Source organism: Calypte anna, chromosome 1 (assembly GCF_003957555.1).
Source record: "Calypte anna isolate BGI_N300 chromosome 1, bCalAnn1_v1.p, whole genome shotgun sequence".
Taxonomy (NCBI): domain Eukaryota; kingdom Metazoa; phylum Chordata; class Aves; order Apodiformes; family Trochilidae; genus Calypte; species Calypte anna.
This window is the reverse complement of record NC_044244.1, coordinates 79,158,103-79,279,998: the sequence shown is the minus strand read 5'-3', so window position 1 is coordinate 79,279,998 and position 121,896 is coordinate 79,158,103. Positions and strand designations below refer to the sequence as shown.

The 121,896-nt window shown below is 46.5% G+C and overlaps 2 protein-coding genes across 3 annotated transcripts; one reads left to right on the top strand and one right to left on the bottom strand.

Annotated features, from left to right (window-relative positions):
- Nucleotides 1–1,264: 1,264 nt before the first annotated feature.
- VANGL1 (VANGL planar cell polarity protein 1) lies at nt 1,265–46,820 on the top strand. 2 transcript variants are annotated; one of them, XM_030460332.1, is made up of 10 exons: nt 1,284–1,339; nt 8,576–8,701; nt 9,417–9,707; nt 11,444–11,570; nt 14,355–14,962; nt 33,370–33,503; nt 36,666–36,798; nt 38,809–39,043; nt 40,545–40,818; nt 45,899–46,820. In XM_030460332.1, the coding sequence occupies exons 3-9, from the start codon at nt 9,625–9,627 to the stop codon at nt 40,803–40,805; spliced, it is 1,581 nt and encodes a 526-aa protein (XP_030316192.1). In that variant the 5' UTR covers nt 1,284–1,339; nt 8,576–8,701; nt 9,417–9,624; the 3' UTR covers nt 40,806–40,818; nt 45,899–46,820. The 2 variants fall into 2 exon arrangements, with proteins under 2 accessions (XP_030316183.1, XP_030316192.1); XM_030460323.1 differs by lacking the exon at nt 8,576–8,701 and having other exon boundaries at nt 1,265–1,339.
- An 8,620-nt stretch (nt 46,821–55,440) lies between these two features.
- On the bottom strand, nt 55,441–91,048 carry CASQ2 (calsequestrin 2). Its single transcript, XM_008498618.2, has 11 exons — nt 90,621–91,048; nt 76,699–76,783; nt 75,099–75,199; nt 72,817–72,928; nt 71,156–71,229; nt 70,568–70,698; nt 64,907–64,952; nt 62,384–62,438; nt 61,587–61,687; nt 61,175–61,249; nt 55,441–57,543 (listed from the first exon to the last, which is right to left on the bottom strand). Exons 1-11 carry the CDS (start codon nt 90,852–90,854, stop codon nt 57,337–57,339), a joined length of 1,221 nt encoding a protein of 406 aa, XP_008496840.1. The 5' UTR covers nt 90,855–91,048; the 3' UTR covers nt 55,441–57,336.
- Nucleotides 91,049–121,896: the final 30,848 nt, after the last annotated feature.

Here is a 121,896-nt window from a genome sequence, read left to right as displayed (position 1 = left end):
CCTCTTCCAGTCAGTCACCAGCTTGGGTAAGCATGCAAAGCAGGAGGTAGTGTAACTACCAAATTAGATATGGAAATGTTTCTTCTAATTCCCGGTTTACTGTTCCATTGTAGAGCTTGTGTTGTAGTGGTGATGTTGAGCAGGGGGCAAGCACCACAAATAAGCAGTGACATTGTTTTGGAGAAATGGGAATCGGGGAGCCAGAGGGAGAAAAAAAAGATGCAATCTACAGAAGCCACAATAATGCAACACAGAAATTATCTGATAGGAATAACTTAAGTAACTTATGCATTTGTTCCCTTTATGGGGATTGTTCTTGAGTAGTTCAAAGCGCAGGACTGGAATCTAGGAGATCTAGATTTTCTTCATGTGTTCCCAGTGGTTCATTGTAAAGCCTGGAAACTATTCTTAAAGGGCAAGACAACCCAAAGGTGAAATGAAAAAGGAGCAACATTTGAATACAGAAATGATGACTTTCACAGCACACAGAACTCTGCCTGTTTCCTTACCACCTGCCCAGAGCCAATGCTGTAAGGGGGTTGTTGCCCAAGGCAGGCTTTGGGCAGCCTGTTAGAGGCTTCAGGCAAACCAGGCCCTTCTCCCAGGGGGAGCATAAGGTCCCTCTTTGTTGTAGACCTCTTGTGACCAGAAGCAAAGTGTCCTTCAGCTGCAGACTATGGGTGGAGGAACAGACCAAGGAGTCCTGAAGGCTAAGCATTGCAGTGCCTAGCAATAGTTTTTGGAGGAAACCCAAGGAGATGTTTCTCCTTGATGGGAGAGCTCAAAGGCAACATGGTCTTACTGCTGGAGTTGAGCATGGTGGTGTAAGGTGAGATGGTGACAGGTGAGGAGAGGCAAGGCTGGGTGGAGGAGAGCTGGAAGAGCTGTCTTGGGGTAGCTGTGGGGCTTAGGAGCTGGGAAGCAGGGAGGGAGAGGGGCAACAACCTGAGATGCGAGAGTGCTGTAGAGCAGAGATGGAGGCAGAGCGACGGGGAGAGGTTCAGAGGGTGAAATCGGGTCTCGAAGGAGCGAGTAGCAGGTTCCGCTGGAGGTTCCAACCAGGTATGGCTGTAGCGAGGCCCGGCAGGGATTGCCCAGGGCCTGGGCTTGCCAGGCGGCAGCGGTGCCAGGTGCCGGTGGGAGGACGGGCGGGGCCTCCCAGGGGGCGGTGGCTCCGGCGGGGCTGCCGGCAGGGGAGGGGAGGGGCGGGGCGGGGCCGGGCACAGGAAGCGGAAAGCGGCGACAGCAGGGACGGCGGCTGCCGCCGGGGGAAAGCGGCAGAGCGCGGCACGGCGGTGGGTCGGTGCCGGGAGCGGCATGGGGCGGCCGCGGGAGGGAGGTGAGTCCGGTCGTTCCTTCGTTCCTTCGTTCGCTCGCTCGTCTCTCTGTCTGTCTGTATGTCTGGAGTCCGCCGGGAGGCGGTGGCGGCGGTGCCGTCCACCACGCCCTGCCGCCCCTGGGACCCCGCCGCCGGCGTGCCCCGGGGTTCCCGGGGTGAGGCGATGGAGGAGCCCTTTCATCTGCCGCTCCTGGCGGCAGGGACCCGTCCCTGGCCGGGGAGAAAGGCTGAGAGCTTGGGGTGGGCGCCGGCGGTGCCGGTAGCGAGGGGACTATGCGGTGTCTCCGCGGCCTCTTCCCGGTCCTTTCCGGGGCGGCTGGAGGGAGGCCGTTTGCCGGGGCTAGACGGAGGGGGAAGGCGGACGAAGGTGGCTACTGGGCCTCCCCGCTTCCCTCCGTCCGGGGCTCTGCCGGGCAGCCTCGGCCCTGCCCTCGCCCTCCGTCCCGCTGGGACGGGGGTCCCCGGGTCTGATGCCGCGGGCAGGGAGAGATCTCCGCCTCCTGGGCTAGGCTCTTAAATGCCGGCGAGGGGCGTACGTGACAGTCCCTTCGAGGTGGGCAGCAGTCTCTCTGCCAAGCCTTGCCTTTGACAGAGACCCTGGGCTGTTAGTGCACTGGGCTCCCTCCGAGGAGAAGGCTCTGCTACTGCCTCGTGTGCCCAGGCTGTGTAGGACAAGCTGCGTTGTGCCTGGCTGGGCTCATCCTGCTGGGGGCGGACGGTGGTCCCTGCCAGGGGGGGAGAGGACACAGTTGTGCTTCTCTGCCGAGCTGAAGGGATGCCCGAAGTCGTGGGGCTCGCAGGAACGAACTGTTTTTTCTCCTCAGCAAATTGTGGCGCAGGGAAGCTCCCCTGGCTGGGGATAAATCTCCCTCCAACGAGGGCTACCGAGAGGAGAGCTTCCTCCTGCCACTTGGCAGTGCTGCTCTGGGATACATAACCTGAATGCTTCTGAGCTCGCCCAACAGAGGGCAAAGCTATTGCGTTAGCTGTTCGGTTTCAGTGGTGGCATGCTTTGGACAGCCGCTCTGAAATTTCCAACATTGTTTTCTTACTCAGACCTTCGAGGTTGTAAAGTAACTCTTCTGCTAAAGGCACAGCTCTTTGTGGGGTCTGTGGAAGCGTGACTTGATGGAAGGGTATTTGGTCTGAGGGTGCAGACTTAGCAATCCTGTGACTGAAGCTGTGGGGGTTTTTGGCCCTGAGATTGTAGATAATGGCTTGCCCACAAGATCTTTGCAGCTATAAAGAGTTAAGCAATTAAGTCACAGTGGCTGGAAAAGAAAATCGTGATGTTGCCAAGTGTATTCTGTGATTTCATTGCCTGTGAGCCCATTACAGGGGCATCCTGACTTCAATTTGAAGAGAAAATTTGTGAAGAAGAGAGCTTCAGTAATGCTTTGCCATCTTTGAGGGGCTTCATTTTGACTATGCTGTTTTCTTTTGTTGGGGTTTGGTTGTGTAGCAATATGACCATTGTTGCCTCTGGTCATTTCACTTGTTAAGTTTAAAAAAGAAATAGTTAATAAAGTCCTATAGGAAGCCTCCCTTAGGAATGCTCCTGATGAGCTGAAATCTTGGAAGGATTCCAGCCTGTGTGAGAACCACCCAGGAAAGTATCTAACCACCCATGGTCATTGGCCAGCAGCTCCCTGTGGCTGCTTCCAGTGTTTTGGTTAGCAGTGGCAGTGTTCTTTCTGGCCCTTATGTTTCAGATATGTGCGCCCAGGAGGGTTTAGTGTCACTGGGACACCAGGATGCTGTACAATGAAGATGTGACCAAGATGTCTGCAATTGCCCTAGCAAGACACTGTGTTCTGGACAGCCTTCTTTCCATCTGTATCTCTGACAACCACAGTGAAGAATGGGATCAGAAATTTGGTTTTGGTGCTCTAGGGTGTGTTATGCTGCATAAGAACTTGAGAAGTAGACCCATGTAGAGAGCTGTGATGTCTAGTTCTGCTGGTGGGAAACATTAATTGTAAAAGGCACAACAAGCGTCATATTTCTCCATATTTGATACCATAATGGAGAAATTTGGCAGAAGAAAATCAGTCCTTGTGAAAACTATCTTATGACTTCTGTTAATTTTTTAGTAGCCTCTACTTAAGAATTCTCCTGATTTAGATAAAATTAAAAAAAAAGAAAAAGAGGTGGTTATTTCTTCAGGAGTCAACACCCTTGGCCTTTCTCCTTGCAAGGTCAGAATGGAATTGTCTTTGTACAGGACTGAGGAGGTGGAGGGAGAGTCCATACTGTGTTCTGGGGATTTGGTCAGAGTCTGTAAACTTCTTTTTAAATTCAAATAGAAAATGCAGGAAGGCACGCAGTATTATCGAGGAGGGTGTAGAGAAACTTCTTGTTGTTTATAACCTTTAATGCTATCGCAGTATCTAAATGCTGTGGCTAAAAATAAACTTGAAAATAAGGTACAAGTACGGCTTGCTTGGATGGGCAGAGTCTGAACAGTCTTGCAAGAGTCTTTACCCTATTTGTTTCAGTAAGATAGTAGGACTTAAAATCCCAGGATAGAAAAGTGTGTTCCTGTGCACAGGTGTTCTAGTATCATGACGGTGAGGCCATAATACCTTCTACCATGTTTCATAACTGAGGTTAAAAGGAGCACTTGAATGTCTAGCAACATGGGAGGTACACAAGCGAGGAAGCACAAGCTTTCACCAGCCTGGCAGGTTGGCAGCCGTGGTGTAATTTGCATTCTAGACTTGAATGCTGGTTGTGTTTAGCAAGCTTGGACAACATAGGTATAGTTCTTGAAGTGGGCAAAAAAAGATCCTCCAGGGAAATAATTCACTGATGGGTCCCACACATTTTCTTAATTTTTCAACTGGGTAGTGGGGACGCAAGAGGCTTGGGCTTATCACTTTGAAACACCTTTTTCTTGGGTGGTGGTTTTGGCTGGGCATCTCTGTTGTCAGTTGAAACAGTCTCACTGTTGCATGTGTTGTTGCATGTTTTGATTAAACATGCAGGTGGATTGCTTCCGTAAGCCAAGTTCACTTTTCTTTTTGAAATATCTGTGTCATGGACTAATCTTTTTCAGCCCAGGGGCTGGAAATTCCCAGAGGTCTGCGAAATCTTTCTAAGAAGCCTCTGAGAAGCAAAAGGAAAGATAACCTTTTGCTAGAGGGCTTGAATTTGCTGACTACTAAACATTTTTTTAGAATGAGGGGCTTGCAAATCAAGAGCCACTGCTGTACAGTAAAAGCCCTGATTTATATATATATTTAAGGCCAAAATGAATCTGATGGAATGACATACAAAAATAAGTACAGAGTTTTTGGAAAAACCTTGTTTGTTGAGGCTCGTTGGCCATTAAAACTGAAAGCTTTGGCTCTGCAAGCAGATCGTCATGGGTGAACTTCTGTTCTTACAGATCAAATTGCTGGATCAGGTCCTCCTCAGGAAATTCTCCAGCAAAAGGTTCCTGTGGCATTGCTCATAGGTCTTACTCTACACACAGCTGAACACAGCGAGTAATGTAACTCCTCATTTTTTCTGAAGTGAGTAATAGGAATATGCTGCAGCCGAGTTACTGCCAGAGTTGGAAGGCTTCCTTTCTGCCATCTTTTTATTTATTTTTAGTCTCGATCCCTAGTGCTCTCCCATAGCTTAGCTTTTGGGGTTCTGTGTGTTTAATCTGTGAAGCTCTTCGTTGCTGGTTTACAAATGAGGCTGACAGCTCACAGAGCCAAATGCGCACACATCCTCGTGGGCACTTGTGCTGCTCGTGCTCCAGATGGCACTTCCTAATACATCTAACTTCATGATCAGACTGGTAAATCAACTCTTAATTGATTGCAAGCTTCAAATAGGCTAAAATTGAATCTGTACAGACAAGGATTTCAAAGATGAGCAGCTTTGGAGTTATTTGCCTCTACTTCACAGGGGAAAATCCATTGAGAAGGCAGAGAATGTAAAAGAGCGCTCTTGTTTGTGTTTTCCCTCTTTGATTTAAAGATGTAACTTGTTCTTTTAAATTTCCCTTGGGCCAGGAGCCAAGTTTTGCTCCCTTGAAGATCACAAAGTGAACTTCGTTGGAAATGGGACTGGGCTCCCAGCATGGAAAAGAGCGATTCAAAAGAACTCTTCTTGGAGATTTATGAGCATATGAAAAGAGGGTGTTACAATGACTTGTGTAGCTGGGTTGAAACTGTAATTACAATGATTGCTGTGGTATTCAGGGTTAACTACATTCCTCCACTGTCATGCAGGATGCGGCCATTCTTCTTGCCAGAATAGGGTCCCAAAGTTTCTTTGCAGCATCTACAGCCTTGTTTTCCATCTAGTGCTTGACATCCTTCTGTCATCGGTGAGTAAGGAAAGGCAAAGTGAGAGTGCCAGCTCTACTGGGAGCAAAGTGCTGGGTGTGCAGTTTACACACACTGTGGCTGGAGCGCAGGAGGCGTTCCCATCTCCCCTCTAGCTGTTCACCCTGGTGTTGGCTTTGCTGTTTGGGGCTTGCTGTGAACTAGGTCACGGGAACCATCCAAGACAAAAGCCTGTAGACGGGGAGAAGGGTTGTTTGGGTTTTTCTGTTGTTTTCCAGCCCTGCTGTTTGCTTGCTGAGAACTGTGTTGACACAACTGAGGGTGGTGAACCGTGGTGTGGAGGTGGAAGCTGCTTATGCTGGCTCTCTTGTCAGTGCTGAAACACAGTGCAACTGTACCCTGGGGCTGACGGGCTTTCACACAGGGCCAGAAGCTCTGCAAACAGGCCATGCCTTCAGTAGCATCCTACAAGATGTAATGATCTTCTGTGAAGCTGTTTCAGTTGCCTAAATTGAGCTCTCAATTCACACTTGTTTGTGGAGGGATGAGGCCCCAGATGATGGGGCTGCTTTTCTATATACCCTTGCCTGGAGGGCTAAGGATAAGACTGATCATCAATAGTGATTTGGTAGTGGAAGCACTTAAAGACTGTACTTAGTTTGGGTATGATTGTACTACGGAGGATATGTTTATAACTTGCCTTCTCTAGCTTTGCTCAGGCTCTACTGGTGGGCACTCATGGGATGCTGCCTTACCCAGGATTGGCTTCTGTCTATGCCATTGAAAAAGCTCCAGCCTCAGGACATAGTTTAGCATGTTACTTGTCTCTTTGTCCTTTCCCTACCTCTTCCACAGCAGTTCCAGAAGCTTTTCTCTAGTAATGCTGGTCTCTTTCCTGCTGTGAAATAGACCAGGAGGTAGGTAACTTGCTCAGCTATGAGGAGTATGTGTTTGATCTGTGTTCCTTCCTACTTGGTTTCTTGGTATCATCCTGCTCAGGCTGGGAGTGGTGTCTAACCAGCAATCTGGGCTGTCCTTTGTTGACCAAGTAGAGGAAGCCTTGTTGAAGTTCAGACATAGTTGGGCACCAGGGAAAGCCAGGTTGGGCAGATGTATTTTGTTCCCAGCAGTCCTGTGACTGCCTTGCAGGAAGATCTGTTAAGCTACCAGTGTGTCCTGCAGCTAGGGCTGGGAGGTGGTGCAGAGTTCCCAGGTTCATTGTATTACTTTTGCAGCAATCCAGGTACCAGTCTTGGGGGCCCTCTTGTTGACTTTTCATAGAGCTGTGTCAAAACTGTTGCTTTTGTTTACATAAAAAACAAAAGTTGACATGATTCAGCCTGTCCAGAAGTTCTTTTGTTAGTCTTCCATGAGTCTGCTTTCTTTCCTATGTGCCCAGCACTGCCTTGCTTCACTCATCGTCTCACAGGCACAGCTCTCTCAGAGTTCCTGGCTAGGCAGCCTGTACACTTCCACAGCAACCTCTACCTGCCAGAATGTTCTCCAGAGAAGTGTGACCCTGTGCTGCTGGGGGTGAGAGGGTTCAGAAGAGGAGCTCTGCTCCCAGTCCCTGTCTCAGCTTTCTGGGAGTTGAGGGGAAATTCTGTTACGTGATTAGAGGGAAAGGCTGGGAGGTGATGCTTTCCTGGAAGCCTAGGAAAAATGCCTAGCTCTTACTGGTACATTCTAGCAGCTCTCTTTGCTTTCCTATTCCTGTAATGGGGTGGTATGTGTTTATTACCAAAAGGCCACCAGACAGTGGTAGAAGCTCATAATACCTGTAACCACCTTTCATACAACTGAGGGTGTTCCTGATTTGTAATGCCTAATATTTGCAAGGTCCTGGGTAGCCATCTCCTCTTTTAGTGTCATAGTGATTTTTGAAGGTAGGGCAGTGGTGGCCACACTCCCATTTATTGGAGAAAGATAGACACAGAGGAAGGGTTTTTCCAAAGTTGCCTAGCAGGACAGAGGTAAAAATCAGGTTTAGTGAGTCCCAGCTTATTGCTGGAGCCAGAAGTTACAGGCTGTGTGGAAGCCTAGAGAGTTAACAACTGTTAACATCATGTCCCATGCTCAGGGATTTTTATTCCTTCTACAGTAATGATGCCATTTTCCAAAACTTCTGTGCTTTGTCTTTATGTCTTGCTGTGTTTAAATTCTTCCTCATTCCTCCCCAAACTAGGCCTTTTGTTCCCATTCTTAGATGTTCTCCCTAGATTCTGGACTGCCTTTAAGAAACTTTCTTGAGGCACAGTATGCACTTAGGGTTTGGGAATTCCTGTACACAAAAGGTCTCCCCTCACCCTCGCCTTTTCCTAGAGCCCTGGCAAGCCCAAGTGTTGTGCAAATACCTGCAGCTCCCAAAGCAGTGGGAATGCTTCCTTAACACTGCTGCAGATTGCACCACCAGCCAAGGAACCCTGTGGAGAAGAGGCTTCATTTTTTGGCACAGCTTGTGTGTGGCAGAGTTCTCTGGAGGTGATAGTGGGGGAATCTTAAGGCTGGAAAGAATAGTTGGACACATACAAAGCCTGATTTCTCCTCTTGTCCCTCTGCATTTGGGGATGGAGAGGGTGGAAAGCAGCGTTTTTTTGCTCACAGTTCTGAAAACCGCTGTGAGCAGAAAATCACAGAGGGATCCAGTTTATTTTTAAAGTGGTCTTTTACTCATTCTGAAAGTACAGCATGGCTGCAGCCCCTGCTCCCACTGATGCTGGCTGGAGGTAGCAGTCATCTGGGCAGGAGGCATGTGAGAGTGCTCCTTTGTGCCAAATGTTGGGCTGTGCCAAACTCTGTCTGTAGCTGCAACCTCTCTGTCTGCACCTCTTCAGTATTTGCATACTTTTTTCCAGAGTATGACTAGCTCTCTCCCTTCCTGGTTCTCCTCTCACCTATCACAGGATGGGGGTTTGGAAAGGTGTTTAGTGTCTCCCTTTCTTCCCCACAGGGTTCAGGTTTTTTGACATGTGACTGGGATTGTTCTGATGTCGCCTTGCTCCTGTTCCAAAAACCATGACCCTCTTCTGCCCTTTACAGATGGGACTTAAGCTGCTGTGCCAAATGGAAATACACTGTAAGAAGTGCTGGCCCATATAAACTAGATGTGATCTCTAATCCACTCTCCTGAGTGTTATTAGTAGCGGTATATATAGATATAATTTTTAATACAATTCAATTTTTCAAGGCCCAAATTAGCTTCTGGAGGCGAAGGTTACAAAGAAAGGGAGGTGCTTTTACTGCCATTGATTGTACAGTAACTAATGCATGGAAAAAGGGCACAACTTGCAGATGTGAAAACAAAGGAGGTTCAGACATTGTGGTCTGATCCTCTCCTTCATTTCTCCAAGAAAGGTCACCCTCGCCCCCCACCCATTCTCTGTATATGCAGTCTATAATGCTGCCATTGTGAATCTGAGGGTATTTGGGCTATGCATCACACAGGTGAAGAGATTGGGGTTTGGAAGTCAAGCCCAGTAATTTTGGGGGCATTGAATTGCTGTATCTGGGTTACTGGGCCTTCTCCAAGTCACTGACTTTTACAGGTGATTTCCGCTGCTACTTCTGGATTTTTAGATGAATGGGCTACTCTTTGCAAAACAGAGGTGTTGTCAGCTTATTTAGACCTCCACAAATGCATATATTCGTCCAGGCTGGAAAGAGAGATGTCAGCCAGGATGACCTTGCAAATTTGGCATAGCATGATGAGCCAGGGTGAGGGAATTGCTGCAGTAGGAACGCTGTTTTGCTTTGCTTAGAGTGCACTTCCATGCCCATTTGTCTTCCCTTAGGTCGATTGTGAGGAGCTGAGGACCCTCCCTCCCCTGCCCTCCAATTCGATTCCTTGTAAATGGAGCTCATTCACTCCCTGAGGAACAGAGGTTACTGATGACCAGGAAGCAAAGAGTACCCAGAAAAGCACTTTTACCACGGACTCCACCTCAGGAGCACCAGGAACTGGTTTTCTAAGTAAAAGCTGAGCCCCTCTGTGCAGACTCGATGTCTACTGCAATGGATACAGAATCAACATATTCGGGATACTCCCACTACTCAGGTCACTCCAAAAAAGCCCACAGACAAGGGTAAGCAAGTGTTTATTTTTAATTAATTGCTGCTCTAAGCTAGGATATGTCCTGTGGAAAAAAAAAATGTAAGCCAAAATGAAGTCAATGGGGCCACAACTCTGGAGTAGATACATGTGGAGAGTCTTCATGAGGAACCTAGTGAGGAGACTGGAAGCAGTAATGCTGTTAATTAATGGTATTCAACCTGTTGGTTGCATGCTGGGGTCAGAAAGATTCAGGAAGCGCCAGCAGAAGGAAAAGATCATTTCATTGTACTCTTGAAATATAAAGCATTTTATAGTTTCTGGAGAGATGTGTCAGACTTCCTAAACTGATAATTGTCAATTGTTTTCTGATGTCAAAGAAATGTTATTGTGTAACAGTATCATTAGCTATCTCTCCCCACAGTCATTCTGGCCACCCTGTTGGGGTTTTTTCATAGAATTTGAATGGTACTTGAGTCCACAAAAAGTCCTTTATCAGCTTTGATTGGATTAGAGGTCAGGCTTTTTTGAATTTGAATAGCAAGTCCTCTCTGTTATGGTAGCTCAGCAGCCGAAAAAACCATCTTGCTCTAAAAGTTCTTATTGCTTGGAAACACTATCTTTTTTTTTTTTTCCTTCATCATCATTATTTTTACATGCAAAATGTGTGCTGCTTACAGTCTTCACAACTTAAAACCAAACTGGGCCAAAATAACTATGCATTTCAGAAGCAATTATCCTCTGTGGCTGGAAAAAGAATTCTTCCATGAAGTGAAGTCTTTTTACTCACACTCCAGTTATTGAGTAAAACATCTTGTTTGCCTTTCTTCCCTTCTTTACCACCTCCACCCCCCCAATATCGATTGCCCTTTAAAGCTTAGAATGCCATGTAGAAAGATGCCTTCAAAAGTTCCAAAAACAACAAATACAGGCCACTTGCTGTGAACAGGAAAATGAAGCTTTTGGGCTTTGGTAATTCTGAGAGATGCAAAGGAAAGAGCAGAGCTGGGACCCTGGATGCTCCTGAGCTTTAGGCTGGTCCCTGGGTGCAATGAGAGTCTCTAGTGGAAAGACTGCTTTTCTGTCCAGGTAGGAAGTGGGAGGAAAATACTGGTGAGTGGACTGGTGGGGTTTAACTCATGGAGACATTCTCAGGTGAGAAGCCATGAGGTCTACAAGGGTACTCTCAAAACAAGCAACCACTATTGTGGTACCCTTCATGGTCTTGCTGCCTTTGTAAAATGTTAACTGGAGATTATTAAGCAGTGGAAAGAAACTTAGTGAATTGTTAACTATGACCTTAACATTATAGTTCAAGATTCTACTTTTCAGGAACTAAAGCAGTCTTGATCAATTTTAACTGTACATCTCCAAGACACTTCATTGCAGGTGGAGAACTGTGTAGACTAATTAATCCCAAAAGTAGTTACCAGTTTTTGGGAGAATGTGAGCTTCCCAGTCAAGTGCAGCACTGGCAGAAGCTGTTTTAAGAGAACATGAGGTGGTGGGGGTGAACCCCTATCACATTTGTTACCTTCTCCTGTCACTGAGAGAGCAGACTATCCCAGCCACCAGCCCGTAGGCTGCTCTGGGCAAGGTCCCTTTCTACCTCTTCCAAAGCTTGGCTTGTCACAGATTGAGTCAATATTGATGAAGAGGTAGGCAAGCATGACTACAACCTAATGTTCAGGGTGCCTGTTGCAAGCAGGCTCCAGGGCCTCTTCCAGAAACTCTGGTAACACTGGTCTTCTTTTGCTCTGTTTGGAAAAGGAGTCGGGACAGGCACAAATCACCACGAAGCAAAGATGGAAGTCGATCTGAGAAGTCTGTCACAATCCAGACACCTCCTGCAGAGCCACTTCTTGGGAACGATGCCTCTCGGGCAGAGGAGGGCCAGGTAAGGAGGGAGTGAAAGCAAATGTGGAGTGTGGCTTTTAGAACAGAGCATATGACTTACTGGCATGTGAGTAGGTAAAAAAAGTGTTGCTTGCATGCTGTTAGTAAAGAATCGTGACTTATGGGTACCCTTTATTCATGCATAAAGCCAGGGTCTCAGTCTGGTTTGTCTTTTTCTGAGAGCATTATTTCTGACAGCAACAGTGCTGATGTGAGTACTCCTGGGGTACTAATTTGCCTGTCTCCAGAGTATCATTGTCAGGCTCTATAGAAACAGATGTTTCCATCATCTCACTGTTCATTATTCAGGTCAGCCCTTTCACCTGCATATGCACTTTTGTTTTAAGCAGGATTTGCTCTAGGTAGTCATGTGAAGGTGCATTAGAACCAGGATTCCAGTAGGGAAAGGAGACAAGAAATGTAAAATTCATATAATATAGCTGGGGAAGAGGGTGAACTTTGTAAACACTGTTATATTAACACTGAGTTAAATACGGAATCAAATAATGCTGGGTTTAGATTGCAACTGAGATGGATCCAGTACTCTTGCTGCTCTGGTAGTTGATGTGAAGGTACGTATTTGTTTCCAAAGAGTAGCTGCTGCTGCTGCAAGATGTTTCAGTATCTCCTTGCCTGGATTTAAGGTGTGTTGCAGGGCTCCACCTCTGCACTTAAAAAAAAAAAAAAAATTAAAATGCCCAATTTCCACTCAAATTGAGTATGGTAGTACTTGTAACAATAGGCATGTAGCTATGGGTGGCCTCACTTCATGTACTGCCACTTGGTATTTTGTAATCAGATGCTTATTTTCATGAGTTCCAGCTATTACTTCAAATAGACCTAAAGATGCCATTGAATTCTCAAGCTCTTGTTTTCATGCAGACCTCCTCAGTGTGAATTAAAGCCAAAGCAAAAAAAAAATTGATGTGAGCATGACTTTTCTACTAGGGAGCCGTGTGCCCTGGGTTGGGTCCAACAGCTTTGTGCAACTAGCAATTTAGACTCATACTTCCATGTAACTCCACTTTTTTCTTTTTTTTTTGCTTGTGCCATTTAAAGTGAGAAGAGTTGTTAAAAAGAGCTAGACTGAGACTAGAATAGCCTGTTGTCTTCTGATCTAGTTTCTGTCTTTTCACTCTTCTGCACAGTTTCTCAGCTCATCAAATGGAGGAAACTATGCTCGGCTATTTCATGCATGAATATAAAATAGTTGAAATGCTTTGGTTGCTTTGGTGGACACACTGGCAAAGAGAGAAAAGTCATAGGATTATAATGCTTTTCAGGACATAGTACAATGCAGATCTCACTTCTGCAGCCTCTGTTTTGGTGAGAAGTGACTCAAAAAACCCGTATATTGATTCAAGATGCTGACTGTGCTTGGTCTGTCTCAAAACCCTACTGCTCTAGGCATGGAAGGTATTCATGTCTTGGAGTGTATTAGAAGTTAAATCCCTGGTGTTGTTCAAAGTAGTTGTGCTGCCTCTGTCTAGTCCTTTCTCCAAGATTCTAGAAGACTTTTTCTTCTAGCACTTTAAAGAAGTGAATAAAGGTTTAAAATTACACCTGCTTTTTGCCACAGAAGTCTTGGGGGAAGGTATAAATCCTATTAGTGACACAGCTTGCAGGAAGATCGACTAATAAAGGGTTAGGAGGAAGAGCAAAACATGTACTTCTGAATAAGTGTTTCAGCTACAAAGATGTCAGGTGCCAAGCACCAAGGCACCTGTGTTGCCTCTGCTTGGTGTGTACTTGTGGTAAGCATCAGGAGCCTTCGTGTGCATGAGTCACTCCAGCAGCAGCTCCAAGTCAGATCCCTACATGTCTGTGTAAATCTGGCCATGCCAGCACCAGGAAGAAGCAATTGGAGACATCGTGGGATGGGAGAACTAGCTTGCAGAAGTCTTCTGATACTAGCTAGGGAAGAAATGAGTGAGACTTTTAGAAAGCATGATGTAATGTGAAGCTTGACTATATGGCAGCTGTTTCAGATATAGGTGCTTCAGATAAATCTCTTTCTGACTGCATGGCTTCTGGCAATATCCTGGACTCTTAACACCAGAGCTATTTGGTAGTCTAGGATCCTCTAAACTTAAGAGCCCCATACCTGAAAATAACCTGTTTGACTACCTGTGGTTTGTTTGTTTAACTAAACTTTCACTAGAATATGTCATCTATTGAGGGCAGTGCTACTCTAGAGGAGAACAAAAGAAAACAAAGTGGAGGAACTTGCTGGAAGTGCGGTTGTGTCTGTTGCAGATGGAAAAATAATGTGTGAACATGTTTTTGATTGTGTAACAACAACTGGCTTGAAACAGTGAAATGAAAGTTTCCCTTCGAGGTGGTTCTGTGGTGCACTTGCACCACAGAATTTGTGGGCTTGGAAGAGTGTTATTCCTTGCCCTGCACATGGGAACTGATGATCACTGCAGTTTCCAAGAGTTATGTGATATTACTCATTAAGTGTGCTGGAAGAGGAATCTCTGGGGTACAGTGAGTGGCACAGTAAGTTGAGCCACCTGATCTGAGTTACAGGTTTTTAACACCTAATATTTCTAGTCTCTGGTTTGGACAAGTTGCTGTTGTTTCCAAATCCTTGTTGATTTTCAAGGCTGATTATTCGATACACTGAAAATGTTGCTTTTGCTCTGTTGCTTTTGCTCTGTTTTTTTTTCCTGAGGCTTAAGCCCGTTGTAGCGATGTTTTTTCCAGGAAAGAAAAATAGAAGACCTGGAACAAATAACCTGATTGTTTCAGTATTATTTTTGTTTATCTCACCTTCACTTAGGATGACAACTGGGGTGAGACCACAACAGCAATCACAGGCACCTCTGAGCACAGCATTTCCCAAGAGGACATTGCCCGGATCAGTAAGGATCTGGAGGACAGTGTTGGGTTGGACTGCAAACGTTACCTGGGCTTAACAGTGGCAGCTGTTCTTGGACTCCTTGTCTTCCTTACCCCCATCGCCTTCATTCTGTTACCCCAGATCCTGTGGCGGGATGATCTGGAGCCGTGTGGTACTGTCTGTGAGGGACTGTTCATCTCTGTGGCGTTTAAACTCCTCATTCTTCTGATTGGGACCTGGGCTCTGTTCTTCCGCCAGCCTAAGGCAGATCTACCAAGGGTGTTTGTGTTTCGGGCCCTTCTGTTGGTCCTCATTTTCCTGTTTGTGTTTTCCTACTGGCTCTTCTACGGCGTCCGCATCTTGGACTCGAAGGACACCAACTACCAAGGAATAGTGCAGTATGCAGTGTCTCTGGTGGATGCTCTGCTCTTCATTCATTACCTGGCCATCGTGCTGCTGGAGCTGAGGCAGCTACAGCCCATGTTCACTGTCAAGGTTGTTCGGTCAACAGATGGAGAGTCGCGATACTACAGCTTGGGACATTTGAGGTAGGTACAAGCTCTTCAAGTCCAACAGTGTTGGGGGAGTCTGGCTACACTGCAGCTTAAAGCATTGGCTCCTTCTATAGGTGTCATTGGTTTCTGTCTAGCGCCTCTGCAAAATTATCAGACTGAACCTTGCTTCCCCTCTGCCAGTGTGGGAGGGGTTGTTCCTGCTTCAGAAGAGTCCTGCACATTTCTGTAAATGAAAAAGAGTTGGTGGCATAGCTTTAGCTGGTCATTGGGCTGGTCTTACAAGATCTTCGAGACTGTAGAATCATAGAATCATTTTGATTAGAAAAAACCTTTTAAAATCATCAAGTCCCCTTGTTAACCCATCACTGCCAGCTCCATGTCCTTAAGAACCACATCTATACATCTTTTTAAATACCTCCAGGGGTGATAACTCAACCATTTCTCTGGGCATTTTCTTTCAGTGCCTGAAAACCCTTTCAGTGAAGAGTTTTTTTCCTAGTATCCAATCTAAATCTCCCTTCAGGTTCTGTCATCTTGTTCTATCATTTCATACCTGGGAGATGAGACTGACCCCTACCTCACTACGGCCTCCTTTTGTGTAGCTGTAGAGAGCAATAAGGTCTCCCTTCAGCCTCCTTTTCTCTAGATGAAACAATTCCAGTTTCCTGAGCTGCTTCTCACAGAGATCCTTCTCTGGGCTTCTTGCTTTGTCTCCTTACTGGAGGGAAGTGTGTCTTGGGCTGGCTTGTGCCCTTGGCTGTACAGGCCAGGTGCCACTTTGAGAGCATCCCTTCAGGCCATGCAGAGAGAGCATCACTCCTTCAAGTCTTCTGACAGCGGACCAGCCTGTGTGGCAAAGCCTGCAGGGAGAAAGCATGCAGGGAGAAAGTCCCCATGTGAGAAAGCATTCAGCAAGCTCATGTGCTGTTGAAAACGTCCATTTGTCCTCATTGCCCAATGCAGCCAGGTGTCCTGCAAGGAACCCTTGGGTCAGATCAAGCACTGTCACTTGCATCCTGTGTGCACCTTCTGTGGCCAGTTGAAATGCTTGTGTTTGGGTGTGTGTGCTCTGGAGCCTCTTAGTGTGGCTGGCTGAGGTTTCACTGAAGGACTTGGCAACATAACTACTACGCCATGGGATCCAAAGGCTCCTTCCAGTGACTGGGAACTCTTTCCTTGTTTCTAAGATCATCAGTTTTCTGCAGTCTTGTGTTGGCTTGAGGGAGACTGCTTTTATTCTTGCTGATACCCTTGCTTTGATGCAGCCAAAACCTCCCAGCAATTCAGGCATTCAGGAATGATATTTTTCATGAGTACTGGGGCATGTGTAGGTGCTTCTTTTGTCAGTGCTATGCTGCTCCTTGTTTGGTTCTGTAGCATGATGCTCTTTTTGTTACAAGTATGGATCAGTTTGGGTGTCTGGGAGTGTTTGGAAGCTGTGCAGTATCTGTGAGTACCACATGCATGCCTGCTCCACCTTCCTGCTAGGATTAATGCTTCTCACAGCAACGATGCAAGAAAGGACAGTTGTCTAAATCTCCTTAGTTCCCATGTCCTGTGTAGCTCCTAGTTTCCCGTACCCTGTGAAGCTACCAGCCAAGATCCAAAGGTGGTTCCCCAGTCTGTATGTGCGCTTAAACATCTGTTCTGCTTATCCATCCAGACCCCTATGGCATTCGTATCTATTGCAGTTGGAGAGATAAGTGTCTGCTGGTTTAAGTGGATGCAGGAACAGTGTTCTGCAGCCATTAGTTTAGCAATGGAATTACTTTGAAGCAGATTTAGTGGTTGAAGCTCAGGTCTGGGAGTTGACTCCTGGATGTTGTTTCTGGCACAGTGAAAGAACTCTGTGCCTTTTGGGTGAACTAGGTCTGGACTCTGCTATTATTTTTCTTCTCTGAAAAATGCAAAGGAAAACCCATTTTCTTCAATGAAGGTGCTTGCATTGACTAAACGAAAGATTGCTTTCATGGTTTAAAAAGATTAATATCTTGGTTTTCTCATGAAACTAATTTTTTATTCTTTTTTAGCTTAAAATTGCTCTGTGATATGTGACAGATCTAACTTAGCTTTTAAGACTAGGGACATGGAGAGATGACCTCCATAGAGCTCTGTGCTGCAGCTTTGTTCCTTGCAGTGCTGCTGAGGCAGCTCTCTCCTAAGTGAATTGTGCACATGACATTAGTAGATGTATTTATATAGCCACATATATATATGTACAGTGTGCAGGTTTGGTTTGAGAGAGTTTGCTGTTTGCTTGGTGTTAAATTGTGGGCTTGTGTCCAGGGGAATTAAGTATACCTGGCTTTTAACCATGAAAGTAATCTTGTCATCAGAATTTGCTCGAGAATTAAGGACTAAGTATTTAATTGCACATATATTAGAAACAGTGTTCCCTTCAGTTCTCTCTTTGCACCAAGATTTTGAAATGCCTTGGGTGATGTGAAGACAGCAGCAAGACCTCAGGTGAAATTTGACTTGTACAAAAAAATTAATAACTTCTCATTTGATGGCAAGCTGATGGCAATTGTATTTGGCATATTTAATCCAAACCATGCAGCCTGTAGATGCTTGAGCATCTTGTGTTACAGGAAAGTCTCATCAAGCATGTCTAATAATGGTAAATAAGTATTGCTTTTTCCTTGGCTTCTGACAGATGAGTATAGAGTGTATTGATATGTGTTTTGAAGCCTGTGCATCTTTCCACCTTGACTTATGTAAAGGTAAAACTGCCTGGATTTGATCCAGTGGCCAAGTGTCTCTCAACTAAGGGACATTTTATTCTCTTGCTCCAACCAGAGTTGTGAATGTAGTTGGTATCTCCTTCAGCTTCTAAATACTTAGGATTGTGAGATGTTTATGTAAAATATGAGAAATCTGGGAACTTTTGAACATCTTTGCAGCACCATTTTGCAAAGTTTCCATGAAAGTCTTGACGTGCTTGTCAGTGAAATGTCAATCAGGGTCACAAGATGCTGCCTTTTGCCTCTGGCTGGCTCTCTGCCATAGGGCATAGGGCTGGAATGGAACATCTCTTGTTGGGAAAATGTGGAGACATGCAAGAAGATTTGGATTATTCCAGAAGACTGGAGAAGCAGCCTTGTGGGTGTGCTGGAGACATGGTTGTAGCTATGATGGAGTATGCATATAGTGCTTGGTTGCTGTCTCTGGTCTCTCTGTTTGCCACCATACCTGCATACCTCACTTTTAAAGGTGTATTAGTTTGTGGGCTGACACCTGGAAAGAGGAAGTGTACCTTAACAGGTATAGGAAGCTGCATTCTGAAATTAAAATCTTGCTACCTCTGTCCAGTGTTTTGTCCTCTTAATGCTTTCAAGTGTCTTTAAAGCTTTGCTCCTTGGCTGTTCATAGAGCCTGTCTTCCTCCACAGCCCAGTGTGCTTCAGGGAAGCTGGTGGTGAGAAGGCTGGTGAGACGTCTTGTCTTGTTCAGTGTTGCCTCTTGGTCTAGCTCTGGATTTTCCACAGAAAAATTGTTGATATCAACCTTTTTAATCCAAGGTGGGAACTGTAAAATTCTAGGTCTTTTCTGATGAGGCAAAGGGAGTTGATATTTAATATATGGAAAAGAGGCTTTCTAGAGGAGAAGGGAAGGAAACAATAGCTCAGCCACCCTTCTGGAAAACCGTGTTTTTGCTAGCCAAGGTACAGACAAGATTTTCCACCCACCCTGGCTCCAAATGCAGCAAAGAAGCTAGAAGTGGTGTTAGGTGTTCCACTCCACCCCTGAAGGCCTTGGGTCCAGGAGGGTAAGCATATTTGGGAGTAGTTCCCCAAATTATATTATAATCAACCTATTAATAGGCTGCCTTGGTCCCACCCCCCCAGCACTTTGGCTGTATCTTTTCTTTTGAGAGGCTTGACTGCCAAAACGAGCGTTCCCTTTGGCATCAGTTCAGGAGCTTGGAGGGGAGGTAAAAGTTAAAGTCCTAGTGAGTGTTGTGCCAAGTCTCAGCTCACTGACTGCTCTGCTGCTTCTAGTGGGAAGGGTTGTCATGCAGGGGGAATGCTTTGTGGTGGTTCCTATTGGTAAAGAGCAGGGAATAGAGGAGGTCAAGAAAGGTCAAGCCTGGGAAAATGCCAGAGATTGGGTGGGGATGCTGGCAAGACTCAAAAGCAACAACAAAGGGAAATGAAGGTGGGGGAGAGCAACAGTAGATGACTTTTCAGTTGAAAGGATGATAGTTTTGTGAGCTGAGGCTTGAATTTGCAGCTGGGGCTTTAGTTTGTCTCCATGGAGAGAGGCACTGTTGACACCTGTCAAAGTTCAGTACCTTCTGGGTGGCTCAAAGTGTGTAGGAACAATTTTTCTGTATTGAGGGTGTTAAACATGTTCCCTTCCTCTCCAGTGAATGCTGTTCCACCACCACAGAGCTTTGCTAGTCCAGACAGCTCAAGAAACTGAATGGCTTCAAGCACCCATTGTAATTACTGATCTCATACATCAACTGGATGCTGGGCTACAGTATAGTCCTGGGTTGATAAGGTTAGAAATGTGTGGGAGTGGATCTTTCTCTTCCATTTTGCTCATCTGTGAAGTAGGGATATGAGGAGCAGCACCATGACAATTCATCATGTGTTGAGCTGAGCGCTTCAGTCTGCTTTTCTGTCTTTCCTGGCATGGGCTTGTCTGTATGAACCAGCTGGCTGGGAAGCCAGTGGGGAGGCCTTTGGAATCGGGGTACAGCTTTTGCAGATGGCTGCAAGCTGGTTGTTCTTTGTCCCTCAAGAGAAGCTCAGTACTCGGAAACAGAAGCTCTGCATGGAAAAAGTCTGTTAGAGCATTGCTTGTACCCGTGTTACCCATCCGCGTTTGGATGGATTATTGATGAACTGTGTTTTGAAAATCTAGGAAGGGAGCAACTGCTTCTTCAAAACAGGTACTTGTCTCTGAAGACCCTTTACTTTCCCTGCAGGAACTATTAAGATCTCATTGAGAAATCTCGTGTGTTGCACATGCTCATAAAAAAAAAAGGAGAGGCATACAGGTTTTGTGGAGGGGGAAAACATCTCCCAGCTGGAGACAGCAGAGTAGCTGTTCATTAGTTGGGTCTTAAAACTCTTATAAACACACCAGAACTGAAACAAACTTGCACTGCAGAAGCTGATGCCACTTTTGACCAAGCTGCTTTGGGTTGGCAACCTCCTGTTTATTGAACAGGTTGCTTGTAAAACTGATCTCTGAGTTGTCAGTACTTACTTATCTAATTTGATGAGCACTCCTCTGTTGCCTTTGTCCCCCAGTGACACTGGGGCCACGTTCCCTAGTGAGGGCACACATCGAGGGCTAAGGGCTGGGAATAAGCTGCTTGGTGCTCCAGCTTGCATTTGTAAGCCTTGCACATCTGATCTTGCAACCAGTGAGTTGTTGTTCAAATTCTATTGCCTTATCAAGAGTGAAGTTTTTCTAATGAAGAACACCTGTCAACATTTGAACTGAACAGAGCCTGTTGCCTGGAGTTGTGTCAAAACTTCTTCAGAGGTTGTGCTGTCCTAAAATCTCACTATCCCCAAAAATTATGATACAGAGACACCTTTGTGTCTGTATCTAGTGTGGTGAAATGTGTCTGCTTAACCATGGGTTTAGGGAGCAGGACCTCTTGCCTTCCTGAGGCAAGAGCTGCTGAAATCTTGCTGGTTTCTCATGAAGGGACTTTGTAATGTGTGTCTGGTTGTGCTGTTCATTCCTGGTGTGACTGATCTCGTATGCTTGTGGGCTCTTTCCACTTCTAGTCGGGTGGTCAGAAGTGGGACTGCAGAAGAAGCTCTTCTACCTTCAGTTTTCCATAGTGATAAACACTGATAAAAGAGATTAAGCTGATAAATTCCTACCTTTTCTGTAGTAGAAACTTTTACTAACTGTCCTGTCTTGATTACAGGAGCTTATGAAGACATCATGTTCCACAGGCCAATGACTTTGCAGGGCAACTTTGTTGCCAGAGCTTCTGTGAAATTCACCTCATTCCTGAATGCTTTTTTTCTGTCCTGAAATCTGTTTAAGGCACCCTGATGTGCATTTGTGTAGCAGTCCCTCCCCCCACCAAGCCTGGTGAGCACCAGCATTAAACAGTCTCCTCCCAAGAATTTCTGGGATAGCCGGCTAAATGGGTGTTAATTTCATCTGCAAGTGTGAAGCTCCTCAAGAAGCTGATCTGTCTCCTCCAGAGCAGGTTCTTTAGCACTAACTGGGAGGTGTTAGACTTGTGACCTCCAAGGCAATGTCTTTGCAGCAGCACTTCACATGGCAGGGTGTTTACAACCACCTTTTGCAACTCATCATCTCCTCAGGTGGGCTGTTTCTCCATGCTCCCCTTTCCTGAGCTTGTGGAACTCTGTCCACAGCCATGTGGCTTGGGCAATTCAGCATTAACAGCCTTCTAACACCCCATGCCATGGAAGGAAGCCCTGAATTGGGGATGAACTGATAGTCACTCACTGGGAAAAGACTTCCAACTGCATTCTTAGACCATTTTAGTCACAGGCCATACCTTTCCCCCTGTGCCTGCGCTTCACCTCCAGGAGGATGGTGGCACAGAGAGCTGTTTACCTGATTGCTGTGTGGAGTACCCTAGGAGTTGCTGAAGGGAATTTTCCAGTAGCCTCTGGAGAAAAAAAAAAAAGCAAACGTGTGCTGTTGCCTGCTGAGCATGGAGCAGGCTCTTTTGATGCTCCAGGTGACTTACTGGAGTGGTGCCTTTTTCTGGTTTATGAGGGTCTGTTTGATGATGCATGGGGTGTGTTGTCAGCAAAGACCAGATAGGACACCTTACTTGGGCCTGAGCAAGACCTCATTAAGAGAATGTTTGTAACAGTAGTGAACAGCAGACTCCAGGAGTGCCAGGTGCTTCTCATTAGAGTGGAGGGGGGAAGTCTGGGGACAGACTGTCAGTATCTGACTGCATGCACAGCTCATCTGGGATTTTCTTATGTGATAAAGCCTGTCTCCAAAGCCTGGGAGGGCTCTGCTTTTCTGAAAGAAGCGTGTTTTCTTAGTCTCTTGCCTTTCTGCCTATGCTTTTCTTGATCTTTGATCATCACCACTGCCCCTTGTGTGCACACCACCTTTTTTTTTTTCACCAGAAGGAGCGTGGAGTTGAGTGTTCAAGACTACATAGCCACATTGTGCTCCTCCAAATGAACCAGGCAGCAATGGCAAGTGGTGCAGGGTGATTGTTATACCCTGGAGCAGTCTCACATTTTTGGAATACTTAATACTTTTAAAAGTTTACAAGCCTACTTATAAGTAAAGGGCCTGCTGTCAATTATTAATCCCCCTGGCTAGTATGGCATTACTTGCTCCCAGACAGAGAGCTGCTAGGTTTCATCCTTCACAATGAGATGATACAGAGGAAATGCCACTGGCTTCATCTGCTGGGATTTCCTTTTTTCTTGGTTGGTCTTTCAAACTGCCCAGAAGTAGAAGAACAGCATGCATTCTAGCCTACCCTGTACTTAAGGAGTTTGTCATGTAATTTCTTTTCCCTTGCTGTCAGTGCCCTCCAAATCGCCTGTGTGTACCACCCACGGAGACAGATGGTCTCCCTAAGCTGCTGAGAAATTTTTGTGGCTCTGAAGATACTTTTATCACCAATGCTTAAAAAAAAATAAAAATAAAAATCCACCCCCTCAACCTTTGACATCTTTCTTCTGGTGAAAGATGAAATATTCTACAAAGGAGTGAACTGTATGCCCTGTAGGGCAAAGGAGGAGGCTTACTTTTCATTAAAAGTGTAAGAAACTGTGAATTTACAGCTCACATACAGCACAGTCAAGTAGTATGTCCAAGAAAACTCGAAGCTAATTCCTGACCCTACCCTGAAGGAATTAGAAATACTTTTGGAGAGGGTAGGGGGAGGGGGCACAAAACTGAGGGCAGTACTTTTGCTTATAACTTGATTCTCCTTCCAGTACTCACTAACCTTAAATGAACCTCTGTGCTTAAATTCCCCTTGTGCAGTTTAGGTCAAGTGGGGACCTCAGCTGATGATTTGGGGAGAACTATTTCCTAGCTGATAGCAAAACAGGCTCCTGGCACAGCAGTAAGGACTTTAGCTTGTGATTTGGAGGCTGACAGCTCTGGTTTACACTCCTGGATTCCTGGCAGAGGGTCATCTGCATCCTTATAGAGAATGGATTTTTGATGCTGAGCTTGGAACCACGGGCCATGTCCCTTTGTCCCCAGGGCTGCTGGGTGCTGCCTTCAAAATAAGCAGGTACAAAGCCTGCCCGGGTGGAGCTGGGTTGGGTGATGCCCTGGGGTGGAGGGGTACTGTGCAAGCAGGGCTGGGCTGTAGTTGGAGACCTGATACTTCTCTGTGTGCCAGGATAGCATTTGATGCTGCCTTTTCAGGCCTGTTTATGTAGGATTGCAAGAAAATAATGCTCCAAAGTGTTGCAAGAGAAATCCTAGAAGGTGAAGCTGTTGTACTGACTCAAATGGCAAACAAAGTCTGTCCCCATTAATCCCATTCCCTGCTGGGGGTGAAGTAAGAGGTGGTCCTCTTTCCTGAAAGAGCACCTTACCATGCTGCTGAATACTGGTGTTTCATGGCAGCAGCCTCTAAATGTAAAGTCCTATTACAGCACTGAAATTATGCTGCCGGTAGAAGCTTTGAATACTTTCTTTCTGTTCTTCCCTTGGCATTAAAGTTGCATTTCTTAGCCTTCTTTTAAAACCCCCACGCATCCCTTAGTTACTTCATGACTATTAATGTAACTTGAAGAATTCCTTGTCTGGAAACAGACAGCTTTGCTTGATGCACAATCAGGCTTTAAATTACCTTTTGAAACTGTAGATTCCTACAGACTTCCTGGCATACCTGCCAGTTCCTGCAGTTTATTATTTTTTTCTTTCTTTTGTGTCTCAGACTAGTCAGAGGCACAGCATGCATGTTGCAAATGCATCACTGTGTCAGATTATGTCACTCTCAGGGACTGGGAGTGGTAATCCAAGGTACCATGCATTGCTGGATGCTGCAAAGTTCCAGGGTGCTTGAACAGGGCTCAAGCTTGATTTATAAGCTAATGGTGCCTTAGAGCTTGGGGGAGTCTGGTGCTTCATTCCTTAGGTGTTTGCACTGTCTGTTTCTCTACTGTATGCAGGGTGAGCTCTTGCTCCCAGCTCCTGTGTTCAGCCTATAAAGCACCCCTTGGTGTCATCCTGTCCTCCCTGACTTGTTTGAAACACATTAAATCCACCCTAAGTATAACATCAAGTGTGTAGAAAATTTTGAAAGATGTTAAGCCTCCCTCATAAATACTCAGTACACCCCTCAATTACATGAATGTTTCATCATAGTTTCACATCACTTCTTGAACTAGTGCTGCTGCAAAAAAAAAATCTTGTCAACTGTCTGATCCTCCCTCACCCCTCCCAGAGAAATCTTGTGTGGTTGCACAGGGATCTGAATGGTGGAACTGGTAATTTATATCTCTATTATTTATGTAGCTTTAATAGCTAGTGTGTGCATCCTTCTTCCTCGTTTATTTCACCTAGCTCCATTTCAGCCTTTCTGGTGCTTAAGGCTTATGGGGCAGCAGAAAAGTATGGTGAGGTAGAAGGAAAGAGGCTGGACAGCATCCTCTCATGGCGAGGATGGTTTCCCTGAAAGCAGTCCTGATGCTGCCTGCAGAAGGAGACAGATTGTGCATGTGCATTGCTGCAGCACGTGTGCAGAGCAGGAGCAGTACTGGGTGCTACATGGCTCTGTCTGCAACAGCGTGCTCCTTCCTTGATCTTGGGAAAAGGAGAGCATCAAGTCCTTGCTTCTCCTCCCCTACCAAGCAGGCATACAGGGTAGCTGTAGCTCAGTCATGAGAACAGGCCTCAGGTCCCAGGCCACATCCCTAAAGGTGCAGAGATGGACATGGTGTGCCCCATGGCAGCTTATTGTTGTGGGCTTAGTGTAGAGTCAGATTGCCAGCTAGGAGACGGGACTTTATAAGTCATTTTCTGGAGTGGTGCAGGTCTCCCTCCAGGGTGCTCTTTGGCCTTAATAGCCTGCTCAGCTATGGAGATGGTAACCATGAGGTCGGCTTCAGCACCGTCCCTGATTCTCTCAGATTGCTCATGAGTCTGTGTCAAGTTGGGTGCGGACAAGTGGAGCCTGCTCAGGCTGCTGGCAGCTGGATGCAACCACCTACAGTTGCCTGGGGAAGCTGGCTTGCTCCTTCTGTGTCAGCACCTGAACCTGTTTGGTGTGCCTGTATCTGCCATGCAGCTTCAGCATGGCAGCTTCCTCCAATCCTTCCTTTTTTTTTTTTTTTTTGCTTAAGTTGTCCCCTTTCTTCTCTTTTCTCACTGCCCTCCTTCCCAACCTGCCAGTTTCCTCAATAGAGAAAGAAAGCCTTTCACTGCTTTGGTTTTGCTGTGGTGTGAACAGACAGTAGTTAGTTTTATTTTTTTGCTTCTAAATAAGCAAGTTAGTATTCTCTCTAGCTCCCTTGAGGATAGCCCACCTCTTTGCAAAACCTGGCATGCTGGCAGTATGCTTGGAAAACCCACTTCTCGGCTCTGGCTTGTGGATCCAGTAGCTGCTGCTGTCCAGATCGATTCAATTGCTGCTGACTCCTGAGGGTGCCGGATGGAGCTTGTGGTGTGGGTGTCTGGCCAGGTGTTGGTTTGGGTCACTGTGGGTGTCTGGGACATGGTGGTTACGTGGCTGGGCACGGGCAACACCTTTGTTCTTGTCTTTTTTCTCTGCATTGCAGCAAACCCTGGGGCAATAAGGTGCTGGTAGCAAGGGCTCTCTCTTTGCTTGATGAGAAGGTAGGGCTTTTGCCTGTTTGAATGCATTACATATGATCAAAGGGAGGTGTATGTCTTTGGTTTGAGAGCTGCTGAGGCATCCATGTGTGGTTATTGGTGTCTGAGGAACTGCTTGAAATCCAGCCCAAGCTGTTAGTGCCTGAAAGCTGCTGTTGTCCACTGGCTAATCCATGAGCTGTATACCGTTTGGGTTTAGTGGTTCTGCTAGGTACCTGCATGGTGAGTAAGTGCTTTTAAGCCAACCCCACACACACACACAGTTAATCTTGGAGAAGCGGTCTTGGCGTAGGAGGATGCAAGTGGTTTGCTTTGGAGCCTGCTCTCCTGGCAGCTGGTTTCCTCAGCCTTCTGGGGGAGAGGTTCGTTGCACCACATGCTTGGGCATTCACAAGCTGCTCTTTCAAATGCAGCCCCTGAAGCTGGTCTTGTTGCATGCTCACATAACCTGTCCCAATGGATGGGCTAAGGTCATTAGGGCAACGTACCTTCACTAACAAATTCCCTTTTGCTATTTTGTGAGAGGGCTGGAAGACAGCCTTTCTGGTTACCTAAGCTGAACCCTTGCAATAGGGCATCCTAGAACTGCATACAGTGAAACTGGGAAGAAGCTTAGGCTCAGCAAGGCTGAAGTCTTTCTTCACGTGTGAAAAGAGTCCCCTCTTTCTCATAGGGAGCTCTTCTGTTGGTCCTAGACCTCCATTATTTCTAAAACTCACATTAGGCTTTTGCAGCTTATTTCTTCATTTTCTATCTGTTGAATATGATGTTGGGGTAACAAGTGTCCCTATGATCTTTGCCTCCCTTGGCACTCTGTACCATGAAATGTGATGTTCACTGTGTTACTGAGGAAGAGAAACATGGTGCTGTTGCAGTATCTGACCTCAACACAGTGACTGTCTCTTCCTGGTAAATGGTATTATTGGACTTTTTGGACCGCACCTCAAGTGAGAAGATTGTACTACTCTCCTTCTCACTATATGTCACCACTAGTGTCTTGGGATTTTGTCCTAGCTAATTATAGTGGCTGCCAACCTCAGCTGTTGGAAGTGGAAGCAAGGGCAGTGTCGCTGTTGAATGCTTTCATCAAAATAGAAAGTTCTACCAATAAAAGCGACTAGGAAGAACATTTAGTTCATGTGCTGGTACCCTGAAGACCAGTTAGCTGACTGAAGTATCAGGCTGGAAATCTGTTCAGATGGAGAATTGCAGTGGGAGCATGCCTGTGGATTTATTAGGGTTTTATAGCTGCTTGCTAAAACTTAACACTCTGTACATCTGTAGCAGCACCTTCATAGTACTGGCCTGGGAATACTTTTACAGGGTTCATCAGGGAGGCCTAAATAAGCAGCTTGTTTGAGTAGCATGATGTAAAGTCATGGATTTATTTTTTCCAAAAAAGATTTGGTAATACCTCCTATACAGTCCTTTATTTAAAAGCTCCCACTTCCATACCAACAGCATCTCTTCCACATAAAAAGATAAGAGCATAACATCAACGTTAGTGGTAGACTTGTAGGATTCCTTTCCTTTTTCATAGACACTGTAGAGGGTTTTGGCTAGGCTGCTATTGAGGAAAATAAACAAAAAATCCCAACTTGAAAATTAATCCTACTCTTACCTTCTCATTCAGAAACTGTACACTGAAATCCCTTCTGCATCAGCAGCAAACTATTGTATTGCTCAGCTGCTGTGTATATTCCAGGTTTTTTTGTCTCACAAAACATTAGACTTGGTGTAGAGTGTGTGTGTTGGAGAACACTGTGTCTTGGACCATGCAGAAAAGGGGACATCTGCAGCTAGAAACTGGGCTGGTGCTCTCCTAAAACTTACAACATTCACGTGACAATTAATTGTTCAGATGTCCAGTTTTAGGGCTTGGGAAGTATGGACACACACAGACACACATTTCCTGTTTTGTTTGGTATTTTTTTTAAAGGCTAGGAGAGGGAGATGTGGTTGCAGCAAAACTGTAGGACAAACCCTGTGTGCTTGGAGTCCTTATTAATTGAACCATTAATAGATGGATGTTCGCCTCCTTGCAGGCAGCAGCCCTGCTGCCATCACAGTGGCAACCTGTTACTATGCTGAGGTTTCCTTCCTTCCCTCCATAAGGGCTTGACCTTGAAGATTCTCTTCCCCGCCTGACCAAATGCCAGAACTTGGGTATCTAAAACAAACTCCCTGCATTTTGGTTGCCTGGTGCCTGTTCCAGGGAGGGCAAGGATTGTGCTTTCCTGCCTTAGCTGAGTGGGGACTTTAGTTGTGGTTGTTTTACAAGAAAGAGTGGTTTTCCTGTTCCTAGGGACTGCGGTCTTGTGCTCTTGACTCTACCAGACTGAAATACTGTTAAAAGTTACAATGATCAAAAGGCATTTTTCTGCTCTGCTTGCTTGGCTACAGCTGCAAGAGTTCCTTGTCTTGGTATCTCTGCTGAGATCTGACTCCCAGCTTTGTTTACTGGAGAGGACAAAACTGTAGCTAAGGCACTGGTGGTACTGCCAGTTCTACAAAGCACTTGTGCACGACCTTGGTCCCCTTGGAAGCTTTGCTTCAAGGTGCTGCTTGGGAAGAACAATGAGGACCAAATCACTCGCCCTCTGCCAGATGCAAGAGGTCTGTGTAGAGGATGGTGGAAATACCTTTAGTCTATTTCCAGTTTTATTTCCAAGGGAAAGCAGTCAAGAATGATGATGGCCCAGGAACTTGAGCCTCGCTTCTACACCTATCAAGAGTTATATGAAGGAAAATGGTTTTCTGGGAGGAAGGTGGGATTCTGAGGATGCTTCTGGGAATGCACAGAAGTTTTGCGAGGATGTTGGGTGTGAGCTGATAGCACTGCTAGAGAGCAAGAAGTGCTGTGGATGGAGCTCAGCACTCCTGAAGACCTCAGCATCTTTTGCACTAGCTAAGTGTGATGCAGTTATAGGCTGGAGACAGCCAGTAAGGCAAAACCAGCTCTGCACGGAAGGTGCCATTGCCTTGTGCAATCCTTGCTCAGCTTCTTTGAGGTGCCAGAGCTTCACAACTGGCTGTGGTATGTATTTCATGTGCCCAGAGACCTTGGCTTGTTTTGATGATGCGTCTGTTTTGGAGAGCATAAAATGTTGTTTGGGGGAGAGGAGTCTGTGTTGGGAACCATTTGATTAAATAACCCTAGGCTTCATCTGCCCTCAGCCCTTAATTAGCACAGCAGTGATCAGGCCTTTCTGAATATGCCTGTGGATTTTTTAGGTGTGTAGCTTATCCTAAGCTATGATGCTACAGGATTTGCATCCGTAGGATGGTAAGGAAGCGGGTGCTTCAGTAGCAAGCAGCTCTTTGTGGATGTATATTTTTATCTGTTTCTGCAAAAGCATGAGGCACTTCTCCGCTTTTGATGGTTAGCAGTGTCTTGGTGATGGATGGTATAGTACCGTGACAGGCTACATTTCTAGCTTAGCAGGAAAGCTTGAAACTGCTAAAAGCATGTGAATGAGGGCTGCTGCAGGGTTCGACCCCAGTGTGTCCAGTGGCAATTTTGAGCACAGGGGTGTGGCTCCAGTTGTCGATTTTTTTTTTCTCTTCCTTTTCTCTTTCACTAACCCTTTCCCACCACTTCAGAACCCTCAAAACCAATTTTCTAGAAACCATCAGCGCCCAAAGCCAGTATTTTGATTATATAAACAAGCTTCTTTCCTTCTGCTTTGTTTCAGTAGAGCACTGGCTTGTTTTCCTAGAAATCCTCTAAAACAGCCAATTTCAGTATTAGAGCTGTGTCGCAGGAGGCAGATGCAAAGCCAAAATGTTGCCCCTGAGCTGCAGAGTATGGTGGTACCTCAAGTACCAAAATCCCATGCAGCAACAAGCACTTGGGCAAAACTTCCTGACCTACCTTTTGAGTCAAAAAACTTGGCAGTAGTTGCTGCCTTTGTGTCATGTAGGCCCCTTCTCCACTTCCTTGGGTGCCCTGTAGAAGTTAATTCATTACTATTTGTAAAGGACTCTGCATTTCTCCACTGCCAAATACCACTGAGGTACCCTGGTCTGTTGGATTTGCTTGTTTGCTTTCCTTCTTGGCAGTTTGCTGTGACCTGGGCTTCTTCAGGGTAGCAATAGTAGCAATTAAAAATAAAAAAAACAACCCTTCAACCACACAAAATGCAAAGCAAAATGTAGAGCCTTATTGATATCACCTACAGGAAGAACTGGGTTTTCAATGGACCACTGGCCTGTGCAAGGTATTTTTTCTCATGTCCTCGGTTTTGAGTCTGAACTGATGCAAGAAAATGCTTTCTGTGCCTTGATAACACTTCTCTGTGTTCTAGTGGTTTTTTACAATGCCTGAAATACGCAGGGCTGCCAGATCGGCTTTGTAGGATACAAGGAGGATCCTCACTCTGACCCTCACCGAACAGGCAATTAAATATTGAACCTTCCGGTTCACGTTCTTCCTGCCCTTCCCCATTCTTTTCAAATCCTAAACCCAAGAAAAACTTCAATTTGCCAAAGTGTGGGGTGAATGAATGCAGTGACCAACAAGGCGCTGAACTCCTCCCGAGACACTGCTGCAAGGAAGCAGCCTCCAAACGCGGGCTCCGGGAAGGCTGCCAGTTCCCATTCCCATCAGAGCTGGTGTGTGGGTGGGGAGGAGGCTTGGTGTGGCCACTATGTCCTGCTCACAAGGCAGCAGAGGGTCTGCCCTACAGTGGAAAGTCCCAAAAAAATGAATTTCTGTTGAGAGACAGCAGGCTTCCTTAGCACTTTGCTTTGCTCCTGCTTATTCCTCTCAGGGCTGCTCTGTGTGCTTATTTGCTTGCAGCTGCCCTCCTTCTTGCACAGTTTTGCACAAGTTCATTGGGTGCCTTTCAGCTGGCCTTCTGAAGGCTGGGTCCATTCTGGGGTGGGTGGGTGGGTAGTTGGGAGGGGGATTCTTCTTGCTTTGCACTCCTGCGTGGGGCAGGGCTGCCTGTCCTGCACTCTGCAGGGTGAGGCTTCTCCTTGATGTGGGTGATGAGGTTGAGCAACACAGCCCAGAAGGCTCTGATTCAGCCTTCTCCTCTTGCTCTTGCTAATTATTGTGACCCTTGTAATTTTCTTGTCCACAGCATCTTCTCTTTAATTTTTTTTTTTTAAAGGCAATTTGAAGAGTTGCAGTCTAGCTATCTTCCTAACCAGCCATGCTTATGATGGAGTGTATGGGAGACAAATATGAACTAGCAGAAACTTAGGAAACTGATGTTTAATTATAACTCTCCCTAGCTAGCAGCCCCTCTGTGTGACTGGGCTGCCCCATATGTGGGGCTGAGCCTGTAATGGATCTATATCCACAAAAAATAGTTGGGCTTTAATTTTCAGGGCAGTTCTGTTTGTTTTGTGCAACTCTTGCTGTGTTTGGATTTTGGGAGCGCATGCCATTGAATTGGTAGCTTATTTAGTGAGGGGATGGAAGGGGCAGTGGGTGGGGGAAGCTGGCATCCTGATGATAAGGTTCTCTGTGGGATCCAGGGAAGAATGTGTTTGTATTAAAATAAATTATTCTCTCCTGTCATTTATTGTACTTTGTTCTAATAGAGCTAGCTGGTCAATGGAGCACCTCCCAAACATTTTGCACTGGTGGGATGGAAGTCCCAGTGCTGCCTGAAATGACCACAGTGTATAACTATTCATTTTTATCATCTTGTTTTTAGTTGATCCTAGTTTTCCAAATCTTGTATTTTAGGATGAAACTCTATGGAGTTTTAACTTCCTGGGAAGCATATATGGAAAAATTTGGTCATGTTTGAATGTAGTCAAAAGGGGAGAATATGTGCTCTGCTGCTGCATGACTTCTATGAAATTTTGTTTTTATGCTGAAGCAAATTCACAGTAGAAATCAGAAGTTTGGCAGGGAAGAATAAACCAGCTTTCAGTTGTTCTTTGCCAGCACCTACACGTGTTGCAGTGGTTCTGCTTCATTAAAGGAAGATTATTTCCTTGATTAAATAGTGGCTTTTCATTCTGTATCAGTAGCTGAGTTCTTAAATGGAATTGCTTTTAACAAACTTAATATGAGGAAATATGAACCGCCACCTGAGAAGTAAAGCTTCAGATGCTCTAGCTGGGTGCAGCAAGACTCCACAGATGGTCGTAAAATGGAATTTGCTTCAAAAGCTAAATTCATCGTGTTAAAGGTACACAGCTAATGAAATATGTGGTGCTGTACCATAATACTGACTGATGAAGGTACACAATGAACAAGTCTGGGTTTGTTTTTCTTTCTCAGAATCTTGTGAATAGGCTGGCATCTATGCTGAATTCACTGATGAGTGGGAGGGGGGAAAGCTGGAGAATGAGGATGGCAGAGGGTGTGTGCATGTGTTTAAATTACTGGGGTGTGATGCAGAAATTTAATATTAGCACAAGGCACAAGAAAATTTAAATTGCTCCTCTGGGAGCGTGCATTGAATCAGTGGTAGTGCTGAGAATTGAATTTAGGTCTTAATTTGTTCATGTCTTTTTTTCCCACGTTACCATCCTTGTGATGTTTTCTTCCTATGTTGTAATGTGTAAGAATATTTGGTTGCTTTCCTTAGGAAAGGCTTTGTTGGTAGGTGTGAACTTTACAATTAACTGACAGTAGATGTGTTGGCAATTCCCTTAATTTTTGTGGGTTCAAAATGAAATTAAGTGTGGGTTCTTAGCAAAATGCAGCTGACTGAATTGGTGATCTTAGTGTTTTGCTGGGAATCCTACTGCCAGCTTGATGCTGCACTTGGGGACATGGAGCCAGAGAGAAACCTGGAAAGAGCTGTGTCCTAGATCCTGCATGTGTGTTGGCTTTTTTAAAACTCTAGAGCTCTGGCTTGTTTTGAAATACTGTCCTGTATGTTTGTAGCAGTGCCCACAGACAGCTCTACAGACAAAATGATTGCAAAGGAAGATAGCTCTGGGTTGAGCCTTTCCTGTGGCTGGTGCACGTACTGTTTTGTTCCTGTGTGTCACCGTTTTGTGTAGAGGGAGGGAGTGTCACTACTCCTTATTCTGTCCCTTGCCTGGGATTTAACAAGCAATACTGAGGTAATCCCTTCTCCTGCAGTCATACTCCTCAGGCACTGATCTTATCTTGCTGTGAAAACTGAAAAGATTGGGCTCTTGTCAGTGCTCAGATGGAGGAGATCTGAGGAGCTGTGAGGTGTGGCTGGAAGTGACTCAAAAGCCAAAGCATCCATCCTGATCTGGGCCCTCTGTCCAGGCTGCTCAGCTACAGCCAAACCAGCTCAATGCTCTCATCTTCAGCCTGAGCAAGGTCTCTGCATCACAATATCCCCGCTGCTGAGGTGGACTGAGCTTTGGTTCAGTATTTTCCCATACTCGTGCTTCAGTCTGTGCAGCCCTTGCTTAGGGATTTCCTGTCATTCTCTTATTGAGGTGAAGGCAGTCATTTATCTTACTTCTCAAAGGAAATTTCAGACCCTAGAGAGAGTAATTCTTATTCTGCTCTTGTTGACCAGTTCTGTGGGCATCATGACTTTGTTCCAAATAATGTGGTGATTCCTGCCATTCTTTTTTTTTCTTTTCTGTTTTTTTCTTTTTTTTTTTTTCTTTTTTTCTGTTTTTCCATTCTATTTTAAAGAAACAAAACAACTTTTTAAAATTTGGGGGGTTTTGTCTTGTGTTTTTTTCTTCTCTTCCTAGTATCCAGCGAGCTGCTCTGGTAGTTCTGGAAAATTACTACAAAGATTTCACAGTCTACAACCCAGCCTTGTTAACAGCCTCCAAATCCCGTGCAGCCAAGCATATGGCAGGTCTGAAAGTCTACAACGTTGACGGTAGGTGAGGTGAAAGGTAGTCTCTGAGACTGGGTGGAATGGGGAAGGGCTGGGTTGGCTTTATGCTTTGTTATGCACACATTCTCACCTTTTTGCTTTGCCAAATCCTTGTCTCTTGCTGGAAATCTTCCTAACAGTGCTGAGTTTGCCAGTTCCAGATGACTTTATAGATGTGTTTAGCCAACAATAAGGCTATTGTCTTTGCCAGGTGAAATGGCCAAGTTTTGGGTCAGGCTTAATTATTACACGGCTTGACAAGGACTTTTTGTCACCACTGCTTGTTTTAGCCTTTGCTTTTTGTCACCTTTGGGTCATCTCCTTGGTTGTGCTAGTACAATAAACACAATTTTTAATCTAAATGAGTTCCTCAGTCATTTACCCTGCCACTTCCTCAGGCAGCTTCAGGAAAGTGAAGGAAGTTGATACCCATGTGGGAAGTAGCAGCAGCCTTAGCCATAAATTAGCTGTGCCTGGCTTAGGTGTGTGGCTGTGCTCCCAAGTCATTGTGATGCTAAGCACCTTGTGGAAATCCAGGGACAGATAACTTTCCCTCTTCAGCTTTCCCATTCCACACTTCTTTCAAACTGAAGTTTTTCTTCTTTCTTTGAAGAGGCCTGTGGCTGGGTGGATCCCTGTGGACATTCAAAGCAGTGAAAACTGGACGCAGTCACTTGGCACTCTTAAACTCTGTCAGTGAAAGTTGGACTTGATAAGCAGGGTGTGCTCAGCTGTCACAGCTTTTATAGGAGTGAATATTCCTTTGAGGGAAGAGCTGAAGTTGCGTAGAGAAGCTTGTATGGTGAAGGATAGCTAAAGTCCTGTGACAAGATGATGTAAGACACATCCTGCCCATGAATAGCTCAGTATTGAAAGGCTTTTGAGAGCTGGAAGGGAAAAGGGACTGAAGGGACTTAGCTGGGCAATGTTGTTCTGTGTGCAGGGTGTGGAGACTGAAATATGAAGGGTATCTGTCACATGGGAAAACATGACACATGGTTGTTTTACCTTCAGCATAGCTTCAGTGCCTTATGGGTTTGGGTTTTGGTGTTTGATTTTTGGGTTTTTGGGGGTTCTTTGTGTGTTTTTTGTTTGTTGGTTTTGGGGTGGGGTTTTTTTGTTTGTTTGTTTTGGGGGGTTTTATGTTTTGTTTGTTGGGTTTTCTTTTTGTGACTTTAGGGCAAGGTCTTTGAAACTTCTTAATGTTTCCCCCAAGTCTGCTTACTTTCAGTGATATGTGGTGTGTGGAAAGTGAAAGCTCCCCAATGCTAACAGTGTCTGAACACCATTCAGACCTAACTGCCTGCCAGCGTGGCTGCAGGGCTTACCATTTTGCAGCATCTCTTTCGGGAGGTGGCAGGGTCTGTTCCCATAACACCTACTGGGATGTTGGGGTTCCTAAGCTCAGAGGAAAAACTACTGATATAGGATAGTGGTAGTAGCCTAGGAGCTGCTAACTCACAAAACTTTGTTAGAAGAGAATGAACCAGAAGCAAGCTCCAGATGTGTTGGGATGCAAGTGTCAAGCTCATGAGCTTGGCAGGGCCTGAAAACTCCTGCCTTCCCTTCCAGTGCTGGTTTCCTGGGCTGTTCCTTCTGCAGTGCTGCTGCCTTTGCAGATGTGGAAGTCTCGGGCTTAGAGGCATATCCTTAAGAAGATTCCCATCCATTTTACAAAGTGAAACGTAGTTCTGGCTGCAACTTAACTTGGCATCCTGACAGTCTTACACTCTCCATGAGAAAAGACAGTAATGCTATTAAGGCAGCCTAATTTGTTGGCAGCTTATGTATTTGGTACTGAAGCAGCCAGGAAGGAAAAACATCTTGCTGTAATCTCACTTAGGCAGTGTGGGGAGGCTCATCTTCAAAACCAGGATTTTCATTGCCAGGCATAGTCAACGAGACCAATTACAGTTCTAACAGAAATTTGGGATCTATTGTCTCCCTTGAGTCATCCCCTCCATTTCAGGGCTGTCAAACAAAGTCTGAAGTGTTCAGACTCTTGAGACACTGTCTGTGTGTGAATGCTCATCCTTGCCACTGCTGAGGAAAGAAGCAGCCTTTCCACAAGCTTTTGCCTTGGAATCTGGTTTTTGCTTTTTAGGAAAAAAACTAAAAAGTTGCCCTTGCCTGAGCAGAACAATTTGAAGCATGTCTGTATAATTGATTTGGCTTAACCAGTGCCAGTGGAGAGTGTGGGCTTTCAGAGCAGTTAGTCAGAAGAGCAGCTTTTGGTGGTTTGGAGGCAGTCCTAGACTTCTCCATTTTTCTTCTGGGTAGACCCATGTCTATCCTCTAGATACATAGTAGGGTTGGTAAACTGTTCTGCGACAATATTTTTTTTTTCCCCCCCCTCTCTGCCCAAACAGCCAGAGCTGTGATTTTCATGGAGGAATTGCAGAACCTTCTCCTGCAATTGAAGGTTGTGTAGTAGACAGCTCTGTCACTTGACTGGATGTTACAGGGCAGACTGTAGCTTCCCTGCTGCTATAGCTGTGTAGGATCTGTTAACAGCAACAGAAGTGCTAATGGCAGGTGCTGCTCTGAGAGCCCTGAAGAGCTACTAGTCCCCAGCCTGCCCTCTTCCAGAACTACTGCTCTGACAGCATCTGCCCTTCTGGAGAGCCCTGAGCTTTGTCTGGAGGTGGCCCTGCTGCTACTGCATCCTGTTGTTTTTTCCCTGTGTCTCTTGTCTGGAGCTTGGCTTTTGTTCATTCATCTCCATGTCTCGTGGTGTTCTTGTACTTATCTTTCTCCTCTTTCCAACTCCTCACTTCTTGTTCTTTCACACTGTCTTGTTGCTGAATTGTGCTGTGTTCCAGCTGCCCTTGCCTTCAAGCTGAAAACATATATAATGGGCGGTAAGTTGCATCCTTGGCATGTGCACCTCACCTCTGCTTTTGTGTATGTTGTGCGAGATCCTTCATCCCAACTAACTTCCCTCATCCACAAGTCAAAGCCCCCTCTGCAAGCCTGTACTGTCTGGTGGGTTTCCTATCAGAGCTCCTGTGCACTGGGGAAGAGTTTATAGCTTCGGCTGGGAAGGCTGGAGCCACGGAGTTCTTGTGACAGACACTTGGGGTGTTGGTCTGTCCCATCCCCAGTCCTGTGGCTGTAACACCACCTTCCTTATCTCCTTTTTTTTTGCATCCCTGACTCCTGAAGGCCCAGGTAACAATGCTTCTGGGCAGTCCCGTGCCATGATTGCAGCCGCAGCCCGTCGCAGGGACTCCAGTCACAACGAGCTCTACTACGAAGAGGCTGACCACGAGCGCCGGGTGAAAAAACGCCGTGCAAGGTAAAGCTTCCCGTTCCTGGGTGCTGCTCCCTCGGGATTCAGGGCTGGGATGTTTGGGGCTGGCTGAGAGGCAAAGGGGAGCAGGGGGGGGACTCGTGACAAAGGGGTGGGGTTTGGCTGTAAATCTGTCACAGTGTATGAAACCCAGATGCACAAGGGACAGCTTGCAACTGGAATTATCTGAAGAACATGCATAAAGCAGAGCTCTTGTTTATTATGCCAGATAGGCTAATGCAATGTCACGGATTAGGGAACAGTCCAGTGCTTGACAAATCCATAGCTACTTGCTGTAGGAAATCCCATTATTTCCCCCGTGCCCAGGCTTGTCGTCTCGGCTCAAGTAATCCAGGGACAGGATCAGTGGAGGACTTGGTGGAGCCTCCTCATGAGCAAGGGGAATATTTGTGTTTACAGGCTACTGAAAGAGGCAGTTTGCCCTTTTCAATGAGGTGGGGAGAAAAGGCATGACCAGAAGTGGTTGCATTTTATTTTGGAACATCGGAATGTTTTCTTCCAGTCACGCTGAGGCTGCAGCATTTATACTTTGTTGAGGTGACCTGAGATAGTGCCTCAATTTGCTCTGCAGCTAATTACAGTCTGTAGCTAACATATCTAACAGTTCAAGACAAGTTGCTTGTGGAAAGACACCCCTAAACTGAGCTGTGTTGGAAGGAATGTGCCGTAACTGGAAGGAGCTGGCTTGTTTTGTGCTTTCTTTTGGCAATTTATAGTTCATTGGGAAACTGCTGGCTCAGTGTTCCCCCATAGCTTGCTTTGGTCTGACCTGTGCTCCACAGCTGCTGTCTTTTGGGCTCTCTTCCAGCCTCGGAGCCATAGGAACTTAAACTTTCCTCTCTGTGCAGTGTTGCATCCCAACTTGGGTACATCTCCCTTGCTTGGCGAGTTTGGTTAGAACAGCTGCTTAGTCAGAGGAAAACCATTAGTCAGTAGAAGACCAGGCCAGATGTTTCAAAGGAGAAAGGTCAGATTTGCAGTAAAAAGATACAAGGAGGTTAGAAACTGATTTCCACCCCCATCTCCCCGAAGTCAAGTTAAACAAAATGGTCAGGGTTCAGGGCTTCTCATGCTGTTCCTCATATGTAGTCTGATTGCAGTATGCTGTAACTGTGTATTGTCATAAGGCAGCTTCCCCTGACTGTAGAACTCTATGGGTATTGAAGGCAGTGTGGACAGTAGCTGGTGACTTGAGTAGAAATCTTCCTACTTGTTAATAGAAATGTAACAAGTCCTGTCTGGAGGGGCAAGGGAGGGTTTTGGGTTTGGTTCTGCCATTAGTGTTCCTTTTCCCTTACTAACTGTAATGTAGCCCCTCACTCATTACTTTTCACTGAGCTAGTGTGCCAGTGTCATTTGGCATCTGTTTGCCTTTTTCTGGTGTGGTCTTGGTGTTTGCTCACCTGCGCCAACACAGGAATGGTTTGCAGAACACAGATTTAGCTGCAGTTTTTGCAATTGCTCAGCAATCACTCAGCAGCACAAAGTCTGTACCCAGCTAGTGTGAATGGAAGCAGACTGCACCTTCTGAGCACAGAGAGTCACAGAGCAGTCTGTGTGCTGGGTCATGATAGTTTATAGCCAATCTCTCCTTGCTTGTCCTTATGCTTCATGCTGTGGGTATTGTGTACTGGAACTGTTGTCTTCAAAGACGTGAATTAAATACCAGGGCAGCTGTGTCTTGTTTGAGTCACGTAGCTGATGCTTTTGCTTTGTTGGCAGAACCAAGTGTGACACTTGGGCTTTTAAAGTCTTAGTCCTTATTTATGACCCTGGGTTGCTGGATGGTGTAGGCAGGGAAAGAAAAGCTTCTGTCTAACCTTCAGACTGTCTACAGAAAAGATTTTATTTAAATTGTCTGATGGCAGTCAGTGAGTTAGTGGCAGAGATGGGAACAGGAGTGTGTAAATCCTGACTTCCAGGCTCTGCTTTAACCACAAACCCATCCTACCTTTTTCTGTTGTGACTCTTACTGTCCTGATTTTCCTCTTGCAGGCTTGTGGTTGCAGTGGAGGAGGCTTTCACTCACATCAAACGCCTCCAGGCAGAGGAACAGCAGAAAGCCCCAGGAGAGATGATGGACCCCCGAGAAGCAGCCCAGGCAATCTTCCCTTCCATGGCAAGAGCTCTGCAGAAATACCTTCGCACCACCCGCCAGCAACAGTATCACAGCATGGAGAGCATCTTGCAACACTTATCCTTCTGCATCACCAATAACATGACACCAAAGGTAATGCTTTCGCTAAGGTTGGCACTGGGATGAGGGGAAAAGAGGTGGGACATCTGTATGTGGATGTAGAACAAAAAATTGTCAGGTGATTGGGGGTTTTCAAAGTCACTTCTGTGATATGATCAGGGCATTGTAGGCTGCATCGAGTCTTAAAGGGATGTTATGTTTCCTCTACAGCATCTTCTGCCTCTTTTTATCTGAAAGTGCCTGTGAGATAATTGTTCTTGGGTCTAGTTCAGCAAAGGGAGTACTAAAGAAGTGTCAAAGATGGTGGCTTTAACTCACAGAGAGTGAGTAGCAGCATGATGTGGGTGGCAACCTGCAGAGGACCAATATTGGGGTTTTTTTCATCCTCTCTGCAGTGCTGTATTTTGGACCCCTTCTAATTATCACCTAAATCCTTGTCTGTCTGACAGTGTTTCTGATTTGTGGGCCACTTGGTCCAATGTCAGTTTGCTGCTTCACACCCTGTGACTATCAACTTGCAGAGACAGGGAGGGACTGAATGATGAGGGTCACACAGTTCCCCTCCCACTCTCCACCTTCTCCTCTAAAACCATCCTACAATCCTTGAGAAGGGTTAGAAATGCAAGAATCACTCCTGGTCATTTATCCAGGACTTTCCACTAAGAACAGGAATGCTGCCAAGAGATGGGGCTCTTGGCACCCTCTCACTAGGGTCCACCTGGGGCCTCAAAGATTGCAAAGAAGACTTTAAGATACAAGGGACATTAAACCATATTCCCTATTCTGCATTCTGTTTTCCAGCCTCAGTCAGGCTGCAAACGTGGAAAGCTCTGCTTTGTGACTTTACTTGTACTCTACTGACCTGCTGCTGGACAGCTGTGCTGACAGCAGAAGTTAAGGATACAACTGGATATGCTGGGATGGATCCTCCTGAAAGAAGATCGCCTGTTGGTTGTGTCTGCTCTTAAGGAGCAGCTAAGGGAACTGGGATTGTTTAGACTGGAGAAGAGGAGGCTGAAAGGAGACCTTATCACTCTCTTCAACTACCTGAAGGGAGGCTGGAGTGAGGAGGGAAACAGCCTCCTCTCCTTAGTGGTGTGTGATAGGACCAGAGGAAATGGAAGGAAGCTGCACCAGGGGAGGCTTAGGCTGGATGTTAGGAAACATTTTTTTCACTGAGAGGGTTGTCAGGCATTGGAATGGCCCAGGACAGTGGTGGAGTCACCATCCCTGGAGGCATTTAAAAGGCGTTTGGACCTGCTCCTTAGGGATATGGTTTAGTAGTTGACTGTGATGTTAGCCAAAGGCTGGACTGGATGATCTTGGAGGTCTCCTCCAACCTAAACATTCTGTGATTCTGTGGAAGGAGTTGGAAGGGTTTGAGGGGGAAGATGCCTCCTGAAGCGTGGAAGCTGAAACACTGCAGCACGGCAAGCCTGTGCTCACGGAGCCGTATCTGGGGATGGGGAGAGAGCATTGATGCAGAGCAAGTTGTGGGGCCAGCGCTAACCAGCCCGTGTCCCTCTCTTGGCAGGCATTCCTGGAGCGTTACCTCAGCCCGGGCCCAACCCTCCAGTACGACAGGGATCGCTGGTTCTCCAAGCAGTGGACGCTTGTCAGCGAGGAAGCGGTCACAAGCGGGTTACAAGACGGCGTTGTTTTTGTCCTCAAGTGCTTGGACTTCAGCCTTGTTGTTAATGTGAAGAAAATCCCCTTCATCAAACTCTCAGAAGAGTTCATAGACCCTAAATCTCATAAATTTGTCCTCCGCTTACAGTCTGAGACTTCAGTCTAAGGGATTTTTGAGGGTGGGTTGTTTGGGGATTTTTTTTTTTTAATTTTTTTTTTTCAATATTGTGCTTTTGGGTTTAATTTCCCCAATGCTGACTGAAACTGGCAGATGATGGACCAGTAATATTTTACCATCTGCACTTTATTTGGAAGGGGGAGGGGGGAGCTTGGATATCTTATCTAGAAAGAAATCTCTTAAGAGGCGACAGGGTGACTTGGCTCAGTTAGCTCAGCCTTGGAGACAGAACAGATATTTTTTTCCTTTTCCTTCCCCTTCCTAAGCATACTGTAAACCTCATGCTTCCCTTTATCTACACAACTGTAGCATTGGTGTTTTTGTTGGAGCGCTGCCTTATGCGTGCCTGCGCTCTTGTGTCTCTGCTTTCGCTACCTGTAGCTGTTTCTGAGAGCATGTTGCCCACTTCTCCATTACAGAAACCTGCTGCTCACACAGGGGCATGGCAGTCCCTGTTCACCCAGGGAGGAGGGGGTATCAAAGGGTAGGTGGGAGAGGCCTGCCCCTGTGAGCCACCTAACCTGGAGACTGAAGACTTCTTTTCCTCTTCTCCGCGTGCCCTCTTCTGTCAGCGCTTGATTTGTACAAGCATAGTGGGATGGTTTTGCTCTCTGTGTCTCTGTATAGTTGTTTGTCTTTAACCAGATCAGCCCATCTTGCATCTCTTCAGTTATTTTTTTTTAACTGGTCCTTACAGTGAAACTGTTACGTGTGACACGGCTCCCTGCTATCTTCCACTTGCTTCCCTCTCTCCTGCTTGCCTGGACCTTTGTCAGGCACTCCCAAGGCTCCCTGTTTTTGTCCCCTTCTGTTTGACTTTCCTAATGTGTTTCATCTGCCGTGGTCCCCTTGTAGTCTGCCTTACCGCCACTTCCTTTTGCACCTAAAAGGGCTGCATATTTGCACTGGGACAGGGTAGGTAAGTAGCTGGCTCCTCCTCAGATAAATCACAGACCCTCCCTACATCTGACAGCCTCTCTGAGAGTTAGGGGGGTGCAGGCAAGAATGTGCCCCTCTCTTTCCACCACTTTGAAGTGTGTCTACAGGAAAAATGGGCAAAAGCACTTCCCTCCTACAGGAGAGGAGCCAGGGAAGGGCTGACCTCTGCCATGTGCACTTGCTCTGGAGAACTGCTGTGCTCTGGAAACACTGCGGTGTGTCCTTCCCCACCGTACGCCTTCAGCTATAGCTAAGAAGTACCAAACTATGTCTGAATGTTGAAAATCTGCCTGCCTTTCTTGGCCTTTCTCTACCACAGGAGTTTCAGCTCGGTGGAGAGATGCATAGCTCCACCAGTTTGGTTTGTAACTGCATCTTTGCCCATCAGTGCAGCTTTCATGTGTGGCATCTGTTTGGGATCTGAGGAGTTTTGAAAAGTTTGTTTTTATCAATGAGTCTAAAGTGGTGTCTGAAGTCTGAGTGCTGCCACAGGGTGTCATGTGACACTGGAGCCAGCTTCAAGGCTGGCTGTGACCTGTCTTCCATCAGGTCCCTAGAAGACCCTCCCTGAGCTTTGTGATATTAGATTTGTGTGTCTGAATGCAAACACTGCATTCGTTCTGCCTAACCCTTTGCCATGCAAATATCTCTGTCAGACAGGATCTGACCTGTCCTCCATACAGATGTCTTAATGTAGAGGGCCCCAGTTCAGCAAGGTATGTAAGCCAGTGCCTTTCATTGCCAGGGTGCATCATTTTCCAAGAGGGGCTGTGACAACTTCATCTTCCTTGGCCAGCTCCAGCAGCTCGTGGGACTGTCTCCATGCTCCCATCAGTGTGAGGCAGCCCAGCTAAGAGGCAGGGCTCTGCCAGTCTTGCGTGGCTCATGTGGGCTGGCTTGTGCCCACCACAAGATGGTGGGATGGAGCAGTAGCCTTAAATGGAGGTGCTGGGGACAGGCAGGGGGGTGCAGCCTCTTCCAGATTCAGCAGTGATGGAGCTGCATGTCCAGCAGCACTTGTGGATAGTCTTCTTGGGATGAAGGGAGCATCCTGATTAGCAAGGTTCCAGAGTGGCAATTCCCATCCACCTGGACACCTGGAGTCTTAAGTCTCTCACACGTTTCTTACTAGTGCATGGTGGTCACCTAGATCCCATCTTCTCCATGTAACATGCCAGGTGTGATTGTGAGGAAACTAGGTGGCACAGGATGGGATGGCATCAGGCCCACATCCTTTAGAGGATGGGAAATAGGTAAAGTTATCTCTTCTCTAAACCTACTGTTTGGATTTCTTTCTAGGTCAGCCTTTCTGGTAGTCTGTACAGGGATTCTTTTGTTGACTGTGGCCTTTGCAGTATTTAATTTTGAAAAATATAGTTTATACCTTTCTTAACAACAAAAAAAAAACCCGAAAACAAAACAAAACAAAAAAAACCAAGGAAAAGGGAGCATGTATTGTCTGACACTTGACTGTCCTTAAGATACATGTATCTGGCTTTTATGATGTGCATAACCAGCAAGGTGGGAGATAGTGGGAGTAGCTTGGGAGACTGTGGAGCACTTAGGTCTGTGTGGAGGCAACTGCCTGTGGCTGAATTGGCTCATTTTTGTGAAGCCAGAACAAGAACCACCTTGCTGGGGGCATGGGCGTGCCATGTGCGTGAGAGCACCCTGTCTCAGCCATGTCTGTAAAACTTTCTGATTTTCCCAGGATTTCCTTTCCTTTTCCCTCCCACATGAGGGGGGTTGTCTGACAGTATCTGCTCAGGAAACTCATGTCTTAATTGCATTAAATCCTTGAACACATGGAGAACCAGACAGAAGCAGCATGTGCTTGCTCTGGGTCTGCTTCCTCATCTGGGTGCTGCCTGCCATAGAAAAAGACAGTGTCAGTGGGGGCCAACTCCTACCTTAAAGGCTTCTTCCTTGTGCCAGCAGCGTGAATGCTTTTGTTTTGAATCTGAAGGAGAGCACTTGGCCTCTCAAAGGGTCTCTTTAAAGATGTAACCTGCTTAGGGTTGAGGACAAACTGAAAGGGGGAATTGAGATGCCCGAGTATTCCTTGGGTTTGGTTTTGGTTTTTTATTTTATTTTTCAGGGTCTCTCATTTCCCTTCTGTGTGCAAAATCAGAGGACCAATGTCATACCTACCTCACTGGGGTGTTGTGAGGCTAAACTCAACTTGTTGTCAAGGGCTTTGAGATCCATAGATGGATCTGTGGCATCTGTAGGAATTCAAACTTTTTATAAAAAGGGGTGAGAGCAGACTGGTTTGTTTAGCTCTGTTTATAGCCAGCTAATGAGTAAGAATCGAATCACAGGGAATGAAGCTCTGATCCAAAATCCTGCAGTCCTTATTTCTGCAGAGCTTGCCAAGAGCTGAGCATAATAAGGCTTGTAGAGTTTGCCAGCCAAGTGCAGGCTGTCTCCTTGCACGTATTCTTCTTGTTTTCTCCCAGCCTGAATACTTTCACCTGACAGGGAATTGTTTTTTTCTAGAATTCAAGTGGTTTGTAAGACAACTCTGTGGTGAAGTGGACAATGTCCTCCTCCTCAGAGAGCATTGCACTGGACATCCTTCATTAAAGGCTGAACCATTCAATAAGGTGCAGTGTCACCCAGCCAGAAGTGGTGGTGCCCCACTCCTCTCTTCCCTGCTGGTGTTTTTCCTGCGACTGTCAAGTATGCTACTTGGATACTTCTAAAGGCTCTAGGCTTTTGCTCTCAGATTTGTTACAAAGCCATGCTGGGATTTTCCAAAACCAGATGCAGCTAAGACTTTCAAATGTTTCAGAGCAGATGGAAATGGCTGTGGGTTTCCACGAAGGCTGGCTTTTTCTTTCATGGCTAAAGAATGAAGGATTTGGATTTACTGCTGCTTCTAGGAGTGTAGAGGCAGATACTAGACCCTCAGTATCTTGCCAGTCCTGTGACCAGGCTTGGGCAAAGGTTGTTAGCATTTCTGTTCACCTCTCACTGCCATGTAGCCTCAGCCATCCGTTGTGTAGGCTCTGTGGGACTGCCCCAGGTCTCAAGACTCCTTCCCTGCTCAGCCTGGAAAGGTGCTGGGAGGCAGGGAGCTGCTTGCAAATACCAGTTTTCACGCTGTGGAGGGGAGATGTTGCCACCCACACACCCCAGTAGGTAGCAGGGAAGCTGAGGGGGGATGCACTGTGCATGAAAAGGTGAGGTGATGCAGCTTGCTGGCACAGCAAGGTCTGTGCCTGCTGCTGGGCTTGTCCTGGCTGCCTTCAAGAGCAGTGCACCCTTGAAGGGGTATATTGGAGGAAAAGGCAGATATGATTTCAGTTTCTGCCAGCCATTTCTCTGACTTCTGCCTCTAAAAATTTCCCTGCCAGCAGCTTCAGTCATTCCACCTCTCATCCTCCCCTCCCTTTTTTCCCCAAAGTTCTCCAGTGAGGCAGAACAAGTATCTGCTGAGATGGGAGGTGTTGAGGCTGGAGCTTGGAGGCAGCTCAAGTTTGGGGGCTATCTAAACAAACCCCAACCCTCACAGAGCCTCAACTCCTTCTTTTGTGATGGGGAGCTCCACACAAAGCCTTGGGCATTGGCCATTGCCAAATATGCCAAAAGCTGTGAGGAAGCAATTTCTTAAGATTTGCCCTGCATAAGTGGCTTTTAAAAGGTTTGCTTGAGATGTGCTTGTTTCCAACACTTGCTACTGAAGAAACTGGAAAGATCTCTACTGTGCTAAATGTGGAAACCTACTAAAAGCCAGTTTCATCTTGCTTACCAAAACTTGTAAACCTGCCCTTTTCAAAGTTAAAACAAAGTCTTGCAGTCTGCTCAGTCCTGCCCCGCCGTATGAGAGCTGTTCACAAGATGTGTGTGCAGGTGTCTGCTTCCCCATTCAGTCTGTGCCTCTCTGTGCTTTTTTTCCTTGTAGGTGTGTGCATTCTGCATGTGTAAAGCCTCAAGTTAGGCTTGGTAAGGTTCAGTGTTTAAACTCTGTTAAGAAGGAAGTGCTCTTGGGATTGAGCTGTTGGTTAGTTTTGTTGTTTTGGTTTGGTTTTAAAAAGCGCATTAAGCCCCCCCCACCCCCCAAAGCCAACAAACAAAAAATCCACAGAACAGATTAAAAAAAAAAAAACAAACCACCTCAAATTTCTGTTCTCCTAAAGGAGGTGGCTTTGGCCAGGAAGTCCCCTACAGGAACATGCATCCTCCTGCACTCGGGCTGCTGCCTCCGATAGATGATGACCCAAAAATCAGCGTTTCCCACTGCTGCTCTGTGACCAGTGTGGATTGCTTTGGGATTCTTCTCAGCCTGATCCCTGCAGCACCAGAGCTACAGCCTGTCTTACCACCACCACCACCACCCCCCTCTCTGCATGCCTCCAAGAGACTGCTTCTTTTTGTATCCCCGTAACACACTGAAGCCCTGTGAGCAGCAGCCAGCCCTGCCCTGCCTCTGCTCTGCTGAGAGGAATAGGAGGAGGAGGAGTCCTTCCCTCTGGCTGCTTCCCGGGCACCTCTCACCAGCGCTAGCAAAGCTTGGGGGTATCCCCCGTGTGCATGAGGGGATGCTGAGGCTCACTCCCTGCACAGACGTGACTGTGAAGGAATCTTACACTCTTCTGTGCCTGTTTCTTGGATTCAGCATTATCGTGTCTTTGGGAAGGGGGTGGGAGCCAACGCCCTTCCCTCGCCCTCTTTTGATCACTGTGTAATACTCCTTTTTCTACACAAACTGTGTATAGTAAGATGAGTTTTGACAAGGTTTTCTAATTAATAGACACTAACCAGCATTTCTGTTTGTTGTTTGGTTGTTTTGGTTTTTTTTACCCTCTTCTTTGCACATGTGACTTTAACTGCAATGGTACATGGTCTTTCTGTTCTTTTCTAATTGTGAACTTAAGTAAGCAAATTCCTGGTGTCTGTGACATTAATGCACTGTGGGTCTAGCCTAGTAAATTGTTCTGTTCCAAGCTGGGTTCTCTTAAGTTATAGCTGGATGGGGTTTTGTTGTTTTTAAACTGAAACATAAAACTGTTTTACACTTTGCATATTTTGTACAGTAAAATTCTGGAAATAAACTGAAACCAGATTGGATTGTCCCACTCCTTCCTCTTATACTTTCAGACAAAAAAAGAAAAAAACAAAAACAACAAAACAAGCTTTTCTGGCCTTCAAGCATTCCTTAGCTGTGGCTGGGAGGGGCCCTGCAAACATGTGGTTTAACCTTTTTGAGGCTGTTTTCTCGTCACCCTCATTCTAGACCTTTCTGATCTGCCCTGCCACAGTACAATGCAAACTCATTTATCACCCCTGAAGAGACTGGTAGGTGACTGCTTTGAACTCCTGAAATCTCAAATGGTGGGGAGCAAGAAAATGCAGCTGGTGTGGTGGGGGGGGGCATGGCTGAACCGGGAACAGGTTTTTCTGCCTCCTGTCTTCTCCCTTGGTTTGCACATGAATTATGAAGTGCAGGAGTTCCTTGTTTGGAGCGGGTAGGGAGGAGGAGTGGTGAGAGGAGGAAAAGCCAGTGCTCCTTGTTTGTGTGGATGTGAGCCTGTGCTGGGATAAAGCAACGTGCGGGGATCTCGCCTCAACAGCACCTGTGGGTGCGGCTCTCCCTCCCCACCTCCAGTTTCCATCACCAGTGTGCCCAGAGCCTGGAAAGACCAAGCTGGCTGTGCCTGAGGAAATATGGGAGCAGCCTTCTTACCTAGACAGACTTCTGTGTGCTCACTCTCAGGAAAAAGCCCCCTTTGAGGGGGAGAACCTGGCCTCGTAGCTGCACCCTGCCCGGCACATCTCGGGGGCTTCCACTGCTGGAAACATCCACAGGATGCTGCTGGGCAGTGACAAACAGGAGTGCAGGAGTTGTGGAGATAAGCAGCACATGTGCAAAGGCCAGTGCAGAGAAACACTGCACAAATAGATTATTCTTTACTCAAGGGGGGAGCGTTTAGGCAGCCGAGCACTGAACTAAAGCCCAAGAGGAAGCAGGAAGGGTGTGCAGGATCCTGTCTCTTGCCCTCCCTTGATTTCTCTGCTTTTGATCTGTCCCCCTCATCCTGCTGGTGCTTTGGCAGTGCCCAGCACTGGGTGGTTCACAGTGCAGCTCCTGGAGGTGGGCAGGGAAAGGAAATAGCCCAGCCACTGCCCTGCAGAGCCTGTGATGGGCATAGAGCCATTGCTGACCCCTGCCTGCCCCTCAGAGGATGGCCTGACCCGCTGGGCTGGAGCTGTGTGTGTAAAGGCCCTGTGGGAGCTGACTGTGAGAAGGTGTGGGAAGCAGGGGCTTGGCACACACAAGTTAATCTGCTCATCAGCCTCGTCGCAGGCTTTCAGCCTTGAGAGTTGTGTCTTTACATGCGAGTTCATCATGCTCTGTTTCATTTGTGGCTTAGTGCTGTTACGGGACCAACACCTGATTGCTGCCATTCATGGTGCTTTCTCTCCTGCCTTGGGTTGTGGAAGCTGATGGAAGGAACAGGCTTTGCTAGAGGGACCAGTTTCCTTGGCCTTCACCCAGAGCTCAGGTATCTGAATCATAAGGGGCTGTGGTGTGTAGCTCAGCAGAAATTAGAGCTGAGGGTGCTGTTCTGGTTTGGCTAAGTCTTTCACTGAAGCTGTGAGGGTCTTTGAGGTTTGATGGAGCCTCAGATGCAGTGTTGAGTAAGTATTACTGACCCGAACCTTTGATAGATGGAGGCTTTCACTGAGAAACAATGCTTGGAGGGGCCCTTCATGCTGAAAAAGAGGTAAGCGCCTTTTCCTGAGGGAGATAGCAGATCATGGTCACTTGAGAAGGAAATGCCTTTCCTGCTGTGTCCTTGGCTCTGGGGTCATGTAAGGCTGAGGCTACCCGGAGGCTGCACAGGAAAAAACACTGGGGTAGAAGAGCATTTGGTGTCTAAACTGTGACTTAATGTATAAGATCAATTTACTGCAGTAGGTGATGGGACCAGGCTTCACAGTCATGGATGGTCAGAAGACATCTGCTTTGGGGAATTCAATGAGGATGTAGGGGGCAGAGAGGCTGCATGCAGTCAGGGTATAAAAAAGGTGTTAAGAAAGGGAGTTATCAGCTTTGGCAGCTGGCTCTAGAGCATCACATGAAGCACTAGGAACACTCTTCTGTGTAATATTGTCTAAATTAATAGTTCAATAGAACATCTGGATGTGGTGCTATGTACTAGTTCTGCTTTCCCAGCCCTAAATTTGAACTCCTGAGAGGTACAGGGAGGGATTGAACCTGAGGGCTTCCAGGGGGCTCTGGAACTCGGGGCAGGTGGGGTCAATGCAAAGGGAAGCGGATCTCTCAGCAGGATGTGATGTCTCACAACAGCATGCAGGAAGGGAAGGCATATTGGGATTTGGCCAGGCTGAGTGCTTTGATTTGTCTTTTAACACTGTTCCTAAGTTTATGTTGGACTGAGAAGGTGATGGGTTTGGGTTACAGTCCTTTCCGGCAGGGGTGTCCATTCCCTTTTTCACGTGTGCATCCATGCACTGCTGGGTCAGGAGGTACTGAGAGAAGAGGGAGCACTGACTATAACATCTCTGCAGATGTATCCAGATAGGGATGGTGTAGCAGGCTGATTGCCGATGCATAAATCAATATCTATGAACAAGCTCCCCCGAGTGGCTTTCAAATCCTGTAACAAGTTTTACAGCCCTGCTGTGAGCACGTGTGCTGGTTTATCCTGGCACGTTGCTTGTAAAACGGAGAGAGCACCTCAAGTGGGAAGAAAGCTGTTTTCCTGTTTCTCCTCATCTCCCTGTCCCCATCCATAATAAACTTGGAAAGGTTTGTAGAATTTTTTCATTTGTTCACTTTTTCCTGGCTACTGCTTATATGGTGGTCTGTGATCATGTTGGGGCCCACTGTAAGATTGCTAGCCTTCCTTCCCTCAAAATATGGGGAGCCAACTGGGATGAAGATGGTCACTTGTGTTGATGACCTGTGTCTTGCTCTGGTTGCAGCTCAGCTAATGCAAATAATCTGGGGATGCCAAGAGCCCTCATGCAGCTGTATTGCTGCTTGCTGGCCTCCAAAGGCCCCTGGGTCCTGTTGGCAGGAGGAGAGGTTTGGTTGTGGGGCCATGGCCAAGAAAAAGGGAATAGATCAGATCTTTGGGCTCTGTTTAGGCAGCACCAAGTACGATTTAGAAGAGGAAAAATGGAAATAGCTTTTACTTTGTGGATGTGCATTTGGGATAGCTCAGTTTGGCCACATTGCTTATTTACCAAAATAGAATGCAGCAAAACCTCGAGCAAGACAGTAAGAAAAGGAGACAGCAATGTGAAGTCAGTGGAAGGGATTGTTGATGACAGGGTGTGTTTTTTTCCCTCCAGCATCCTTAGAAACATGAAGGTACAAAGATTTTTAAGAACAGAGACACTACAGATTGCTTTAGGCATTTACTCTGTAAATTGAAGCATTTTAAGTCTCTTCCAAATGCAAAAAAACAGGCTTCCAGGTGCTTAGACATCTACAGTCTCGGTTGTCTTTTTTTTTTTTTTTTTTTTTTTTTTTTTGAGTCTTTTTTTTTCCCTTACTATTTGAAAAGGTAGCATGAGTGAAAAGTGGATGCATGGAGAGAAGGGGGTTCTTTGGGCCTCTCTTCAGCACAAGTCAGATGCTGTAGGCATACTTTAAAAGAGGGAATGAGAAGGAGCTGATTATATCTGGGCCACAGATGTGAAACAAATCTGCAAAACTTTTAGCTTCTATTTTGTAAAAGCTCATTCTTGAGTACTCATAATACCAGATCTTACAGTTGATTATAATTTTGCTTTGTAAGTGGTTGGGAGAAACTGGTTTAGTAATTCATAACAAGACTGTGGGAAGCTGTGCAAATCCCTTCAGTGATTTCATTTTGCAGGGAGTAAAATGTTCTTCAAACATTTAGTTACTTTTGTCATTCAATAGCCTCTTTGTCACTAAGCAGGAGCAGGGATTTGACATGATGGATTGAATTTTGAAGGAAAAAAATCTAACACCAGGCAAATTTCCAGGCTGTTCTTTGGTCTAAGATGATTTGATTTGTACCTGTGTTACTGAGGGAGAGACCTGACTCAAGCTGGGCTTCACCCAAATCCAAAAGCAGAGTATGAGCTCATTCATGGCTATTTAAGTCATTTGCCACCCACAACTGAAGGAGGACTCAGTCAGGAGAACTGCCTGCCTTCTTGGGAAAGTAGTTGACTTTCTGGCTGCCCTTGATAACCCTTCCAGCAAATTCATTTTGTTTAACCCTTGAGGCTTATTTCTTGCATGTGAAATTACACCAGTTGTCTTCTGCTCAGGTGGTGGCATGGTGTGACTGCCAGTGGCACTGGCGTGACTGCCCTCTTGCTGCAGTGGAACCAAAGATGAACCAACCATCCCCATGCAGTAGGGGTTTAGTTGAAAGGTGATGGCTCCTCATCTGGATTTTGGGACAATGGGAAAAAGTAGCCACAAAAAAAAAAAAAAAAAAAAAAAAAAAAAAAAAAAAAAAAAAAAAAAAAAAAAAAAAATTCCAGGTATTGCCAGTTGCCCAGGCTGGGATAGCAGCTTCATCTTGAGCATGTCCCACCTGTCCCCTGCAAAAGGAAAGCCAGACTCAGCCCTGCCTAGCTGGCTTTCTCCTTGGGAAGGAAATGTTGTCCCTTCTCATGTTCACAGCCATGGTTTATGGCATGGGGCCCTCCATGGCTGGTCCATGGCTGTGGCAAGAGGGGAGCTCCTGTCACCCTGGGCTGGCTTGAGCTCAAGCAGCAGGGCAGGGGAGAGTCTTGTCCTTAGTGACCCTTGATACAATTTGCTGTGAGGGTGGGTTGAGGAGAAGAGGAAGACTGGCCTGTTAGAAATGGAGAGAGGTGAAAAATAAAGGAGGCAGCAAAGACCAGAAGATTAACGAGCCAAGAGAGATTAAAAACGTAATAATGAAAAAGCTGTGTTTTCTTCTACCTGTCTATATCATTAGGGACAATACCAGAAGTCCTTTGAGTGCTTTGTTGATGTCCTTTATCACGGGGTCTCAGCAAGAATAGGCACAAAGGGGAGCAGGAAGGGGGAAGAAGCACTGGAAGGATCTTTGCTTCCATCCTAAAAGCTGCTTGTAATCTGACTCCAGAAATGGATCTTCAACCTGCAAGGAAGCTCTGTACCTGTTTTGTTTTGTTTTGTTTCCCTTTAAATAGTTTAGCACATTTTAAACCTGGCAGGGAGCATTCTGGGAGCTGGGCCAAGAGGGATAGATCTGCCCTGGACCCTACCTCATGGTCCACATTCATCATCATTAGGCATCTGCTAAACAGGTGTGAGAACCATCCCAGTGCTGCCCCAAGTGGTACTGACTGTTTTGCTCAGATGTTGGTGGTACAAGGAAACAGGGAAAAGTCAGGGAATGGTGCAGTGCAGTGGGGTGCTGTATAGTCTTGGGTCTCGAGTAGAGATCACAGAGATCATAGATCACAGAATGTTAGGGGTTGGAAGGGACCTAGAGAGATCATTGAGTCCAATCCCTCCTGCCAGAGCAGGACTACCTAGAGCAGGTAACACAGGAACCCATCCAGGTGGGCTTTGAATGTCTCCAGAGAAGGAGACCCCACAACCTCCCTGGGCATCCTGTGCCAGTGCTCTGTCACCCTCACAGTGAAAAAGCTTTGCCTCATGTTTACACAGAACCTCCTATGGTTCTGCTTGCACCCCTTACCCCTTGTCCTGCCATTGGTCATCACTGAGAAGAGCTTGGCTCCATCCTCCTGACACTCACCCTTTACATATTTATAAACATTAATGAGGTCACCCCTCAGCCTTCTCCAAGCTAAAGGGACCCAGCTCCCTCAACCTTTCCTCATACGGGAGATGTTCCACTCCCTTTATCATATTTGTGGCTCTGTGCTGGACTCTCTCAAGCAGTTCTCTGTAATATACTCAGTCCTGCTTTCACAGCCTCCTTACCTGGGTCAATTACCCTCCAGAGCTGTGCTCTGCTGCTTCCAGCCTCTAGCAGATGGCGTTGCACTGCACAGCATAGACATACCTGGGATGTAAAGACAGTTTGCTTTGCCATGGAGAGCCTTGGTGCTTGTACCTGTTGAGCTGTTCTGGCTCTTCAGCCTCCCCCTAAGTCCAAACATCAGTATGTGACAGGCTGTGTGGGGGGCTTCCCAAAACCAAAGCTTTACTGGGGCAGAGCAGAATCCAGGTGCCATCCTGGCCTGTTTTCACAGCACTATAAGTCAGCAGCAGCTGGGAAGTGGTATGTTTATGGCTAATTAATTATTTCTCAGGGAATAAAAGGCAAAGTTGTTTTCTTTTGTTTGGCCTCTGTAATGAATCAGTTGTTTCTGAGGTATGGACAGACACAGAGTCCTTGGCTGTCTGTGCATGTTGGCATCTGGCTGGCAGCTCTGTTGTGGGATGGGAAGCAACCAAGATCTCTGATGTAACTATGGGGCTGTTCCTCTCCCAAAGACAGCACAGGAGACTCTCACCACTCAGAAAGACCATGAAAACTTCTGAAAATATGGAGCAATCTGTCACTTTCAGCTTGCATCCTTTGCCTTCTTATTTGGAGCTGTTTCCCAAAGGGTTGATATTAGATATCAAAATAATATTGATATTAGCTTTTTCTGGTTCACAGAGCCTCTCCATCAGTGTCCTTGGGTCTGCTGCAAAAGCAGAAGCTTTCTTCTCCATGCTGTAGTATATGGCTCTGGATGGGTTTCCCTCTCCCTTGATCCTTGCCTATGAACAGCATAGGATGGACTGTGGTACAGCACACCAAACAAACCCTTCTGTGTCCCCTGGCCCCATATCTGGGTACTGGAAGGAGGTGGGATATGAATTCATGTTCCTGGCATCTATCACTTGGGCACTAGGGGGTCCTCACCATTACTGCTGGTAAGGCTAAGGTTTTTGGCTAGTTCAAAGTGACTGATCAGCTTGAAGCATGTGCAGTTGGATGAGGGCAAAGTGAGATTCCTTGCCTTTATGTACAGTAAGGACCATTTAACTTGAACGTCTAACACTTTGGAGAAAGAAGGATTATTTGCTAAGAGAGGGACAGCCTTAACAGGCTTGTTTGCAGAAATACTCAGTTGCGTACTTTTTTTTTTTTTTTAAATAAAGACTTCTTTTGCTGGTTTCTTATCCAAGCTGCCAACCTCTCGATTTGAGTGCACAGCTGGCAGGGTTAGGCTGACTTTGCTCCTTGGGGTCACCTGTGCTTTTCATGTGCCCTTTGTGCCTACTTCTGACACAGGAGCCCAGAAGCACCTGTGTGTGGGGGGGTCCTGTGTGTGATACCTCCACATGCCAGAATCCTACTTGTCTCTGCAAGGAAGACCCTTGTTTTCAAGCTGCCATCTTCTCCACAAGGACTATTATCTCACTCAGTGGTTCCATCACTATGAACCTGGGGCAGACAGGACATTATGGGTGAATGGGAGAGACTTTGCTGGCTCCTCTTCTTCATTGCTGCAACACTTCCTCTGCCACATTTTCTTAACTTTTTTTATGTGTTTATCTATTCAGCTGAAAATAAAAAGTTCATGGGCAAAGAAAATAGTTATGGGACGATGAAGGAAGAGGGAGTAGGTAACCCCATAAAGGATTGTGCTGGCACCATGAAGCAGTGCCAGCCAGAGAATTAGCCCTTTCTCTCATAACTCAAAGGAAGCCTTCCATAAACCACTGACACCAGCCACAGCAGGAGCTCAGCCTCACTTCCCTCTGTGTAATCCTAAGCACCACCACATTATTTTTCATCCCTCCCAACCTCTGTTGCTTGATGCAGTGACTTGTGCACCTGCCTGTGCACTTGAAGGTGTCTGCAGTGCCATTGGCATGGTCTGCCTGCACAGGCTGTGCCTCCCAGAGCATCCAGAGAGGGGCACTTCAGAGCAGATGGGCATCCACAGCAAGAGGGGAGGGACATGGAGAGTATCCAGCCAAATGGGATGTCCAGAGACAGTGCCAGCTAGGAAAGTCAGTAGAGCAACTTTTCATTTATTCTTCACATTTATAGAAATTCATGGCACTTTCCAGTGACTGACCTGGAGCTGCAGGGCCCGTGCAGGCTGTTACCTTAGGCAAGGTGATGGTGACACTGAGTGTGGTTAACTCTGGGGAATAGCCCCAAGGCAAAGATAAAGAAGTACTTTGCTGAGGTTAGTGACATAAGCAGCATTTGTCCCTTAATCACAGAGACTACTAAACTGCTCTTTTTACTTGATCTCACTCCTTAGCCATGTGCATCAATGAGACCCTGAGTCCTGCTTGCTCTCTCTCTGAGCCAGAAGCCTCCAGCAAACCTCTCAAGGAAAAGGCTGAAAGGAAACAGCAGAAGCAGGGCACCTTTCCAGCCAGGAGAGAGGGGTGTGTGAAGGACAGGACCTCCGGGCTGAAAGCACTCTGTATTTTGTGCCTTCTGAAAGTCTCCAGCAGATCCTCTGAGATGGGGGTGAGTTGTTCACAACCCTCATGTGACCAGGTGGATGGTCTCCCCAAACTCACTTGGTTCAAATTTTCCAGGCAGTGCTTATCCATCATAAAGAAGCAAGAAAGGGCAAGTATCTATAAGACAATAGTTGACTGGGAGGCTTTGCTGTCTATTCTATTAAGCTGTGCCTGAGAAGCAAGGGCTGAGTGTTTGATGTTCAATGAAGAGCTAGCATGGCCTCGGCATATACCATAGATGCACAGTATCCATTCATATACATAAAGATACAGAGATATCCAGCTGTGTATTGTTCATGTTGGCACTTACCACCAAGAGGATATGGCACATGTAGGAATATACCAGTACTTCAGCTTTTTTGTACCAGTAGTTTCAAATTTCTATTTCAGCTAACATAGATAGAGAGTCAAAGAGACTGATCAACAGGCAGGAAAAAAAAAAGAAGTCTATAAAATCTGGCTTTGCAGTTCATCTGATAAAGGAAATATATCATGTGTAAACCTTGTTTCTCATCAGACTGATTCACATTTGTGTAACAACCTCAAATTCTACTGTCCCTTGCACGGTTATTTCCCCTAACATCACTTACCTCTGACGTAAGCCAGTACAAGAAAGGTCAGAACAATGTTTTTTTTGTCTGTAGCAAGAAAGGATATGTGTACCCTGCCTATGCTAACAAGTCTGAACGACTGGAGAACATATTTATAAATTTATAAGGATAAAAACATTTCCAAACTCTCCATTCATTGCACTATTGTCAAACCTAAGAAGCTAAGACAATTAAAATCTGCCAGCATGGGGAAGCAGGGACACCTAACACTGTCACAGTGACCTGCACACGGATGGTGCTGCGCTCACCAGGACTGAATTGCTGCTGAGTCTTGGATTTGTGAGTGACCCTCTTGACTGCCAACTGGTGTGCTGAGCTCCTCCTCAGTCTGCAGTCAAAAGAGGCTTCTTGTGGGCTACCATGGGACATCCCAGTCTCTAAGGAGGGAGTAACTGTGCAACTGAACATTTAAAAGACAAACAGCTTGAATCCTTTCACTGCTCATTGCCCAATTCTCATTTTCCAGCATCTACTATGGTTGGATGGCTGTTCTCTCTCCCAATGTCTTGGTCATGGGAGAAGATGCTGGGTAGGCTTTGGATTAAAAGTCATCTAAATCTGGAAGGTTATGGGAAATTGGAGTGCCTCAAGGTAGACTGAAAATTTCCACTGGCAGGAAGGAGTATGCTGTTTATCTCACATGCACCACCTTCAATTCTGTTCCAGCCCAGACTTGGCTGCAGATGTTTGGAACTGGCCTATGGTCTGCTCTGGTGTTTCTTTGGGGCTGAGACAAATTGTCTGGCTCAATGCTGTGATCCTCAGCCTCAATAATTTGTGCTCAGACCTGGATCAGCCTTTCCATCAGTTCAGGTACTCCCAAGCTTTGACATCCCATATCACAGCACTTGCATTTAACCTACCTTTGGCCTGAGCTTTCAAGAAGAAAGAGGTTCAGGGTGTTTGGTTTTGCATTGCACTGCCAGACAAGAATATTCTGTTGTTATACAGAATCACTGAAAACTTAAATAGCATCCTTAAAACCTTCCTCCCCTCCCCAAGCTTTCTGCTGCTCCTAGCATGCTAATGAGTAGTCACAGACTTCCCACAGCACAACTCGCAGGATGGAGTGGTCTCGGCAGAGTAGCTGCAAAGGGCATCGTGTTTAATAAAAGGACTGAAGTTTTACAGTGGCCTTCCCTATGTCTTGAGGTGAGATTTGGTCTTTGGATGTTAAGTGCTGGGCCGATGAGCACGGGAAATACAAATTGCCTCCCTGTGTCCCTCTGGCAGCGAGCGGGCAGGCACTTTTCTCCTGCCCTGGGGCACTGGGCGCGGATTCCCTGCAGATTCCTATAGTCCTTACTAAGGAGGCATGATTGGCAGCGGTGCTGCCGCTGGGGCTCAGCACCACTGAGAATCAGGCTGGGGGGTCCCGGCGAGGGCAGGGGCGGGGGGAGAGAAACGGGGGAGGGGGGGAGGAGAGGGGAAGAGGAGCAGCGGTGCTTGCTGACGCTCAAACACAGGTCTTCCGATGGAGGGACCTGCCGCGGGGGAAGGGGGGGGCTCTCAGCCTCCCACAAGTCAAACTGCACAGTCACAGTTAATCGTCGTCGTCGTCATCGTCGTCATCGTCGTCATCGTCGTCGTCGTCATCATTATCGTCATCGTCGTCGTCGTCATCGTCGTCGTCATCGTCATCATCTTCAGTGTTTATCTTCCCAGAAAGCACATCCTCTATCCAGTCCTCCAGCTCCTCGGCCGTGGGCAGGTCATCGTCATCACTGATCTCCATCCAGATGCTGTCAGCCTGCGGGGAGAGGTGATGGGAGGATTAACCACCCTCAGAGAAACAGGGAGAAGAGCAGGTTTGCTGCTATTGTGGCAGAAAGGGTTGGAGCAGGGGTGAGGTGTGGGTGAGGTGCAGGGGTGGTGGTGGCATTAGCTCCCTCTCTGCCACAGCCTGAGGGCAGGCTCAGCCACAGCATCTCTGCCCACACTTTGGGATTATCATTTTCCCCTGAAGTGCAGTTGCCTCTGAGTAGGGGGACTGGTCAATGGGTTTACATTATGTGGTACTCTTAGTCCTGGATTAGATGTGTTCCTGCTGCCCGTTCCACTCCTGCAGTACCTTCACCTGTGAGCAAGAGCATCGCCCACTTGATGCGTTGTCCTCACCCTGCCTGACCAGAGCTGTAGACTCCAAGGCTACATAGAGCATAAAGAGACCTAGTCCAGCTTCCTCCACGTCATGTCAGTTCACAGGACATCACAGCATTTCCCTCATTCCATACAGAGCTCTCTGAGACCTCTTCCTTTGAGCCTGCTCTCAGCACCCCTTCTCCCCAGCCTCTTTTACCATCAGCTTTACCTCAAAGAGTTGCTCTGGACTCTCTGTATGTGACAGTGGTTGCTCCTCTTGGAAGAGCCTTTCCTCAAGGCTCCAACCAAGGAATGGTGAATAAACCAAATACCCTGGTGCCCCCCTGCTCTTTTTCTCCATCTGTTTGCATTACTTCCATAAAAGGGATGGGGGGGTTCAGTTTGAAGATTCTGCCTAAATTGCAGCAGTTAGCCAGGGACAAGAAACATAGGTTTTAGATGTTCTCTGAGACCTAGAAATGAAAGATTTTCTCCCTGCTTTGCTACAGGTTCCTTGGTAAATGCCTGGGTAAGCCCGTTTCCCTTCACAGTCTCCCCTCCATAAAAAAAGGATCAGCCTCCTGTTTTAGAGAGGTGCCATGAGATTATCTCATTGGGCATTTGATGTTGCAGAAGCAAATGCCTTTTGTCTGTAGAAGATAACACCTGAGTTTTGCAAATGCACCTCTCTTTTTTCCCTGTCTGTGGTACCTGATTGTCTTTGTTCTATGGCTTGCTAAAAAAACCAAACCAATTTCTCCTCAGGGAAAGCTGTCTCTCTTACAATATTTTCCTCCTAAGACACCAGACCTGTAATGAAAAAGAGCCATGGAGCAGCATGCAGCTCATGCAGGTTGTCATGTCACTGACCTCAGGACTGTTCATAAGGCAAAAAGAAATACCTTTAAATAAGGGGAAACAGGAGTGGGCCCAATGCACCTAGAGGGGACGCTGTGCAAATAAAGCAGCAATATTTGGTAGCTTGTCACAGCCACTGCGATGCAACAGGACAGTGAGGACCACTGGGAGCTCTGGTGTTTGTATTGGCAGGATTTTAGAGAAGCAGTGGGGTCAGAGGGGTTATGTCCACCAAAGCCAACAGCAGTGTTTGTTTTTACTCTGTTGTATAAGCCTCACTTTGTACCTGTGTAATTTGGCTGAATGCAGTGATGTAACACTGAAATAATGAAATGAGCTCAGTGTTTGTTTTAGATATCGCCTGCCAACCTAAAACTCTCTTAAATCTCTCTCTTGTGGAACAGAAAACAGACTCGAGAGGAATGAAATAGAACCTGTGAAAAGTATAATCAACATTTACTATATCAAAGCTAAATAATGCATGAGTTTTTACAGGTCTCTGTGTGACTACTGGGTAATAAGGCACATGTTCCTGCTTAATACTGCTTTCTGTATGATCCTCTTGTCACTGACAATACTACTTCAATGAATTCCAATTGATAACAGTTTAATGTAGCTTTGAATGAATTAAGCATGGCCAATGGCTTAAGTTGGCCAGCTGCAGTAAATATATGAAGGGAAATACCATGGATTAGTAATAAGAGCAAAACACTGGAGGACTTGGGCTCTGTTTCTAGCTTGTCTGTTAATTCCCTTCACGATTGTAATCTGTCCCTTAACAAGACCCGCTGGGTCTCCACTTTTTAGGTGTCTGTCCCAAGGTCTGGTTGATGCTGCTTTATGGCACCTCTCACATCCAGCCAGTGCCACATCTGCTCCATGACTCACAAGGTAGCCACTCATTCCCCTCAATGGGATGGACAAGATTCAGAGCCTCCACTTTCTTCATAACACCATTGCTTCACCTTTCTACCACATCTCCCATCTTATGGTCTTGCAGCATTCTTATAACAGGAGGTACAAACACCTAGTACTTTCTCACTGTCCCACTTTTTCTGGGAAGGTAGAGGGAAAGTACATGAGAGTCTGGAGCAATGTTAGTGATGGATCAAGGAATAATTTGAAGTCCCTGTGTGCTCTCTTGTAATGAAACATCAGGTTCCCATACAACTGAAATTTCAAGCATGAAGCCAAGTACCAAATAGCAAACACTTGTGCAGTGGAGACATTTCTGCTTGCAGAGAGACTTACATACTCACACGAGTTCATTTTAAAGACCCTAAAACACCCAGAACTTAATAACCAAAATTAACCCAGGCTGGAGCATGCTGTGTTATGTGCTCTCTGATCATCTGGAGTGCTATTGCCAGAGACAGGAAAATATGGTTTCTCTCAGTCCTTGTGTCAGATCTGTGATGAGCACTCCATTGCACTCAGATGCTCTTCTCAAATCTCTGCTGGTGGGGATGGGATGGGTTCCTCTCCCACCTGCCTTAAAAACTCACAGTGTGCAGGCAGCCTGACATCAGCCACATTGCCTGAGGACTTCAGTCCAACCATGTTGAAGACAGTAGCTGCTAGAAAGCTGGCTTGATTGGGTAGTACCACCACCACCGTGCCAAAGCAGCAGCATCTGCCTGTGCAGCTCTCCTTCTGAAGTGCTGCAGGACAGTGTGGAAGCTCTTCACTGCCCTTGGCCATGGGGTAGACACGTCTCCCTTTCCCACCCAAATCCCTCCCACAGCATCTGTGTGGCAATGGCTTAGGATAAGTCATGGATGAACTCTGGTATACCCTTTTTTGCCCCAGAAGGGTCCCTACATTACTAGTTTATGTCATACTTTTACTAAGGCTGTGTATTTATTTGTTGTTTGGTTTTTTGGTTTTTTTTAAAGCTCTACAGTTTCTCCCTGTCATCTGTTGAGAACCATCTCTCCCTCCTACACAGCTGGACCATTCTACTCCTGCTACAAAACCACCTTTTTTTCTCCTCCTCCCCCAAACATGGCTTGCCTTCCGCCTCCCCCCCCCATACACACAGACTTTTCCCCCAGAAGCCCACCCAGGTTCAGCCAGATCAGGGCACAGTTGTGCACTCTGTGGTTTGGGGTGGAAATGTGAGACCTTGGAGCTGAAACTAGGCAAAGGCCCAAAGCTCAGCCCACAGGGAATGGTCCTTTCCTCAGAAGACATGGTTTGTGTGCAGCTCAGCAGCAGAAACATGCTCAAACCAAAGCCATGAAGCCTGAGGTTGGAGATATTACAGACCCAGCTGTGTCTGTGTGGGAATGGCAAGGCCTTACACTCTTTCCCAGAGACAACACTTGGTCTGCCTCCATTTAACAGCAGAAATCCCATTGATTCTGGTGGACTTCAGATTCCATCCTAACCTTCCACCCTAACCTTGGCTTGTTTGGATTTTCTGGCCACATGCTACTCACATCTGTGACGTTCACCACCCCAATCTGTGGTCTGTACAGGTCGATATTAAAGGTCTTCTCCCAGTAAGTGATCAGCTGCAGGAGAGAGAAACAAAGCTCAGACAAGGGTGTTTATGATACCCCACTGCATTAATTCAGCTGGATGGGCATTGAAGAGTACACAAGGGAGGAGAGAGGCTGAATGCAAGCTTGGGCTGCCACACACAGAAAAGGGAAATACCAACTCTGGGGATGTTCCCAAGACACCACTTTAATTGGAGGCAGACCCCAACGAGCATCCCTCAGAGAGCGCCCATGGTCCAGTTTCCCACCCTTTCCTGCCCCAAATTCCCTGGGCAATTCCTGCACCCATGCACACACAAACCACATCCATGAATTAAATGAAGAAAGGCAAGGAGCCTCTGTCACTCACCAGAGGAAAGTCATCAGGGTCAATCCAGACAATGCTCAGGTCAGGATTATCAGTGTTGTCCCTGGCAACCTGCTTCAGGACTTCCAGGAACTCAAACCCATCTGAAATGATACATGAACCGCTGCAGCCCTCTCCTGCAAACATGCAGGCACTTTTCCTTTGTGGGGTTTTTTGACTTCCCTCACCCTCCTACGCACACAGGAGTTGTTTATAGTTCTCATTAAAATGCTGTCTCTCAGCTCTTGCTGATGATAATAAGGCTTTTAATTTCAAGCATCCTCCCCGGGTACTGAAATTAGTTACACATGAATTAAGCCTCGTAATCCTTCCGTGGAGTGGAACAATGTCACTATTTTCTTGTGTTGAGGGAGGAACTGAGTCCCCGAGAGGTCAGAGCTTTTGGGCACACTGATGGTACCAAGAAGCACCAATGCCTCTGCCTTTCAGAAGCTCTTGCCTGCAGGTTTCCTGGATGCCCATCACCCACCCAGCCCTCAGCACTTTCCAGGAGCCACACAGCAAGATGGGCACAGAGTTTGGGAGAAAATCCTGGTGCTGAAGTGGAGGGGATGATGTTTTTGATGTTTTTTTTCCCAGCTGACCACCTATTTATATCCAGAATCTGAATCCCAACTACCACAATTGCTAGTGTAAACACAGAGAAACCTCCCAGCTCTCTGTCCTGACAAGTTGAGCTCCCTGTCCTGGCTGGGGTGTGGGGCTCCACAATGCAAACAAAGCACATGGAATCATCTTGAGAGACAGAGAGTCACACAAGGAAGAAAACTGTCTCCTACCTGGGTCGTCTTCTTCAGCGAATGCCACAATGTGGATTCCCTCCATGTCGTCCTCCTGGAAACAACAAGACTATTACTGGTGGGCTGGGGAGGGAACACAGAGTCCATATGGTTGCTGGAGATGAGAAGTGGTGGGATGCCTTCAAATAAATGGGATGATTGCAAAGTGAGGCTTGACTGGAGCCCCACCAAGACACCAGAAATAGGAGCTGAGGTGAGGCTCAGCTGTGGAAGTGTTAGATGCTGAAGCAGGTAGTTTTGGTATTGTTGCTGAAACCCGAAAAATGAGGTGGGCACCATGATGGCAAAGGCAGGGAAGATTCTGATGGTGTGGGGCAAAACCTTGCCTGCAGGGAAGGCCAAGATGCTCTCTACCATGGGAATATGGGCTCACACTCCATGCCCAAGGTTACCTACCCTCAAAACTTGCAGTTGCCAGGGAATGGTTAGGTGGGGAAACAAATTGCCACCATACTCAGCTCCCATCCATGCTCCTTCAGAGACAGGAAAGGAGGTTTCTCACAACATGAGAGACAAGGTGACTCACTTGGATGCCTTTCAGGAGGTGAAGGGTCTCTGCTCTAGGTGAGGGTCCCCAGGGGGGAGGGAGAGACTCATTTCGGGGCTCCAATGAATGGAGGACAGAAATGACAGCCTGCTGCACTGCTTTTCTTCATGAGACACCTGAGTAATGGGTAATGTTAGTGGCAAAGGCCAATGGATCTGCTGGCCAGTTCATCATCCACCTCCTATGAATGTCATCTCTGAATTATCCCATGGATCTGCTTTGCCTTTCTCATCTGCTGTCGGTCCCGGTTTCCATTTCAATTGGTTTTAATATGAGGAAAAATTCCCATCTAAATGCTAATTTCTTTTCCCTTCTGAGCTCAGAGGTGACAAAGCCACCATCAAAAACAGAAAGGAAAAACCCCTGAAAGATTAAGTGGAAAATATTAGCTTTAAAAACAATAGCAGATGCAGGGCCTTTGCTGGTGTCTTTGGGGAATACATTTTCAATGGGGCGTTCTAGGCAGATTTACTTGGGATTCAGATCACTAATAGCCGCAAAAAAAATTCTATACTGTTGCTTTTAATCCCTATTTTCCCCCAGCATTGTCATACAGCAAAATAATATACACATATGTGTATGTGTGCTCTATAGTTGCATATATAGCTGTATCATATAGCTGCATTATTCTGACCTCCAAGGCAGCGAACAAAACTAGAGTAACATCAGTGAAGGCACTGGGGATGTTCTGAACTCACAGTAAGATCAGAATCCAGCCCATTGTCACCTACAGGTATGAGTCCCCTGCTATTAGCAGAGGCAACCTTTGCATTCCCAGGCTGCTGGTTAAGCAAACATCCCATCACCAACACTTCATGATTTTCCCCAGGCTATTTCAGAAAATATTCAGTACAAAAGCAAAACAACAGCATGAGAAATTTGGGTCCCACTGAAGCCCCATGAAAAAGCTTTTAGGGACTTCACTGGCTCTCAGAAGTTATCTTCTATACTGAATCTGTATTTCAAAATAAAATTAAAAGCTATCACGCCTAGGCGACTCATAACTCCTGATTCAGTTTTATTACCTCTTGCCTTGTTGCATTAAAGACTCCCAAGGCTTTTGGTGCTTTGGAGTCTTTGCAGCGTTTCATATTACAGAGCCAAGCAAAGAGGCAACTCTATGCTGTTATAAATGTCCTGAGCTTTCTGGAGGAATGACTGCATCTTCCTTAGCATCTGTAAAGCACCTGTTTATCTCTGGTTTTAGCATTCAGCTGGCACTTGAAGGTCCCTGGCTGGGTATTAACATCATACTCATTCACAGCGAAGGGATAGCTTGTTATACATGATTTCTCTTTCATTCCCACCTTTTCCTTTTTCCTCCACACTTGCAGAGCAGGAGAGTCCTCTCTGTGTGAGCAGTGCCAAACCACCAGACAGTTCTTCACAATCTCTGACTTGCAGCTTGGTCACACCATGAGAAGTGCAATTAGTGCATGATGATTTGCTCCGTAATCTACATAATTAACTGAACTGCCCACCCTTGCCTGCATTTTTAATTGTACAACTGCTCTGGTATAATTTTCATGAGTCATCCTGGAAATCACGACTTCTGTAGTTTGCCAGTTGTGCAGGCCAGTGAAGTCACCTCATCACCATTAAGTAAGTTTAGATGCTCACTAGGTAAGACACTGCATTCTTGGGAATGATGTTCTCCACAGATACATCACGGCCACTACAGAGGCTCTGCACCTCCTTGGTGTGCTTGGTTAGTATTCCCTGTTCTTTCTGTGGAAGAAACAGGACCCAGCTCAGCTGTCCACCACTAATGAGCAAAGCAATTGACCACACTGTCTGAACTCAAGAACTAAGGCTTTCTTTTCTTCCCAGAGTGGGGCAAGAGGCTTTGCAAGGAATGATAATGTTTTGCCCAGCCAAAGCACAGGGCTTTAGAGCAGTCGTTTCTTGTTGGAAGCTAACGGTGGATGCAAAGCTTCTTGCTTGCTCATGCTTACCCATGTCTCAAACATGTCCTCTGGGCGCAGTTTCCTCAAGGTGGCCCTGAAAGGAAGAAAGGAAAGCTCTTTTGAGGAGCTGCTGACACCATGGAAAATGTCACCATGGCATATCTGGTTGGTGACTGGAGTTAATACCATTGACCCCCACATTTTGAACGCAAGCATGAGGGCATATAGGTCAGCTTATGCTTTATTTTATGGTAATAAAACTCTGCCCTTGCTTCTACTGGAATCACTGAAGACACTGTTTGTGCTTGGGAAGATGAGATGCCTCTCTGTGCTGGTGAATTAGTCCTATACATAGCCCAGTGTTCTCTCCATGCTGAGAACACGACGTGACCCATTCACTTGTGTATTGCAGTCACTGGGACATTCCCACTGGGCTTTGTTCCCCTTTTCTCCTGATTTTACTCCAGAATAATTCCACTGCAGAAATCCTCCCACAGTCTGCTGAAGCAAAGAAGACATAATAACCTCTGACAAGGTTATTTAGATCATAGTATAACCTGGCAAGAAAATTTTTATACCATATGACTGATCAGAACAATTTTTTTTTTTTAGTAATTCATAAAGGATAAACCAAACCAAACTAAAACAAAACAATACTAAATGTTTTGAGACACATCTGTAGCAGAAAACCTGCCAGAGAGCCTGGCAGGCAGAGAAGTGACTGGGGTGTTAAAAGGGCACCCAAGGAGCACAAGGCCATAGCAGACAAGAACAACAAATCCTTTGCATTTCTGCTCAATAGAGCATCAGGTATTCAGGAAGGCTGCCCCAGCAGAACAGGTCTCCTCCCTGGAAGACCAGCCCCAGGAGCTGCTGCAAAGAGAACTGTTGGTGGATGAGGCCCTAAAACAAACTTGCAGAAGGTGGCATCAGTGAGATGTGTAACCTGTCACTGTGGTTTGCCTTGCTACCAGAGCAGTGGAAAAAAAAGAACATTTTCAGACATTCCTAAAGGACCTGAGGAGACACAGATCTGGAATAATGACTTCCTCATGGGCATGGTGCCACAAGAAAAAGTGGCATTAACAGACATTTGAAGGAATATGATCTGATAGGACAAGAGACACATGGCCCTCAAAAAGAAAACCATGGCCATGGGTCTGCTGGAATTCCAAAGTAAGTCAATGAGTGGGCAAGGATATCCTGGCTGATGCAGTGGCCTGCCTTCATTGGACTCAGAGGATCTAAGCTGCAGTTTGATCAAAGGAGAGGTCCTCCCATGGCTTAATGACATTGCAAAATGAAAGATGGAGATGAAAGGCTGGTTTTCATGGCAGAGGGAGTGGGCTCATGCAAACTGCATGAAGTTCGACAAGGCTAAATGCAAGGTTCTGCGCCTGGGTCGAGGCAATCCCGTGAACAAATACAGATTGGGAGGACAAAGGATTGTGGACAGCCCTGAGGAGAATGACTTGGGGTTGATGGTGGACCAGAAGCTCAACATGAGCTGTCAGTGTGTGGTTGCAGCCTAGAAAGCCAACCAGGTCCTGGGCTGCATCAAAAGAAGCACAGAGAGATGGTTAGGCCAGGTGTTCTTCCCTCCCTACTCTGCTCTTGTGAGACCCCACCTGGAGTGCTGTGTTCAGTTCTGGATTCCCCCACATAAGAAGGACATAGAGGTCAGGGAGCATGTCCAGAGGAGAGACACTAAAATGATCAAAGGGCTGCAGCACCTGTCCTATGAAGCCAGGCTGAGGATGTTAGGGTTTTTCAGCCTGGAGAAGAGGAGGCTCTCAAGTAACCTTACAGCAACCTTCCAATATCTGATCCCCCACAAGATATCTGATACTCCACAAGAAAGCTGGGGTAGGGCATTTTACAAGGATGTGTAGTGAGAGGACAAGGGGAAATGGTTTGAAACTTGAAGAGGGGAGATTTAGGTTAGACATTAGGAAGAAATTCTTCAATTTGATGGTGGTGAGACACTGGCACAGGTTGCCCAAGGTAGTTGCCCCCTCCCTGGAAGTGTTCAAGGCCAGGTTGGGTGGGGCTTTGAGCAACCTGGTCTCGTGGGAGGTCTCCCTGCCCATGCAGTGGAGTTGGAAGTAGATGATCTTTAAGGTCCCTTCCAACCCAAACCATGATTCTGTGACAACCAGTTAAGATTCATAGCATATGCTTTAACATGATTCTATGCACACCATATTCTTGTATAATCTGAAACAGACAAGAAATAAGAATATGACAGCATTTCCTTATCATATCAAATTCTTCAGACAACAAACACAGGCTTGACTGAGGAGATACAGAGAGATCTCCTGAGACCTGAGTGCCTACATGATAGACATAGGAAGTAACCCACCTGCAGAAAACCAACCCTGATTATACAGATGTGAAAAAATGCTTCTAAATTAGCTAGAATTAATTATTGCCTCTCAGGAAAGGGGCACAGTGTCACATAAGCATCAGCTCCAAATGCAAAAGGCAAAAAGAAAGCTACAAACAGTTGTAAAAACACAACTTTATAACAATTGACAACTATACTGTGCACCTCCACAATGAATGTATTTGTGGTTCTGGTCATTCCAACATAGAAACCTTATGGGACAACTGGAAAAAAGATAAGGAAACATGACAGGGGTGAGTGAAGCTGTGGAATGACCTCTCTTTGGGGGAGATTGGATAGATGATGACTCTGTCTTGTAAAAGAGGTGAATGAATAGGATAGTGGCAGAGGGTCTAAAAAAATTGGGAGTGATAGAAATAAAAAGTGAAACAGGGAATGGCTAGTCATTTTTCCTCATAACATAAGAACTAGGAGGCAGACATTGAAATTATTAGGTAGCAGGTATAACCTTAACAAATAGGAATGCTCTTCTGATGCAATGCATAATTCAGCCATTGAATTCATTGCAATTGGATTCTTTCAGCATCAAAATAGAAATGAGGTTAAAAATTACTCTAGAAATTGAAGAAAGAGCCACTAAGCACAAGATGAGGGATACAATTTTTGACCCAGCAAGTCTCCTCATTGCTGATTGTCAGAAACTGGAGAGTGCACCAGGTGAATGCATACTATATATTTGTTCCTGGCTTTCAAGATGCTTTCCCCAGCTGTTCCCTGGGGGCAGCTGTGGGAGAAAGGCAGCTTGCTGGGAAGGATTTGATCACACCCATGTGTACTGATTGTTGCAGAATTGCTCAAGAGTTACTCTGGTTACTCCCCAGTGATCAAGGGAGCAAGGTAAGTGGGGTTTAGGTGATTAAAAAAGGAGCAGAATTCAGGCCCCCTGTCACTACAGCACAATTACAGAGAATAGGTCAGGGGGAGTGGTGTCCACCCCCTCATTTTTAATATGAAACAGCCATAAACCCAGAGTCCTGTTCTGCAGGCAGAGGAACTACTGAGTCATTTGTATTTGTGTAACTGAGAGCAAAATCTGGGATGAGACTCCAAGCCACCATCCCTAGCTAGGGTACCTATTAACCTTGTGAGAGGCAGCCCATGGTGCTGAACAGCAGCTTCCTGACTTGCTCTGGAGAGGATGAACTTTACCCCCAGTACCTGCAGCTGCCCAGGGAAACACCAGCCAGGAGGCTGCATGTGGGCTCCTCCTGGGCACCTGCTTCATCTCCTGCCTTGAGGCTGTGGTGAAAGCCCAGCAAATCTCCAAATTTCCATTTCCTCTTGGAGGAAGAGGTGGTGAAGCCCACCTGGGCACAGTAGGGGAAACACATGTTGGAAGAGCTGTTTAAAGCATGCCAAAGATCCTGAGTGCTGCTGGGCACTGGGGGCTTTCCCCAGTGATGTGATGGAGCTGTCTGCAGGATGGAGAGGTGGTAGCAGGGCTTTGCCTGTTCCTGACTGGATTGGGGTTAAGTAAGAAAATCTGCTGCATGAAGGGGTGGAGGTGAGTGGTCCTCTACACCTTTCTACAGAGCTTAAGAGATCCTGGTGAGGTGTCTACAGGGAATCAGTGTGGTGCAGTTACTGATGTCACTTTGTTCTCTTCAGCCCTGACCATCTCTGTGGCTGACTAATCCCACTTCCAGCCTTTGTCTTTAGGTCCTTCACTAGTGGCCAAGCAGAAAGAAGCAATTCTGCCACGAGAGAGTCAGCATTAATTTCTGGGAACATGTCACTCCTGTCCAGGTTCCACCTCTGCTATGGCAGTATCTTGCCAGCTTTAGGATTTCAGGCATCTGATTTCATGAGACTCCATTCAGTTCTCTTCTGAGCCTTGGGAATTGTGAAATACATACCCCAACCCCTTGCTCCTACTAAGCACAACAGAGCTTTTTGAAGTATGTAAGGCTTGGGGGGTTTCCACTGCAATTTTGTGCTGGTGGAGGGCTTGCTTTATTAGGCTAGCACTTAGCTGGCTGTGTTTAATCAGCCTCCTGATGCTGCTGCCTAACAGAAAGAGCTTGGGAAGAAAGATGGGAAAGACTGAGGTCAGAAAGTCTAGGAGGTCAGCAAAGTGACCTGTGAGTACATGGGAGATAGAGGATGCCTTCACATTTCAGAAAAAACAGAGGTCTCACAGACTCTGGAGATGATCTCCTGTCTCTGAGGCCTCTGTGTGTGAACACAAACCTACAGCTCAGCCCAGTTTGAGTTCCCCTAATAGCCCTGCTTTTCTTAAACTCTTCTCTGGTCCCTTCAAATGTCTGCTGGGAAATGCAGTTGCTGGAGCAGCAGATAGCCTGCATGACTCTCTTGTGCTGTATTTTTAAGGGTGTAAATATACAGCACCTCATATGTATCATGCCTTTATATTTAACCCTGTGCTTGTAGCAGCATCAGCCTTTCCAGATGCTTCTGGACTGTTTGTGGCCGAGTCCCTAAACCCTTGTGCAGTAAACCTGATTGCCAAAAACATGGAGCATCCACAGCTCCTGCTGACCTAATCAAACATTTTAGGTACTCAGCACCTATGCAGAAGAGGACTAAAGCACCCATAACAGTAGTGGCTTCCTCTCTGAGCCTGCAATCAGCAGGAGCCTCTTGGTCCAGCACAGTTCCTCCAAGCTCTGTTTGAGCTCTGAACCTGCCTACGGTCTCAAGTTGTGCCAGGGGAGGTTTAGGTTGGATATTAGAAAGAATTTCTTTACAGAGAGGGTGATCAGACATTGGAATGGGCTGCCCAGGGAAGTAGTGGATTCTCCATCCCTGGAGATATTTAAAAAGAGACTGGATGTGGCACTCAGTGCCATGGTCTGGGAACTGCAGCGGTAGTGGATCAAGGGTTGGACTTGATGATCTCTGAGGTCCCTTCCAACCCAGCCAATTCTATGATTCTATGATACAGACATTTTGGACATCAGGAGAGGGTTATACCCATTGGTGAAGCTGTTCTGGGGAAGGAGGAAACTGGACAGAGTCTGGGTTTGGCTTGAGAAGCCTTGGAGAAGATTATATTCTGAACAGATCCAAAATAAAATGAAGGGTACGTAGGGCAAGGTTTCTGCTCTCTACTGCCAGGAAACCTTGCTCTTTGAGGGAAGACGGACTAGGGAGGAAGGAAGCTATGTTGTCACAGCACCACAGTGGTGGACTCTGCAGCACAGACACTTGCATCTCTGGAAGTGCGAAAAATCTGCCAAAATCAAAAACATGGGTCAGCAAATCACCAAAAGGTGACAGCTTGTAATGACAGATACCTTCACCCACTTCCCATGGCCAGGAGTGTCCTGTACACCACATACCTTTTGTGCTCCGTCACAAATTCAACTAGTTCCTCCTCTGAGTAAGGTTTATCAGGGATGTGAACAGGCTCATCCATAAATGGTTCATAGAAGTCCACCTCATTCATCTTCAGACCTAGCTTCTTGGCAACCTGTTGCAGTACAGATGGTCAGAGGTGAGTGAGCCTGAGGTGACTCTTTGCATACCCAGAGTCTCTCCCAGTGGCAGAGCTGAGGTCAAGGTGCTTGCTGTCTTTCAGAGCACGCACTCTTAGGGGTGCCCAACAAAATATGGATGGATCTTTCCCTGGTTAAAAAAAACATTGATGCTCTCTACACTATTGTTCTCAAGCCCTGGGACACAGTAAGGCTAGAGTGGAGGTCCCACAAACCTAATAGGGCTGGTTTCTGAACCCAGACTAAGACCTGCTTTCCATGCTGCAGGAATGGCCTTTTATCCCATGACAGGGCCAAAGCCACATGCAGACTCCGATACCACAATTTACAGGTATGCTGAAAATCAGAAGCTGGAACCAGGTATTAAATCTGGGAACATACTGTGTTTTTGCAAAGCAGGTGGTGGAGGCTGTGAGCTGAATGGATGCTTACCCCTTTGTCAAAGGTGGCAAAGAACTTGACATATGGCTGGAAGTGTTCAGCAGCTTCTTCAAATGCCTTGTAATCTGGAATGAGAAAAGGAGAGTTAAGAAAAGATTTCACAGGCAGCTGTCCATGCTCTGATCAGCACAAAAGGCACCAGGGAAGAACACATACAAATTCATAGAATGGTTTGGGTTGGAAGGAACCTTACAGTTCATCTAGCTCCAACTCTTCTGCATGGGCAGGGACACCTCCCACCAGACCAGGTTGCTCAAAGCCCCATCCAACCTGGCCTTGAACACTTCCAGGGAGTGGGCCATCCACAGCTCCTCTGGACAACCTGTTCCAAATTATTGCAAAATACATCAGATGACAGCACTATGTTTCTTCTACCTTTCAGGGTTTACAAACAAGACCATTTCACATGGAGCAAACAGGATATGTGCTGCGCAGCCCCATGGTGCTCAGGAAAACTCCAGATCCCAGCCTGTCACACTCTACTTGTGCTAAAATCATCAGCCCTGTGAAACAGGTCCAGGGGTTGCAGCTCCAGCCTGTTAATATTGTCAATTAACATTGACATCTGTCCTCTTGCATGAACAGTAGTTCAGCCTGGGAAGTACCTGGAGTTTCTCCAGCACTAATCATTGCTGTCATTCCCTAGACAGTCACAAAGCTCTTCCTGCTCCAGGAGGAGAGAGCAGGAACAATATATGTTTTTACTGTTACTTGTCTTCAGATGGGGTCAGGAAGCATGCTCTCAACTTGGTGGGAGTCTTTTCAACAAGTATTTCCCACCTTTCTTAAAAATACTTGTTTCTGAACAGTGTTAAAGTCACAACCCTGCCTGAGCTGCTTTGCAGCCTGTTTTGAGTAGGTGAGAAAGCTGAGGAAGAGGTGGATAGGCTGTCATGATGCAACAGATCTGGTGATATGTTGCTCATTCAGGTAAAAATACGTCTCTTTTTGCCAAAAGCAAGTCTGGAAAGTGTAGGGTGGAAATATGAGCAACACCCAGGGAGCAGGGAGGGCTCTTGGGGCTGGCAGAGGAGACTGCTGGGGCTTGTTGGGGAGAGTCTCAGGTGAGGCTATCTTAAGAGTTGTGAAAGCTGATGGCTTTGACTGGAATGGTCCCTAAGGTGCATATCCCTCAGGGCATGGGACCAGCATCTTCTCAGTCTTGAGGTTCAGTGAAGAGAAACTGCTCAGTCCCTCTGCCCTAAAGCATCTTACTGCTGCTGTGTGCTTGCCAAGTCAGTATTTAGCATGTGTGTCCCTCTTTCACATTGCCTCCCTCCCTCTTACTTTGACTTTAGGTCTCATTGCCTGTAAAAAGGGGAGATTTGCTCTCTTTAGGTGCTCACCCCATGTAACTGCAGCTTCAGCTGGATCTTAGGTGAGGTAGACTTACTTTTCTTCAGGATACCCTGGATAACCTCCCCTTTCTTTTCCCAGCAGACACCTTGCATAAGGATCTTCACTGTTGGTGTAGGAATGGACTCATATATAGCAACAGCAGAAATTTGCCTGCAACCCTATCTCATGCTCCAGCAACTTTGGCACAGTCACAGCCTGCCATATACCTCCCCTGCCCTTAATGTTCATGTAGAAGAACCAATGCCTGATCCCCAGACAGGCTCCAAACCCTGAGAGGAACGAGTTCATCTTACGTTCAGAATCTTCTCCTTTGAAGTAGCCGATGAGTTTGATTTCATCATTGATTTGATCAAAGGCCTGGAGCTCCAGCTTGCTGTTGATGACCTCCACAGGGTCTTCAAGCAGCTGTCATGACAAATGCATAACATCATGATAAGGCAACAACTTGCAGCACCAACCTATGCCTGGCAGAGTGTGTCACTAGCAGCCTAAGCGGGGAGAAAGAGGTCACCCAGTTTCTCTGCTGCTGGAAACCCTACTTAGTACTCCCTGCCTTAATGAGAGGAACGAAGAGACAGAGGTCACCTCCAGGTGGGGTTGTTAGTAGATTCACTTGGAGCATCAAAAGGGAAGCTGAGAGGGGTCTGGGTAACCCAAATGGGTGGTAAGGGATAAACTGTGATGTGAGAAAAAGGTTAGCAATTGCAACTGCCTTTAGAGCAGCTGAGAAAAAGGGACATCAGTTCAAAGGGGCTAGTATGGAGACAGTGAGCTTTTGTGAATTGTGGATATATTTGTTTTCAAGGGTAATTTGCTGGAAGAGGTTACTGCAAAGAACTTGCTTTCAGAGAACATTAAAATCATCATGCTAGAGTGTGGCTAAACAATGTTTTGGGGAAGTGGAATGTCTGGATGTGAATTTTGCTGGCTGATCCTCCTCTGCAGAATGGGTTAAACCCATATTTTGTCCCCAGGAACTTCACATTGTTGATAAGGAAGTTGGAAGACCTTTCTGCTGCCTTTAACCTGTCCTTAGTCTAAACTTTGTTTCTGTTTTCTTCACTAGCCGCTTCTGGTGAAAAGATTTAGTCTGATTATTTTGCCCAGGAATACTGGTGCTAATCAGGTGTGGCTTCATCAGAAGAAAAGTGCAGGCAGGTCACTGTACAGCCTGCAGAGAAATAGAGGACCTCTGGGTTTGTTTTCCTTTGAGAGCAGGCTACAGGGGCACCACAGATGTGTTTGCTTTTATTTCTCTGCTTTGCCAGGTATTTTCCCTCTTGAATGGAAAACACACACAGACAGAAATTCTTCCTCTCTTCCTTTGTTCACCAAACATAATTTTTCAGCAGCATAGCACAAAGCACAGCCAACAAAACCTCACAAAGTGCTTTATGCTGCACCCCTCGCTAGTGATGCTCTGGCACGTGGCTGTGGCTCTGCTGGAGGAGTGTGGGCAACTCCCTGTGGCCACAGTGCCCTGAGCCATGGGAAGCAGCCATCCCACCACTGCTGGGGTCACAGCCAAAGCTCTGCCCTGCCTGTGGGGTGAGATGGGGTGAGATGCCCACTTCTGTCCCTGAAGCCAGTTATATGTGTTTTGGCCACAGTAGCTGATGCTTGCAGCCACAGTCACATTGCTGTAGAACTGCTGTCCTGGGGAAATGTTTCTCTTTGCCAGGAGTGCCTTTCACCACCTGCACTCCTGCACCACAGGTCACTGTTTAAGTAACCTGCCACCTGGGAAACAAACCCTGCTGGCTCTGCTGCTTGCCTAACCTCCCACATCTTCATTATTGCGTGGCTGCTAAAGGGAGCCTCACCTCAAAGGAAAGCTAAGCCACTGCAAAATGTTTTCACTGCCAAGAAAACAGCATGTTTCTGTGCTGTTAGGATAAAATTCAAAGTGCAACACACTGATGAGGAAGTCAGCATCACTGTAGCACTTAGGAGCAAGGGTGAATATGCATTTGTACCCACGCATACAATGACCTGAGAGCACTAAGACCCAGGCTCTTTTCTAACTTGTGGCAGTACAATTTGGGAAGTTCACTGAAGAGACAGTGGTACACTAAGCTGCTTGTGCCTAGAAATGGGCAAATAATTTGCAGCATGTATCTTTTTCAATTAATTGAGCTGGTTTTAGTGGGTCCATGGGTGTGCTACTTCTTGGATTTTATTTTTTTTTTTTTCAAAATAACTCTTCTTTAAAAAAGGGGAAAAAAAGAGTGAAAGATTTTCCAAATAACAGTGTTTGCATGCCAGCTTGCTAACTGAGGTGGGTGGCTAGCAGCTACATAGGATTGTTGCTTCCTTCCAATCAAATACTCCATAAAGAGGAAAGAGGGCAAAACGTCTTAAAGATATAAGTAGTTGGGGGCATACAAGGGTACCAGCTTTCCTGGGAACTCATCGTCAGACAAGTATTTGGGAAGCTGACAAAGGTCATCTCTACCAGTGTAGCAAACAGGGATGGAATTTCAAATAAAGGTAAACCCTTGGTTTTTAGCAAAGTGAGTGTTTGCAAGGACTTCTCTAAGAGGCTATGTCTGGCTCTGAGCTTGTCTGTGCTTACATCCAAAAGGAATTCCACCAAGACATCTGTGGCCAGTTCCCCATCAAATTCAATCAAGCGCTCATCCTTAAAGACATAGAGACTTCCCTCTTCAACCAAGCCTGCAAGAAGGAGAAAGGAAACATAATATGGTCAACATGCTACTAAAAGCATTTTTACTACAGAGTGTCTTGCTTGTTATTCTACCAACACCTCCTGGGAAAACACAACTGCCAGTTTGCTGAATTGGTCCAGTTAGAAACAACTCAAGCAATCTCCTGATTGTTGTTTCATGGCATAAAGGACAGACCCCATCCAGAACTTGTGCTACCCTCTTCTTGAATGTTGAACTTTTTCAGTCAGGTCACAGTTTGGCCTCAGTTGGAAAAATTCTGTATTGGGAACTTGTTTTAGCTGGGCTGTGTATCTTGCAATAAGTGGTACTGGGCTCTACTTGACACCCTAAACTTGAACAACCTGACACTAGATGGAAAATGAATTTTGATGTGGGCAGTGCTCTCTGCCCAGAGAAGGCTCAACTGTGTGAACATCAACAGTGAACTGTAAACCAAAGCAAGCTTCACACTGTCTCCAGCATAGCTAGCCTTGGCAAAGGGGTTAGAAACTTAAAACAGAGATGCCACAGGTGGCAGACTGGTAGATTTGAATGATACATTACTGAACTGAGGACTGAGTGCCATAACCTCTCAGTGGAGGCTGCAAAATCAGCAGCATTAAGCTGCAGTGCATGATGTCAGGGTACCAGCGGTCAAGGTGGCTGGTTGGTTGTTCCTTCGTAGGAAGCTCTCAGCTTCAGTTTAGTTTCCATCAGCCACTAATTTAGGAAAGAAAATTACTACAGTCCAGAACATTTAAACAGTCTCTGACCTTACCTGATCTAGTGGTGTTTTTATGTGCTGTTGTATTTATGTGCCATAGCATTTCCATATTGCTTTGTGGGCTAAAATATGAAGGAATTACCAGCCCCTGGAAGGCAGCTCTTCCCAGGGGTGGCCAGTGCAGCAGCCTTTCATCTTCACAGGAGATTTCCTCTTCTGCTTTGAGAAGCAGGAGGGGTTGGCACCTGGCTGCCAAACCACTGTGCAAGGCAGTGGCTCCCATGCTAGTGTCTGGGGGGCAGGGTATGTGTCACCCTTCTACATGGCTGGTGACATCTGGGGGCCTATGGGATGTCCCTGTAGATTTTGGTTCTGTGTCACTGTGTCAGACCTGTCTCTGCAGGATGAGCATGACATTACTCCATGACACCTACCTACAGTTTCTGTTCAGTAAGCTGTCAGCTTCCGCTGTGTCATCACTATGGCATTAATTTGTTTTGGTTTTTTTCCACTTGGTTTGGAGTTTTTTTGTCACTCTCAGCCAGAGAGAGTGCTATCTGTTGGCAGGGTGTTGCCTTACCTCATCACTCCTCCCATCTTCACCCCTCCCCCCCAGTATGACCTTGCCCACATTGGGGTGGCCTGGTGGGCAGTGTGTAATCGCCACCATAACCCTCTCCATCCTGGTGACAAGAATTTGGCTGTCCTCTATGGGGATGGCTGCTGGGTACCACTCCAAAACCCCCTCAAGCTATTCCAAAGATATCAGATATGGGACTCACCCAGCTTTTTAGCAAGTTTGGCATCCTTCTTGGAGTCCACCATCCCAAAGCCAATGCTCCTGGGCTCCAGGACCTGAGCTGCCAGCTGTGAGAGCAACCAGAGACCCCAGAGTTAATGGCATCAAGACCACAGGGAAGCTGAAGAGCATCATGCCCTGCTAGTATGGCACAACAGGCACAAGTGACCCATATTCTGCTTTCAGGCAGCACCAGTGGGTGGGATGAACCACATGCTGCCTCCCGACTGAGATAACGCTGCCCAGGGATCACAAGGGTTGGGTTTCTTCCCACTGTGTCGCAGCACTGAGTTTGCTGCTGATACCATGTGCTGCTCACCGCTGGTTGACACTCAGGCATCAGGAGAGGGCTCCTGGCCAAATCAGAGACGCCAAAACAGTGAGCATGGCTGGATGAAAGACCTCTGCCACTGACACAAAGCAAAAGCTGTCTCTTCCCTCATACCTTGGTGGAGTCTGACACACGGGCACCAAGGATATTTTAACTGTGGCAGTGCTTGGGGCCATGCAGCAAAATGGAAGCGATGCAGGGCACTGCAGCATCAAGTTTCCTTCATACATGTGATAGGATGGCTAAAGCAGGATCCCAGCAAAATAAAGCAGAGAGACTCCTGGCTTTGCAAAAGCAGTCACTTTTCCAATGAAATGCTTAAATTCGTGTCTCCAGTCCAGGCTTCAGTCACCCCTCAGTTCCTGGTCCCCTCTTTTTCCTAAGGGAAGGAGGCTAATCCCAGCCATGCTCGTGTTTACCTCATTGCAGCTTCAGAAACCACTGCCCCCCATTCCCACCATTTTTGACTAAGGGGCCTCTTGAAGATATCAAGTTCCTGCCTGTTTTGTGAAAATAGATATGTGAAGAAAGGAGATATGCTCTGCTACAGTGGGAGTAGACCCGGCTGAGACCCTGTGAATTCCAGATGGGCTCTGTAAGAGACGCACTGACCCTGAGAAATGAGACCCCTTACTCACCAGATGACTGACAGCCCCACCACAAGCATGCTGGAGACCCTACAAGGTGCTAATGATGCTCTGAGGACTCTAAGCAGCAGTAAGAGCCCCCTGCTCCCTGCTCCACGGATGCCTCTGATGCTTGATGGTCTTCTTGCTGTCTCCTCTCCCAGTCCTGATGGATGGAGGGGGACAGCGGGGGTCAGGAGCCTCTGGGACAGGAATCTCCCTATTAGGGCACAGCTGCCTGCACTTGGTGGCGGGGGCCTGGGCTGGGGGCAAAAGACAAGCCTCAGCCAGAGGGATGGTGGGCTAATTTGTGAGGCATGCCACCCTCCCCACACAAACCCCAGGGCCTATTTTGGCACCGCCCCCACCCCCATCCTCCAAACTCGGCTTGAATGTCACCCAGCGGCTCTGCCCCCTCATCCCAGCGGCCCCTGCTATAAATAGCCTCCCCCTGAGCCTGCCCAGGCACTGCGGGACCCAGCAGCAACCAAAGGCATCGGGGAATAAAAGTGGTGGGGCAGATCCCTTGCCGGCGCCCCAGGGTCTCTCACCCCCAGCAAACAATGCCCAACAATTCCCCCCAAATCCTGGGGGAAACTGCAGGCACCCTGGGGATCAGGGCTGAGGGACTTCGCTTGGGTAAAGAGGGGTGATGGAGATCGTGGTTATCTTCTCCTTTTCACCAGCTGGAGTTGTTTAGTCTGGAAAAGAGGAGGCTCAGGGGAGACCTCATCACACTCTACAACTCCCTGATAGGAGGGTGTAGCCAGGGGGGGTGGGGGCGGGAGGTCGGGCTCTTCTCCCAGGCAGCGAACAGTAGGACAAGAGGTCTTAAGCTCTGCCAGGGGAGGTTTAGGTTGGGTATTAGGAAGAAATTCTTTACAGATAGGGTGATCAAGCATTGGAATGGGCTGCCCAGGGAGGTGGTGGATTCTCTGTCCTTGGAGGTTTTTAAGATGAGACTGATGTGGTACTCAGTGTCATGGTCTGATAACTATGGCAGTAGTAGGTCAAGAGTTGAACTTGATGATCTCAGAGGTCCTTTCCAACCCGGATGACTCCATGATTCTATGATTCTAAATACATGTTCCCCATTCCTGTGCCAAAGCCCTCCAGAAGGATGTGTTCTCCACCAAATGTCACAGCATAACTGCAACCTTAATCCACCTGCAGATATTGGACTGTGATCTTTAGGAAAAAATGCCACCATGTGAGGCCAAAGGGATGTTGTGTACTGTGCAGAAAACATACGGTCTCACTGCTCTTGCCTTGTCCTCTGCCAGTGCTTTGAAGTAAAGCTGAGGCTGCAAGTTCAAGGCTCATGCATACAGGGGATACTGCCTGAATGGGGAAGAGTGCTGGTCCATATCCATATCACTGCAAATCCATTTCTAAGGCAACTGAGCATTGGTCTGACTCATCTGGCACCTCATCTCCTGGTTCTATCCATGACAGAGCACCTGAGAGCATCTGATACTCAGTAATTCTGGGAGAGATGGACACCTCTTGTGAACTCCCTAGACATTTGCAAGTGGGATGTGACGGGAGAAGCTGTTTTCTGTTCCCCATTATAGTGATCTGCCTCTACTGGATTAAGGGATGGAATCTGTAGGATCATCAGCTTTAGGGGACACTGTCAGCAAGTTCCTGCTTGTTGGTAGTTGTGTAGAGCATCAAGAGCTTCCTCAGAGTCAGCACTTAAGGTTCTGACTGCACTGTGACCAGAGGTAAAACACAGAAAGCCCAGGGCAAGAACACTGTCCATTCATGTCCAGTCCATATTTGATCTAGTTTATTTCATCTACATTTGTGTTAGCCATGTGCCAGATGAGTCCAGGCAGTTTAAGACCAATATTTTATGACTCCTGCACACAGGAGATGGTTAGGGTTTCTTGGGGGTGTTTGAAGAAGCTCAGAAATGTGCCTTCATCATGCAACACCTGCTACAGACATGTAATTGAGTGTGAGCAGAGAGGAGGTGTTGATTGGGAGTAGTATTTGAGAATGAAGCATATCCAAGGTAGTTCTTTGGAGGGGTGTGGGTGCAGCCATGTAGCTGTGAGCATAGGCACTTGCTGGGAAAGAAGAAATGTGCCTAGAAAACGTGGGTGACAGGATGAAAGCCTCTTTGTATGAGATTGTTAGGGATCTGGAAGCAAAAAAATGTCATGGTAATGCTGGAGGCGTGCCTGTAGATGTGGCAGGGCTTGTGTGGCTGTGTCCAGCAAGACTTTCTCTACAAGCAGTATGTACCACAGGTGAGAGTTTTTGGAGATGTTCTTCTGAAGAGGCTTGTCCTCAGAAAAGATGTGCAACAGTCTGTGTGTGTGCACAGGAGAACGTGTGTGTACAGCTTGTGCCTGTGCCTGTGGGGATGGAGCTGAGGGCTATGGGGGCAGCCTGCCTCCTTCCCTGGGACTGTCACACCAAAGAGAGAAAGGAGGTGAGCAGTACAGCCTGTGCCCCGCTGCTGATCACTGGGATCCTGGTCCCAGAGGATGCCAGTGATCTTCATGCAACATGAGGCTCCTGGGAGCTCTTTCCACTGTGGTAGCTCCCTGAGGCAGAAATTTTTTGCAGGGTGCCCATACCTATGGTGAACGTTTCAAATGTTGGTTATAAAGGGGCTGGGCATTGCTCTTGCCCTTGCTTTCCCTTTCTTCCACTGCAGCAGGTGAACCTGACCAGTGCTTAGATGAGGACACATTCCCACACCTATATTTGAATCCCATCAGGCAGCAAAGTACTGAGTATGCCAGAGGCATGGCAGCTTGGCTAGCTGCCCCTTGCTCATTACAGTATCAAGCATTTATATATCTCCTTACAGTATTTTCTGATTCCATAATGCTAGTAGGATTTGAATGCAGATAATGTTTCTAATCTTGAAAATCCTCTTGGCTTGGGACCTTGGGACAGAGACGGCTGTAATGTAAGAACACAGCCCCTCCTCCTCCTCCCTTTAAATTTGTATCACTTGAAATCTTGGCCAGTCAGAGCCCTTGTCTTTTTGTCAGCCTCTATAACAAGTAATTTAACTTCAACAGCTGCATGGGGAGATGGAGAGGAGAGACTGCCCTGGAAGAACTGGACCTAACTGGTCAGGCAGTCCCTGAGGCAGAGCTGACTTAGCCTCTGAGTAAAGATCACAGTCACTTGTAAGCTCATATCCCAAGTACAACTTGGAGCCTTCCTCTCATGTGCTTGTAGACTATGAAATGCACACTTTCTAGCCACAAGATCACAAGCCATGTCCTCTGCAACCTCGGGAAAAGGAGATGAGAATTTGGGAGCACTCCTTCTATTCACCACTTCCCTCAGCTAATAGCCATTTGGGGAAGTGTGATGGAGTGCGTGGCTCCCTGGGATGTGTGAAAAGTGCCAGCCCAAAGTGAAGCTTGAGTACCACTACGTAAGCAAGCACCACCTCATCTTGGATGGTGTCAACAGCTACAGGCAAAGTGAATAATGGGGCTGTAAAGAAACAGCTCCCTGACACAACATCTCATCTTCACACCAACCATACCCATCTGAACTTAGGTGCAATCCTGGGAAGCTGTTGGGAGATTTAAGAAGTCCCCCAGGGTCATTCTGAAACCTGAGGTTATAGAGCAGCAGAAGTGTCACCATCATAAAGGTGACAGGCTGCCTGGCCACAATCCTATTGTAGCCTGCAAACACCAGTGATTGTGCTGAACTTTGCAGCCCATGTCAGTTTTGCTGGTAAATGGCTGAGAAAATCCAGCAACCTCCAACAAGGGAGGATGTAAGGGATGGATGTTTCAGCATGGTCAGTTTTTCATTGTGGAGTGTCATTATTGCTTTGTGTGTGTATCTGCTTCCCACTTCTCTAGCACCTGCCTGGAGCTCCCACAGACAGTAAGGCTCAACTTCCCCATATGCTCAGGCCAGGGGGCAGGGACATTTTGGTCTCTGTGAGAGCTGTCATGGGTAAACTTTTCTTAAGCATGAGGAGATTTTTGTTTTCCTAACTGACAGGGTTGGAAGAACAAAAGTCAATCAATGCAAGGAGGAGAGAAACAGGAGATGATAAGGAAATAGCCCTCAAGCAATTGATACTTGTCTGTTCTTTGTCTCCTACTCTTTAAGCCTCAGTTTATGTTAATTTTCAGGACTCAGCTTATATAACAATGATGATTTTATATTCCAAAATGTTAGCAGCTGATTTTCAGAAACCACAGGAGGAGATAGCAAAAATACAGGGTAAATCCTTATGCAAGACTCATGCTGGCTTCTCTCTTGTTTGAGCTGGTGGGCAATTGATTGGAGAGCAGAGGGGGATCTCCCTCCTTCCTAATGAGCTGCTGTCTCCTGTACCATCATCACCTTGCATAGCCCACCAGCAACATTTTGGGTTCTTGCATAGTTGAGGCTGCTGGATTGCAGGTCCTTTTGCATAGTCATAATAAAAGGGAAGGGGCAAAAGCCTGCTGAGCACCTGCCACCAGAGGAGCTGCTCTTCTGGCAGTGGGACCAGGGGAGAGTGCCTTGCTCCCACCTTCTGTCCCTTTTTCACCACCTGAGCTGCCTGGAGAAGCTGTTTATTGCTAAACATGCTCTCCCAGGGAGTAACTACTCCTTGGATTAAAAGGCAAGTCCCCATGTATGTAGCACTCCAAGGTCACTCCCATGGAGGTGGCTTTCATAGGTAATTCTCCAAGAACACCACAGTGAGGATTTAATTGCTGCTCAGCCTGATCTGACATACGATGTGCTTTTTGGCTGCCTCCCTAAAGGTTTTACATAGTTAGGGCTGTATTTTTATCCACACTGGGCGTCCCTAATTTTAGCGAGCTGTAAGCCAAAGCGCAGCCTCACCAGCCGTGAGCTAACTGGGGATGATGCCCATGCCAAGCACCCATGGGTGCAGGGACCACCTCCTGCTGCTCCCAGCCTGGCATCACTGGTGCTGCACCAGGGATGTTCTGCCAGCCCCTCTGGGCAGCCCAGGGCACGTGTGTGTGCATGTGCTGACCTAGGGTATGGGGTCTGGGACAGTCCCTGGGGGCCACCCAGATGAGCTTCTCTTTGGAAAAACAGGGACCAAGCACAACCTTGGGGTTGTCCTCAACAAAGATGAGGCCATCATTGCCTTTTTGTCCTCTGGCCTCAGAGAAACTGCTTTGAAACTGGAGGCTGGATGCTGGCAGGAAGCCCAAGTAGGGCACAAGCCTTCTCCTTTCAGTAGGTGGTGGAGGAGGGAAGCATGCTTGATATTCAGACCATTGTCCATGTCATTCCTAGGCCTCCAGCTCCCAGAAGAAAGCCAGATTTTTCAAGTTTCTGAGCAAGTGGGTTTGAGCCAGCAACTTAAAACTCCAGAGGTCCTGTGATACTGCAGGCAGGAGCCAGGAGCTCCCATCCTGCATTAGTAGGAAGGATCAGAGAGGGAGGATTCTGGGGAAATGGAGGGATCCTTGAGACAAGAAAGGTCTTTTAGCTAAGCAGTGAGCGAACAGAAATAAGAACTGAGAAGAGTTATAAAAATGCTCATCCCCCTTTGTGCAGGGTTTGAGGTGTCAGAGGTTTGCTAGCTGATGGCAGTCTGTCTCCTGCCAGGGCTGGACAGGGTTCCCAGAAAAAGGATGTACCATGAATGGCAGCTGGCCTTCACCAAAACTGTGCCAGAGAGAAGGAAGGAATGAACACCATCAGCACGGCTGAGGAGGGAGAGCTGGCCCTCCTGGGGTGCCAAGGAGGGGAGGAGCAAATGCCTGCTCCAAGCCCCCCTGGGAATGTAATCCTTCCCCATTACTGCTTGTTCTATTTCCTTGGGCAAGGTCTCATCTCATGTATGTAGGTAAATCCCAATGTGCAAAGGAGAAAGAAAAAAAAAAAAAAAGAAAGGAGAACTTGGACCTTGTTAAATCACTTCTTTCCTGTGCCACAGATTCCTTGTCTGAGCGCCTGTTATTTAGGGACAGAGGCTGCAAAAGGACATATTTGGTCATCAAACCCAGGACCATGTCATTTAATATCTGTCACAAACTGGTCAATGTCCATTTAAAACTTGCTGGGCTGTTATCCCCTTGATGTCTTCCTCCTCTGGTGATTAGGGACTTGCTAGTTTTCAGATGCAGTTTATTCATAGCCCATTTGTCCTTAGGCTTTGAGCTTAAATATCTCTTCTCCCTCTTGGGTCTCTAAAGAGACCAATTGGATCCCTCTTCCACTCACCACACAAATAAAGCTCAGGCATGAAGGCAGGGCAGTCACTGACTACTTTGATTTTAGATAAAGGGCGTTGGCAGATCAAGATCTGGAGTAAGGTGGTGGGTGGGCATGGCATGGATCACCAAACCTGGTCTGCCTGGCAGAGCAGCAGCTGCCCCAGCCCGTGGGCAGGCTCCTGAGAAATATCAAGTTCTGGGGCAGAGAACATGAAATTGTAACTATAAACACATCACATGTCTACTGAGCGTGAGCTCAAGTGCCTCATGGAGATGAGGCCCTTCAGAACATACTCTAGTGGGCATGGTGATTTATTAATTTTTAAGTTGTTGTTATGTTTGTTTTTTGGTTTGTTTTTGTTATGTTTGCTTGAGTTTGTTTGTTGGTTTGTTGTGGGGCTTTTTTTGGGGGGGAGGCACTGACAGTTGGATGCAGTGATCTTAGAGGTCTTTTCCAATCATGATTATTCTGTAATTCTGTGATTTTGAGGCCTGCTCCATCAGGTTGGGGCAAAGGCACTTCATTATACAGGAGTGAGACCCGGACTCCTGGGAACCACCCAGGAAAGAATGGGAAACCTTCAGTGGCACTTTCTTGGGAAGCTGACCAGTGTGGCAGGATGACTGAGACCTAAGAGGGTGGACTTTTCCACATTTTTCCTCAATTACATTTCTGAAGGAAAGGGCAACATGGGAGTCACCATGAAGCTTAAGGTCTTGCATGGCACCTACAGCTGTCCATTCTCCAGCTAGACAGGGAGAAGATGGTCTTGCACCAGGGCATTTCTTGCCCTTGCACTGTCTCAGCAAGCAGACCCAAGCTCAGGAAGTCTGCACATACCTCCAGGTGACATTTGCAAGAAAGTTGTGTCTCTGAATGAAACAGTTTTGATTTTCCTTGTATTACAGCTGGTCTCTGCTGAGACCTGTTATCAGCACACCTGTCTCTGACCCTACTTTGGCATCTGAGAAAGGTGCCTTTCAAAGAGTGGTACAGCACTGAAAGCAGGTTCTTGTGCTCTAGCAATGCCTATGCACCCAGTCCAAACTCATGGCTGGGAGCTGATGGAGGGACGTCAGAGAAAGAATCTGGACAATAACAGGTAAAGCAGCCTTGGAAATTGCTTCTGCCACTATTATACAGAAAGACCAAATTGTATACTTGCCTCTGAATGTCCACATGTCCATCTGAGAAACAGGTAGCTCTCTGTGACATGCTTTTGTGACTGGCATATCAGTGAGTGAAATCCTCCTAGGTGCTACGACTAAAAATCAAAGCTCTGCTGGCTCTTGATGAACTGAGACCTACTTACATGGTCTCAGAGGGCAAAGTAATCAGCGCACACTTTTCCTTTTCTTTCATTTCTTTCCCTATTTTTGCATTACATTTATCTACCAGTAGAAGCCACTTGCTTTAGTAGCCATGGAAACCAAACCACTTTTTTTATTACAGGTATGTGTGAGGCACTTGTACTGTAGGCTTCTGCACGTACCTATCCAGACACGTGTGACATCTCTCACCCTGAGAACTTGTTCTGTAGGGACCCAGAGGCCTGACAGTTTCTGTGACACTCAGTGAATATCTCTTGTTTAACATGTCTACTCAGCCCAGGAAACTGTGTTTGGTCACTGCCTCATGAACATGCCTGTTTTCAAAGAAAAGTATTGAAATCAGAGTCTGTGAAACAAACAGAGAAGGGTGCTTAAAGAAAGGGCTTGGGTTTACCTGTTCATGTTCATATTTATACTCTACCTAGACATGGGGATAAACTAGAATCCCATCTCCTGGTTCCTGTGAATTTCTGGGATAAACTACGTGGACCTAAAATTGTAAACCTTTTTTCTGTGTTACATCAGAAGCAGAGAAGGAGTTCTTGCTATGTATTACATGGCTCTGAACTCTCAGGGTACCACTTGCTCTCAAGAGATTTCAAGCCCATGTGAGTGGAACTACCCCAAACCCAACTGATCTTGCACTAATTTTTTATCCTGAGCTGGAAGCTGTAGTAGTTTCAACACTTGAAAATAAATCCTTGCTCTCAAATGAACTAGGAGGCAGACCCAGTTTAACCCACATCTTTCCCTCTCACATAGGCTGGCTGTGATTTGGCACAGGGAGGTTCTCATGCAATGTAAACCCATGGATTTATATTCCCAGGTCTGTAGGAGAAATTTTACTTTGTGTTACAGAATTTGCCAAATATGTTAAGGAATTTTGCTTTGTTCTTCCATTTCTTGCTAGAGGCTGGGCTGATCCTGGACCTCATCTAGAAAGGGGAGTACTACGTCCCTCTTCTATTATATCTGATCAGACTGGTTTGTGCTAGGGCAGTTCTCCATGAATTTTCTGCCTAGGGGCACTGTTGCATTGAGGGACCAAAAATAATAGGGCTTGAGGAACCTCTTCTTTTTAAGGGTAGTATACATGCACACAGATGACAAAAGAAGAATGACAGGGGAGCAGGACCTAGTGGGTTTCAGCAGAGGAGAATTATTATAGAAAGTGCTCCAAGGAGAAGATAATGGAGTGCATTGCAGGCAGCCTGCTATGGTGGTGAGACAATCCCAGTTCCTAGAGAGAGTTTCTCAAGGGCAGAAGCAAAGCCCCTAACCCCACTGCTCATTATTCTTGCTATATGATTCCTAGGGATGGGGGTTGGCCCACTGGAAGGCAAAACCATACCAATATTTGGGAGATTCAGAGCCGAGAGGGAGAGTGGAAGGTCTGAGAAGTGGTGGTGTGAGACAGGATGAAATAAGAAAAGTGGTAGAGAAGCTATAGAGGAGAGGAAAAGCAAGCAGGTATTTTTCAGCCTTACTTCTTTGGTCTTTTCCTCTTTTCCCTCTTCTTCATTAAAGTTGAAACCTTTTAGGATAGGTGTCTTTTTGTTGTTGTTGTTGTTGTTAATTGTCTTAAATAATAACTGTGAAGCCTTCTGCCTGGCTGTTTCATGTACTCCTTCACTGTGCTCACCTCATGGGGCACACGGGGCTCTTGTACACATTGCCACACAGTGGGAATAGCTACTGTTAGCTCCAGGACTGACTGGTTCAACCTCTGCATTGCTTTGTATGGAGGCTTTGACCCACTCAAGTGGCAGGTGCTTTTCAGCAGTCAGTGGTGCAAAGTGGTCACAGAAGAAAGGCAAGAAAAGAAGAGCCTTTAGCCTGAGCTGTGAAGCAGCCTGTGCTTATGCTGTCTCTGACCTGGGTTGCCTTAAAACAATCCTTCTCCAGCCCCTTTCCACCCTCCCCAGAAAACACTAGCTGCTTCTCCCATCATTGCTTTGACAATTTTCCTGATAAACCAACCCAACAGTCCTTTGCTTTCCCACCCCAGCCTGAGGGGCTGGCACTGTCATCCTTGGAGCTGTTATCATTAACAAAGGATGAACCACAAAAGCTGCTGGTGGTCCCAGAGTGGCTCAATTGACCTCATACCTTTGTCCTCACCAGCAGTGTAGGTGGCAGGAACTGTCAGGACTTCTTCATGACAGTCTGAAGGTCTTTGTTCCCTCTCAAAACTGGAAAGGGACCCTGGGCTGCATGGCAATCTGGTCGTAGTTCCTAGTGTGCCTGAGTGTAGGCAGCTGAAGACCCCATGTGCTGTCCCACTGTAATGTCACCTTGCTGATGGCACCCCTTTTTGGGAGATACCTTGTGTGCTTTGATAGTCTCAGTCAGTCCTGCATGCTATTCTTCCCTCCTGTGAGGGAAGTTTTTCCTCTCATATCCCTTTCTCCTCATTCTACTGCTTGTAGCAGTGGTGTGGTAAAGTCCTTAAATATGTACTTAACTTTACTCAGGTGCTGTCAGGTTTTCAGCTTGATTTCTTAAGGATATGAGACCCATGTGATTCTCTTCCTTCTCCCTCCAGGGCTGTCAATCAGCTGCCTCCCTTAGCAGTATTTCTAGCTATGGATCCTTTTCATACAGAGCTTGTTACTGACTACCAGCCATAAATTTCAAGAAAACCATTTTCATCTTCAAGGGACATTATATTTCTAGATTAGAGGAGTGTCTGTCTACATTAATCTTTCTCATCTTGAGCACTTTGTAGCTGTGGATTTTTTTTCACATGTTGAAGCCTAAACTGGTGGCTGGATGTGGAATCAAGAAACTGGTCAGCACTGCTGGGACTTTTGCTTGATTCAGCAACATGCCATCTACTACCTGGGCAAACCTGGGATTTTCCCTCAGCAAATTTGCAGGAACCCCAGCACTTGATCTTTCTTGTTCTTTTCTTGGTGTCTAAGATATTTTTTCTGCTCTCTGGAATTCTAAATTTCTTAAAAGGTAGACTCTTAGAATATGCTGAGTTGGAAGGTACATGTGGGAGAAACAGAAAGGTTAGATTTTTTGTGGGTTTTATGGATTCAACAGCCAATACTTTCATTCCCTCCCATGTGCAGACACACTTGTTCATGCTCATCGAGCAGTAGAACATAACAGCCCTGAATCACCCAGTCAGATCTTTGCTTGCAGAACACCTGCCTGCATTTTGGATGAAGTCTCCCTAGTGATAGAGACCAGTGCCATTTTGTGGATGGGAGGTTAAGGACACAATGTTACCCAGGCTGGGGAAGCAACACCCCTTGTTTTAAATCAGTAGGTAAATTCCCAGTACAGGAAGATGGAAAACCATGAGATGCTCAAGGAAGGCATAGTACCCCAGGCAGCACCTCACACCAGGAACCCACCAAAATAGTCATCAGGGAACACCAAGGGCTAGGGTGCTTCCTTCTTAAATACCTTATTTCAGGCTTCAAGGGCCTGCAGTACTCTGAGCCCTGAACCCTCTACTGAAATTAGATATATAAAGCCTTCCTGAGTAAGCTTCTCCCATGTTTGGCTGGAAGGAGGGGTCCTGTCACTGCTCCTCTGCCTACTCAGCAGGTCTTATGATCTGAGGTTGTGATTTGAGGTGAGGGAGGTGAATGCTGTCACAGAGGGAGCAGATAACAATCTGGCTTGCTCACTCCTTTTCACCAGTGTTCCCAGAGCTGAGGTATTACAGAAACTGGGAGCACTAGCACCTTGCTGGGCTGCATCCTATGCCGGATGAGACACATCCTCTCATCTCTATTACTTTCTAAGACCCTCTCCCCATCTGATTCCCCCAGGTGACAGGGGAGTGCTCAGTCTGTGCACAAGCTCTTGTGCTTGGGCTGTCAGATTGCTGCTGCTGCAGTTCCCAGTTCAGGGGATGGGGGGGGGGACGACTGTGAAACTTCATGACATGTACTGAATCAGCACTGCAAATGCTTGGGAAATTTTGAGGTCAAAGCCACAAATGCCCATTGCTGTGTGGCACGTCTAGCTGTGTAGCTGAGCATTAGTGGGCTGGAGCATTACCATTATGTAAAGTCTGCCGAGGATCTAATCTTCACTCTCTTGCCCAAGGTCACATCACAAGTCCGTGGCAGAGAGGCAAAGGGAAACCACACCAGCAGAATTCTAATGTACCCACTGCTGAAGCAAACCTTGTGAAACAACAGCTTTAAGCCTGGTCGTGTTGTAGACACAGCACCCTTGATACAGCTGATTGTTAACATAGGTGTAGGTGTTGTGGGGACTAAAACTGGTACCTGCTTCAGTCAGATTTCTAAAAATACATATTTAGCAAACCTCTTGCCATCTATTGAGCACAGAATAGCTATCCTGTTAAATAACAATGCAATTATACTACCATCCATAAACATTTCAACCGGAGTTCCGGCATTATTTTTTTTTTCTTTTGCCAAATGTTATTGGCTGCTCACCTGAAGCAAGTAACTGTTTCCTGAAAAGCCAGTGAAATCTGGTTAGTTTTTCAGTCTTTCTTGTTGTTGGGCTTACTGAGGAGTTCAGTGGAATTTGAACTTGACATTGGACTTTCTCAGGTCCTAGCCCTCAGGAAGTGTATATTCTAATTCACATTTGCTAGAGGTGCAATGTATTTTCTCTCTGGATCTGATAAATAAAGCTTCTATGTTTCTTCTGCAATTCTCAGTATCTTTCCATTTCCAGGAGGGAATATTTCTAAGCCCTTGGTAGGAAACAAGCACCTAAAATCCAGGCTTGCAGGTGTATGCTTTCCAAGATTACAGCTACACTACATGAAAGAATAGGCTTCAGTTTTACCACAGTTTAGCTTACTGAGGATTCATTAACTATTCTCTCACCAAAACCACTTCTTTTTCCAGCACAGAAGCAAATGGTTGCACTAAGCAGTGGCTGAAGACTGGTTTCAAGTGACAGAAAAACAAAAAGGGACAAAACGCTGCACCAGCAGGGAGCTTTTGGAAATGGGGAGCTGGGATGCCTGGCTGCAGCAGAGTTTGGTAAGGCTCTTGGCTGCTTACTTGTAGTGGGATAGAAAATGGGACTGAATCCAAAATACAGGGAGGATAGTAGCTTGTACAGAATGAGAAAGGATCTGAAAATTTCAGACCGCAGACTCTGGTCTGTGCTGAAATTTAGGAAAGCTCAGCTACACTGAGCTGAGGTTTGCAAGGTTACTCACTATTGCCTGGATTTCTGATGCTCAATCTGGAAAAACAATTTCCCAGCAAACAACTCAGAAGAGGACGAAAAAAGTCTTTTTCCTGGGTTTGGGAACACTCAGGGGCTAACTCAAATCCAAGTAAACAAACCTAAACTTGGGTACTCAGCACGTCCCTGCACAAAACCCTGTGGCCATCCCATCCCATGGCTCCTACCCACAGCTTCACACAATGCTGTGGGTTTGACCTCAGCTGGGGCATGCAGCAGCACTTACCTCCAGGACCATCTCTGTCATCTGGAACTGCTTCTGGGAAACCTTGTCAGAGCTCACGGGCTCATGGAAGAGCAGGCAGAGCATTTCATACTTCTTTAGGGCCTGTTTGTAGTTCTTCTCGTTCAGGTCGATCACCCTGTCTCTCCCATCGTAAGTGGGGAAGTTCAGTCCCTCTTCTGCCCTGCAGCAGAAAAGCAGGTAAAAACCTGCCAGGATCCAGCAAGTTGCCTTCATGGGGGAGCCCCTGGAGTGCGACGGAGGACAGATGAATGTCCCACTCCTTCTTAGACTGGGAACAGGAGGAGACCAAAGGCTCCAGGTGAACTTCGAACCGAGTTTCTCTTTCTGCTGCCTTCCTAGTGATCAGCCCAAACTCTGCAAGGCTGCTGAGGAGCAGCAAACTCTGCTGTCCTGAGCTCACAACAAAGAGACAGACAGGAGAAGCTGTCAGGCCAAGCCTTGGATACCTTACATAGCTGTGTCCAGCTCCCGTGTCATTAGGAACTCCATTTTTAGGAAGCAGTTGTTTCAAGCTAAAAATAAACCCTGCAATGAATAAAAAGGACAGATATGACACCATTGAGGGCCTTGCTGGCACTCTGCATCATCTGAGAGAGAGGGAGTGAGCAAGAGGGAGGGAGTGGAAGATGTCGATGCTGGGAATATGCAGGCAGGGTTTGCAAAGGGACAGACTTCACTTATACAGAGAAGCAAGGCACAGCCTGGCCTACTAGGGCTTAACAAAAATAGAAGGTATTTACTGCATTTTTTAATAAGGGTATCTCTCATTGAAACCCCTTGGGCATCACAGTGATTAGGCTTTTGATAACAGTTCTCGGGTTGAACTGTTTCAGAGTCTGCACCACCAGAGGAAAAGTCCTGTTTCCTCAGCAGCAAAGGAGGTGAGCACTCATGGGACTCCTTCCTCCTCCTCCTGCCTGGGACATTGGCCAGAGCTGCCTGCCGACATTCAAATTCTTTTCTGAAGCCCCTTTTATGCTTGTGGGGCACCAGGAGAATTGTTGCCCCTTGGACCTTTAATCTCAAAGCAGAGGGCAGTTTATGTTGCATCCTCCCATGGCCACAGCAATTACTGAGCCCCCTGTGTTGCTGGTGAGGGGTAAAAACCTCATCATCACACTAAGGTGGCTAAAGAGCAGGGAGCACAGTGCCCAGGCTGGTGTCTTGGGGCAGGAGGCAGGGCTCTCCTCAAGATGATGGACAGATACCACCACCACTGTTGGCCTCCCAGCCGATGGGAACTGCCTCTTGGCCCAGAGAGGGTTTTATTCACACGATCCTGTTGCGTTTTCCTGCATATTCTTTCCTCCCAGTTTCCCAGGAATGGTGACTGGTTCCCCATTTCTCCTGGGGCTCCACCACTGGCTGTTGTTTTGCTGCAACACCTACCTACACCACACTGCTGGTGCTGAGTGGTTTCGTGGCACAGCCTTTCTTCCCAACCCTCCCCCCCTTGCCCTCCTCTGAGCGAGGTGTCCCCACTGCCCCATGACTGGCAGCGACAGGCAGGTGGAGGCAGGCCAGATGGATGCATGCCAGCCCTGAGGCTGACGTGGATATGCTGGAGAAGGTATGCTGAGGGACTGGCAGGGAAGAGCTTGGCAGGGAGCATGGATCTGCCCCCCACTCACCAGAGTGATGTGCAGACACGTAGCCTCATCAGGCTTCCTCCTCCATCACAGCCTTGCTTCCCACTGGGGAGGAGACTATGTCCCTCCTCGGTGCATGCAACTCTCATCCCAACCATCCCTTTCCACTTAGTTGTATGCCTGGGTTTATTTCAATATTTGGGGTGAAAGGCGAGCGTTACTTAGCAGTTTTAGAACCACAGAATCATTTTGGTTGGAAAAGACCTATAATATCATCAAGTCCAACCATTAACCTGCCAAATCCACCACTAATTCACATCCCTAGGCACCACATCTGCATATCTTTTAAGTGCCTCCATAGGAATGGTAGCTCCACCATTTCCCTGGGCAAATGATACTTATCTCCTAGGTGACTTAGGAGCACACATCCTCTCAGCTTTCACTTCCAAACTGAAGAGACCCAAATATACTGACTCAAATGCTGTGAGGCAACAGTTTCCAGGTCTGCCTTATTTTCAAAACCTCATAGTCTCTGCTCATGACTTTTCAGAAGTTCAAAGTTTGCCTGCAACCTGAAGTCCTAATGGTGAAGCCTGAGGAATGTGGTCAGAAGCCAGACAAACACAGAAATACACTACCTATGGAGGCAGCCTTAGTTCAAGGAGTATGGGGAACTGATTGAGGGAGTCCAGTGGTGCAGAGCCACAAAGATGATTAAAGGAGTGAAACATCTCCTGTATGAGGAAAGGCTGAGCGAGCTGGGTCCCTTTAGCTTGGAGAAGAGAAGACTGAGTAGGGACCTCATTAATGTTCATAAATATGTAAAGGGTGAGTGTCAGGAGGATGGAGCCAGGCCCTTCTCTGTGATGACCAATGGTAGGACAAGGGTTCACAGGTGCAAGCAGGACCATAGGAGGTTCCATGTAAAGATAAGGAAAAGCTCTTTTGCTGTGAGGGTGACAGAGCACTGGCACAGGCTGCCCACGGAGGTTTTGGAGTCTCCTTCTCTGGAGACATTCAAAACTCACCTGGATGCATTCCTGTGTGACCTACATGAGGCGATCCTGCTCTGGCATAGGCGTTGGACTTGATCTTTTGAGGTCCCTTCCAGTCCCTAATATTCTGTGATTCTGTAATTGTGATTTCTAGAGGAAGATGTGACAAACTTGGATATGTCTGTCTGTTTTTAGTGAAAGACATGAAACTTGTGTCTCAGTGGGTGGCAATGGCTGTCTAGGATTTTGCTGGATGTTTAGGCTGTAAAGTGTACAACTGAGCTTGTGAGATGACCAGGCACACACCAGGCTGGCTGGTTGCCTTTGAAGGACCTCATGGATTTGGGATGCAGGAGCAGGCTTCCACTGGCATCAAAGCATGTTTTAAAACAGGCGCACATGAGACAGAGTGGTAAAAATGAAGCATTCACAGTTACTTCAAAATTGGTTTCCCAGGCTCCTGCCCTCCTTATATTCTTGTAGATCTTCCTCAGCTGCTCCACTTTTATATCGCTGAAGCTATTTTTGAGGCACTTTTTCTCTAGTCTGAGTAACTTTTAATCTGCCTAAAATTAGACATGATCCAATTTTCATTTTCTCATCTATTTGCTATCAAAAAAAAAAGGGGGGAAAATGGCTTTCTATTCACAAAAGGTATTACCTTATTAGCCGCAGATGTATCTATTTTATCTGCCCATGGCATGAGTAGCAAAGATTTGTGACTTTCAGAGGTTTCACCTCTGATCTGAAGGGAATTCCTCTAGCAGACCAACAGTGGATGTCAGGGTCACCAAACAGTCCATCTCTTTGTTTCTCCACTCAAAACCTCAGTATGCTAAATCTAGTGGACATTTTGGGGCAGGTTCACTGCCAAGAAAAGGACAGAGTGTACACCTCACGGGCTTGGGCAACCTGAGTTTTGTTAAAGGTCCTGTTCTACAAGACACTGAGGAAAATTATCTATCTCTGTGTGCCAGATCCTCTCCCACAGAGTAGGAGCAATAGCAGTTCCCCATAGGAGCAGAGGATGAGGGCAAAAAGAGGCTTTCTGTGAAAGCTTGGCTTTTGTATCCACAGATTCACTACAAATACTTTGTACTGTATTTCTGCACTGTGCAAGGGCTTCCTGATCCCATTTAGCTGCCCCTGGTTGCAACATATCAGTTTCTGTGGCCAGCTCCATGCAAGGGTGTAGAGAGACATTGTCAACCAGGTGCCTTGAGTTGCCAAAGAGTGGGTGTGAGTCCACCTGTGCCTGATTAGGACAGGCCCCTATTGGGCATGAGCAAGACCAGGGGGCCAATAAAGGTGGAACACACACCCACAGAGGAAGCTCGCTCTGGTGTGAGGCATGGAGAGGCCAGCAGCTCGTTGAGCCTCTGGAGCAAGAAAGGCTCTTCCCGCTACACTTCTACCCTGGAAGCGCTGTGTGGTGGCTGGAGTCCTGGAAGAGACCAGCAGCTCGTCGAGCCTCAGGAGCAAGAATGGCTCCTCCCGCTACACAAGGGAATGACATGGTCAGCAAGGATCAAGTTGACTGCAAGGCTCAACCTCCCTACTCTGACTCCTTGACTATCTTTTTAGTCTTTCCTCAAGAAACACCCATGATGCTCTTCCTTGGTCAACCACCCCACCATCCACCCAAAAGCTCTATGAGAAATAAGCTGATACAGCTCAATGCCCATCTATCTGGCTGGGTGCCCATGTCATTCAAACAGCCTTCAGAACTGGCCCCAAAACTTCAGGCAAAGAAAGAGAGAATTAAAGGAAAAGCTTGCTGTTGTTTTATCCTCTATTCTAGGCTCTTTGGGGTACATTCATTGAATAAAAATCCAGGCTTCAGGGTATTAGGCTGCAAAACCACCCCTGACAGGCATTGAAGTAGGATTTTACTTTGTTTCTTTGACTTTTATGAGGAGAGGTAGCCAGCTACAGAAATATAACAGAAGTGCTTAAAACAGTACAATTTCAGCCCTTCACTTCAGGCCTGAAGAAATGCAGGGTAGGGATGTGGGATAAGTAAAAATCTTATTAATTTTTTTTTTCCTACTTGTATTAGAAATCCAGGATATCCACTTGCTGCTTCTCCCTCCTCGCTACTGCAGCCATGATCTGTGCTGCTGCTCTCACCTTCATTGTCCTTTCTAGCTCATGCAGTAAAAGAAGTCCCCAGCCACTGCTGATCCAAATGCTTTGGTGAGCTTTTTTTTCCAGGGCTTCAGGGTTTAAGGTTCTGCTTTGGCTAATCTCTTCTCAAGCTTCTAAGACCTTGTATGTTTTGCAAGATAGGAGTATTCAGAAAACATGCCTTTTGCCACCAGCTAGCCAAGCAAGGTCACAGCTCATATAACTTCGAGGGTATTGCTGCCATTAGGATGGAAGCCTCAGAAATGCACTGAACCTTACTAAGGAGACTGAGGGGATCTGTATAATCTTCAGTAAAACTCTGCAGTGTGAGAAAAAACAGCTTCCCCTTTCTCTTCCCTTCAGCCCTGAAACGTAACAGGGCCTTCATGGTGCTTTACATTGCCAGTACTCCAGTGCAGTCATGTCAGTGGCAAGCACAAGGAAGAGAAGTTGTATCATTTGCACTCCTTCCTCTTTCTTCCCATTTTAGACTGCAGGAGATCTTTGTATATTTTGACTGAGGTGGCCCAAGACCTTCCATGTGATAAGAAGATGCTATAAACCCTCCCATTTTCTGTCACACAGATACTGTTTTTGATAAAGAAAATAAAACACAGCACAGAGGAAAAATCTTACACAAAATTACACAGAAATTGTAAAGGGAGAGTCACAGAGATATCTCAGAAGCCCTAATTCATTCTGAAACGTATAAGGTCTCAGTAACACATCAAATAAGTTTTGTCTTAGACATCATGACCCCTAGAGTAAAGTTGCTTGTGTGCCACCTCATGGTGAGGCAGGAAGCAGCTGTGTGTAGGAGATGGACATTCAAGTATTCTGTTAATGTAGGCTTCCGATGAGGCTTCAGAAAAATCCCTCCACATCTCAATAATCATTCTGAACTCCACCATCTGGGGAACATAGGATGTTGCATGATGCTTGGATAGTAGACTGATGGGGCTTTAGGCAGGCAGGGAACCTGGGCCAGGTCTGGGCTTCTGAAGATTTTGGCGTCCTGGAGAGCTGGAGAACTCTGGGCACAACTGCTGCTGACTGAATTTTAAGGAGACCTGATTTGGAGAACCGATCAGGCATGTTGCCCTGAGAGGATCTGAGAGATGAGCTCTTTATGATCTCTCTGAAAACCTGGTGATCCCAGAACCAAGTCCTGAGCTCATGTAAAAGCATGGCCCAAGAGATGGGGTGTGAACAGGTGCAGGCTGACCTCTGGTCCAGGGATCTTAGCAATTACTATTACTAATAATATAATTACTAATAATGAAGTAAAAGAAATAAACCACATGTTATGACACAATGCATTCCCTTCTGGAAATCCTTGAGGCACATACAGTCTGGCCATTTCCATCAGTGCCCTGCCTTTTTCTTGGAGGAGGTGGGATCACAGGACTCCTATCTAGCTTTGGCCATGTCTGAGCATATGTCTGTGTCTCTGCCTGCACACTTGACCACAAGCACTCCTTCCACTCACTCCTTCAGGGCCAGGCTTTCAAACAAGAATCCTGCACCAAGCAGAGTTCGGGGGGCTAGATCTGGGATGCTGCTTGCACCTCAGATTTCTCCCAGCCATGACAGCACCGGCGTATTTAATGACATCTTGACGACTGCAGGGGTGTTTAATTTAGCGTCGCGGTGCCGGCAGCTGCTGACAGAGCTGTGCCCAGCAGATTTACACCTGTTACACCGCAGTGGCAGCTCAGTTATTCTTTGCTCCTGTCCTCCTCTGCTGCCCCTCAAATCCTTCCTATCCTTACCCTCCACGGCCCTGCACCATGATGCCTCCTGGGGTGCAGCTGGCAGGGCTGGGAAGTGCTGGGGTGAGCTCACTGTGCCACAGGGAACCTCATTCCTTTTGGATGAGCCAGACCAGCTTGAAGAAGCTCCTTGATATTGTAAGGGGACAGAAAGGTTTTGATGTTCTTGAATTTCTACTCCATTCTGATCTCCCTCTTCTCTTAACGGGACTTTGGACAATCTGGGCCTGTTGGCACATATCAGGCATTTGCATTTCTAGGGTGAATAACTTTCCAGGCAGTACTAATGTCTTATGGACAGTTCTTTCTGCATGCTCTAGCTATTTTTTTTTCTTTTTACTTAAGTGTCAGGCAATTTTAAAATTCAAATTCTTCCATGTGAACAAGTAGCAAACCCACCATAGATAATGTTATGTAGCTGGGGCACATTTACACAGCATTCCCAAGCATTGAGAAATAATGATTCTGGTATCCCTTTCCCTCAGATCATTAAATCAGCCTAGAAACATGGAAATTTGAGAAGTGTCATGCTTATGATATTTTCCCCAACATGCCAGCTTCTGGGTATCTGTGCTGAAGCTTTTACCTGCAGCCACAGAAGAAGAAGCTCTAGTAAAGGTTCTCTGGTTGAAAATGGAAGCTGAAATGCTTGAATTAAGGTGTGAATTCTGCCATCAAGAGCCACAGAAGGATCTGACCTCAACTTTCCCCTTAAAGATGGCCAAAACCTGCTGTTGCAGTTTGTGGGAAGAAGCATGTCTCTGTCTTACTGAAAAAAAGCTGCTACCAGTCACTATGGGTGGCTAACAGCTTGTTGGCCAGAGGAAATATCTCACAGCTCCTTCTGAACGCTTTTGCATCTGTCTTTATAAATTGTCACCCATGCTTGAAGAGACACTGGCTTGTGCTACTGAAGAGTCTCCTGGGACACAGCACTTCTGAGCCTCATGGTGGAAGGCTGGGAAGCAGAAGCTGAAGATTCACCTGGTGAAGCTGAATGCTCAGATGAGCCCTCCTAGAAGAAGGAAACCCCAGCAGCAGCAGCAGTCTCCTGCATCAGCTCAGTCCTGGGATACAAATAATAACAATAAAAAAACCAACCCCAACACAACCCAAAACCACACAGCCAGCTCTTCCCAGGAGAAAAGGCAGTATCTGTGTCTTTCCAAGCCCATGGCCAGGGTTTTTAAACACCCCTCCAAATCACCAAGATGTTATTAAATATGGATGATTATGGATGGTATTTAAAATGGATGATTGCAGGGTGTTGCACATGGAGCATGGCTTGGCTTTTCTTTCTAACCTGAGGTTTCTAGCCAAGCACCACTTACCATCACCCCCAGGCTGGGCCACCTCTTCCATAAAGGGCTGCTGGGGTCACTCATATTTCTAATGCTTGCCTCTGCTGCAGCATGCCAGCTTGCAGAGGTCAGCTCTTCCCCAGGCACAGGGAGTCATTCCACACAGTGTGCTCCTCTTTCCATCCCCGTGTGCCAAGGAGCCTCCCACCTGCTGGTGGGCAGGACTTGTGGGTGGCTGGGTGGGGGCCACAGCAGAACACTCCAGGGGATGGGGCAGAGGGGTTGTGCAGCAAGTACAGTGCCTGGCTTCTAGTATAAGCTCTAGGAGGTGTGTGGCTTGCTCTAGTGGCACAGGGAAAGTGTGAGCCACTACATTCCCATGGGATACAGGCCATCTCCAGGCCCGTGAAGAGGTTTCTTCTTCAGGTGCATTTTAGTGAGCACAACCAGTAAGAAAAGTCTAAAGACCCGGGACATAGCTTTTGCGCTGAGTATGGCTTGGATCCCTCTCCTCTAAGTTCATCAAAGATGACTTCAGACTTACTTGTACAGCTGCCAGCAGTACAACATGGTACTCTCCAAGAGGAGCTGTACCAAAGAGAAGATGAGATCACCAGATGCCAGCCCGTAGCCAACATTCAGATATTTCTCACATTTTGACAGGGAGAGCAAACAGCGATGCTGCTCTAAATAGGTCCCTCACTGAGTGCCCTGGAGGCCCCTGAATGGTCAGTATTTTGGTGGGCAGGAGGTACAAGTCAGATTTAGGTAAGAAGAGAGGCTGTACATGGATGTTGTTCTTCATCCTCTTCTGCCTCACAGCACGTGTGCAGTGTCAGGAACCAGCACTGCAAACCAGGCTCTTCCGCCTCTCGTGGCTGTGTGCGCAGTCTGCATGCTGAGGGCTGCAGCTAAGCTCCTAAAAAGACCCCCCGGCTTAGCAGGTGTGGATATACGAGGCAGGGATGGAGTAATTTGAGCTGGAGGTACTGTTAGTTAGCAGTTAGGCAAATGTCATGTGTGAGGAGAGGATCTGAAATGATCCAGCACAGCAGTTTGCAATCGGTTCTTACTGGCCAGTAGCAGAAAATGAAGGGAGCTTTGGGATAATGGATCCCAATTCTTCCTTGGTCCAGATATTTTTCTTGAGGTTTTTTTTTCTCCTTTCCCTTTGTTGTGTTGTTGTTTTTTTTTTCCCATTTCAGTCAAGTACAGAGGGAAGGATTCCCAGGAGGATTATAGAGCTTTTCTCATGCTATCTGGGACATTTTGACAAAGCCACAAATGTCTGCCTTGGCATGAAATGATGTTTTGTGGGCTGCTTATATTACTGTTTTGTCTGAGTTAAAGCCTGCAGATTTACAATCACAATACTCTTTTAAAGAGCAATTTCAGGCTGCTCTAATTTCTGGATCACTGTTTCATTTACAGGTAGCAGATTTTCACTGTCTAAGCAGCATCATATATTTGAGGCTATTTTTGTGAAGATTGGAAACTTAACTATTTTGTTGCTCCTGCAGTTCATTCTGGTTACACTTTTGCCCGGGTTAGACCCATAAAGCACAGTTATAGGCAGCTAAATGACAGGGCAGTCATGCAGTGATGCAGTTAACATTTTTCAAATCTGCAGAAAACCCCAAGTACTTAAGGCTTAAATAAATCCACTTTACTTTGGTGTGTTGTGAACATACATGGAGGTGTATGGCTGAATGGGATCTTTTACACTGACAGTTTGAACCCAAATGAGTGCACATGCTAAAAAAGGGAAAAGTACCTAAGAACCCCTTAGGCAGGCAGACCCTCAGTCACATTAATTGAAGTGCTAATTGAAAAATATCCAGCAAAAATCCTCCAGTGACTGAAAGCACCATTCCTGTAAAGTTAAGGACTCTATATTGCCTTTTAAATTGGCAGAAGCGTTCAGATAAAACAGTGAAAATTTTTCTTGTGACATTTTTACTTGCAATACTTTAGCTTTTCTCAAAAATTTGCCTTCTATACTCAACTTGCCTCTCAGATGAGAGCTGGCTGGGAGGCCACTGCTTGACTATCAGGCCATAAGCGCCCCTATCTACTGGGAATATTGTGAAGGAAACCCAGTGTGAGTCTGGTATCCAGTAACAAGGTGTGGGAGCATCTGAACGTGCCTGTGGTCCTCAAGCCCTGAGAAACTTCACTTAATTGAGCACCAGAGAACCAAAGCTGATGACCAGCTGCTATCTATAGCTACCTCAGTGGTAGTAGGTTTGCTTGGGTTTTTTTTTTTTTTTTTTGGCCTGTGAATTACTGGACACAGGTGAGGAATTAATTAGCACAAGTAAAATTACGAATCAGCACTCCTTTAGTCTCCTTATTGATCCTGACATGCTGCAAGATGCTGACCTTCTCTGAAGTATCAGTCTGTATAGCCCTGAACCCAGTGAAAACACTTAGGCTTAGTGAAAACACTTAGTGCTTAATTTTGCATCTCATTAGTCTGCCCTCGCACAAGAAGTTAAGCATGTGGGTCAGTATTTTCCTGGATCAGAGCCCAACTCCTGAAGGCCCTTCAAGATTTAGTGAGGTAGAGCTTGTCAAACTACACAGTGCAGTTAATGTAAAGGGGATTCTGCTCTCTTTTCTATCAGTGGCTGATTCATTATGAGTGGGCTTGGCTGGTCAGAAACATTCATTCAGCCACCAACAGTTTTTTTAAAAACTACCAGCTATATACACTGGTGACTTCTAATTAATGATCTCTCTTCTGGGATGCCTTTTGTACCTGATCAAGGCTGTACCTTCTTTCAGACCCAGTGCCCACTTGCAGAAGTCTAAATTAGGACCCAAACCCTGAAGTTCAAAAGTGACTTTGGTTCATCTGTCAGAAAGAAGACTGAGAGCAGCTGCTGCAGAGAGACTGGGTCATCAGCCTGAGGTGGTGGCCCTCAAGTCCCCTGGACAGTGGGATATATCCCCCCATGTCTTATGAGGAGCTGCTGAGGGAACTGGGGACATTCAGCCTAAAGAAAAGGTATCTAAGAGGAGACCTTCTCATTCTCTGCAATTACCTGAAAGGAGGTTGTAATGAGGCAGGTGCTGGTCTCTTCTCCCAAGTAACCAGTGATAGGATGGGAGGAAATGGCTTCAAGTTGTACCAGGGGAGGTGTAGATTGGATATTAGGAGCAATTCCTTCCTCAGAAGGGTTGTCAGGCCCTGGCACAGGCTGCCCAGTGTGCTTGTGGACTTACCATCCTTGGAGGTGTTCAAACTCCTTGTAGATGTGGCACTTCAGGGCATGGTTTAGTGGGCATGGTGGTTTTGTGTTGATGGTTGGACTTGATGATCTTAGAGGTCTTTTCCAACCTTAATGATTCTGTGATTCTCTGATTCTGTGTCACCTGCATGGTTGTGTGGCTGCCACCACAGGAGATAGGAACTTCATCTTCTCTGACACAGGCAAAGTAGATTATGGGCTGACCACATCCTACAAGTGAGGTTGTGCCCTGCTGTCCCTATCTAAAGCCACCCACAGGGTTTTCTTCTTCACACAGCAAACCCACAAACAAGTATCTCTCACTCATGTTTCCAGAGCACTGAGAAACCCTGGTCAGAGGGCAGGCATCCATGTACTAGGTGCTGCACAAGCTCGGGAGAGAGGGAGCTGCTGCTTTAATTGCCACAGAAAACAGTGAGGAACAAACGTGAGGAAGCAGAAATGATGTCCCTGATCAGCTGGCACAGGGACACTGATATCTCAAGAGGGAATGTCAGCAAAACCCTGAGTTCTAATCACCTTTAGATGTCCCTTCCAACCCAAAATCATTTTGTAATGTCTGTCGGGGTGCACGTTTCTGAGTGGACTACATCACCCCAAATGAGGGCTGAGAGCTCACAGAGCAGCTTAACAACACTGCTCCGACCTCCACCCGGCCACTCTCCCTCAAGGATCCCACAGGCATCTTTCCACAGGCCTGGGGTCTCCCCTTTACGCTCTCCCCCTCCCGCCCACCGCCTGATCGATCTCTCCCCTCTCCCCTCCCCCCCCCCCCCCCAAGTCCCTCCCCTTCTCTCTCCCCAGGCTACCGGCCCGGGAGTTCCCGCCCCTACAGACCGCCAGGTGGCGATGCCGCTCCGCGCCTGGAGCTGCCTCCTGCCCCCGGGATAGGGAAAGGGAAAGGGGAAAGGGAAAGAGGAGAGGAGAGGAGAGGAGAGGAGAGGAGAGGAGAGGAGAGGAGAGGAGAGGAGAGGAGAGGAGAGGAGAGGAGAGGAGAGGAGAGGAGAGGAGAGGAGAGGAGAGGAGAGGAGAGGAGAGGAGAGGAGAGGAGAGGAGAGGAGAGGAGAGGAGAGGAGAGGAGAGGAGAGGAGAGGAGAGGAGAGGAGAGGAGAGGAAAAACAGAAATGAAAGAAGAAAAGGAAATGAAAGAGGAAAGGAAAGGAAAAAGGAAAGGAAAAGAAAGGAAAGGGGAAAGGGGAAAGGAAAAAGGAAAAAGGAAAAAGGAAAAAGGAAAAAGGAAAAAGGAAAAAGGAAAAAAGAAAAAGGAAATAGGAAAGGAAAAAGGGCAGAAAAAAGAAAGAGGGAAGGCAAGGAAAGAGGCAAGGAAAGAGGATAGGAAAGCAAAAGGAAAGGAAAAAGGAAAGGAAAGGAAAAAGGAAAAGGAGAGAGAAAGGGAAAGGGGAAGGGGAAGGGGAAGGGGAAGGAAAAGGGAAAGGGAAAGGGAAGGGGAAAGGGAAAGGGAAAGAGGGAAAGGGAAAGGGAAAGGGAAAGGGAAAGGGAAAGGGAAAGGGAAAGGGAAAGGGAAAGGGAAAGGGAAAGGGAAAGGGAAAGGGAAAGGGAAAGGGAAAGGGAAAGGGAAGGAATCGCCCCTGTCGTCAGTCGAGGTGGATGGGGATTTGGGGCGGGATGTTAAAGAAGGACCTTCCCTTTGCCTCCACCTGTTGGTGGTGGTGTTTTAACCAGCAGCGTTCCATAGGTCCAGTCCTCCCACAAGGCAGCTTTTGCACTGCCAAAAGGGCAGCTGCAAAGTGAGGTGGGGTGGCTGGGGGTAAGAGGAGGACCTTGGGAGCTGACTACTGATGGGAAATTCGGGTCTTTACTTTCCTTTTTAAAAAAAAAAAACACAAACAAACCAAAACCAAACCAAAACAAAAAAAAAACCACTAAGGTTCCCCAGCAGTTGCAGTGGGCAGCTGGAAGTCATGGCAGGAGTTTAAAGGTTCAAAAACTAAAAGTGTAAAAAAGGTCCCTCTCTCCCAAGCAAAAACATACACACACAAAATATATTTATTTCATAGAATCATGGAATGGTTCAGGTTGGAAAGGACCTTAAAGATGATCTGATTCCAGCCTCCTGCCATTGGCAGAGACATCTAAGATGAGGTTGCTCAAAGCCCCATCCAACCTGGCCTTGAACCCTTCCAGGGAGGGAGCAGCCACAGCTTCCCTGGGCAACCTGTGCCAGTGTCTCAGCACCCTAATTGCTTCCCAATATCTAATCTAAATCTACCCTCTTTCATCCTAAAACTATTATATGAATTTTATGACTAAAATATGGTCATGTAACTTTGAGGATTACAATTTTTGATCATGTGGGAACACATCTGCTGGGCTTTAATGGCTTGGTTAATGCTTCTCCCAAGGTTAAATCCATCAGCAAGGCAGACCAGTGCCTTTCCCACAATGAGACATTACACACTCTTAAGAACACTGACAGAAACCAGGTCACCCAAGCAGTTCAGACTCAGGTTTAGTCCAGTCTAGTGGACCCAAGCTTCACACCATCTTAGACAGACTGGCATCACTGCCCCTTTTTGTAGAGAGAGATCATGAGAGAGGAGAAATCAGGTTGAACCTCTTGAGCGAGCAAGCAGTGGGGTCTTCAGGCAGTTCCCCATGATGGCAGGTGCCCTTATTTCTCCCCGAGGGCCACAGGGTGCCTGCAGCTATGCTGCTGTGGGGCTGAGCAGGGATTTGGGTGGCCCTTGGCCCACCAGCCAGCAGCTATTTGAATGACAACGGGGCGAGGAGCAGGTTAGGTGGAAAGATGCTTCTTGGTCTGCATGGGCTGCTGCTGGCAGCTGCAGTCCAGCAGTCATTCTCGCCTCCCCTATCAATATCCTTTCCCCTGAGCTGGAAGAACTAAGGGGTAATTTAGTCTTTATGCTAGTCTGGACTTCGCCTGATTACCAGCTGAGCCTGATTACACAGGCCTTGCCGTGCCTACTGGGAAATAGTCTAGACAGCTCAGAGGAGATGCTGCTCCTCCTGCCAGTGCTGCCACTGCCCAGCCCTCTTATTTTGTTTTGGATTGGAAATTTCACAGGTTTATGAAATTGTTCTCTCTGCTGTCCACCCTGTGCACCCACCACCTGAGACAAAAGGACCAAGTTTTTCTTGTGGACCCTAAATCACATTCACATAGAAGTTTTGAATGCCAACATGTAGAGGCAGCTACTGGGGAGCTCAGCTCTTGTGGCTACTGATGACATGGAGCTGGACCCTGGAGCAAATAGTGAGGTGGACCCCATCTTCAGGTGGACCTCCTTATCCACCCCACTTTCCCCTTTCTTTCAAAGCTTCACACCAAAGCTCCAGTCTGTGCCAGTCCATGCTGTCGCTATACTGGGTGCCTTGGTTCTCCATGCAACAGGGAGCAAGAGTGAGCTGTCAGATATAAATTGGTTCAAGCAGCAAAGCAAAAGATCCACTCAAGCTGAACATCCCAGATTCAGCTATTTCAGGGACAACAGAGCAAGTGGGCAGGCTGGGCAGAGCTGAAGTACTGGAACTGGCAGAGGCTAAAAGTTGTAGTCCAGCCACCAGCCCATCCTCCCCCATCAACAGGGGATTGCCACTTAGAAGCACTTGGATCAGACAGACAGAAGATTCAGATCTCCATCTGTATCAGTAGTTCTGCAGAGTTCAAATGAAGGGAAGTTTTGGCTTTGGATTTGTGCAATTTTCAAAGCTAATTAACATATGGTGTTTTCTTGCTGTCTCCAGCCCCTCCCCAATAGCTGTGAAACAAGTTTAAACACTGTAGATGGATTAGGATGGTCATGGTGCCACATTTGTTTGGAGGGGAATTATGCAGGGAGGTGAAAGGAAATAATGCAAAACTAGACCCAGGACTGGTTTCAAATCATCCCTGTGCAGCTGAGATGTTTCTGGAGCAGCCTCTGTTGTACAGGACTTAACTCCTGAAGCTCAATGAAAACACTTGACCCTTGACTTGAACTGAGACCTTTGGCTATTGATCCCAGGAAAAACTTAGGAGAGAGGGCAGTTGCATTCTGCCTGCAGTGGCTCTTGTTCCTGAATGCTCTCGCTGTTTTTAGGAGCTGTCAGATTGAACTCTGCCTCTACCCTCTCCCCTCCCTGTGAGTGACTTGAGCTGCATGAGAGTTTAGCTTCATCATCTTTGGAGCTCTTTTTGAATTAAGCATAGGCTGCTATTGCATTACCTACTAGTCTTTCTTCACCAAAGTGCAAGCCCATCTCCTATAACCTTCTCTTGCAGGTTATGTGCTCCAATTCCCTCACCATCTTGGTTGATGCTTCCAAGCTTTTTGACATCCCTCTGGAACTGGAACCCTCCAAACAGGACAAAATATCTAGGTGGAGCCTCACCATGACTGAGCAGATTGGTAGAATAACTTCTCTCAAACTGCTGGCCAACTTCCTCCTAAGGAAGTCCACTATGGGGATGGTGTTATTTGCAACAAGGATGCCATGCCTGGGCTCTGCTTGTAATCCCTCAGTCCTTTTCAGCTGGATATAAACAAATTCATCTACACTGACAGGTCATGTAGGAGTGCTCCTTGGCTATGAGTCCCCATGGCACTGGTGGGCCCCCACTGCTAGCTGAGTTTTGGGATTTGGCCCTCTTAGCTCCACTGGTGGTGGCACCCTGAATGTTTGTCTGTTTCCTGATAGAGGCACCTGAAAACATGGGAGAGCAGGGGTGTATCAGGGCATCTCTAGCTGCTGACAGCTGCTGACCCAAGCAAGTGTCAAAGGAAGGAGCCCAAGCAGTAGCTGTCTGGTGGCACCAGGACACAGCCTGGCAGAGCCTGATCTCTCCTGTGGCACTGCAAGCTCATGTACCACAGTGCTGTCCTGTGCTCTGAGGCACAGATGGTCTAAAAGAGACTCCAAGCTTTCCTTTATATCTTTGGGACATTATGGAAATGCACACAGGGAGAAGTCTGGTCAATCTTCCTGTGACACAGCACAACTGATAGAGGAGAACCCACAGGCCTAGCCGTCTGCTGTCTTTGCAGTTGCAGTGTGGGCTCCTTTTGATTGTACACAGGTACTGTTTCCCGCATAGGTAATTTAAAGGTGGAATATCTCCAAGTTATTGAAATGTTCTGTTTCAGTATTTCATTTTTAAGCAGCTTGTTACTGAGGCTTTTTTTTTTTCTTTAGGTGAAAAAAATATTTTCATAAACTGCTGTCTTTGCAAAGGATTTTTGTTAGATGTAAAACTTCAAATTTCAGGCTGCTTGTCTGGTATGAGGTGAAAGCAAGAGTTTAATTTGTAGTACTGCTTCTGCTGAAAAGACAGAGGAAAACTGAGACATCTCAGTACTCCTAGACTTCATCTGACTCTTCTGACTGTTACATTTTGATTTTTTTCTTGATTGCTGGGTTTTTGTTTTATTTTCTTGCCTTGTAAACAGGTTGTAATTGTCTGCTTGAAAGTATTCCTATTCCTTGCTAAGACTGAAAGTTGAGCTGTATCAAGTTTGCCAAGGCCAAATTTCAAGTCATCTACTTTGAAAAGCTTGGGGGTCTCTGTTCCTTTGTTGGATGACAGGGGCTTTAAGAATCTTTTTTAGGATCTATCTTCTGAGTGCACTTCAGATGTGCTTATGGGCAAAGCATCAGCCTAGTGATAACGAGGGTGTTCTTAAAGCCGATGAAAATGTTGGTTGGTGGTTTGCTTCCTTCTGCTAACCTTTGCCTGCCTAATTTGCTGTGCAATTGAAGCTGATGTTCGTTGCCTGAGAAGTGTGGGCAAACCTTAGGGGGAAATCAGTATTGGTGCTTTGCCACCCCAGCCCTGTATTGGGAGCACTGGGAGGTGTGCAGCAGTGACAGGCTGGGGTTTCTCTTCGGCGCTGCTTTGTACCAACTAACACATCCTGGCCCCAGCTCCTTTTGCCATGCTACTTGCATGCTACATCAAGGCTTATCAGCTATGCTCCTGTACCACGCTGGCTGTGACTGTGCTGCTTCAGGACACAAGCTGTGCTTCAGCTAATGAGAGCAGTTGGGTCTGAGGTGGCCCACCATGGGGCTGGCACAGGGGGGCCTCTGCCTTCGTGGTGGGGCTCGTGTGCAGCCTGGACCCACCACCCACAGAGCCTCCTGTAAGCCTTTAGCTCACTCTGTGCCAGTCCATGGATGGGTAGCAGGGGGGGAGCTGCGTTTGGGCTCTGCCCCTGCTGCTCTTATTAGCGGAAACTGGGCAACCGTGCGTGGAAAAGTCAGCAGAGGGTGCCTTGCAGCTGCTCATCTGCTGGTAATAACCTGGAGAGCATGTGTTGGTGTGATGACGCTCAAAGGAGGTGCATGGCTATGGAAACCCTGCTTCTGCATGCCCAGGGACCATGGGAGGGCTTGTGAGCAGAAGCACCAATGCTTCTCCACCTCAGCTCCCCTTTTATCTTTCTGCAAAGAGCCCTGCAGGGGGAATCACTTCATTTTCTGTTCCATGTTCCCCAGACTCACAATAACTGGGGGAAAAATGACAACTCTTTCTTGAGAGTACACATCAAATGCCTGGGGCTGTAATGAAATATAGATCTACCTGATGCTGGACATAATACACGGGTGTTTCCTTATACACCTGAGGAAAGGAGCCTGCAGTGTCTTCAGCTCATAGCAGCCTACTGAAGCTCCACTCTGGAGCTTCACTCACCTCATTACCCAACAGCTAAATACATACATGATATTTGTTAGGGTACAGCAAGGCTTCAGGGGAAACACAATCAACAAATAAGATCAGTCAGGGGTGTTACCCAAGAAGCTTATTTGGGGATTTGGTTCCTGACTGTACTTATTTTCATCCGTGCTTCTTTCAGGGTCACCGAGTGCCCTTCATGCTTCTGATCTGGGGGGCTTTTTGTTAGGCAGCTGCAGATGTATGGCACATCTTCCCTCCAGGCCTGACCCCATTAGATCCGAAAAAAGGTAGGGGAGCACACAGGGAGCCAAAACTGAGTCGGAGAGGAAGGAGATGGCAACAAGATCCAAATTGCCTGAAAACCCTTCCCACGCTACTGTGAGGATCACCATCCAGGTAGGAGAACCAGAGAAGCTCTGTATCTGAAGGAACTTACTGTGCTCAGGCAGAGACCTGCTCTTCCATGGCTCCAACCACGGTCTGATCCCACAGCTGTTGTATGGTGGAGGAATGAGTTACCACGTGCCAGCCACACCATGGTAGCCCTATGTGTGTGCCCTGCACCTGTGGCGGATGTGTGATGTGCTGTAAGATGCTGAGGAACCTTCTTCACCCTCCCTATCTTTGCAAGTTATGCTTCTTCAAGCATCTTTGGGTTTGTCAAGTGCTGTGGATGGTCACCTGTGCTCAGCTGCCATGGGGTGGTGAGCTACCAGGCTGCAGAGCTTGGAAGTGTTTTCAAGTGCTCCTTCAAAATCAGGATTCCAGCCTTGCTGGAAGGAGATGTTTCCCCACATGCTGCTCATGTAGGTATTTGCTGACACAGGAGAGCAGGAGGCCACTGATAGTGCATGATTCAAAAAAAGTAATCAAATATTTGTTTAAATAGTGCTTCCAAGAGATCTATCAGTAAATCGTAGACTCACAGAATCATAAAAAGGTTTGGGTTGGATGGGACCTTAAAGATTGTCTATTTACAACCCTCCACCTGCCATGAGCAGGGGCACCTCCCACTAGATTGGAAATATGGAAATATCTCCAAGAGCCATGATGGAAACAGAAGAGCCCAGCTTTGAAGTTTTATGATCTGTTCTGGCTGCAGAGTTTGTTGAGATGTTCTCAAAGGACAGATGGCCCATTGTGAATGACAGGAGGTTTTTGAGCACTTTTTCCAGAAGAAGCAGTCTTGACCCTTGCCAAGAGGCTGAGTGCAATAAGCCTCATCCCTGGTCTGGCAGGTTCAGCCTGAAACTTTTTCACAAAGCTCATGTCAGACTAAGACAGAACAAATGTTCCCAGCTCAGGTTTTAGTCTGATTTCATGACAATCTTTCTTTTAAAACAGCCTCCACACCATATCGGTTGAAGGTTATTTTTAAAATTATACAGCTGAATAAAACCAAGATGACCTATGAGGGCTTTTGAAAAGAAATAAAATTTTAATCAGTTGGTGAGGAGTCATCCTTGGTAAATGTCTAGTAGCTGGCTTGCTTTGGGTCTTCTGTCTGCCTTTGTGTGCCGGTGCATATGGTCTCAGTGGATGTGTATGGAGTGGAAGCAGTCCTGTTCTGTAGGTCCCCTGTGCTCAGGTTTGTGTTTGTGTACTGGGAGAGTTAATGAGAACAGACTGCCTTTCTTTCCCTTCGTTCCCCAATCCCATCTGTTCAAACAAAAGGCTGAAAGGGAGAGAGAGCTGAGACCCTGCTGGTCAAGAGGGGATGGATAATAACACATATCCTTGGGCTACATTTCAGCACATGCAACCCTTTCAAGCTGTGCTAAAGCTTTTATTCAGGCAAGACAAAGAACAACCAATATAAAATAAGTTTGTTTTTTATTTCTTTTTAAAAAAAGATGCATCAGGCCTGAAGGATGCTACATTCCGTTCTATCCCTGTAATGTTTTACAAGGCTGGGTTATCAAAAAAAGACCATGGAACAGCACTTATTATATATTTGTGTGTGTGCTGACAGGGCATGGTATTGGGCTAGAGAGAGCAACATATGCAGAGGGGCCAGGCTCGGCTTAGAAAGTCAATTTTCACTGTGTTTGCACATGGTAACTGTTCCAGATTCGTGTAATTAACTATACATCAAAAGGGTGTGAAGGAAGATATATTCCTCTCCACCTTGGGGATTTGATGGGTACTTTGCAATTCATGGTTAACCCCCCATTCACGTATTTGTCGTTATGGTCGTGCCAAACAACTCATCTGAAGATCAAAACAGCTTTCTGGGGGACTGTTATAGTGAGAGCATCAGGAGAGATGGCACTTCGAGTCCCAAGGCAGGTACCAAGTGGCAGGGAGGGATGCAGACCTGGATGGCAGCACTGGTGCTCAGCCGTTCCAGGGATGTCATAATGGTTTACAAGAGAAAAATGGTCTCAAATGCCATTAGTTCAATGCTTCATAATGTCATTGTGTCTGTTTTAAATGCAATCACAGAGCTCAGGGGACACCCAGGACTAAAATAAAGAGGAGGAAAAGAGATTCCAGAAATGTAACAATGGAAAGGAAGGCAGGGGAATCTTCGGCGAGTGAAGAAATGAGATTCAGTGATTGTTTTCCACTGAGCAGGTAGCACATGAGTAATCAATGTAGGATTGTTAAAGGGATATACACCATGAGAATGAGTTGCACCCAGGTTGCAACAGACATGGGAAAATAAGAGAATCAGTCTTGGGTAGGAGAAGAGTTTTGCAAAACACAGGATCTGGTCCTGGCCAAAATTTTCAGAAACAGTAATTTCAAGTTTCAGTTTCTAGTGCTGTTGTTGGTGGCTCTGTCTCATTTTCAAAAGTGACACAGAACAGATCCCAGAAAATATATCCATGACCCCCAGCCAATCCAGCAAGTTCACCAATGTGCATGTAGGTGCCAAGCAGTGAGGTGCATGACTCCCACTGACTCAGAGAGACAAAGCAAAAAAACCTGAAACTGATCAAAACCAGTGAGCAAGCTGAAGCTGATCTGTTCACACCAATGGAAATGCCAATAAATACATCAAAACCCCCCAGCTTTTAGTATAAGCAGTGATTATGCTCCTGTAAGCTCTGGAAAGCTTTCTAAGTGTCTCACATCTCATTTCAATTGCACAGGTGGAGCTGTTTCCTTATGGATGAAATTGGCTCTTGGTTGGCACCTCCTGTTCCAAGTGAGGCAGGTACATGCTCCTTTGGGCAGGAGTTGTTTGGTTCCAGCAGTCATCTGTTATTCTTCTTCAGAGAGGAATTCAACAAAGTGTAGGGATCATAGGACAGGCCAGCATTGCTCCTTTGTGTCCCTTTTCTTTTTGAATCCCAGCAATGAGGAGCAACCTGCACACAGATGGAGGCTGCTGATCTAAGGCAGAAAATTTGCATGGAGCAGCACATCCCCTCTCCTCTCCACACCTCTTCTCACAGGGGATCCATCTAACATGTAGAGTAGATGCTATGGCCACTATCTTTGTCTATCATTCAAAAGCAGACCCCTTGAGCCTGGCTTAACAGTGCACTATTGATATTTTTGCATAGATATTTTAGCATAGACATGCCTCTGCTGGATTCATCTATCAAGCAACCACAAAAGGTGATTTGTAGGGATTAATGCTCCAGTGGGTGTACGCAGAGGTTGAAAGGAGAAGGGATCATGGTAGTAGCTGGTTTACTGAAAAGAAAGAAAAAGGAAAGTGGCAGCAATAGTGCCCTTGGCATTGCAGATGGATATAGATCAATAGGTTGATGCTTTCAGCTCCTCTACTTTTGTTCTTCAACAGCTATTTGTAGAAAACAAGAAAACACAGGTTTTGACAATGCTTTCTACAAGGCTGGTTGGATTATAAGAATCTGTTCCCACTCTTGACCAACCTAGACAAATGTAACCCTTAAGGTTGAGATCAGCTGAGGTGGATACCCTGGTGGTTTGGACAGGGGGAACCAAGTTTAATCTGAAGCTGTTCAAAAGCAGTTTCTCGGAAGGAGGCTAGGGAAAAAGAAACAGATATATCTGTAGTTTAAAATTGACTCAGAGTGCCTTTCTTTGGGGAATTCTACAGCTTCTGTGGAGCAGCAACTAAAAATTTGGCTTGAAAGGGCCTCCACTGTTGGGGATATGACTGATGTTTTATCCTTTAAAATTGTCCCAGTTTGTCCAGTTTGTGAGATGCCAAAGAAAAATTGATGAACTCTCATTTGCACTTGACCCATAGAGTTTTGTCACAGTTTAACAGTGACATTGTCTTCCCATCCCTGGCATGCATCCCTGCTCATGATCCACCTTGCAAGGTGCTTAAATACATGGGGCTGCTTTGGTGCTGCAAACTGCAGGAGAGAGCACGGACCATGGAAATACAGCTGAAAGGCACACACAAGAAAAGTTTCTTTTGCATTTTATTAGTGTCCAAAAATATTGTTTGTTAAACTTGTAGTTTCAGGAGTCACTGAGCAAGGAGAAAGTCAATGAAGGAGATATATTCACTATCATAGGTGAAATGTGTAAAATTCTTCCTTAAGTTCTTGATTATTGAAGACCTTATAGCAGTCTTCCAGTACCTTAAGAGGGCCTGCAGGAAAGCTGGAGAAGGACGTTTTACAAGGGCATGGAGTGCTAGGACAAGGAATAGTCTTTAAACAGGAAGAGGGTAGATTTACATTTGACATCAGGAAGAAATTTTTCAGTGTGAGGGTAGTGAGACACCAGCATAGGTTTCTCAAGGAAATTGTGGGTGTCTCTTCCATGAAAATGTTCAAGGCCAGGTTGGATGGGGCTTTGAGCAACCTCATTTAGTGGGAGGTGTCCCTGCCCATGGCAGGGGGAGCTGGAACTAGATTATCTTTAAGGTTCCTTCCAACCCAGATCATTCTGTGAGTCTGTGATATGACTCTAAGTGAAATAAAAAACTAAAGGGAGTATTTTTCAGGCCAGGAGAGACATTTTTTGTGATCCTGAAATTTATTACCTGAAGCTGATGTACAAGCAGGCTTCTGGCAAAAGGCTTTAGAAAAACAGAGCGCACTTTGGCATCTCTTCAACACCCTTTTTGGGAAACATCTCTTCCTTTGACTACCATTCAGGCTGTGTTTCACATCTTACCCCCTCCCACAACAACAGGAGCAAGGCTGGTGGTATAAAGACATTTAGGTCTGCAGAAGGGGTATGTTGATATGGGGAAGGAAGATAATTGGTTGAAGCAACTTTGGAAAAAGCTGGAGCTACCCTCTGAACAAGCAAAACGGTATGTTTCTTATGATAGAAATTATGTGCCTGATAGAGAACTTAACACAGCTGGGTAGACAGGAGAAATATGTTCAAATAAATGCATAAAAGGTATTCAGAAACAGAAAAAACCAAAAATAAGAGCCAAAGGAAACATCAGATGGCATCGAGGAAGCTGGTGAAGCTTGTCAGATAACTAGAGATAAGTAATACCAATAGCAGGGTTACCATGACTGGAACAGTAAGATTACCATGAGTGAAATATGAACAGAAATACCTGTCTGTGTAGAACACCATGAAGGAAAAAAAAAAAAAAAAAAAAAAGGGGAGCAAAAGTTGAAATATTTATACTGAGCCCCAAGGTTATGACTTAGAGTAACCATATTTGTAAACATTGAGGAAGATGCTGTTTATGTCAAGCCTGTACTTTAACTGGACCCCAGCAGAGATAACTCTGCAGAAGATAATAGGCTCTGGTAACAGGAGGATGGCAGCAAGGTTACAGCACAATGAATATGCTGGTCACTGTCCTGTTATCCCAACAGGCAGGCAAATATGACCATGACATGCTCAAAATGAGGAATCAGAGGTGGTGGGCACCAACCGTGTCTAAGGTTTACGGAGGCTGAAGTGAATAGGACTCTGAAGAAGAAACTCATCCTGTAAAGACTGCAGACTCTAAAAATGTATAAGGACCTTTTCAAAAAAACAGCTGCCAGCAATCAAGGGGATTCTATGTGCATGAAATAAATTTTTCTTGGATGCAATATAGCTAACACCAAAATGTCTGCATTCCCCAATCTAGTGGATTGCCTAGGCAAGCACCTCCTGAAGAAGGACACAGCCAGTTTTTGATGGATACTCAGCACTCTACAGTTCAAAGTGGTACCACACAATAGCGTGGGTTGTCACATGGTCAATAAGAAACTGACAAACAAGAAAAATGTTAAGAAAAATCCTGGGAATCAGAGTCCCTTGGGACTGTAACATACAAAAAGCCAAGAAAAAAACAAATGATATGTGATTCAGGGACATGAGAGATGCTATTATGCATTGTTATGGCAGAAGGCAAAGTTGCAAATGTTGGGATTAGCCCTAGCACTACTGTGGTCAAGAAGACTTGTCAGACACATACCGTGAAGAAATATGGAACACTCTCTCACAACATTAGTAAAAATGGAGCTGGAAAGAGGCAGACATCATTTTTGGAAGGGCCTGAGAGAAGGACAGCAGAATCATGATGAGCCAGTTGACATAACATGACCACAACAAGTGGAATTACTGATGCTTGACAGCCATGCTGTTGCTGTCACAAAAGAGACCTTGAGTCACAATATACTCAGCATAACTGGACCAGATAATCCAGAGACCCAGTGGATAGTTCTACTTTTTGTAGGCGTTTATTCAAAATTCTGTGCTGCAGGTATGTCAGACAGGGATCCTGTTGTATGGTGAGCCATATCAGTAACTGGCTTCTAGCACAAGCAGGCAAGAACAGCTGTGGTGCAGCAGATGTGGAGATGCATGTCACACTGTACTGGATGGTGGTGATCTCCTTGCATCTGAGTGCTTGCTGATGGGTGCAGCCTTTATACTCTCACAAAGCAGTTTCTGCTCTGTTGACACAGCAGCCAGCAGTAAAGCAGAGGCTAACCCACAGCTCTGGATCAAAACAGCCTGGGTGTTGAACTGTTTGAAAGCTGCCTTCTACTTTGGTGGATAGATCTAACAATACCTTAACAAGCTGGCTGACTACAGATGGACAAACACAGTCCTGCTCAGCTGGTTTTCTCAGCTTCAGATGTCACTGATAGAAACAGTGATTAGATCCTTGTACAACTACTCCAAGCCAGTAAAAGCCAGCTCTTACTTCTCCAGAGGCATGTACCAGAGCAGCTCAGTCACCTCATAGGAGTGAGAAAGCACCTGAGTTAGTCAAGGGTTTATATACCTCTCACGGTGGGATGGAGCTAGGAGGGACTGGTCAGCTTCATAGACAGGGTGGGACTGGGCAGGTTGTGAATCCACATGCTGGGTAGGTCAGGTCCTTAAAGTGCTGACAGCATGTTTACAGTCTAAACACGTTAAGGGTGGAAAAGGAAGCATATGTTGTCTCCCAAGAGAATGTGAGACACAAAGAAATACCAGACTGGCTGCAAGATTTGGAAATTCAGACAAATGGTCTTTCTGGTTCAGTCAAGTCAGAAACTGAAACTATCAGAGAAACTCAAGGAGACATCACACACAATAAGAAGGAGATGATCTGGAGTGGATGCTTCTCTGAGTGTGGCAGTGGTATAGCTTTCACTTGATGGAAATTCTCCTGCTGAAGGCACTATTGTTTTGAATGCAATTATCTTTTACAAGATTCTTACTATCCACCTAATCATCTTTATCTTAATATGCTTTTCCTTTCTACATTGTCATGTAAAATCTGTTTCCTTTCAATTTACTCCAGATCTATCTGCATCCCAGACTGCAACTTGGACGCATGGTAATTAAATGTGGTTTTTCTGAGAAGAAAAGGCAATGAATGCTATTACTGCTGGTTTATGCTAGCAAGCAATGCAGGTTCCTCTGTGCCATCCTGCCAGTGTGTCTTAACCCTATCCTAGAGAGACTGTGTTTTAGGCCATATGTAAGCTTCAATGTGCATTTATCCCTTGGGTTGTTGTTGAATGCTCCTCTGGTATCCGATTCTGAGACTTTGAAATCATTATCCCACTAGCATTTGCCTAAATAGCTCCTAATGTGCTGGCTCCCACCTGAACCTCTATTTCTGATAGAAATATTGAAGGATCTACTGACACCATCTGCATGGTTAAAAAGGTTACAAATGCAGTGCAGCCCCAGTGCTAGAATCCCTGTGAAACTGGATGGACTTGACCCTGGCCTTGGCTTCCTATAATACTATGCACTCTGGGACCTTGTAAAGCTGTACTCTGTTTTTTTATGTAGTTCTTCACCTTTTGGATGCTACTGAGAAGCAACTTGCTTGGTAGCAAGAGTCTTGAATGCCTTGAAAATTTTATGGGGGAGGTATTATGAGTGTCTGTAGGTCAATCATGCACTGTAAAACCAACACTGAGAGCTGCTTTAAGAATGATTCAATAAAAGGTTAAATAAGGTAAATTCATCCCTACAGAGTAAGGCTCAAAGCTTGGATACTGTTACAGGGTGAATGAAGTAGGGAAGTCTTGCACTGATATGTTTTAGGTATTTTCATGGGTCAAGAAACCTGGCAGTTCCTTCTTAAGAAATCCTTTGGCATTTATGAGCTTCATGTAGGGATCCCTAGACTGGGAGATCCAGAGAAGCTTCTCTGCAGGCTTTTTTAAGATGCTTTATTTGAAAACCATGCTCTCCTCTGATGTGGGCTGAACTAGAGAGTGTAGGCTTTGAAGCAGTCATACCACTATACACAGAAAAGTGATTTTTGCATTTAAATAAAATTTCTGAATCTCTGGATCCTTTTAATGTTCTGTTTCCCTATCAAGAAATCAGGGATAAGCTTCTCCAAACCACTTTTGGAGACTCCACACCTAACTGAGCATCAAGACTTGGCTTATACTGGAGATGACCTCTGACCAGAAGATGTAGGATGGTTTGTTTATACTGAGATAGTCAGAGTGACTACATATGGTGTCAAACACAATTTCTTGTCTGCCTGAGACACCTTTGAATACCTTAAAAGATGATCTTCCTTTTCCCTCATACTTAATGTATACCCCTGTCATAATTTTAATCACCCCTTCTATTCCTCTTCCTTGTTTCTTTCTCTCTTCTGAAGTTTCAATCTAAACTATGTCAAATTCTGGTAGGTTTTAGTGACCAGGATAGCTGAATCTAAACTCTCAAGTCTCTCATCAGTCCTTTGCTTCTTTAAACACTTCTAGTTGTCATCTTGGGCCAACTGCTAGATTAATTTTATTTAAGGCCTCCTGAGCCTGAGGGGCAATTCAAGCAAGGTAAGAACTTGTGACCTTAACTACTAGGACCTACCTGTTCAGAAGATGGTCCTGCCTAAGTAAGGACTGAAAAAATTCAGAACAAGAAGGTTGGGACCAAATGGAATGCACAAAATGGTCACTAGTGGTGTCCCCCAGGGATCAGTATTGGGCCCAGTTCTGTTTAATATCTTTATCGACGACTTAGACGAAGGGATTGAGTCCATCATCAGCAAATTCGCAGATGACACCAAGCTGGGAGGAAGTGTGGACCAACTAGAAGGCAGGAGGGCTCTGCAGAGGGACCTGGACAGACTGGAGAGCTGGGCCGATTCCAATGGGATGAGGTTCAACAAGGCCAAGTGCCGGGTCCTGCACTTTGGCCACAACAACCCCATGCAGCGCTACAGGCTGGGGACAGAGTGGCTGGAGAGCAGCCAGGCAGAAAGGGACCTGGGAGTCTGGATTGACAGGAAGCTGAACATGAGCCAGCAGTGTGCCCCGGTGGCCAAGAAGGCCGATGGCATCCTGGCCTGTATCAAAAACAGCGTCACCAGCAGGTCCAGGGAGGTGATTCTTCCCCTGTACTCAGCGCTGGTTAGGCCACACCTCGAGTACTGTGTCCAGTTCTGGGCCCCTCAGTTTAAGAAGGATGTAGAGGTCCTGGAACAGGTCCAAAGGAGGGCAACCAGGCTGGTGAAGGGACTCGAGCACAGGCCCTATGAGGAGAGGCTGAGAGAGCTGGGGCTGTTCAGCCTGAAGAAGAGGAGGCTCAGGGGAGACCTCATTGCTGTCTACAACTACCTGAAAGGAGGCTGTAGCGAGGTGGGAACTGGACTCTTTTCACAGACGACCATCAACAAGACAAGAGGACACAGTCCTAAGTTGTGCCAGGGGAGGTTTAGGTTTGATATTAGAAAGAATTTCTTCACGGAGCGGGTGATCAGGCTATGGAGTGGACTGCCCGGTGAGGTGGTAGATTCTCCGTCCCTGGAGACATTTAAAAAAAGACTGGATGTGGCACTCAGTGCCATGGTCTAGCAACTGCTCCGGTGGGTCAAGGGTTGGACTAGATGATCTCTGAGGTCCCTTCCAACCCGGCTAATTCTATGATTCTATGATAAATCCATCCTGTATTTGACCATCCAACTGTACCATGATCATCATCATGTCCTGTATCCTTCTCAGGATAGTTACTCTGTTGACAATCTTAAGTAACTCCATTGACATCAGTGAAACTACTGTAGATACACCTTAATGTGTCTGACATTAGTCTCCAACCTTTGGCTTTCAGGAGAACTGCATTTGTTTCTTCTTATTGCTCCAGGGAAGAAGTTGTCCTCCCTCCTGACCCAAAAGATTGCATTTATCTTGTCACATTGGTCTACTGGAGACTTACTATGGAGAGAACTTTTGTGTTCAGGTCCAAAGATACTGAGACTGAAAATAAGTTGGCATCTGTCAAAGATTTGCTTCCTTTAGATCACAAATATGTACATAGAGCAGTTGTACTGAGCATCCATCCAGGCCAGCACCCCAGTTTCAACAGTGGCCAAAGCCAGATTACTGGAGAATATTACAGTAGTGGAGGTGTATCTGACATTCCCTCCTAGAAGTCTGCTGGCCTTCAGCTGTTCATGGCTTGGGGAGACCCTGAGTTAGAAACAACTTCAACAGGTTTAAAAATCCTCAGCAGATTCCTCTTCTGTGAGCCTCTGTCCTTGAACTTCTACCATATTTTTGCTTCCACAATATTGTGAGGTAGGAGCTGCACAGCTTTACTGCACATGGTGTGATGTGACACCTCCTTTTGTTTGTTGTGAACCTGTCACACAACAGTTTCATTTGATGCCTCCTGGTATCAAATCATATTGGAAGAGACAGGGAACAACTGATTCCTTTCCACCACCTGAATCTTAACTGGAATACAAAGGCTTTCTGTAAAATTGCCACTGACTCTGTCCACTTAATAATTTCTTCTACAGAAACTATTCCATGCTTTGGGCTATCCTTGCTGCCATTCTCAGATATGTTTGGACTTCTACGGTATTCTTACTGAAAGACTGGAGGGCTGGAGCTGCATATGCTATTCAGGATATAGACTTCTGTTTTATGCAATGGCATAATGATGCTCCCTCTTTTGTTGTCTAATTATTCTGTTCTCTCTACAAAGATAATAATATCTAACATTTCATTTTCTTCTTCCATTCTCTGAAGAACAAGCTGATGTCATCATGAAACAGTATCTCACAACTACAAGTCCTTGGCTCAGGACCTATCAGTTATATGTGAAGTTTGAAATGTTCTTCCCTGCATGCATCACCTTATCATTTTTTTTCAGATTGAATTTCTTGTGCTATTTTATCAGTCTTGCACAGTCCTGCCATTTTTCATGATCAGTCTTTGTCTGTATTATCTGGAATAACAAAAGTCCAACAGAGGTTTGTGGCTCTATCCTAACAGGGTCATTTCTGGGAAAGTATTGAAGCCTTTCTTGAATCTAAAAATTGCTTAAAAGAACAGAAAAGCCTTGTAGTTGAAAATGTGTAGTCTGAGATGTGGGAAAGAGTTGTCTATGAATAATGTGTGCATCGTTTAAGTCTGCTCTCTCTTGTTCTGTTCTGCCTTTCTTTTCTGTCTCTCTTGGTGTTTACCCAGTCTGTGAGCTTGTGTTGAGCTCTAGCCCTGGGGTTCGCAGATCTTTCTGCCACTTCCATGCACAAGGTATTTTTGCGCAAGGAAAAAGACAGAGGACCTCTCTTTAAGATATATGTTACATGACAAACCCCTTGTCTTTTGGTCCTTGAAAAAAATGTTCCTGTGCCAGTCCAACCCTCTAGCCATGATTAAAGTTATGGTGATCTCTCCTCAGTAGTCTCGAATGTCTAATTAATGGTTCCTTCCAGTTCTCCCCTTGCCTGGTGTCTGTCTGTTCCTGGACTGAACTCACTTCTAACCCCCTCAAGCGAGCTGCTACCTCTGACTCACCAGAGCACTTTCTCCCCGTAAAAGCAGCCCTACCCAGCTGCTCATATCTTTCCCCTTCCTCCACCTTCTGCTGCCACCTTTCCCCAGGTTTGTTGCCTGCCTTTTAATGTGATTTTTTCCTGTTTGTTCCACATACACATGCCCCAGCTTCCCTTGTACACCACACCAGCCTTATACAAAATCCCTCATGATACACCCAGTCTCTGCTTGCTGTTGCCCCTCCACTTGAGTGACCTGGGTGCTTCTTCCTTTCTCTTTACTCCTGTGCTACTTCTGCTTTGACTTTAAGCCCTTATAATGACACCTTTTTTTTTCATCCTTTCTCCCACGTCGCCTCTGAATCCCCTCCAGAGCATCCTTCCCTTCTCTGATCATCTTCATGTTTCAGTGAGGAAACACAGAACCACTGTCACCTGTTACTTTCCAAGTGACTCTGTGCCCTGCCTCTCCAAGAGCTTGGGAGGAAAAAGCACTGGAAAAAAGGAAGGAGAGTGGAAAGAGTCGTATTAAATTAAATTGCTAAAAGTGTCTGAAGCAGCAGGTTAGGAGTGAGAAGAGTGCGCCTTCTGTAACATCAACTACTCTCTCAGACTGACTGGGTGAAAAAGTCTACACGGATTAAAGAGGCAGCAAGAGACCAACCCTGTCCCTCTGCCCTTGAGCTGGAGCACCAAGCAACTCCCCATGGGAGCAAGGACCCGGGCTTGGGCTTGCAGTGGCAGCAGAGCAGAACCTCTTTGCCACTCCTGGGGACCTTGAGGGCCAGGATGGTTGTGAGGAGTCCAGGAGGAACATCCAGAGGGAGGGAAGGAAGGAGGGGAGGTGAGGAGCTGCTTGCTGTGCTGGGCTATGAGGAGATGGTGCAGAGCAGCAATGGACAGATGAGTCTTCTTTGGGGGAACAGAGGAGGGGACATCAAAGCACATAGTGGGGAGCTGAGAAAATAGCAGCGTTAGCCAGCCCAACTTTGTTCCTTCTCTTGTGTGTTTGAAAGTGGACAGGCTCTGAGCTCTCTTTCATTTTAAGCTCAAGTTATTCTAGCCCAGTGACTCAATTTATTTCTGTCTCTGCTCCTGACATTTCTCTTTCAGGTGGCTGCTGCCTGGTTTTGGGTGGGGCTGTGGGCTGGGGTGACTCATGTTTTCAAGCTCTTATCACCATCAGTGTGATGTTCTGCCTTTCTTTTCTGCCGTTCAGCATCCTGCTCCCCTCCCCTTCCTCCCCTCCCTCCACCAGCTCCCAGAGGAGGCGACAGACGGTCCTGTAATTTGGTTCCATTCGCTCGACTGGAGCAACACCTGCCCCCCTCTCTGGGGACAGGAGGGTCTCATCCCAAACCGTGCAAGGAGCCAAAGACGAATCTGAAGCCCACATGCAAACAGAGACCAGGATAAAACAACACAACCATTCTGGGCAGGAAAGGCAAAATCTGCCACCGGGGGAAGAGGC

What these genes read in the sequence shown, in the direction of transcription:
- VANGL1 (XM_030460323.1), top strand. Translation starts at nt 9,625, where the DNA reads ATGTCTACTGCAATGGATACAGAATCAACATATTCGGGATACTCCCAC. An exon ending in CTCGGGCAGAGGAGGGCCAG is followed by an intron (nt 11,571 to 14,354) that starts GTAAGGAGGGAG and finishes ACCTTCACTTAG; the next exon opens with GATGACAACTGGGGTGAGAC. An exon ending in TACAGCTTGGGACATTTGAG is followed by an intron (nt 14,963 to 33,369) that starts GTAGGTACAAGC and finishes TTCTCTTCCTAG; the next exon opens with TATCCAGCGAGCTGCTCTGG.
- CASQ2 (XM_008498618.2), bottom strand. Translation starts at nt 90,854, where the DNA reads ATGAAGGCAACTTGCTGGATCCTGGCAGGTTTTTACCTGCTTTTCTGC. An exon ending in CAAAGGAGAAGATTCTGAAC is followed by an intron (nt 71,230 to 72,816) that starts GTAAGATGAACT and finishes TTCTCATTCCAG; the next exon opens with ATTACAAGGCATTTGAAGAA. An exon ending in TTGCCACCTTTGACAAAGGG is followed by an intron (nt 70,699 to 71,155) that starts GTAAGCATCCAT and finishes GTACTGCAACAG; the next exon opens with GTTGCCAAGAAGCTAGGTCT.